General features: G+C 40.5%; 2 protein-coding genes across 2 annotated transcripts in view; one reads left to right on the forward strand and one right to left on the reverse strand.

The window, feature by feature from the left end:
* The window catches only part of SPO11 (SPO11 initiator of meiotic double strand breaks), a 20,783-nt gene extending 12,149 nt beyond the window's left edge, over positions 1 to 8,634 (reverse strand). Inside the window, exons 1-5 of the mRNA XM_048820523.1 lie at positions 8,480 to 8,634; positions 5,883 to 5,996; positions 2,457 to 2,545; positions 810 to 876; positions 452 to 560 (exon numbers count right to left, since the gene is read on the reverse strand). Of these exons, the coding sequence (XP_048676480.1) occupies positions 452 to 560; positions 810 to 876; positions 2,457 to 2,545; positions 5,883 to 5,996; positions 8,480 to 8,634 (534 nt within the window). The remainder of the gene's footprint in view (positions 1 to 451; positions 561 to 809; positions 877 to 2,456; positions 2,546 to 5,882; positions 5,997 to 8,479) is intronic.
* Positions 8,635 to 41,916: 33,282 nt separating this feature from the next.
* Positions 41,917 to 100,004, forward strand: BMP7 (bone morphogenetic protein 7). Its single transcript, XM_048820440.2, has 7 exons — positions 41,917 to 42,734; positions 67,077 to 67,269; positions 87,281 to 87,429; positions 93,227 to 93,424; positions 95,256 to 95,332; positions 96,007 to 96,117; positions 97,525 to 100,004. The coding sequence occupies exons 1-7, from the start codon at positions 42,281 to 42,283 to the stop codon at positions 97,672 to 97,674; spliced, it is 1,332 nt and encodes a 443-aa protein (XP_048676397.1). The 5' UTR covers positions 41,917 to 42,280; the 3' UTR covers positions 97,675 to 100,004.
* Positions 100,005 to 116,681: the final 16,677 nt, after the last annotated feature.

A 116,681-nucleotide genomic window follows, 5' to 3' on the forward strand; every position in this document is an offset into this window, starting at 1 on the left:
TTAACATATGCTACTAATTGTGTTTACAGAGCAAAAAATGTTACAAATGTCAAGGCATGAAACAAATATAAAATTTGAAAGGATGCCATGTTCCTCTGTTTGATATGTTAAACCCTCATTTAGACCCCAAATCAGCAAACCACTCAAGCACAAAGTACTGAATCAAGGCCTTAGATTCTAAGGCTGAAATCCTGGTTTAATTGAAGCCAATGGCAAAACTCCGATCAACTTCAATGGAGCCAGCATTTCACCTCAAGCGCTAGTACATCCGTCAGTGTTATAAAAATAATAAATAAAGAGTGTATTTTATTTAACAAAATTACAATTTTTAATTTTTGCTACATACATGCTTCCTACCAATCATTTTCTTAGTTTTTCAGTTGTTCATATAATACAATATATATAATTTAATAATAAATAATAATAATAACAACCATATGCAACTACTTACTATATGTAGACTTCTCCTAGGTATCTTAAGCATGCAGGAAATGTCATTGACTATATTGTCCACAACACTCTGGTTACCAAATAGTAGTGTATCACTGTAATATATATCTCTATCAAGATAAAATATCATCTTTTTAAAAATAAACTAATTTTAATACAATACTGATTGAATTATAGGATTCTGAGATTGTAAAAGAACATTTTAATAAGCACGTGAATAATTAAATCAGTTTGAAATATTTTACGTACAAAAATGCGTTATGATATTTGACAAGCTTAATAGCTAGGTTCTTCCCTTATCTATATAAAATTCTTAAAATATATTTTTGATTTGCAGTTAGAGAAATGCAGTCCATTACCTTTTGGTTGCATACGTATTGTTCTGCACCATCTTGTAGATCACAGATAATATTTTAAGAATTAGAGCTGGAAAATAAAATACTTTGCAATAATATTTTAAACTTACCCAGTATAAAGCTATAGAATAAATAAACTAAATTATATTAGAAATGAAAACAATGGTTAGTTATTTTTTGTAAAGTAACCCATTTATTTTTAACAATTTAACTGTTGTATCCCACATTTTCAAAACCGTGTTTGCAAAAATATGTATGCAACAGGGATTTCCCTACACCCTCCTAGATTTCCCCAACACACAACCCCCCCAGTAGTCAACTAGTTACATGCAGTGTTGCCAATTTAGTTATTGGTTGGAAATTTGAATTGAAATCAAAACAATAGTGCATGCTTTAAAAGCATATACAGTATATGATAAAATACTTGTACCTGAAAAAGCATAACAGGTTTGAAAACTATGAACAAAAACTAGCTTCCTCACACAGCTGTTTTTTTCCCCTCACACAGCTGTTTGGTGATGTTGGCCAACCTTATAATTTCAAATTATGATTTGTAAGCAAGGTCTGAATGAGCTCTCCCCTGACAGCTAGTGATGAGCGCCTCTCCCCTCCAGCCTAGGTGCTGCTGCAGGGAGAGAGAGCTGGGGGCGAGTCCTCTCTCCCCACTGTAGCCCCAGGGAGCCCCACTGCACCCCAAACCCCTCATCCTCAGCCCCACTCCAGAGCCCACACCCCCAGCTGGCGCCCTCACCCCTCTGCACCCCAACCCTGAGCCGCCTCCCACACTCCAAACTGCTCGGTCCCACCCCATCACATGAATTTTGTTAGGTGCACATAACAAAATTTATTCCATACATGGGTGGGAAAAATTAGAGGGAACACTGTTCAGGACCAGACTGTATTTACATGAATACATCTACTCTGCCTAGGTATCCAGCAGACACAGCTGTGTTGCCCAAGTGATCAATTTTGGCTGGTGTGGGGTTACAGATCAGTTTAGTATTGAATGTGGGGGTAATTAAATATTGTTATTGTTATTGGATGAGTAAAGGGCAGCAGAACTGTGCTTAGCTTGTCCTGATTGAGGGGGTCACCTCAGTGCTTAATTTGTGCCAGGACTTGCCAAGGCTGAACCCTGGCACCTCTAGGCTTGGCAGTTAATGGCCCCGGTACCTCTCAGCTTGCCACATCAGCAATGAATATAAAAAACTTACTTGAGCCCCCAGCATCTTTTTCATTGAAAATTAAGCACTGGTCACCCTCAACTGAACTGACCTTGTTAAGTAGAGGGTTTGGATGCCAGATCCCAGTGGGGAGAGAGAAAGTGATGGAAACAGGTCTTTTGCTTGGTGGTGCAGTTGAATACATACACCAGCAGCCACAGAAACTAATTTCTACTGTATCAATAAGAAAGGTTCTGTATGAATTATTAACTATTTCTATGGCAATTAACATTACAATTTAACAGAGCTGGGAAAGACTGGGTGAGGACTGGGGCTTAGAAGATAGATCTGGGTTTTACTTTATTTATATACTTCTAATGACACAAAGTATGTTTTATTTCTTCTACGGAATACTGCAGTATGATAAACAAACCTAAAACAAAAGAAAAAACTAATAGAGAACTCCGTTGCTATATTTTTAGCTTACCAAATTTTGGTGCTGATTTGGGGCAGTCACTTTTTATTTTTCTTGTGGTATAATGAGATATCATCTGTAGACCTACAGAATCTTTAAACCTGACATTTTGTGAACAAATAAAATAAAAATGTAATTTGATGAAGGGAAAGTACAATTAGTTATTTTCTGCCAGGTAGTTCACACTAAGCATTTATTCCTGCAATCAGAACTGCTAGTGCAGTTTTCAGGACCCATGCAGAACCCCATTAACATCAATGGAGTGGCTGAACCCATCTAGAAAGCCAGTGTTACTAGCTACCTGGGGATCCACTATGCTGTTTCTGTACTACCCCACCTCCTGGAACAATAGGGTGTTTATATTTCCATCGAATTACTCCATATTAGCAAAATACTAACAATATTTATTTTAGATGCCCTTGACAATTTTAGGAAAGTGCCTCAACTCCGTCTATAAAACTTTGTGGATCAAACATCTTTTGTTCCCTATTGCCTCAAAAATGGATTCATTGAAATTTCTTTTTGTCAATTTCACACTTGCAGGATTAACAGTCGCTGGATTATCGAAAGGTATAATCAGAATAAAATTTTTCCTAGTGCCATTTCTTATTTGGCAAGAATGATTTCTACAATTATTGTTGTTGTTATAGATCATTTTTGTTTGAAAGCACAATGTTCCCACAAGAGTTCTACATGTATTTATCCTGTTTTTTAATAACTGATCTTTTAAAAAGTATCAATATTAAAATTACAATAATAGTTTCTAATACACTAACATAACACTTCTCTATTTCTTTACTTGTCACATGTATTGCCTCATGCATCCTTTGGGTGGCAGAACATACCACACAGCACAGCATGAGAATGTGCAGGGTGTCACAACTGACAAGCACAACAATCTAAATAAATAAGAGAAAAACTGCATAATTGAAGCTATTAGAGCAACAAGGTTTTTGTTCATTGTTATTTTGTAATATCAAAGCTAAACTGAAGTATTTTGACAAATGTTACAAGCATCATCTTCAAAGCTGATGCAACATAGAATGATGACACTTTTCAAAATTATCAGACTTAGGGTGATGGTAGTAATAATTATTTTATTAAGTATAATTTTATTGAGTATAATAGCATCATAACTGAATATGGTGCTTTATAGACAATACGTATGAGAAAAAAGAACAGCAATGAATATCTTCTCTCAAATCCATTGTATTTGGCTTTTTAAACAACTTTTTGCTCTTGGTCTGCAACACTGCAGAGAGGTGTTCCTGCTTTTCAGTTGGATGCACCCTATAGTGTACCTACATATTGTAAAATTCATGAAAAGGGAACAGAAGGCCCAAGACACTCAGTTAGGCTGACTTCATGCTGTATGTGAGAAGTGTTCCCTTTAGGGAGCACTATGCTGAGCTCTGCAGGGAAATACTGAGAATAAGCTTATGCTCAAATAAATTGGGTAGTCTCTAAGGTGCCACAAGTACTCCTTTTCTTTTTGAGAATAAGCTGTAAACACTGTGGCTCTCAGAGACACTTGGATAAAGGAAGCTCCAACCTTGCATTATGTCAGAGGTCCAGCAGTGCTACCTGGCCTTTCACTCTAGCCGGAAGAATTCCCTACTGGTTCTCCTCTCCATGATTTTACAATATCTTACTTTTTGAAGGAGGTATAATTGGATAGTGGTAACTAATGGTACTACTGTAGGGACCAGTACTACTTATTTTCAGACAGATATCCAACTGGATACCTACCGGTGTTTATGAGGAATGTGCTAAGTATGGAGCTATTCCCTAGTTCCACCCCTTCCTGCTCTGGAAAGGCTCCTGGGGAAAAGGGGAACATACTGCCACCCATTCTGCTCCTACTTATTTTTATTTGCTTTCTTCTAGGCTTCACCTCAAAGTGGACTATAGGTGCCTTACTTCGTTGGAACTACCTCTCTGAGATTGGAATTTGGCCCATCATAAATAAGGTGTAATTATTTTTATTTAATTGATAACACCTTATTTTAACACTATGGTATTCACTTGTTTTGATGCTAACACTTTTTTTCTTCCTATGTGATCTGATGGCATATATCTCATATTTGGTCTCCTAGCCTGGAATGTCAGTGCCCCTAACATTGCCAAAGATTGTTATACTATTTTAATTTTATTGCCATATAAGGAAATCATTTTTGAAACTATAGGGACATAAACAATTAAATCCACTGGACCATACAAAACCTTTTGGTTAACTGAATATCTTTAGACTCTTCAGTTTTTCACTGAGAGAAGTTTCTTATTCTCATTATATAAGAATTCCTTATATAATAATTTCCTGCAAGTGCACTCAGAATAGAGCAACAAAGAAACAGTATTCAGGGGAAGAAAGACACTAAAATAAGAGGACAGAAAGGAGAGAGAATAGCAAAAAGGGTAGAAGCCTAAACATCACATAGTAGATGAAAGAAGCAGAGATTGAGATGAGGAGATAGCATGAGGGAGAACAGAGAGAAGAAATTGAGAAAACAGAGAGAATGAATTAAAGAAATAGCTCCAGCCTGAACCAGGTTTCTCAATCACATGCAACCCATTATCTGTGTTTTTTTTTCCCACCAGAAAAGGATAGTCTAATATCCTCTGTATGACCTTTCTCTCCTTTCTTCTCCCTTTACAGTCGTGTCACTCTCCCCTCCACATTGTGTTCCTCTGTTGTGGTCCGTAATGACACTTTGTGCATACTGATTATTAAAGGTCACTTTTTTTTAAAACAGCTTTTAAGGTTGGTGGTTGCTTTTTGTTTTTTTAATAAATAAAGTTATAGTCATAGAGTTTTAGATCAGAAGGGACCTCCTGAACTTCACAGGCCCTAGCACTACCCAATGACACTCCACCAAGTGTGCCACAGGTAAAGAATGGGTGCAACAATGCCATAGGCTCCTGCAGTGGCAGGGATTTGATTAAGTGACATATACTCAGATGTTGCCAGCAAGCCGCCCATGTTCCATGTGCAAAGGAAAATGAACTCCATCTCCCCAAGGTCACTGTCAATCTGACCTGAGTGAAAATTCCTCCCTGGCCCCACATATGGATGGTGATCAGTAAGATCTTGAGCATGTGATCAAGACCACAAGCCAAGCACCTGAGAAAGAGAATTTCAGAACCACCTCACAGCATTGGTCTACTCTAAGCAGTGACCCAACTCCAGCTGTGGCAATCGCTGATGCTTCAGAGGAAGAAGACAAACCCACACCCCAAAACCCAGAATACATTGAGGAAAAAATTTCATTCCTGTCTCCTAGAGTTGATCAGCTAAAGCCATGAAGCATGAAGTCATTTATTGATTCTGTTGTACATGGGATTTCATAAGGTGGGTTCATTCGAAAATATTTAATGGAGACAAATAACAACCATTTGTGCCAGTTATAATAATCGAACACACACACTAGTAATACCTACTGTATATTTCCCCAATCTGATCTGTTAACCAAGGTCAGAACAGGTGCTTTGTTTCTGGCTAGACTTGTAACTATATCTTGTATAACATTTTCTATTGCTCCAAGGATCTCAGAACTGAAACAATGAATATTAATTAAAGTTTTGTATGATTAACCATAATTCACTGTCAATTCTTACCATTGATTCCCTCCCCTAAAATCTACAACAAATATTTGAAATCTTAATTACTATAATTTATGTATTGGTTTTAAAGATGCATAACAAAACATTCTCCCACTACTACTTTCCTGAACATTGTCTTGCTTAGTTTCCCTAGAATCCTTGATTTGCCATTCCACATGCATGACTGAGTTGCACAAATTAAAAATACATTTCCAACCACTCCTCATACCATCAGGTTTTCAACTAAATCTAAATTTTCAACTAAACAGCTAAACTTTCAGACCAACTGGTTGGTTTGAGACTAATGATTAATGTTTTAGTTTAAATGATGTAATATTGGTTTTGGCTATGATTTGGGTTAACTTGTTTTTAAATGCTGTAAATTGCAAAAATATTCAAGAGTACAAATAATTCCTGTTGTACCATATCACATTAACCTTTTGATCTTCTGCCCTGAATAAACTGTTGAGGTTTTTAATTATATGAAGGATTTGGCTCAAAAGATGCACAGTGAAAAGGACAAAATCTATGTTTTTCACCTAAGCAGACAAACTAACCATGTAACAAATCCCTTATAGCAAAACAGTAGGTTTGTCCAAGTGTTGTGACAGATGCCTTTTATTTTCATAAGCAATCTGATTCCAACCTCTGAGCTGTCCTTAAAATTACAAGTGCACGGTGTGCCAGTATAAATCTGGGTAAGAACTAGAAAATATATTAAATATATTTTAGCACAATGTTCTGCCTGCAACACAATTTTGTGGCTAAGGTCAAATAGCAACACAGTTGTAAAGTTAATAAAAATAAAAAAGCTTGATCATACAGCCCCTTCATAAGTTCACTTGCCATTGTGAAGCAGCTGCATAACTGAGTCCCCTATCTCTTGACCTTCAGACATATACTCTACTTCCTAAAACTTAATTACTTCTAAAAAAGATTCTAATGAGTGCAGAGAAAATGGGCAAAAGGTGAAACACTGTAAAATGTAGAGAAGGGAGAGAGTAAAATAGGAAAGCAAAGCTGTATAGGGCTGTTCTGCAGGTAAGATGTATACTCAGATGCTATGGTGATGAGGGACATATAAATACCTAGAATAGAATGGTAGATAGATAAATCATCCAAATTTTGGCATTGACATGCTTCTTTTAGACACTTTTATCATTAGCCTCTTCTGACTCTAACTATTTCTTTAGATACCATAGTTATCTATTATGTTCCATATGCATCCTGAAGTTTGCCTCAGATCTGCACAACTCAGACTGTTTTGCCAGGTCTCTTCCCTTTTCTGTAATAAAATGCATGGTCTGCTCTACACTATCAAATGGAAGGTCCAGGCTTCCATTTCCTATCCTATTCTTGCATTCTGGGCCATCAGAAGCTGGGAGGGCTGCAAAATTCTACCAGCTTACATATATTCTTTCCTCTGTTCCATCTCCTTTTCAAGAGATGAACTAAGTTCTAGTAAGTAAGCACACAGTGCTGGCCGACTATGCCTATTTAAAATGCACTTTGGGTTAATAATAATGAAATCTGGGCTAAGACGTGCTAGGCACTATAGATCTTACATCAGTATACAGCCTGTTAGCTCATTTCTAACAGGTCACACATGAACATTTAGTAGTTTGGCATAGTACATGGAATGCACTTAAATAATTATGTCATAAAAGAAAAAACTGTTAAAGAATTAATCTTATAATACTTTTAGCAAACAATGATACGGAGACACAAAAGTAAAACTATTCCAAATGCAAATCTGCAGTTTGTGAGACTAATAATTTTATACTAAATTTTAATCTGAGTTTGTAGTTTAAACTGGGAATGAAGATAAATAAAAATATTTAATTTTATTTATCTTCATTTCTTAATTTAAGCAATAAAATACAAATTATGGTTTTGAAAAAACTGATATTAAACTCTATTATTTAGACTAGGTATGTGGTTGCATATGTGAAACCTGATGCTCTGATGCTGTGTGTGTGCTGTGACATTTCTGACAATGGGGGACTTTAGGGCACATCCTCCACACTGGGCCGGCATGTTTCCATCAGTACACTATATCTATATAGTGCCACAAGTACCTATTTTGCTCAAGCCAATGGGGCATTTTGGGGGCATCATCCTTCCACATTAGCATGAGTGATCAGGGCAGTGTGTGTGCAATGGTGCAGGTACCTGTTTTTGCCTATGCCAATGGGCTTTGGGGAGGATTGTTATTTTCCGCACTGGCATGAGTGAATTATAGCACTATATATGTGCAATGTCACAGGTACCCTTTTTGCCTGTGTCAATAGCATATTTTTATAGGAGAACTTGTGTCTTGCCTGGACATGGAGGAACTGGGACAGTGTGTGTGCAATGGTGCAGGTACCTGCTACACCCACACCAATGGAAGATTGTCTGAGCACCCTTTGAAACTTCAGCCTGTCAAGATTTACCTAGTGATTTGGCAAACGTTATTGGAGGGGCCAGTTTCCCCAATTCTGGTCTCTTCTCTGGCTGCCTCCTTGATGGAACGCAGCAGGGAAACCCTGTGGTGGTCCAATAAGGTGAATGCAGACCAGTCTGTCTCCCCGGGCAGGGACAAAGACATTCTGAAGAAGAGGTGACACCCTAAGCAAAAGGATTAAAATGGGGTATTATGGGCATCAAACATCAAATTCCTACCCTCCCCAACCCAATAATAGGGGCAGCAAAGGCCCAGTCAGTGAGGAGGAGGAGCAGTGTGAGACCAACGGCTTTTCCCGCCCTTTCTGACTGACCAGTGGCTTTTCCTGCCCTTTCTGATGACCAACGGCTTTTCCCGCCCTTTCTGATGACCAATGGCTTTTCCCGCCCTTTCTGGCTGACCAATGGCTTTTCTCACCCTCTCTGACTGACACCTCTTTTCCTGCCCTTTCTGATGACCAACGGCTTTTCCCGCCCTTTCTGGCTGACCAATGGCTTTTCTCACCCTCTCTGACTGACACCTCTTTTCCTGCCCTTTCTGATGACCAACGGCTTTTCCCGCCCTTTCTGGCTGACCAATGGCTTTTCTCACCCTCTCTGACTGACACCTCTTTTCCTGCCCTTTCTGGCTGACCAATGATTTTTCCCACCCTCTCTGACTGACACCTCTTTTCCCACCCTTTTTGGCTGACCAATGGCTTTTCCCACCCTTTCTGGCTGACCAACGGCTTTCCCCGCCCTTTCTGACAGACCAATGGCTTTTCACATCCTTAGTGAAATGACTTACCCTTTTCACATCCTAATGACTTTCCCGGAAGCATGCACGGATTGAGCCTTGATTGCTCAATCTTGATCCCTACTCGTGCAGTCAGGTGGCTAACGAGAGGCGAGGTGGACTTTTTAAATAGCATGATAATAGTTGCCAGTAGAAAGAGCACCACATGTGGAGGAAATAAGTGGCTCCTAGGCAGGGACAAAGGGTTGTACAGTGGCCCAGGCGTGCGCTTGCAAGCAAGTAGTGGGGGTGGAAGGTGTCCTAGACTGAGGAAAAGAGAAAGGGGCTGCAGGGGCGCAAGGCTGGCACAGGTGTTGAGAAGTTTAGGGGCAGGTACCCCGGTCTGTGGCAGGCAGCCTAAGTCTGTGTCTGACCAACGAAAGCTACCCAGAGGTATTAGAAGTACAAGGCCATGAAGAGTATCCATATGCTGTTTCCCAGACAGAGTGAAACAAGCAGGAGAAGGGAAGGGGCTAGGAGAGGTCTTCGTATGGCTGGGTTATTAGAGAAGAGACAAGGGGAAGTGCAAATCAAGGGGGACAAAGGGAGGACACTGAAAACTGCAGTGGAATATTTTACCAACCCCAAATATTCAAAAAATCATGAGTTACCTTCCCCCGCCCCCTAGACTCTGACTTAAAATTATGGGGTTTTGAAAAATAATAAATCTTTTGTCTTTTTATTGGTCTTCTGTTTGAGACTTCAGTGTATACCTGAGTCATGTTTTTAAGTTTCTCACTTCAAACAGGAGGGCTAGAAACATACTTTTTAAAAAACTGAAAACTGAGGTTCTGGATCACTGGATTTCAGGAGCTTGGGCTTTTTGAAAAAAAAAAAACAAAAACAACCCACTAATTATTGCATGATAAAATCATGGGAGTTGGTGTGGGATATCCTTAGCCAGAGAGTATTTTGCAGTGTCACTCTAATTGGGATGCCAGGGTGCTGGAAGTGGGAAACTCTGTGCACTTGCAGGAATAAATACAATAGATTTAAGTTTTTATCATATTCAAGTGTTCCAAACACTGTTTCCTCCTGTTAGTAAGACTTTTAGTTCTCTCTCTCTTTAAAAAAAAACCAAAACCTTTCTTTTCATGCCACCTTTAAAAAGAGATGACCTGGCTTAAGGAGAACTTCTGAAAACCTATAGTCTGCAACCCTGCATGGGCCAATTTCTGCTTTCACACTAGTCCAATCTGATCACAGTTACCATTGAGCCCTCTCGGTGTTGCATGCATATGTTAGTAGAAATTTGTCCTCTATTTCTTTAGTAGTGGTTGTTGTGGCAAGATTATTCCTTTCTTTTTGGGAGAAGCCCAACTGCAGAAGAAAAAGCAAAGTTGGAGAATTTATTTTATGCTGTCTTCACCTTTACAGTTTTCGATATACCAAAGATTTTTGTATTGTCAACACATATTGGCATCATAGTAATTGTCAGGCTGAAAGTGGTGGTTTAGACACTTGATTGGGGGTAAGTTGGGGGATATGCACATTGAACATGTCTACATTTTTTCAAAAATTTTCCGCTGTTACTAACACCAGTTTTGCTGCACTGTAGTTAGCAATGTTGTGGGCTGCCTAACATCTAACTGTGTTGCTTAGACTTGTCCTAGGAGGACTTGATGTCATGGTGCTTAAAAACTTGGCAACCACTCGCAGCTGGTCTTCACTGGCGTTCCCAGTGTTGCTACCATCAATGAACCCTTGCTCCCTATACTTGTTGGAGTAAGCAGTTCAAATCCAGCCTGGTTTGGTAGTAGCAAATCCACAAACATATTCATTCAAGGAAAACCTCAGGCTATGATAACATGAAAACGAAGTGCTGCAATTATCAGAGGCATACAAAAGAAGAGGGAATTAATAAATCCTTTAAATTCTCAGATCTTTAATCTTGACTCTTTGGTCTTTAGGTATCTGCAGATCACTCAGGAAATATTTATGCAAAACCCCTGTAGCTCTTTTCAGTAACTCCATGTCAAAATCAACAGAGTTGCAGAGTTTTGTTTGATATATAACTGACAAAATTATACAATGCCCTTAGCAACAGATTTCAAATAAAACTGCATATGTGAACTTGCAGGGAGGTATTTTAATGACATATTTCTTCCAGCAAAGCAGTAAACCTCAATTTAAAAAAGCATGACCCAAACACTGAATGCCTCGTTCAGTGTTAGCTAAGTGTAAGCAGAAATTGAGAGCAATAAACAACAATAAAATAATAATAAATAATAAAACCAGTCTATGTCTCAATCTTTATTCAAAACAAACAAAACGCCCACATAAAACTAGGATCCAGAAAATTATCAGTAAATCTACAACCATTGGGCTATTTCCTGAGGTCCTAATTCATTTTTTACTTGGCAAACTCTGATAGATCTCAATAAAAAAAATGAGTTAGAGTATTGACTCAATGTTTTCCACATATATGAGAAGAAAAAAATGACGGAAAGAACAAATAACGATCCATTTTTTGATGATGAAATGGAAAGAGAAAGAGGGAGCAAAAGAAGCATCAGTGCCACAATTGCCTCAACGTTTGCTGTGTGTCTGTAAGCACATGAGCAGTAGAGGACACCACAGACGGCAGACATAAGAAAAAGTAATTGCTTTAGGTTTTAACCTATAGCTGCACTAATCCTTGACAAAATTACACAAGGTAGATAATGAGATACATTTGTATTTGTTAGCACAATTAAAAAATATCCTTGTGCCAAAAAGTTCCCTTCATTAGGTTTTGTCTGCTTTTACAAATGTCTGCTTTATTTAAGGATATTTTTAAAAGGTTATTATACTATAACATGGGCTATCAAATTTTAAAATAATTTCTGTAAATGACTGAAGAGACTTTTCTAGTTGGATTTGTGGGTCTAGTCAAAAGTAAAAAGTATTACATTAAATTAAAGTGCATGTTTAACTTAATGCCACATTTTTAACTGACCCCAGACCTACAAGTTATTCCTATAGTAACAAGAAAAGGAGTACTTGTGGCACCTTAGAGACTAACCAATTTATTTGAGCATGAGCTTTCGTGAGCTACAGCTCACTTCATCAGATGTATACCGTGGAAACTGCAGCAGACTTTATATATACACAGAGAATATGAAACAATACCTCCTCCCACCCCACTGTCCTGCTGGTAATAGCTTATCTAAAGTGATCATCAGGTGGGCCATTTCCAGCACAAATCCAGGTTTTCTCACCCTCCACCCCCCCACACAAATTCACTCTCCTGCTGGTGCTAGCCCATCCAAAGTGACAACTCTTTACATAATCAAGTCAGGCTATTTCCTGCATAAATCCAGGTTTTCTTACATCCCCCCCACCCCCATACACACACAAACTCACTCTCCTGCTGGTAATAGCTCATCTAAACTGACCACTCTCCAAGTTTAAATCCAAGTTAAACCAGAACATCCCGCCCCCCCCCCCCCGATGTTCTGGTTTAACTTGGATTTAAACTTGGAGAGTGGTCAGTTTAGATGAGCTATTACCAGCAGGAGAGTGAGTTTGTGTGTGTATGGGGGTGGGAGGGATGTAAGAAAACCTGGATTTATGCAGGAAATAGCCTGACTTGATTATGTAAAGAGTTGTCACTTTGGATGGGCTAGCACCAGCAGGAGAGTGAATTTGTGTGGGGGGGTGGAGGGTGAGAAAACCTGGATTTGTGCTGGAAATGGCCCACCTGATGATCACTTTAGATAAGCTATTACCAGCAGGACAGTGGGGTGGGAGGAGGTATTGTTTCATATTCTCTGTGTATATATAAAGTCTGCTGCAGTTTCCACGGTATACATCTGATGAAGTGAGCTGTAGCTCACGAAAGCTCATGCTCAAATAAATTGGTTAGTCTCTAAGGTGCCACAAGTACTCCTTTTCTTTTTGCGAATACAGACTAACACGGCTGTTCCTCTGAATCCTATAGTAACAGCTGTATCAAGCAAAGTACTCCGTAGACTAATATATCAAAGTATGTGGGCTTTAAATACTTTTTTCCTGTTCATTGCATATTTTATCTGAAGAAGATATATTTTTTCTTTGGTCTGATCAGTCTCTTTCCTACAGTGATTTTTCCATGATTGTGATGATACTCCTCACTCACTAACTAGGCCATAATTAATTACTTTAATGGACCAGTAGCCATAGTAGTGGCACTGAGATATCGAGTCAGTTATTTTCAAACTGTGGGTGAAAATCAATTCTAAGTAATCAATCCTAAACAGAGGGAGAGGCCTATAAAATGTCATGCAGCAGCGTACAAGACAGACTGGTTGGCTTAGTTCTGCCATCCTTATATTCCCATTTACACTTATCACATTGGGAAACATAATGCCCTTGATCTCATAGAAGGAAGAACTCTTTTCGTCTGTGACAGCATGAGACCAGGTACAATGATAAATATGTGGGCCAGTTAGGAATGCTTAGTAGGCTGGTGGAAGCTGGCATACCAGTTGCTTCTGCTCAGTGATACTTTAAAAAACAACGACAAAAGCAGAAAATGTCCACAGAAGTCATTGAACAGCTTCCTGGGAATGCAGCTAGTAAGTTATATCAAGTTTCCGTCGCTTTTCAGCATCCTAAAATTATGATTTCGACAAAGCTGGAAAAATAGACCTTCTGCGTGAACTAGCAGCTTTTACTGTGAACAAGTTAGTGGAGGAGGGAAGCCAGATCCGTCACCTACCATTTACATGAACAAAGCCCAGGGAAATAGGAGATGAAAAATCACGCACCACTAACAGTTTACAAATGGTATATCCCTTTCTATTTGACATAATTTGATAAAAATGAAAATCTAATACATGTTTTTATCTTACCTAACATTTGAGTGAGAAACACCTGCAAGTCATTTACTATCCAGTTAGCCAAGTCTATAATAGGAGGATTTTAGTTTCTGACCCTTTTCTTTGTCTTGAATCATTTAGCCATATATAAATTCTGACAGGTCTTGTCTTTTGTGGAAAGGAAGCTTGCGTCTAATCTCTGTCACAGTGATTTTCAGACCTAACATTTCCTAATGCCTTTAGAGATGTTAATACTGTTTTTGGAGGGTGAGGAGAGAGCGGGCAAGAGGGGTTATGGAGTAAAAGCAAGACTCACAAAGTAGTATCAACAAAATGTTCCTTATCTCTTACAGTACAAATGTTGTGTACACTTTGTTTTGTTCACAATATGTGAGCAGCAGGCAGGCAGAGTAGTAGGGAAAAGATCTTTATTGAGCATGCATAGAAGCACTTGTTACATGCTGAGAAATCAGTGCTTGCCCAGTACCACCCTAGTCACCAACTCCCATTCCTGAGCTCCAGGTGTCACAGCAAAATAGATACTCCTGAAACCTGATCCTTTCTTCAGGTTCACTCATTGTGCCATATACTTACACGTGTAACAGTTTTAAAGCAGAAACTGAAAATTGTATTTGATCTATTTAGTATTCAGACTGTAGTGGCATTATTTCAACATGGGTGTATTGATATGTTAAAATATGTTAAAAGAACATAATTAAGGTTGCACAGTCAAGCATTCAAAAGATAGGAAATACCAGAATTAAGGTCGTCTCAGAAACCATAATTTGCCCCCTGGTGCATATGCATTATGATGCAGTCATTCACACCAACACACACACACACACACACCACCAACAACAAAAAGCAAACTGGAAAAAAAATAAATTCCATCATGTCACATCATATCGACACCCACATAGGTCACCACAAGGGTGGAACCTTTACATCCACCACACAGCTATCTGCTTCTTGAGCTACTAATGGAGTAACTGACGGCAATAGTAGGCTGTCATCCTCTAAGTGGACGAGCACTAGGGGGGGATGGGACACTTTGCCAGTGGGTTTCACAGATATTTGCTGACAGCAGAGAAAGGTGAGACTCAAGGTCTGGAGATGTTCCACTGCAGGCTCTAGATGGGAGTGTTTCCTAGTGGGCACAGACTCTTTTGCCAGTTTCCCCCAAGCTTAACCCCTGTTACCCTATCCCCCTAACCTATTCCTGTCCCAACCCTCTCCCTTCTTTACTCCTCATCTTGGTCACTTTCTCCTCAATTAGTCAGTCCAATTTCCACACCACAGACTTCTCGTCCCAGTTCCAGTTTGTTTGCCTAGGCTATCCTAATCTTACCCATCTGGACTCATCCTTCCAGTCCAAGTCTGCCCCAGCTCCCAGGGTCCTTGCCCAGCTACTGGGGCTAGCAGAATGGGGTGGGGTGGAGCACAAGTGAGAGAGACTCCCTGCTTTCAGTTCTGATGCCTGGAGCTGGCCCAACAGTGAAAGTCCTACTGAGCCCTGCGGTGGCGCATGCTTAGTGCAGATGGAATCTGGAAATTTAGCTCCCAAACTGTCTACTAAGCATGTGCAAAGTATGATTTTCAAAGGTTTATAACCTGGACAAACGTAGGCAAATTTTCATGGCACATCCCTGACACAAGGGTCATCCCCTGCCAAACTTCAAGTCTTTGATGCTAAGAATGGGATGCTTCTCAAAGAAATTGTTGCCAGAATTTGTTAACATAGACAAAACAATATTTTTCCTTTATCTCATTCTTGGAAATGGTGAACTATTTTAACTGAAAATTTCCCCAAAAAATCAGCCTGAAAAAGACATCTGGTATGAAAAATTTCTTCCCAAATGGTTAAAGTTTGGCAAAGTTGTAAGCAACAAGGTCTTATAATGGGAAATGTTTGGTAACCTTAATAATAGGCAGTGTTATCAGCCTCAGCTTTCATTAGTACTTTTAGTTTTTTAGACTATATTGTTGTAAAGAATACCAATAGAGTCAGCACTTCTAATAAATACTTCAAGTCTCCACATTATGATGAAAGCACAACAAAGAGTCTGTTTTGCAGTTGAATAGACTTTTTCTGACATGTAAATAATATAAAAAATTGTCCAGATATCCTCTGGACAAGACTCTAAATTGTGTCTTCGGCTTATCTGCTGGTTGCATTGATAAGCGTTAAAAAGCATGTGGCACTTGGATAATTCAAATGATGTGGCCAATGTTCATTCTCGCAGGTGCTGTTCAAAAAATGCCTGTATATTAGTTAAATAAATAATAAAATGGGTTCTGGCATCCAAGGGATTATGGGTGAATTACAGGCAAGCAATTTCCTCCCCTTCCCACCAAAAGGCTGCTACAGCTGTCTGCACAGTAAAGGCTGGATCCAAACCCCTTTAAGTCAACACTGGAAGTTTTTCAATAGCCTTTGAATCAGGCACTGAACGCTGTAAAAATATTTAATTCAGAATGTCTTTTATACCTTGTTCATGTCACAACTTGAATCTAATGATTAGTGATTGAGCCTATCCCCAACAACAGCTGCATCATTTTTGTCTGGCTTCAAAATGTCTAAAATATTTTGTTCCTTTTCTATTTTCCTTATGTTGGCCAAATCCTAAAAAACATGCCAGCTCAAGTGTGATTTTGCTCTTTGAACCCACGGTGCCAGGTGTGGTGTATTATAGATTCTTTGGGCCAAACTTTGCTCTCAATTATACTCATGCCATGCCACTGAAGTCATGGGTGTGACCCAATTGACGGTAACAGGTATAACTCAGGATGGAATTTAGACCCTTGTTATTAGTCACCTAATAATGCCGAGGGGAAGCGAAGTTAAAGGGTGATGTAGCAGCCTATACTGACATTGGGCACTATGAGCCTTACAAATAATGAGCTAGGTGGGGCAGTTGATTAATAGACTAGACTTTCATCCCTGGAAATCTAGGCTCAAATCAGTATTATTCACCATTTAAAATGCATTTGGCAATTTTAGCCTAGTTTCTAATGTCAGTTAGTCCACACTACAAAAACACCACACAGACATGCTTTTGGACAAATGGCAAGCTTTGCTTTAAAGAGTCCTGGGGCTGAAATAAAAGGGATGTAAAATAAAAGATTAGGAGAGAGAGAGAGAGACGGTGTAGGTGTGGGTTAGGGGAGGAGAGAAGAAAACTTCATTCACATTTAAGAAGGAATTCACCCCAAAGTATGATTAACCAACTTGTTTTGTAAATGTTCTGGTTCTAGTGAGTTGGTTAACAATAACAAGCTTTTAAAATTAATCTCTGGTGTGTTTTCTACATTTCCCTGCTATGATGAATTCTAAGTTCCTTTAAACTTTTTCATAGACCTTTTATGTGTGTGTAGGTCACTCTTCTTTGTGGGCTCAGAACAAGCCCAGATGAGTCAGATTGATGCACTGTTGTGAGCCACCTTCCATATTTGAGCATGGTGGAAGATATAACTTTTATTTCTCATTTGGCAATGGGAACTGCTAATGAACTTGATTCCTGGCTCCATGGGTCTGCTTCCAAACAACTTTTTGGCTCCTGGGTCAGGACTGGGCACTGAAAGGTATCAAGCCAGAGAAGCCCCGAGGGCATCCTGCAGCCAAAAAGACCATAGAGCTCATAGCTATGGGAAGTTAAATAAATATTCTGTGAATAAAATTACAGTACCAGGACAGATAAAGGCACATTACTAGCATATAGAACTCTCTCTAGCTGACCTCAGGAACCAACAGTCGTCCAGAAGAGAGCTCAGCCCCATGTTAGGCCTCAAAGGTTTGAATAAAATGTACTTGCTATACTCTCTAAGGACAAACCGCTTTGGTCCAAGTAAGAGTTTGGAAGACGGTGGACTAAGTACTTGTCTACACAGGGAAATTGATGGGAATAGCTATTGCAGAATAAGGTATTCCACAGTAATTCTCTATGTGTCTCCATGTAAACACTCTAGTCTGGAATAAACATAATTTTATTCTGGAACAATTTGTTTACTCACAAAGTGCATTAATTGTTCCAGAATAAAGTGACTTTTATTCCATAACAGAGTGTCCATATGGGGAGCTCTTCTGGAATAGCTGTTTTGAAATAGCTTATTCTAATAGGTATTCTGGTCAATTTCCCATGTAGACAAGTGCATAGGGGCCATGTCTACACTAAGAAAAATATTTGTTTTTAAAATGAAATAACCAATAGATGAGAGTTAATACATTATAAAATCCTAGAGTAGGCAGGGAGGTAGTAGTCTTACCTTGATGTATAGCTGGTCAAGGCCTTTTATTGAATTTACTAAAACAAGCTATAACAGTATAATGTACTGACAGCAATTATATTGGTGTAAACACCTTTATACTGGTGTGAACACTTTTATACCAGTATAGCTGTATTCATATTAGGAGATTGCACCAATTTAACTAAATATTTTTTTCTACTGATTTAGTTAAATCAGTGCAAAAGCTGTGTGTTGACAATCCAGTAAAGAGAATAAGATTTGTAATGCAGCCTCTGACTGAAAGGATCTCACATCTCAGCAGCCGGTCTCAGGATTACATCACACAAGCTGTTAGGAGTATGGTGTCAAATAAATACATGTTAATGCCATGTTGCTGCAAAAGCCTAACTTCTTCTGTGTTTGGTTGTTTAAAAGAGACACAAGATTTAACTGAATATGGTGTAACCTATGTTAAGACAAACCACATGGTCTAAGTAGTACTGTGTTGTGTACAGTCTATAGTTATTTTGGAATAACTATCAACAGTTAACAGTTTGTAAACAGACAGATGCTTGGAAAATCAGGCAGAGTCAGTCAGTTCTTTGTAGCCTTGCAGAAAATGAACCAGAAGCTGGCAACAAAAATGTGTTATAATAAATTGAAATATGCCATCAGAGATACCTCTTCCAGTATAAGAATATTCATTTGTGCCTTAGGCAAAGTCAATAAGCAATAGGTGGTTCTAGTGCCCACATCATGAATGAGATTGTGCTTTCTTAAGAATCGGATAGCACACGTTAATTTATTATAAGTCATTCCGTTTGTTTTCTGCAGACATTCTTCTGTGTATCTTTAAAGCTTCCCTCATTTGTTTGTGCTGGAATGTTTCCAAATCTGTATCATTCCTTCACTGAGAGTTCTGCGTGTGCATGGAATGCCAGACCGGGACCCTGGCATGGCAAAGAGAAGTCAGAAATAATTGGGGCAGTGATGGGGTTGGTGAAAATGCTATATAATCCCACTATGTGCATTAGTTTTGAAATAATCATATATTCAGCATCCTCTCCAACTAATCAGACTGCAGCTTTTCTTCAAGTCACTTAATAAAGTCTGATGTCTCACCAGAAGGATACATCTACATCAACCAATCCAGATTCCCCTCTGTGGAGAGCCGGGTGAGATCATGGTCTCAGCAAAATTATAGAACTCTCAGAAGTGAATCAGGGAAGCCAATTCCTAACCCTCTCATTTTAACTTCAGGTTGCCTCATGTTAGCGATATAACAAAAACAAGTAATAGCTGTTGCCTACCAGTCGTTATTACACTACATAAGCTGTTCCATTTTATGAGATTGGAACAGGAAGGAATTTTTCATTTAAATTTAAATACAGTTGATTTTCTAGATTTATGTTGTAGTCATACTATGAGTTTGTGGTTCAACAAACTGGGTTTCTAAATGCTTCTCCATAATTGAATTAATGGGTCTTCATTCACATTAAACAATACGGGTAGGAAAAATTATGATTCTACAGCTCATTGCTGAAAGTGTTCAGTAGGCACTTCAGATTCTAACACATTACAAATTGAAAGAAGAGTGCTCTAGAAGACTGGTGAATCTTGAATGATGATTTAATGATGGTGTTAGCTGGTAATAGCTTATCTAAAGTGATCACTCTCCTTACAATGTGTATGATGGAAATGGCCCATCTTGATTATCATACACATTGTAAGGAGAGTGATCACTTTAGATAAGCTATTACCAGCAGGAGAGTGGGGTGGGGGGAGAGAAAACCTTTTGCAGTGGTAAACACCCATTTTTTCATGGTTTGTGTGTATAAAAAGATCTTCTGTACTTTCAACAGTATGCATCCGATGAAGTGAGCTGTAGCTCACGAAAGCTTATGCTCAAATAAATTGGTTAGTCTCTAAGGTGCCACAAGTACTCCTTTTCTTTTTGGTGTAATAATTGATATAATTTATTTATATTAACATGTATGTAAATACCATTTGTATAGTATTTTTATCTGAATATCTTTAAGCACACTGTAACAGTGAAGCACAGAGATGCTAAGTGACTTGTGCTAAGAGCTGCACACAGGAAGCCATTTGAAGTACATAAAAACAACACTCATAACAACTTTTCCAAAGTCACTCAGTGAGCCAATTTCAGAGCTAGAATAGAATCCAGGTCTCACAACTCCCTTGTTCAGTGCTCTGTCCACTAGACCTTGATGCTTTCCATAATTCTTACTAAAACAAGTATGATGAAGGGCGTAAATTGGAATCCAGCTCACAGTGGCTTGCTGCAGCATCTCTACCTGCCTTTCTGAAATTGGAACCCCTGATGTTCTACAACACATTAGCACCAGTTTCCACATTAAGGCTGCAAACACTTGTGCATGGTTAACTTTATTACTGTGAATAATCCTATTGACTTCAATGGGTAAATGTGGATGCAGTTATACCACTATAAAGGTGTCTAATACTGGTATACTGTATGGGGAAATGCTATACTGGTATCAACACCTTTATACTGGCATAACCATGTCTACGTTAGGATGGTATCACTATTTCAGTAAAAAAATCACACTCCTAACCAAAATAGTTATACTGGTACCAAAACTATTTGCAGGCCATGTCTAAATGTCTGCATGATTAGCAACCAAGGTAAGACCATTTTAAATAGAGCTGGTCAGAAACTGGAATTTCCATTCTGGGAAAAATTATGACATTTTGAAAGTTGTTTTTGTCCCAGATCAGGATGAAAGATCAAAATCTTGAAATATTTTGTGGAATGGAAATTCCAAAATATTTTGATTTGTAAATGCTGAAACACCTTTACCAAAACAAAAGGTTTTGATAATGTCAAAGTGTGTCATTTCAATAAGGATTATATATTTCATTTAGACTTCAAAACCTTATAACAGAGACAAAAGAAGGTGAGCTAATATCTTTTATTGGACCAACTTCTGTTGGTGGTAGGGGCAAGTTTTGAGCTTCACGCAGCTCTTCCTCAAAAAACATTGACAGGTTTCAGAGTAACAGCCGTGTTAGTCTGTATTCGCAAAAAGAAAAGGAGTACTTGTGGCACCTTAGAGACTAACCAATTTATTTGAGCATGAGCTTTCGTGAGCTACAGCTCACTTCAGCATCCGATGAAGTGAGCTGTAGCTCACGAAAGCTCATGCTCAAATAAATTGGTTAGTCTCTAAGGTGCCACAAGTACTCCTTTTCTTTTTTCAAAAAACATTATAATTTAAGTCCAAATGAAATAAAACAATGCAAGAAAGTCAAAACAAAGTATTCTATTTTGATTTTGAATAATTTAGAAACTTTTCCTGTGAAAATTTTCTTGAAATCAGAGGAACAGCCGTGTTAGTCTGTATTCGCAAAAAGACAAGGAGTACTTGTGGCACCTCATGCTCAAATAAATTGGTTAGTCTCTAAGGTGCCACAAGTACTCCTTGTTTTCTTGAAATCGACACATTCCCACATTCTTGTTTTTTCACAGTTTCATAGATATGAAATCACTGCATATGCACAAAGTTTATTTTTTCCTTCCAGGTTGGGATAATATTCCAGTATATCCCCTATTTTTCAAAACTGCCTGCATTTCTTTTAAAAAACCTCTTTGGTGTAGGCTCCCTCTCTGAAACAAAAATGCCTGTCTCCCCAAACTGCAGTGCTCTTATATATATAGACTGTATTTGATTAACTTTGTAAGAAGGCTGTGTCCTGCATTGTCAAGGTTCCTTCCCCACTCTGAACTCTAGGGTACAGATGTGGGGACCCGCATGAAAAACCCCCTAAGATTATTTTTACCAGCTTAGGTTAAAACTTCCCCAAGGTACAAACTATTTTACCTTTTGTCCCTGGACATTATTGCTGCCACCACCAAGCATCTAACAAATATAACAGGGAAAGAGCCCACTTGGAAACATCTTTCCCCCCAAAATCCCCCCAAGCCCTACAGCCCCTTTCCTGGGGAAGACTTGACAAAAATCCTCACCAATTTGCATAGGTGAACACAGACCCAAACCCTTGGATCTTAAGAACAATGAAAAAGCAATCAGGTTCTTAAAAGAAGAATTTTAATTAAAGAAAAAGTAAAAATCACCTCTATAAAATCAGGATGGTAAATACCTTACAGGGTAATCAGATTCAAAACATAGAGAATCCCTCTAGGCAAAACCTTAAGTTACAAAAAGACACAAAAACAGGAATATACATTCCATTCAGCACAACGTATTTTATCAGCCATTTAAACAAAACAGAATCTAATGCATATCTAACTAGATTGCTTATTAACCCTTTACAGGAGGTCTGACCTGCATTCCTGCTATGGTCCCAGCAAAAGACAACACACAGACAGAGAGAACCCCTTTGTCCCCCCCTCCAGCTTTGAAAGTATCTTGTCTCCTCATTGGTCATTTTGGTCAGGTGCCAGCTAGGTTGTCTTAGCTTCTTAACCCTTTACAGGTGAAAGGGTTTTTCCTCTGGCCAGGAGGGATTTAAAGGTGTTTACCCTTTATATTTATGACATGCATGTTGACACAAATCATTGTCCATGCTCTTCTCTGATCTTCTGCCATGGATCAAAATGCTAATAATATGTTCAGCTCACCAACTTCTTTGTCTTTACACAAGTTGCTTGCACCCAACTTCAGAAATTAATGAGTATCTTTCTGTCATGATCCAATACCCATCCCTCTCCAGAACACCTGAAGGAAGGATTAGATTTGGTTAGGAAGACCTCCCAAAAGTATCAGTATTGAGTTACAGGTATCATATGTACAGGAAAGCTGGAAGATAGATTAATCATACCCCACCCCCACAATAGCAAGTGTGGCTAAGAATGTTATAAAGACTTGCAGAAAGACAAGGTGGGTGAGGTAACATATTTTACTGGCAACTTCATTACCTCATCCACCTTGTCTCTCTAATATCCTGGGACCAACATAGCTACACTACACTACATAAAGACCTGCACATTGTTGTGGTTTTTCCAGGTGTCAAAGGAGGAATTTAAAATAAATAGCCACCTACACAAAACACAAGACTTCTTAAACCCTGAAAGTTGGATTCACCAAACAAATTACATCATGCCACATAACAGGCTGGTAAAATAGAAAAGATTGCCTACTGGATTTTTTTATATTTTGATCCTAATTATATTTTTTGTGATGTGCTCAGAGGATTTTGGGTGCTAAGCAGCGAAATAAAAAGAAAATATACATATCAATGAAAATAAATTAGCAACTTAGAGATAGAGGAAGAAAGACAGCATTTTTACATGGTTTTTAAAAGCATTTTGAAAACTGAAAGCAATGTTATTAGTTACTACAAAAAAGTAAATTTTAGATTTACATATACACATAATAAAATAAAATGATAATTCAAATAATTATGAGTAGCAAGAAAATTATACCACATCTTTTATCTGGAAGGATTCTGAAGTGCTTTATAAACTTGGATCACTCATGCACCACTGAAATGCGGCCACCTCTGCCGTGAAATGTGGAACTAATTCCACTCCAGTAACACTACACAACTGTTGCTTCAAAAGGGCAGTAAAGAGCTATTTTGCTGGCATTAGAGCTTATAGAATCAAGGGGCCAGACTGCCCCCTCCCATGGATAAAACTAATGGCTGCAGGGGCTAAGGGAGAGGAAAACTCTGTGAGGATCTCCTCAGGGAGAGAAAATCTGTGGGAGAAATGGGGGTGCCAGGAGTACTGAGAGAGGAGAAATGGGGCTTCACATATGCACAGTCACTTACAGGATTGGTGCATAAGTCCTTTCATGTCACCGCTAGGCTGGAGGGAATCAGAAGAGGGTGAGGAGCAAAGGGGAAAGTATAAAAATGAAGCAGGAGAAAAACCAAAGTAGGAGGATAAAGTCTAGAGATTGGCAGAGAGAGAAGACAGGAAGCCAGAAATAAGGGAAGTGTCGAAATGAGTGGGAGGGACAATGAGTGTCCTATGCTGGACAGAGTAAAGTACTGTAGAGGACAGAGAATTGGAGAAAATGCTTATGTGCCTTTGTGTATGTATGTTTTAAACTAGCCACTTTAGGCTGAGGACACAACTGTAAAAATGTCACTCTCCTTTCCCCTCTATGACTTTCTTCTCCTCCCTTCCCATTTCTTTACTTTTTTCTCTCTCTTTCTTTCCCTGTTCTTGCCTTATTTTTTGAAAGAAAGAAAGCAAGAAAGAAAATCAGTGGGGTCCAGGTCTCAAAGATTCCAGGGCTTTCAAATTGCTTGCCAAGCCCTCCTTTTATTCTAGCAACATGTCTTTCTTGGGAGACCCTTGCCACATCTGCCCTTTACTTAATTCCATGGCGTGGAGGGAGTTAATACTGATCCTACCAGCATTAGCCAGAGAACAGAGGCCATAAGATGATTTCGGTCACTGATTTTGTGTAATTTGAAAAAAAAATCAAGTATTTGAATGATGCCCAAAGTCAATATTCATGGTGGGATGAAATTGGCAGGAGAGTTGAACCTTTATTGCCATGTGAAAAAAAACTTCACATTTAATAAATTAAGTATTGCTTGTCTCAGTAAAAGAGGAGCTTGCAGAACATATGTTCAGATTTTCCTTCCTCTCCTACTCATCTGACAGGGAAATTAAATACAAAATTCTATTTCCCCCCCTTACTCCGCAGCTCACGCAGTTTCAGATTGAAACCAAAATTTAAACAAAGGGGAATCTTTGAGTTCTTTGAAAAGAGGTGTTTGTTTAAATGTGATACCTGATATCTTTGTAATAAATATATTCAGCAATACATTGAAGTCATGCATGTTAAACACCGGTAAAATAAATATGCTAAACTCATCAAAAGGAAAATATATTTGCATTCATTTCTCTATTACCTGAAGGCTTCAAAATATTTTTAAAAAACAAATCTAATAATAATATTGCATCAAATGTTATTGAACTTTTCTGGTAATGCATATAGAATCCAACCCTGCAAACGTTATTTGGACCAAAACACCCATTGCTTTCAATCAGGCCCCAAGCCCTTAAAACCAGATTGAGGATAATTGACTGGAAATAAAATTGCCTAAAATCACAATGAAAGCTGGACACAGATTTGGACTAGGAAGGATACAGATCGTCTTGCTCTGCTCTAATCATTAGACATGCTGTCTCCTACATGCAGTATGTGTTAGTCATCGAAAAAGGACTGTTTCGTGATATATGTATATTGATCTATGTTTTATGACATCATCCAATGTTTGAACATTTATTTTCCTGGTATGGCATTCCTGGGAGTTCATCTCCAGATACTAAGGTAATCAGTTTCAGTCTGACCTAATGAAATACCTCCGTACTTTGTTGGAACATTACAAGGACTAATATAATATTTCACAATCTGATGGCATGATTGAAAATTTTAATCAAACGCTAAAAGGCCAGTTAACCAAACTGATATGTCATCATGGTAGTGCATAAAGTATCTACATTCCCTAGACAAAGATGATATAGAATTTAACAGAACATTTGTTATGTTTGCCTACCTCTCATTTCTTTGTGTTCTCTAGTATCATTTCTACATTTAGGGCTAGATTGTAAATTCAGTCTGGTGTGTACAAAGGGAGGCATGTACCTTCACTGTCCCAGGCAGACCAGGGAGGGAATTATGACTCTTGGTTTGTGAATCTGGACCAATGTGCTTATTCCATTGCTATTAGATTCAGGGACAACAAAGGTGGCTGGATTCCTCCAAGATATTAAATGCACTGGAAAAAGGCACTCTGTATGGGTGAAGCCCTGCAAAACCATACTTTCTATCTCTGATTTTTTTGTACCTGGGCAAGTCTTCCAGCTGAGCTAGGAACATTAGAACATAGGTATTGCCCTACTGGGTCAGAACTGAGTTCCATATAATCAATGTCCTGTCTCCAACGATGGCCAGCACTAGATGTTTCAGAGTAAAGTATAAGAGCTCTGCAATGGGCAGACATAGTATACTCTACCTGCCACCCCCAGCACACACATTAAGTCTCATCCTGATCTATAATAGTAGGTCCTAAAGCACAAGGTTTAATGAGATGAGTTTCCTGTGCCTTTCTTAGGAGAGAGGAATTTGTGTATTAACTGTTCAGGGCAGCAAGGCAATGGGACTCAGAAACACATTTCTGTTGGGCTTTCCTACATTGGTCCAGAAGACAGAGGAATAAGAGAAAAAATATAGCTTTTATCCCTACAGTTTGCTCTCTAGCCACTTGGGGCTTAGTAGTCTTTTGTTCTCCTTCTTCCCCCACCCCCCACCCCCATTGCTCTCCATGCCAACTGCTGTCCCAGAACAGTGAGCAAGAAAGGAGGCACAGAAAGAGATAGACAGGAGCAGGGGCACAGCTGCTTAGGGGCCTAGGGCAAGACCTGTTGCCTAGGATCCGTGGAAGATTGTTCTTTGAGGCAGAGGGTAAGGCCTGGTCTACACCAGAGGGTTAGGTCAAGGTAAGCTGCCTTGAGTTAACCTAGCTGTGGAAGTGTCTTCACTTAAATTTGGCTCCCACTGATATAAACACCTCTCTTCTTCACTTCTCCACCTTCCTGAGCGATGTAGAGTCACAATCGATGTAATTAGGTTCATGCCGTGTCAGTGTAGACACTGCCTTGCTTAAGTCGACTGTTACTGGCTTTCAGGAACTTTCCTACAATGCCGCACACTAACAATACAATTGATATAAGCGCTCCTGGTGAGGTTGCACACTGCTGACACAAGGAGCCAAGTGTGCATGCACACAAGCAATTTTATAACTGTGATGGCTGTATGCCGACATAAGTTAGGTTGACATAATTTTATAGTATAAGAGTGGGTAGAGCGCTGGGAATGAAGTCCATATGAGGAAAAGAAGAGGTTGCTGTGCGGAGGGAACTAAGTCTTTCCCCCTACACACAGTTCAGCTCTGCCTCTGTACCAAGACTGGAAATCAGATTCTTAAATTCATTAAAATATGGAGAGATATGGCCAAATTTTACCTTAATTTACTTCCTGTGTAATGCCATTAACTTCAGTGCATGGGGTCTGAGGTGAGAATTTGGCCCCTAGGACGTTCAAACAAAGCAGAGAAATAAATAAGTAGATGTCCCATCATTTCACTTACACCTGTCGGAGGGAACCTTTTTGCCCCAGCTTGAAGAATAGCTTGCATATGATTAAGATAAAACAGATCATAGAGAATTTGAGCTTTATGTAAATTTCTCTGGATATTTCATCACAGGGGAAGCAATGGAACAGGGGAAGCAATGGAACAGATTTGCACAGCCTACTGGTCGATGACCTGCTCTGATAAAACTTGGCTGGATTGTAGAAGCCATTCAGAACCCATTCTTCTGGAACTTCTCATGGGCAGCTACGTGGAGGAGAGATGCAGTGGCATTATTAGAATTTAGTCCTCCACCTCATGAAGGATATGGCATTGATACACAAGAAAATAATATGAAATGGGCCATTGAAGCTTTATCTATTTATTTCAAACCAAGAATATTAAATTGGCACAAATCTCCAAAATATATTGGATTGGGATGGGGAAAATCTGTGGAAAGTCCTGCCTAGGAGTTCGACTATGTGCACAGACATGAAGTCTCGGCTGCCCATTTTGTATAAGATAAGATGTTGGATGGCACAGTGCCTGCTATAAAAAAGATTGAACCCTGGGGCTTTGTGACAGGCAATGACAAATTTAATTAATGGGGTGGGTCTATAGGGAATGCAGAAACCTCTTCTCTTAGAAACCGTAGCAGCAAAAACTCACTCATGCAGGCAATAATTTCTGCTGAAGTAGTGTACTTTTATTTCTTATCTTATTATATTTGTTTTGGTGTCTTGTACTGTTTCACTCAAGCAAATGTATTTCCATATTTTTTGGTTATGAATCATTACAGGATAGAAACTGGCAGATGAATGTGTAATTGTAATTGAAATTGTTATTTAAAATGCTAATGCTGCTTTTGTCCTGGGTCAGCATAGAAAATGAGATGATACATCTTCATACATTTACCTGGCAAAAGAATTTTAAATCAATAAGATCTTAAAATCTTAATGAAAAAGTGAAAGAGCTGCCCTTGCACAAGAGCTTTTAAGTGGGATGATTGGGTTTTTTTCCCCCCATGTAAAATTTTTATTTCTTCTTTTTTTTACAAGAGTAAATAAGAAGATGACTAGGGCACATACTAGGAAAATAATGCAAAAGATCCCCACATATAAATACAAAAAGGAGAGGAAAGTGCATTCTAGAAGTTTGTGCACAGAACTAGGAAACAGAAAAGGAGTACTTGTGGCACCTTAGAGACTAACCAATTTATTTGAGCATGAGCTTTCGTGAGCTACAGATCCGATGAAGTGAGCTGTAGCTCACGAAAGCTCATGCTCAAATAAATTGGTTAGTCTCTAAGGTGCCACAAGTACTCCTTTTCTTTTTGCGAATACAGACTAACACGGCTGTTACTCTGAGAACTAGGAAACACCACTCTTGAGATGTACCTATGGCTCAGATACTAAGGCTTTGTCTACACTGGAACCTGAATGACAAAAGTTTTGTCGTTCAGAGGACGGGTGTGAAAAATACACCCATCTCCCCAAACGACAAAAGTTTTGCAGATGAAAAGCGCCAGTGTGAACAGCGCTCTGTTGGCAGGAGGGCCGCTTGTGGCGGGTGGAAGTTTGTTGTCGGTGGGAGAGCGTTCCCCACCGACAAACAGCAGCTACACTGCGCACCTTTTAGCAGCACGGCTGTAGCAGCACAGCTGTGTCACTAAAAGACGTGAAGTGTAGACAGAGCCTTAGTCTCTTTGTTCAAACCTCAACATCTCTAAAATGGAGATATTAATACTTTTATGTATCTTTATCTCAGAGGGCTGTTCTGAGCTTTAATTACTGAATATTTGCAAAACATATAGAAGATTATAAGTGCACTGCTAGTATTATCAATACTGCTGAACCAAAAACCAACCAACCATTCAACCAAACAGACAATAAATTGTTGGTCCAGAAAACAATATCTGATTTCATAGATGGAAATAAATGTATTAACGTGAGCCACTTTTCTTACAAGTAGCATTTACCAGTTGAAAAAACGGGGAGTAACAATTATTAAATAAAATAAACATTACTAAAGAAAAAAGAAGCTACCATCTTGCCACTTTACCATGGGTCAAAAAAGCAACTTCCAGGTACACCAAATACACAAATGTTTCACCTTTGTACAGTGTCCAACCTCATTCTGCACCGGACATAAGTTCAGTTATGGAAATTTTGTTTAATAAGACTACAGAACTGGTTCTACAGAAAAACGACACTTTATGATCCTGTGAACTCCCTGCCTTTCCCAGGAGCTCTTGCTGCTTAGCTGATTCTTGAAGTGTGAAAAGAGTTCACAGAGAGGCAACAAGATTAGCCTTCCCTTCCCCTGCTTTGTTGAAGGAAAATAAAAGGGTTTGCCCATCACAAGCTCTGCTTAGAACACTTCAAATTGAAACATAAAACAGACAAGCATAGACACACACATACACATACAAAGTTCACATCTTGCCAGTTTATGGGTCAGAAACTTCAAAAGTGCTATATACAACTATATCAAGTTCATTTAGGGCTTGATTCCACTGCCATTTAAATGAGTAGAAAGATTGCCTATGACTTCAATGGGAGTTGGATTGGGCCCTTAGTCCATTCTGATTTTTAGTTTCCTGTGAAAAACTGTGTGAGCAGTCATCATGACACCCCCACCCTCTCACCCCTGACACCATTGCTAGTTCCAGGTCACGCAAATTAACTTTTCACATAAACACACTTTTTCTTATTTGAAATGTCAAAGCCTCCTTGGTGGAAGGTTAAAGTCTGTCTAATGACAGAATCCCTTAGAGTGTTAATTAAACAGGACAATAATAATCCACCAATGATTTATAGTTAGATGGATTACTAGCCCATAGTGGTTGGCCTGATAGGCATTTATTACCTACTTAACCATTTAAGTATAACAAAAAAAAATCATTGTGGTACAAAAGGTGATGAATGTTTCTGCTAAAACAGTCCATTAAGATGATTCATTAACATTACAAAGAGGTCTGCGGCCTGTGTGCCACTTGGTGCCTGTAAAAGTCTGGGAAAGTGAGAGGCATTACCATAGGAAATGTTTTATGCTAAATGTGTGCTGATATAATCTAACACCCACTTTCTGTAGATAAGATCATCGCTTTTTACATTTTACATAACAAGGTCTATGGATGCTTTGTACTTTTCATTTCTTCAGCTAAAGCGCTTATCTTTCCAACAGAGAAACATAGGAGGAAAGGTATAATAAAATTTAAAATGCTTAGGAATCCGTTCGAGTCTTGCAGACTACTCTTTGAACTGGTGTCATCGGAATGTCAAATTGCTGGTTCCACCATTGAAGAATGAGAATGAGAGTCATGAATTATGGTTAAGAAGGCCACAACTTTATTAAACACACATAAAATAAAGGTATCATAAACAGTCTTTTCAGATCAAATAACAGCACAGAGACTCAGGGCATAACAGTGAGGAAGAATACCATCTATTCAGCTGAATTGATAGTGAGAGTTTAAGGATGCAAAATATTAGAATTTAAGTTGAAATTTGCCCAGGATTCCAGAGCTAAGACATGTTTCAGAGTAGCAGCCGTGTTAGTCTGTATTCGCAAAAAGAAAAGGAGTACTTGTGGCACCTTAGAGACTAACAAATTTATTTGAGCATAAGCTTTCGTGAGCTACAGCTCACTTCATCGGATGCATCGAATGAATCCACTGAATGCATCCGATGAAGTGAGCTCTAGCTCACGAAAGCTTATGCTCAAATAAATTTGTTAGTCTCTAAGGTGCCACAAGTCCTCCTTTTCTTTTTGCGAATACAGACTAACACGGCTGCTACTCTGAAACATGGTTGTATATGTTTTATCTGCCAAGTAAGATGGGGCCAAACCATATTCAGTACCACGTTCAATGGTGCAAGAGGATTGGCTTCTTGTTCTTCTAGGCATTGACTGCACAAATAATATGCAATGATGGTTTGTTACAATGGTATTCTGAACTTGTTGCTTTCATCCACAGCAGCGGTACAACCATTTTCAACACTAGTAGAGAAGGGGTTGGCAGATACAGCCACTGAGTTATCAACATTTTCCTTGGAGCACTCCGATTCAAACACTGATCTGATGATCTCTGTTCTTGCTCAGATTGTGACCTAAGTTTAGAACGAAAGGGATATTTGAGCAAACAGTCACCACAGATTTGTACATCATTAAGTTAGAGGCTGGACATTCTCATTGCACAGCCTTCGCTCTGCAATTTACTTTTCTCCTTAGCATGATCAAGTCCACGTTTGCAAACTTTTCGGGCATGCTGCAAGGCACAGCCATTATTTGAGTCTTTTCAGAAGATGGAGGCTAAGTGGGAGAAGTTTAGTTCTGCTATGTGGCAGTTTTGATTTCAAGAGTGTGTATTGATCTATGCCAATATTTTCATATTATTGTTAATAGGCATAGAAATTGCAATAGGCTCTTATATCAATCAGAATAAAAAACAATAATTAAAAATGTGATGAAATCACAGCTTAAGGTTGTATGAAAGACTGTTTCCATTATTCTCTGTTACATGGTATAGTGTCTCTGTTTAAGAACTTCCTAGTTTAAGGGATTAAAATTAATACATGGCTTGCACCACACAAAATATATTAAAATGCAAAATTTCTACAAATTAGTCTTTGCTTTTTTCATCATAATGAATTCACAGGAAAATAAGAAAAATGACACATTTAGAAAGTATTTGATAAAAGAAAAGATGCTGACAAAACCAAACAGTATAGTCAATGTTATATTTTCATGTGGCCTCTAAACATGATCAAATAATTAAATGAAATATATTTTAGCTGACATTAAGTACAGTTACAAAAGCATCTTTCATTGTGTTCTGGATAAATTAATTCCCCCAAGCTGCTGTAGGTGGGTTCAGAGAGTAAGGTGTTTTAGCAATTTATCTGTCTGGAATTCCCAAGCAGAAACTCTTTGAAGTTGTAGCCAGCAAATTGCAGGCAGTTGTTGTCAACCATTTATCAGAAAACGTCACTGCAAACAGTGCACTTTGAGTTCAGACTTCTGAAGAAACAGAGACAACGTGTGACATAATGTAATAGTATACAGTAATATTAATACAATGCATAATTAGCATATTTCATCCTGAAACCCAGACCGCTCAGGAGCCATATAGACTGTGCATGTGCACACACACAAAACTTGAAATTAATGGAACACAACAGTATGTAGCATATATCACACCAGTGAAAAACAGTAGTTTGCATCAAAGGCCCAATCAGTTCAACGATGTTCTATTTCAAAATTATCTCTTACATGAAAGTACTCTAGTATTCTTCAGTCATGGTCCAAAAATGCAGTTTACAATCGTTAGGTGCAAACAGAACTCTGCAATTGTCTTTCTTGATTCTCATACTACTCCCCTATAATGTTCCAAAATATAGCAAGTAATAATATTTTCCATTGCTTGTGAGTCCTACTACATCATTAACTGCTTTAAATCCCTGCAGTGGCTCTCCCTTGCTCATCATATCATGTTCAATTTATTGATTTTGCCCTCAAGGCCCTGCACAACTCAGCCCAGCCCACATATCAGAGCTCATTTCATATTGTGTCCCATTGATCCCCTTAGCTTTGCTAACAATACCAGATTTACAGCCACTTTTACATCCTTTTACCACTAGTGTCTTTATGTCTTCTTCCACATTGCCCCTCCAAGTGGGAAAAACTCCCAAACCCAGTATACCAGGCCTTCATCCTTCCCTCATTCAAATCCCTCCTAAAGACTCATCTCTTCCACAAAACATACACACACACAAATCTTCCATTCTAACATTATATAAGAGGAGGTGTGGTCAGTGGATCCATGACTGCTCAACCATTATACAGTCAATCTTTTGTCAACCCAATCCTGTGAGCTTCCAAGGACTTCTACCAGCTTCTGAGTTCCCTCAGCTCTCACTAACCACAGTGGGAATTGAAGGTGTTCCACATCTTGTGGGAGGGATTAGCTCCTGGAGTTGAAATTATTTGGTTCCTGTTTCAGAAATGTATATTTATATATAATGGCCAGGCCCATTCTTGTTTCCTCTCTCATGGTCTCTTACTAGCTGTTTCCAGGAATACTTAAGGTATGTACATACCCACGTTTTATTTATATAAGGTAGCAGTTACCCTAGTAAATCAGATGATAGAGTACACAAAACTCCAGACTCTTTCAGAAAAGCTTGGCAGCTCTACTGGCAAATTTAATCAGTGTCAGTCCAAAATCATCCAAATTATGGGCTTCTACTGTCTGACCTATCATCGCCTCCTAATTACATACAACCCGAGAAGCTCTGTAAATAGGTTTTTGTTTCAACGGAAGATCTTCTGTTCTATTGTTCAGACATATGCAGGACATTGAAATAGAGAAGTGACCCATCGTAAGTGATTTATAACCTCCATAACCCTCCCTTGTGTGAAAGCACGCTGTTTATGGAATTGACATCCATATGGAACATCCTACAAGAATATGTGTTTGGCCTTTAGTGGTTACATTCATCATTAGGTTTTGAATTTCTTCAGAAGTTAAACACAGAAAGCTGGGAGCTCTGTTGCAAAATTTCCCCCTAGCTCATTGGTCTGTGAACATTATGCCCCAAGGGAGATTTTTATTCCAAAAAGAAAAGTGAGGATCTTTCTGAGTCTCCAAAATCTTCGCTCCCTTGGCACCTAACACTTGCATCATCATGGCAGGTGGGCTGCACACACCTCCCCCACTGCTTATTTAGAATTTATATAGAATCTATTTTACAGTCCATTCCTTTAAACTAGGTAAACAAACATCTTGACATCCCAAACATTTAGAACTCTTTACAGGATACTCTTTGTGGAAATTCATGCTTTTAAATGTTTTTGGGGTGCCTTAAACAATAAACAAAAACAACAGATTCTCTCTTGTGGTCAAACCACTAAAGCAGAGTGAAGTGCACTGACTCTCTGAGAGTTTCAGCCCCATGTTCTGCTCTGCTTGTCCTTTTGAAAGGGGTCTCAATGAGGTGCCTTGTTGAAACCTCCGCTGGTGCCACTGTTTATAGAGGGAATCATTAGGAACAGTTTAGTCAGAACAAAAGGGGGTTTGTTTCCATTGTTCTCCTTGCAGTTTGACATCTTAACTGAAAAATTATCTTAATCGTCTAACAATATATATTTGCCTATGGAGTTCAGACAATTGTAAAAGAGATTCTGGATGACTGCTGAAAAGAGATAATTTACAGTGGAAACCCAGTGCATGCTAAACACCATTTAGTTGTCACAAATGTTTCCTACGAAAAAATCTGCAGGAAAATCCACACCGGTAACTATAGCTTTGATCTCATGACTGTCTGTGATTATTTTTATGCATTTATGATTGCAGCATCCCCTGAAAAGAACACACTTTTTAAAATATTACTCTAATAGTAAGACAGCCTGCTTCTGTATTTTGATAAGTAGATAGCTTAGGTTAGATCCTCAGCTAGTATAAATCAGTATAACTCGTTGACTTGAATGGAAATATGCCAATTTACATCAGTGGTAGATCTTGCCCCTTAATTTTATTTTAAAAGCCTCCAGCATAAGCCTGGTTGTTAATGGTTTTCTGCTGCTGAAACTCTAGGAGATTGCTTTATGCAGGCACTTGCAATGTGGCAAACCTCCTTTCTCAGTCAGATAGGGAGCTGGAACGTTCCTTAAACCATGGAGAATTGGTCCCAAAGTGTAATTGTTTGTGTAATTCTGGAGGGGATTTTTGTGGCCAGAGCTTTGGCAAGTCAAATGAATTCTCAGCTTCAATCTGCTTCCACATCAGTTCACAGACTTTTATAGAAATCATTATATATAGGAAGAGAGTTTTTTAGAGACAGGATCAGAGTCAAAAATACACATTGCACCTCTTTAGCTCTCTAACCCCATGCTGCTCAAAAAGTTGGCAGCTCAGAATGTCTTGCTAATTAGAGTAGTTTTAATATGTATTTAAAATAAACTATTAAAATAATTGTTTCTATAGAAATGAAACAGAAATAAAACAGAAATTGATACTGAATTAAGATAACATTGGGGCCAAATTCTGGCTTTTGCTTACTCATATGCATGAGCAAGATAAGCCTCAGCCAGAAGAGAAACTTTGGAGTACAACTATTGCACCTAACCTTGCCTCCCCACAAACCCTCAAAGTCCACAACCTCCACAGTTCCCTAGCTCTAGTAACAGAGGGTTGTACAGTTCGGGGACATGATCCATATGGTTTTGCTTACATCCCCGAATTTTCCATGCAACCTCCCCGCTCAGGTTACTAATGCTTGTGGCACAAGTAGTTTGTGCAGCAGCTGTGCAGGGGTTATGCAAGCACCAGTCAGAATAAAGGCACAAAATAATGGTTCTTTTGAGGTATTATTTTGCACCAGCCTAAAGAGCAAAAGTGAAGGCATTCAATATTTGTCCCGCTGTATGTTGCATGTTAAAGCCAGTTATTGCTGTAAACTCCTGAGAACAAAAGTCAGATTTCAAAGGAAACCTGCACATAACTGACTGTAAAAATATAATTACTACTTTTGCAGTGATTACAAAGTGTAAATGACTAAAAAGAATTTTTTCAAAAAATATAAAATGACTTCAATATAACTAAAAGGAGTAATTAACAATCAAACAGGAATCTTGACAGCCTGATGATGAAGAGTAGGATGAAAAGATTGCAGTTGACTATAAAAATGCATGATGAAGCAGAGATTTTCAGAGTCAAATTGTTAAAGGGATCACAACACAGATTAAAAGACCGCACCTATAATTCGGCATATAGCAATGTTGCCTCCACATTTTTTTCACAAGTGTGAACCTTAGGTTTCAGATGCACAGAGCATATTTTTGCCCCTAAAGACAATTTCCTTCATTATGCCAAAAAATTACCCCCAAAACAGTGTTCATGCAATAATTTGAGAGTGCAAAATTAGAGAATAAACTGTAGAAGCTTCTTTGGGAAATCTGGACATTAAAGTGGTTGTCTAGTAAATTCTGTTTAAAAATATATTATTGTGGTTAGCTTATAAGAACAACGATATATATTTTAGTATATGGGCTTGATCCTAAAATGGTCTACATCTAGTGTCTGGTGTAAATCAACAGTAATCCCAGGGAAGTCTATGAAGATCTAGACCAACTTTATAAATTTAGGTTAAAATTTAGTTGCCTTATTCAAGCATTCAGCACTTCTCAGGATTCAGTCCCATGATACCATTTGAATTTTAGAATTCATAGGTCCCTGCTGTTCCAAAATTATTTCTTTTTAAAAATTATTACAAAGCTTTCCCACAGGAGTAACAGTCCCCTTCAAACCTGTGTGCACCGCTTCCATCACTGTATCTTCTCTGATCAGTAGAGCCTGGGGCAACAAGAGCTATGGCTTAATTAGTATAACGTGATTAGCACAGTCCAGAACCAGATTAGTTCAAATTCTTGGAACAGTGCTAACGTGTGGCTTATCCATAATGTGATTACTTTCATGTTGAGGAATACATTTGTGATAATGGTGTTAAGGGGAATGAATAGAAACTTTGATAAGTATAATCCAAAGTGGTGTAATGCAATATTCAAGCTGTTTATATAATCTTATAAAAACAATGCTTTTTTTTATTGTTAGAATCTGAATCACATGAATGGAGGGACCAGGAAAGGGAAACAGTCCGCACTCAAAGATGTGCAGAGGATCCTGATGATACTATCAGCCAAGATTCCCAAAAGACATTTATTTTAGTAGAAGCATTTGGAGGAAGAAAGAAAAGATGCTCAGTGTTTAGGAAGAGGAATTTGTTCCAGGCATAAGAGGTGGGAAGGTGCAAAGCTCAGAATAGGAAAATGGGTAGGAAATAGAAATGGTTAGGAGGAGGGCATCGAACTGGAAGGATATGGAGCTTGAACTTGATTTAGAAAAATAGGAGGAAGGAAAATAATATATTTTGGGCCTGATCTTTAAACAAGTTAGGCATGAAACTGTTTGCCTAATCTGAGCGTAGTTACTTTATTTAGGGGAACTTTGCACGAAAATGACCAGAATGAGCCATTGGCAGGTATTTGCCCAATTTGCATTTATGACCATGGCAATAGTGCATGCAGACTAGGCACATGCAATTGCATGTGCATTTTGGGTGCCTAATTTTTTTTAAAATAGGGCCCTTTATTTCTAAAGTTGTCTCTTCCACCCATTAAGAGTGTGCAGTTACCTGCACAAACAAGAAGAGCTGTAGCTAATACAGAAAACAGATAAAAACTTTCAATTCATGATGAAACCAAAAAGTAGCTAATCTGGTAACATGTAACCCTCAAGAAAGAGGCAATCAGTTGGAATTTTTTTTTATCTAAAGAAATGATCTGAAACAACAACTGCTAACATGCAGGTATTGCTTCGTCATGAGCATTCAGCTCTCCCTCTCTAACAAGGAGGAGGAGAAAAGGAGAAGAGAGCAGTAAGAGGAAAAACTGGTTTTTTAATTGACCTGGGAAGAAGGAGGAGAAAGAGGATGATGATATGGGCTGCCAATATTTCCAGCAATATGCCTGCAGTGCTTGAGAGATAGCTTGCAGGGAGCAGATGAAATGAGTTTAAACAGTATGCAATGTATGATGGGGGAAAAAAGATGGAATCCATAATAATGATGGTTCAGACTATAATCTATATAGATTGGTGAGTGTTTGAAACCCAAAACTGGATCCTAATATTGAAGTTTGAGCCCATTTCAGTCCATACAGAATTATCCTTTATTGCACATACAGGACAAATTCTGCTCTTGTTTATAACCCATAACCCCACTGATGTCAATGAGGGATTAGGCATGTGATGTGAGTAGAATTCTCTAATAGATTCCCTTTCCCAACCCACACTCACAAAGAATCCCCCTAGCATCATGAGTAATAGGTAAAGAAGCAGTGGCATGTGGACTATTATATATATGTGTCATGCATCTATTGTATTGTATTGTACTTACTAGTTTACAACCACAAACTAAACATTTTGGGAGGATGTGTGGAGGGGAGGGAAGCGTGTAGAGGCATTACCCACAGCTGCTTCAAAGAAAGAGTTTGGTTCACTGATTCTTATGCATCCGATGAAGTGAGCTGTAGCTCACGAAAGCTTATGCTCAAATAAATTGGTTAGTCTCTAAGGTGCCACAAAGTACTCCTTTTCTTTTTGCGAATACAGACTAACATGGCTGCTACTCTGAAACCTGACTCTTATAATAATCCCCTTTCATAAAAGCCCAGTTCCTTGTCCACAACGTCATCTCTCAACTTCATTCTCAATCTCTGTCTTGCTTTGCAGTTTAGACAGGAAATGAAGAATAGGACCATAGAAGAAAGCAATACAATTATATAATTTAATTAATGAACTCATTAAATCATCTGATTTGTTCCCACGCAAGTGCAGCATATACCCCCAATGTTCCCCACCCCTCAAGAAAGGACATATCCAATATTAAACTGATACACTTGCTTAAAGTCAAAAATAGGTAACCTAACCAGCTGAATATATAGGAAAAACCAAGAGAAAACCAAGAGAAAACAAAGAGAAATAAATGACCTCTGATTTGTGTCCATTTATTTTTTTACGTAGAGACTGTCCAGTTTGGCCAATGTACATGGCAGAGGGGCATTGCTGGCACATAATGGCGTATATCACAGTGGTAGATGTGCACGTGAATGAGCCTCTGATAGTGTGGCTGATGTGATTAGGCCCTATGATGGTGTCCCCTGAATAGATATGTGGACACAGTTGGCAGTGGGCTTTGTTGCAAGGATAGGTTCCTGGGTTAGTGTTTTTGTTGCGTGGTGTGTGGTTGCTAGTGAGTATTTGCTTCAGGTTGAGGGGCTGTCTGTAAGCAAAGTATGGCCTGTCTCCCAAGATCTGTGAGAGTGATGGGTCGTCCTTCAGGATAGGTTGTAGATCCTTGATGATGCGTTGGAGAGGTTTTAGTTGGGGGCTGAAGGTGATGGCTAGTGGCATTCTGTTATTTTCTTTGTTGGGCCTGTCCTGTAGTAGGTAACTTCTGGGTACTCTTCTGGCTCTGTCAATCTGTTTCTTCACTTCAGCAGGTGGGTATTGTAGTTGTAAGAATGCTTGATAGAGATCTTGTAGGTGTTTGTCTCTGTGTGAGGGGTTGGAGCAAATTCTTGAGTCCTCTTTGCCAATTTTGATGGTTTGACTATCATGTTTTCCCATTTTTAAGATGTTTTTCTTTCCCTGTTGCTGAGTGAAAGACCCACACACAAAGAAGATGGGAACCAACTGGCTATATAAGAGAAACAGTGGAAGTGACATGGTACTGTCAAATGCACAAAGGAAACAAAATGAAGGGAAAAAAATCACTGTCAAATCTATTTCAGTTATACATTTGGCAAGCATTTTCACACAGAAAGGGCCTCATTTTCAGAGGTGGGTACTCAGCACTTCTTGGGATCAAGCCCAAGATCTGTATAAACGTTGTTACACAAAATAAAGTTGTGTGTTGTATTACAGGCAGTTGAAATCACAGAGTTAAGTCAAAGTGAAGGGACTCTGGAAGATCAGAAGCAAGAAACAAGCTTTATGTAAATTACCCACTCCTTCCCATTGCTTGACAGCTGGTTGGCAGTGCTTCTCAGGTAGTATACAAGATTTTGAGAGTTCATTCTTGTTGCCTCCATTGGGCACCCAAAACTCATTGATTTAGGAGTTTTGAGAAGCAACATGGTCCAGAGGAATGAGCACAGCGCTAGGAGTTAGGAATCTTAATTCTGGCTCTATCACATCACTTACTCACTAGGTGACATTGGGGTGATTTACTTCAATTATTTAAGCTCAGTACCAATGTGGACACAAGAACAAATGGATATAAACTGGTCATTGGGAAGTTTAGACTTGAAATTAGATGAAGGTTTCTAACCATCAGAGGAGTGAAGTTCTAGAATAGCCTTCCAAGGGAAGCAGTGGGGGCAAAGACCTATCTGGCTTTAAGATTAAACTCAATAAGTTTATGGAGGAGATGGTATGATGGGATAACATGATTTTGGTAATTAATTGATCTTTAAATATTCATGGTACATAGGCCTAATGGCCTGTGATGGGATGTTAGATGGGGTGGGATCTGAGTTACCCAGGAAAGAATTTTCTGTAGTATCTGGCTGGTGAATCTTGCCCATATGCTCAATCTTGCCCATATGCTGATCGCCATATTTGGGGTCGGGAAGGAATTTTTCCTGCAGGGCAGATTGGAAGAGGCCCTGGAGGTTTTTCGCCTTCCTCTGTAGCATGGGGCATGGGTCACTTGCTGGAGGATTCTCTGCTCCTTGAAGTCTTTAAACAACGATTTGAGGACTTCAGTAGCTAAGATGTAGGTGAGAGGTTTTTCACAGGAGTGGGTGGGTGAGATTCTGTGGCCTGCGTTGTGCAGGAGGTCTGACTAGATGATCATAATGGTCCCTTCTGACCTTAGTATCTATGAATCTATATGCCGCAGTTTCCTCTTCTATTCAGGCCATCCCCTTCTCATAGGCCTCTGATGCGAAATAGCTAGTTACTACTTATATGATGCTTTAAATACACAGAGCTATATAAGTGTTTGTAGATGACGAACGTGTAGTGTTGAGGATCAAGTATTGAGACTTTTGTCTATGATAGACTCATCAAGAAACATGAAAGGCATATACTGTCAAAATGAGTGCAACTGACCCACTTTCTTCATTCCCCCTTTCTTCCCAAGAGTGAATTTGAAAGTCAGCATATACTGTGAATTATTTTCACTCCTCTCTTTTCAAGTAACTGTTGGGAAGCAGTAGTTAAAGTTGGTGACTAACTATTATTATTTTTTTTTATATCACAGTAGATCCCAAAGGGCCCAATCATGGGCCCCAATGTGCTAGAGGTTGTACTGATAGGTAGTAAAAGGCAGTCACGGCTCCCTGCTTTTAACACTTGATAATCCAGTTTAAGTCAAGATTCAACAAGTGAGTGTCATAGACAATAGAATGGGAAGGGGTGACAGGAGAGTAGTAAGAAAATATAGTGACATAAACTAGCAATGTGCAGAAGCTGATGGTTCAAAATCATGTAAATGTTATTGTTATTAATTTTAAAGTTTCTCTATCATCCAATAGTCCCCCAGTCTTCCGTGACACTTCCTTATTAACTCCCCCTGCTCCCCACTTGCCTGTGGAAAAAGTGACCCTAGTCTCTCTGCCTATTATATTTCTGTCATTAAATTTTAAATGTATGCATTTATTGTTTTTCCCTTTCTGGACAGTGTTATTATATATATACAAATTGTCTCAAAGGATTGCCCCCCCCCTTCCCTGTACATAAACCACCCCTTCCCCCTGGGGTGCTTTCTCTTTAATCATGTTTACATTAATTTAACTACTTAGAAATGGCTCACCCTTTTTTCCAATCCAGCAGCTTCCATAAACATCCTGAAAAGCAACCTGATCAGATGTTTCTGCTCTAGGCAGTAACATGGATTTTCTTTTCTAAGCAGTTTGGAGAGAGAGGGAGGGAGAGGGGGAGAGAGAGAGAGTGTGTGTGTTGAGTTTTGCTGCCTGCTCCTCCCACAAGATACAACCTCCTGCTGCCAGTGCTGTCTGCAAAGCAGCATTTCAAACAGTACTTAGACAGCTTGTGAGAAGTGAAGAGAAAGAGAGAGAAAGAGATCAGACCCTAAAGGAGAGGGTGGAAAGCAACACTCAGGATTTATCTTTTCCATTTATCTCTTTCATATCACATGGATTTTACAAACTACACAACCTCCCCCAGAGCCAGACTTTTATCATGAGTGCACTGAAGCTGGATCTCCCCTCTCAACCCAAGTGATCAGAACTTTGTGGGGCAGGCACGAGCTGGCTTTAATGGTAAAGTATTTATTCCTGCTCCCCAGCGCACTGGATCTCTTTATCTCCCCTCCACAGGGAGCTGCATGAAGGAGGAGAGGAGAGAGATGCATGTGGTGTGGCTCAGGCAGCCTGCCTCCTGGCTGCTGGTCCTGTGGGCTGCTGCTCCCTTCTTGTGGCTGCGCTGCATCCTGGCTGATTTCACCTTGGACAATGAGGTGCACTCGAGTTTCATCCACAGGAGGCTGCGGAGCCAGGAGCGCCGGGAGATTCAGCGGGAGATCCTCTCCATCCTGGGTTTGCCCCACCGACCCCGGCCCCATCTGCACGGCAAGCAGAACTCTGCCCCCATGTTCATGCTGGATCTCTACAATGCTATGTCGGTGGAGGAGGAGACGGCAGGAGCAGCAGGGGAGGAAGGAGAGGGATTCTCCTACCCTTACAAGCCCATCTTCAGCACGCAGGGGCCACCCCTGGCCAGCCTACAGGACAGCAACTTCCTCACTGAGGCAGACATGGTTATGAGCTTCGTGAATCTGGGTGAGTCTCTAACCCCAGTCCCGGGGAGCTCTGGGATGAGATTTTTTTTTTTTTTTTTTGCGGGGGAAGGAGTGCCTGAGATTGGGATTAGTGCCTGGGGGTGAGATGGGGCAGATCTCTTTTATGAGCAAAAGGAGGACAAGAATCTGATGGCACAAGTGTCTCTGATAGGGCCAAGTGTCTCTAATGGTGGGCACAGGTGGCCCTAGTGGCAGGTGGCTCCGATGGTAGGGCAGGGAAAATAAGTAGCCAGAGGAAAAGCTACTTTTTTATGTGCTATGTAAATGGCAGTAATATTGAAATTCAGCTGGGCGGGGCTCAGTCTCTATTTCACATCGTTAGGATTTTTACAAGCTCATTTGTTGTGCTGAATCAGCTCTCACCCCCCATGCCCAATTCTTCCTCCTCCTGGTTATTTTCCCTGTCCCAGAGCCGGGGGTCTCTGGGGTGGGTCTTTGCAAGAACGGGTCTGGCCTGCATATTGAACCTCCAAAGAAGATGCAAAACCAGCACAAGCCCATACGCTGCCGCTTAGTTCAAAGCACTGGGCTTGGAGGCATGTAGAGGATCACAATTGCACCAGTGCTGCTGTAAATGGATAGAGCCCAGTGAAGTGGGGAAGACAGCATTAAGTAAATGGAAAGGGCCAAGCTACTGAGAGTCTGTTTTCTTAATTGGCTGAGAGGGATTCAGTGGTAAGTCCTTATTTACTCCTGCAGCTCTTTCTATTGACCGCAGTTTTAGGTAGCTGATTTGCCTTCTTTCACAAGCACATGTGGATGGGTTTATGCAAATGAGGTGAAAGTTGTCGCGCTGTGCACAGTGTACTGGGCCTCTAATTGGATGTCAGGGTCCACGCGGAGTTCTGTTTGTCTGCTGTAGATTGGATGGCCTTTTGGCCTAACTGCTCTGGATTTGAGCAAAACACTGTCAGGGCCAGCGTTCTATTTTAAATATATAATTATAGGTCGGAGTTTGCTGTATCCAGTTTTAGCACTCATCGCGTGTGGCTCTGAAACCACTGAATGTACAGATTGGGTGCCTACAATTTCAAGACCAAATCTGCACCGTAGTTTCAAAACAGGATCAACTCAAACTTTGCCTTAATGAGATGCAAGAGGGATACACCTGATGCATAAAAATACATAAACTGGTACAGCACCCTTATCTTTAATACTGTAAAAAAATCCATCATTGTTTAGGACTTAACAGTTGTCACTGTGTTTCACACCATGGCCACCTAGAACTTCATGGTGGCAACAGAAATTGAACCATTATCCTTCTCCTGGCACTTGACCTAAAGGAGAATCACTAGTAGCAGTATAAGTTCTATGCCACACAGTTGAATAGTTATGATTATATACAGTTACCATTCCATTGCAATCTTGGTGATACCTGGAGATGGAGTATTGTATGCTGGACTTCCAGTTTCCATGAGTCACACATCCATATTAAATACCATGAGCCTCACAGGAGGGCTCTATGGGCTACGTTTGACCAGGGTCTCCACTTTTTTGAAAGTGATAATAGGTTCCATTTAGAATTGTAATGCTTGTCTAATCTCTTTTAGATATTTAAACCAAGCATCAATCATACATTTTAAAAACAAATATTTGAACATCCAAAATTACAGTTGGTGGTCAAATATTAGATTTTAAAGATAAGAGATCATGTTAACACTGTGCTTGCTGGTACCTTAGTTTTAAGTATAAAGTACAGCCTAAGGCTGAGAATGCAGGGACACTCAATAAGCTCTAACAGAAAACAAAAGATGTTGAAATAATGAAACTAAAATTCACACTTTTCTTTTTATATCGTAAAAGTAGGATTTTATGAAAGGGATAATAATTAATATGAGTCAACTCCAGATAAAGAAACAGTTATCTCCAGGAGAATAATTATATCCTTTATAAAAAGCAAAGTTACTTTCAATATAGCTTTCATAAGTAAAGCTCTAGGAACCCAGTCTCATACTCATTATGTAAGGAAAGGTCATCTTGGAAGTCCATGGAAGTTTTGTATAAAAACATATTAAGATTCAGGCCTTAAAGTAAATTATATTGCACACAAACATTTTAGCCCAAAGTGTAATTATAGTGAAATTAGTCAACTTATTATACAATATAGAACAATTTTTGGATAGCTCCTGTTCTATAAGAGTATCACAGAACACATCAGAGCGATTGAATATATGTAAACAGAAGTTACAATGTAACATTAAGATTATTATGCACTCCATCACAACCCTTGGCTTTTGTAGTTAGTTTAGAAAGCATAAAAGTATTCTTCAAGCAAAATGGTCCATTATAGTTTTATTTAATTGCTGTCAGGATGGCCAGTCATTAGTCAGAAGGTAGGCAATAGTCAATGGTTTTATATAGACAGGTGGAATTATTACCAACAAGGCACTTTTGAGAGGTTTATCTGTACTGTTTTGTTCCCCTGTCAACAGTGCATGCCAGGACAAGTTTAAAAAGGACATAGATCTGCAATAGCTTTCTTCATCACTGTGCACACCTTTCATCCCATTATAGTCATAGTTCTTTCATCTGTATCGGACAAAGCCTGGCTTGTTTATGGACTTCTTAATGAATTAGACTAGCTACTAGCTCACATTTATAGTCAAACACAACACCTGCTTTAGTATGAACAGTTTTCTATGACATACAGTGAAAATTAGATCTATTGTAGACTGATTTTTTTTAAAGCTTTCTACAATGATTCCATTTAAATCAGAGCTGAATTGCTAAATGCAGTCTGTATTAAACTGTGTCCTAGTTTTGTAAGAGATACTCTGTGGGCATTGTATTTCACAGGTAGGGTTTGATTACATTCTAAAGCCAGCACAATGGGGAAGTGTCACAGCATAATAAAATGTGCATCTTAGTAATGAGGGAAGTGAGAGTAAGTAGAGAAGTCATTACTAAATCTAAGCTTCAGTAAACAAGCTATGTTATTGCAGATCTGTGTGACTTCCAAAGGTTAGTCTACTGATATACTTTCTCTCTTTGAACATGTTTCTCCATCCATCTAGAAAGACAGTTTTTGTTGGGCTTAAAAGGCTTTACATATGATAATAAATTACAAGATATGAAAGAGGAGATAAATTCATTGACTTCTGTGGAGTTAAATCAGGGCTGAATTTGCTCAAAGAGTTTACATTTGACCTTAGTGGTTAGGAATCAGAATACAGGTGCCTTATTTCAAGGGTAGCTTGAAACAAACTAGGTTTATATTGAGCAAGTAGCATTATTAGAATAGCTTGATAATTAACTAGATATAGCGCTAGATCCAGTTAACTCAAGGGCCAGTTCTGTTCTCAGTTACACCGGTAGTAAGACTGATGAGGAATGGGGCTGTGTCGGGAATAGGCTTGGATGTAAACAAAAGCAGAATTAGGCCACATAGGTCTGAATACCTAATTCAAATAAATAATGACCAGACTTCTAACGGTATTACTATAAATTTTATTCCTCTGGATTTCATTTAAAAGAAAAAGTGTTTGGAGAGTGGGGTGGGGGGAGAGAAAACCTTTTGTAGTGGTACACACCCATTTTTTCATGGTTTGTGTGTATAAAAAGATCTTCTATACTTTCAACAGTATGCATCCAATGAAGTGAGCTGTAGCTCACGAAAGCTTATGCTCAAATAAATTGGTTAGTCTCTAAGGTGCCACAAGTACTCCTTTTCTTTTTGCGAATACAGACTAACACGGCTGTTACTCTGAAACCTTAATTTTAAAATTCATAAACAGAAACTAATGAGAAAACATCTCCTAGGCTGCAGAGAGCTTTTTTTCTAAAAATAATTGGATTGTATTTATGTTATAGTCTTGACTTAGTAAATAGTCCTTCCTTGACTTTTTTTTTTAAAGACTCAGCATGAGTGATGTGCAATCAGTTAATTTGTCTCATAGCTGATTATAAAATGGGCAAAATTGTTTAATCCTTGAAAAAATGAGATAAAAAAACAGAAAATTAGTCATTCTTGGAAGAAGCGTGTAAAAGTGGCTTTTGTTAATGTGAATCAAGAAGCTGAAGAGCCCCTAAGTTTCATTTTATTTCATACCATCTGGCTATCCTTTTTGTTGACAAGTGTTTGGCATAGAGAACCATCTCTTTGCCCTTTAATAACAGGCTTTAACACTGTAGGGTATTAGAAAAAGATTCTATAACAGTTAAAAAATTTCCTTTGGGGAATACTTTATAAAGTGAGCACGGGCTGCAGGCATTTGCAGCTGTAACCTGGCTTGTGTTAAAATTTGGAAGGGGCTGCCTTGCATTCCAGCTCACTACAGGCCTTCACTGGTGTACAGCCAAAGGTTAATATAGATGTCACACGGTTTTGCTTTAGAGAGTCTTAGATATAAAAGTACGTGTACAGCTGTGTTTTTAGTAACCCTTTCACAGTCACTTCTTTTAAACCTCATTTTCCTGCTTATATAAATCAAAGATTTTCAAGGATATTTGACCTGGATTTGAACTTTTGATCTTCGCGTATCTCCCACTTGAAACAAAGCAGATTAAATCTTGGTCCTGAATGTCTGCTCATGATCAGATGATTTGGTCCATATATTAGGCCAAACCATCAGATTCCCCCTCCCCTCCACCGCTGCCCTCTAGTCCTATTACAGTTCTCAAGCCTGAACAGGTATGCCCTGTGATAGTTTCAGACAGTATGGATCTGCCAATGCTTAGGTGGTATGGAATTACCTTATGGGGAAAAGTTTGTAGCAAATGACCTCAAACAAAAATAATGAAATATTGTGTCTGTGTATCAAGGAGCTATCCAGTATTCTTGGAATGTAAAGACCAATCCTGCAGGAAAACACTGAATTTCATTCTAGCTTCCTTGTCTGTAAAATGGGAAATGAGACTAGCAGTTAGTTAACTGCCTCACACGGGAGTTGCGCAGACTGACTCATTATTTAGGGTACGGACTGTAGCTGACTCCGTGAAGTGGGTAGGAAAGGGAACATGAAGGCCTCTCATTCCTTTGTACTTCTGTGCAGGACAAAGTCACAATCCCAGTCCTTGCTCTTCCAATGGCTACATTGGCAAGCCGGCATGGATGGGACTGGAGGGCTGGTCCATTCTGTCTGCTCCTTGTCAAAGGATGTAACTTTGGCCACAGCAGCATACTCTCTTCATTGCTCCCATGCATAGTATCCCTGGGAGCTGAAGCCCTTCACAGGACCTGTAGTTTAAAACAGCCACGATGTAAGGTAAGGTAATTTGAAGAAAACAAGCCCTGAGGACCAGATCTTACGATCCCACAGTGAGAGGTGGTTGTTTTTTTCCCCTCAAGTAAGGACTACAGTGCCTTGCTTTATAGAAGTGCCAAACACTGTATTATAAACCATTGTTTTAGGATATGCTGCCCGTCTCTTAGAACCCCCCCACATACTTTTGCTTGTGTGAGAATTGTCTCTACCATTCTCTCTTCAGACTAAGTTTAACAGCCTGTTAGCATACATCATGAAAATCAAGCTATAAGTTTTCTTTTGTAAATAAGCTTGAGTACAGTTTGGAACAATTTTGTGGGTTGGGAAGGTTGCACAAATGATTGGAAACATTAATTAAAAAAAAAGATTAACTATTAAAGCCTAGTCAGGGCTGTTGACAGGCTTCTTTTAAATAGAACATTGCTATGTTTTAGTTTAATACATTCTGGCAGTGTCACCGGGGTTAAGGCTAATACAAGGATGTGTGGATCCTGTCATGTTATTGTCAGGAGGAATGTGGGGATTAGGTTTAAAAGTGGCAGAGGGTGAGTGGTGCAGCTGTGTACACTTATTATAAAAGATTTAAGTCCCAGTGGTAAAATCAATATATTAAATTGCAAGAGCCTCTGTTTTTAGTTAGGTTAAATCAAATATGTTGGTAGTGCTAATATGGTTTCTATCCTTGGACTAAGTGAAGAAATGCTAATATTTATATAGAAACTGCTAATATGTGGTTAAAATGTAACACATTTGGTTTTACATATCTAAGTTATTCTAAGCTGATGAATACCAGCGAAATACTGAGATGATGGATGAAGTCATCTGAGTGACTGAATAAGTTAAGGAAATATTAATAGTGGCCAGACAGAGAGGTTATCTGGTGATATACATCATTAGGAGGACATAGTATTTTTAATTCCCTACCAAATACAGTCAACTTCTTCCAAGCCAGAGTCAAAATATTCAGTTAGATAAAAATACATATTTAAGTTATTAATTGTAAAAAGTATCACCTTTTAAAAGAAATTAGTGGACTGTATGTTTAAAAGTTAGTTTCAGAACTAAGGTTCTGATCTTGTAAACATCTGAAGTCAGTGGGACTACTCAATGGGGCAACTCACATGGATAAAGCTAAGGACAAGCACAAATGTTTATATGATTGTGGCCTAGGAGTAGATTTCTGGCTAGATCTTCAGCAATATAAATTGTCATAGCTCCACTGGATCTATCCCCTTACACTCATTTACACCAATGAAAATCTAAAGTAACTACATTAAACTCACTCCAGATTTACACCAGGATAACTGAATTCTGAATCTGGTCAAGCAACCCTATACAGAAATAATCAGAACGCGGTATTTTATTTTGGGGCTTCAAATAGTTTTCTTTCCTAATCTTAGAAATTAGTTGTTTAGAGAAAAGGTTTCCCTTACTGCAAATAATCAAAACATGAACCAGATCCTATTAGTCACTGCTTATCATGATTATTTGAATCCAGGTTGTTGAACTACCATTGAATTCCTGTCTTTGTAACAAGCAGAATTTAGCAAAATATTTTGTTTGACAAAAATGTGATATATTTTAACGCAAGACATGTTTCATATGGAGAACCCTCAGTGATGAAAGATTACTGGTATCAAAATATCTGAACCTCAGGACAAATAAACAATGTGGTGTAAAGACTGTAGAGCCAAATTCTCTGTTGGCATAACTCTATTGAAGTCAATAGAGTTATGCCATCAGATTATCTGCCACCTAGATTTTTTTTTGGATAAGTGTAAAAACAAGAGGCTTTATTTTTCCTAAAAAAAAAAAAAAATGTATCTTGACATATTTATGGGTTTCAGAGTAACAGCCGTGTTAGTCTGTATTCGCAAAAAGAAAAGGAGTACTTGTGGCACCTTAGAGACTAACCAATTTATTTGAGCATAAGCTTTCGTGAGCTACAGCATTTTGCGACATATTTATGAAAATTCAGGTGGTTATTTCTGAAGCCCATACTCTCATGGATAGAGCTTCAGCACAGTATTCAGGATATAATGCTGATCTGATTTACGTTGGTGTAAAAATTAGTGAAACTCCATTAATTTAAGAAGAGTTACTCCAGATTTGCACTGAGATCAGAATCAGGTCTATTGACTTCTACAAGAATGCCTGTGAGTAAGAATACAGAATTGGGCCCCAGAGTAACATTCTCATTCTTTTAAACATTTGTGTCAGCTACATGTTGAGTGCAGTGAAAATCCGTTAGAGATCCAGATTGAGTGGATTGAATTAATGGCAACTCTGAGACTACAAGTTTTAGTGTAATTGCTTTATTGTTTTGGAACCAAGATGCTTACAATCTAGTTCCTGTGCAAGCATATTTAACGTGTGTTAATATGTCTCAAAACCAGACCCTCTCCGCAAAATTCTGCTTTTCATTAATTGACATCAGTAGCATGGTACAGTATTTCAAAGTGCTGGCCAAATATAAACTGTGTTTCTAATTTCCTTACTTTCCTGTGTTTGGAATGCCAATGTTAATTTGTTCCCATGGAAGAGTGAGAGCTGCCAACCACAGTTTTATATAAATGGCTTTACAGTGCAGAGCTGCCAAAATTAAATGATACTTAGGAATTTTCATGACATTCTGTAGAGAGAGAGTGTGAGTGTGAGAGAGATGTATGGGTTGTTACACAATAGCAACCGATCATCGGGAGAAATGTTTGAAGTGATTTATATTTTGTTTAGCTATCAATTAATGTTCCTTCTCATTTAGGATCCAGTTTTTTTTTCTGTCAAATGTTATACAGCATATTACTTGTGCGCCAAAGATAATCCTTAAATAGTGAATTTCGCTGATAGCTATCAAGAATGATTTTGTGGATGCAATTATTGCCGGCATGCTTTTATGTATTTATTGGCAGCTTAAAACTGACATTTTTGTTATCTGATTATTATGATACAGATTCTGTCACCTGTACTTGCAATAATAATACCTTACTCCTTGAGTAGCCCCATTTATTTCTCTGAGACTAGCCAGTGAGATACTGCTCAGCATGAATAAGAATGACAGAATTTGTATATTTAGATTGTCAGTTTGATTAAAAATACCAAGAAAGGGTTTTTGTTTAAAAAATAGGAGTACCTAAACCAAATTATTTGCTTTTTTTTTAAATTAAGTCAGAGGTACTCATATTTACTTTAACATACGTTGTCTCTTACACAAAAAAGAGCTAAAATTTTGATTAAATGCATCTATTTTATTTTAAATTTAACATGATAAAAACAAGAGTTGTTTTTTTTTTCTTTCCAGGAAGGTATTCAAAAAGTACAAACTGTCCATGTTTCAGTACACTTCTGTTAATGAGTGCTATGGTTTTGTATCTTACAAATTTCCCATTTTATTGGAACAGGTGCAGTGTTGTACCATCTGTGCCAGTGTTGCACTATACCAACAAACAAAGTGTTGTTTTGGTTCAGTGGATTTAAAAGTCTCCTGAGAGTAAAGAAATGAAACAGAAAGAATTTAGAAAGTGCCTAGTGAAGGAAAGGCACTTCAAGTAATGTGCTTTGTCACTCAAGTCTTCTCATAAATTACCTTCAACTATTTCCAAACTGTCTGAAAAAATTCTATCCATAGCGTATTAAGTTTCTGTTGCATCTCTGAGGTCACATGTTATTCTTTACCATCTTTATCTTCCTGGAACTGCTTCCAAGTTAGATTCTTTTGTTGTCACGCTGAATTAAATTTTATGCTGAGTAAAAACTCTGTCTTGTTTTGAAAATAGAAGAGCTGTGAATTTTCAATGTTCAGATTTTGAGTTTTGCTGATTCTGCCCTTTTAAAGATGATACAAATACTCCTCAAAGTTTGTAAAAGCTCATTTTGCAATGAGATCAACAAGCTCATACTTAGCTTATGGCTAAAATAACAACCACCACCACCCTTCTAGGTTCATCTTGAAAGTGTTTAGTCAGTGTGTCTGGAAAGGCTTACAGTTAAAGTGCCTGAAGGGTGGGGATGAGATATTTCAGCATGCAGCCAGTACTATCAGGTCCACCTGGCCTGGGAAACTATGCAGGCTTTGTAGTAGAGAAAAATCCTTTTACTTATATCTTCATGGGAAGCTCTTAAAAACCACACACTGCCATCCTCTTTTTTAAAATCAGCATGATCCTCATTTGACTATGTTCCTAATGAGGGAACAACTTCACATAGACCAAGCCAATTATCATTCCAGGGGTTGTTTTTTTAAAAAAGTTGTCTTTCCATTCACAATTGCTTTCAAGTAGGAAAAAGTTTCCTTTTTTTAGCCTGCATCTTAACAATGAGTCAGATTCTGCTCTGAATTACACCTCCATGCAACCCTGTCAATGTAATCAGGCCAAGATCCTCAGTTAAACTGGAATAGCTCCACTGAAGGCAACGGAGTCAAAAAAATTGACAACAGCTGAGGATCTGGCACAGCGTCTTCGTCAACTTTGATGGTGTTGTAAATCAGGGCATGATTTAACTCCATGAATGCAGCCACTGGGCTAAATTCTGCCTCCAGTTATCACATCTTGTTGGAGTCAGTGGGATTGTAGACATCCTAACATTTTACCAATTTGTGGTCTCTACAGCTCAGTGGCAGTGAAGTAAATAAATAAAAGACCTGGAAGAAGTACCAAAAATACTTGTAAAATAACACGGCATCAATATTTGTGAATAGTAATGTAAGTTAAGAGGTAAATTTATTTTACTTGGGGCCTAATTCATGCCTGAAACTCCAATTGACAATGGGAGCTTTGCTTCCAAGTAGAGATGCAAGATCTGGTCTATCATTTTAATAGCACTATACAAGAGCTAAAAATTATAAATAATGAATTCTGTTTCTTACAACTTATTAGGATTTGAATGATTATTTTAATATGTGATTTTTTTTATCATATGTCTATAATCTATAAAACCCAAAATGGCAAATATTCATAACTAGCAGGAACCGATCACCGGTATCCATTATGCTGGCATGCAGGAAGCTAACCAACCCCCCCCCCCAAACCTCCCAGTTTTCAAGAAGTTTAAAACTAATTGCTGCTACCATTCAAAAGACTCTGAACATTTCAGTCTTGCTACTTTTATTTATTTATTTATTACTATGCAATAATTATAACCCTAGGGGGACTCTCTAGAGATTAATAAAGAATACTGTCCATCACTTTTCCTGAACCTTGTGTGGTGCTATAAACATTCTGCTGGGTTTAAGTTCCCCTTTCTGAACATAGACTTAAAAATCCAGCAATTGTTAAGAGAAGGGAGGGGATTTGTTGTTGTTTTAAGAAAAAATGTAACTTTAGCCTCACAGTCTGTTAGCTACATGGAACAATAAATGTTTATTTGAAACCGGGAAAATCCAGGGCTGCTGGTGGTTGGTTGTTTCCTTCTAGAGGAAACAATAAACGTGCCCACTTGTATTTTAACTGCTTTACCACTGGGCCCCCTAATGACACAAATATACTTGTACTAAGCTTCAGTAAGGAATAGCTGAAAATAATCACTATTGATCTCACCATCCTTGACAGTGGAAAGAGAAGATTTTGACTAAACAGCCATTTAATTCTAGGACAGGGTCACTAAAAGATCAAGATCTTTCCATACTTGGGCCCAAGTGGAATCTCTTATCCTACATGGTGAAACAGTCTGTCCACCGAGACAGGTGAAAAAGAGATGCTAATCACACATATGGTCAGATCCTGTTCCCATTGAAGTGAAGGGGATTTTGGTAACTGACTACAATAGGTTTCAGAGTAGCAGCCGTGTTAGTCTGTATTAGCAAAAAGAAAAGGAGTACTTGTGGCACCGTAGAGACTAACAAATTTATTTGAGCATAAGCTTTTGTGAGCTACAGCTCACTTCAAGCTCTTTCAACTCAGTGACATGGATTATAATAAAAACTGCAGGAATTTTTGACTACATGACCCACAGAAACCCGTCAATGATTGTGCCACATTAAGGCCAACCCAAGGAATGAAGAAACAGGCATGTATTAAAGAATCCAGAATAAAAAATACTCCAGCAAGCCTAAATCTCTTTTAGGTATCAGTAGCCTTTACTTTGCTGACAAATCCATTTAATTATAAATGATGTAGTATACATGACTGCTTATTTAAGTCAGCATGTCCAAAGTTTTTATGATTTTTTTTCCCTTTCTTTAGTGATAATTGGCAGTTAAATTCCTAAGGCAAAGTACTACAGCACTTGAACGTGACATGTTGGCAATAGACTAAACTGGAGGAGAATGCTCTGTGTTCTGGTCCTATGAGGGACACTTAACTCCCCTTGTGCATAAATCCCATGGCCTCATTCGTGCACTGTTTTGAATAATGCAACACAATAGAGTGTGAATTATGTCACATTCATGCATTCATTTCATTCACCTCAAATTGACTTGGGGAAACTAGGGTACTACAGCAGCTAATCTAATACAAAAGTACTGCAATCAAAAAAATTGTACCTGAAAAAAATTGCTATTTGTTAGGGACTGACTCCAGGAGACCGCTTTGGTCCAATGTTAGTGAGAGCCTCTATCTTGTATATTATGCTAAACTGCTACAAATATGTCTCTCCCTATTCCCAGATGACCTTAGTAATAGGGGGTAGGCCAACAAAATCTGAACTCTAAAGGACACATGGCCTAAAAGTATTTCTGAAGTAAAACCCCCAAAATGGCCATCAGCGTGCGAAACCACCATCATTCCGTACACAATGCCTCAGTAGACCTATGCATATTTTTGTATTTTTAATTCGCCCATCTCAAAATTCCTGAGCACATATACTAAATTATTAAAATAGCACTTAGTTCATTGCTCTTTGTCAATGAAAATAATTAATCTTTATTTTAGCCTCCCTTCCCACAAAGGAATAAGCTATATGAATATGCCCAGGTATCATCTCAGGCAAAAGCCTGAGAGAATACTTGGGTCTTAGACTGAATAGTGAAAGTCTGTGCACTCTGAGCCAAGGGCTGTCTTCAGCTCCCAAACTTTCAAATCCAGAAAGCTGTGAACTGGAGTAGCCCAGTTGATCTGAATTGGCCTGGTGGCACACAAGAAGAGTGGGGTCTCAAATTAAAATGTGAAATGGGTCACTTAGCACTATTTGCAGTAGTGAAAGAGGCTGACCCCTCTGGCTGGAATAACTAAGATGAAATTCTGCTCTCAAAACAGCATTTTTAAGATCTTTTGTACATAATGCATCACGGTATGCAGTATTCTACATATGATCCCAACAGAGAAATTGCAGAGAAATATGCAGTAGAACTCCACAGTATGGGTCCAAAGGAAGATCTTTACTCTTACTGAGCTTTCACTTCCAGGGTAGCTATACCTTTCCACTGAATAGTTTGCAGTCCCCCTGGCACAGCAAGGATCTGTAATCTTCCAGAGACTGCTTGACCTAGAAAGATGCAGATATTTGTTGCTGCACAGAGGGGCTCAAAAGCTCTAATCTATTACTGTATCACAGCACAACTCAGAATGTATACATTCCAAGCTGTAAATTCTATTGATTACAATCAAGGACTGAGATTCGCATCAGTCACATATCTGATCTTTCCTGCTTATTTTGTAATGTTACGTGAACTACATTCTCAACAACACAGGAATTTGGGATCGAAGCTAGGAAACCCAACCAGCTGTATGATTTAAAACCTGGCAAACTGATTCTTGGATTTTTTGTGTGTGTAACCATAAACCATCAAAAGGTCTCAATCCTGCAAATCCTCAGGGCTTTGGATGCCCTCTGTGCTCCTCCCAGAGGATCTGTGTGGTTGGCTTCAAGATTTGGTGTAATGTTGGGTATACTCTAATTGCAATGACAATAAAACATTTAAGGAGGAATTAGATCTGTGTTATTTATCTGGGCAGGTGTTTGGAAGATGAAGGGAAAACATGAAAATAAAATTAAACATTTCAAGATAAAGAGGTCTATTTCCACACAATTCTCCAGTACAGTACTTAGTTAATATCAGTGCAGAAATGGGCATATTCCATTGACAGAAATGAGGCATATGAAGATTCCATCAACTCTCTTTTAAGGCTTGCCTTAAAATATATATGTGTGCTTTTAAAAGACTTTTATTTTGAACTCATGATGTGAATCTATGGTATTAAAGAAAGCAGAACAATCCTTTATTTAGCTGCACCTGCACCTTAATGCCTAATGAGTTTAGTCTGATGGAATCCAGACCTCAGGAAGGATTATAAATTCTCATTTGATTTCATTTACTTCTAAAATACCTTAAACCAGCTGTACCAGTCCAGAATCCAGTCCTCCTTTCTATACCAGTTTTGCAAATGTTGTTGCTTGTTGTAATAGGTAACTTTATGCTATATAATAATATACACATACTAATAAGGAACAGAAGGCTGTTTGAAAAAAATAATCTAGTTCTAGTGGAAAGATAATTAGAGGTATATGAGCTTGAAAACCACTACCTTGTGAGTAAAGTTATTTTGCAATTTCTTCATGCTCAGCAAGAAGAATGGAGAAGAAATTAAAAAATCATAGTCTGAAAACAATGTTCTCTCCAGTTGGTCCAACAGTAAAATACAGAAGGGAGAAATGGCCCCAAGGCATAGTGTTCTTTCAAGTGTAATGATCCCAAGTTGCCATGAGTTTATGACAAGATAACTTGTTTTAGTATTTGTCAGTAGCAAAAGATCTAATAGTTGCAAACTTTAATGTTGCTAATGTTCAAAAACTCCTGGGTAACATGTGGGATGACAGGATGTGCTGGTTTCCAGTATCATCTGATCTCATCACTTCCTGTTGCTGCAGCAATTCTAGGAAGCCAGGTGGTTCAGCACCATTCTTATGAAATCAGACAGGTAAGACTAGCTTTGCCATTTCAAGCCTAATGGGTAAATATGAGAAAGGGCACAAACACTTTGTTTTAATATCAGTCTCCAGTCTATGCATCCTTGCTTGCTGGAGTTCAACTCCATTTGGGAAGAATTTGCTGCTGCTCTAGACATAATTAAACCCATCTTCCCTCAGCCCTCCCTTTTGGTACATGTACAATGACACCATTGTTCAGAGTCCTGCAGCACATATGCTGACATTAAAGTGTTTAATCTTGTAGTACAGTATTCCATTATTTCTTGGACATCTGTACATAATAGAAATAGTCTGTTTTAAGGGATTTGTTGACAAAGAAATGGCTAATGCTGATGCATGTGCAGACTGAAAACATCTTTCCCAATTCCATCCGGCAATAGAGAGGTTGCTTCTTTCCAGTCCTGAAGCCTAGTACAGATGTGATATGCACCATTGCGATTAGCAATCTTGAATTTATAACAAGGAGTCAGTGTTTTGGAAGACTTTTGGAAGCTCCCTGCTTGGTTGTCAGCTAGGTGATGTCATTGGCAACACTATTTTTATGATGAAAAGCTAAAAAAATGAAGTTACGGTTAAGGGCAAAACATTAACTCCAGAGGTTTGTTTCCCTGTAGCACAAATACTGAACCTCATGAGTTTACAGCAATAAGTACTAAGTAATTCTCAACCTCCTGTTTCTAAATGGTGACTCTTGGGGTTGGAAATCAGGACTTGGGGGAGAGGGTCTGTTTGTTCTGATCTTATTTTATGCTATTGAGCTGAATCAGGCCCCTGGTTTCTATGCTCATCTGTGCCACTGATTTACTGTGCCATTTCAGATAAGTCACTTACCCTCTCTGTACCTCACTTTATCCGTATGTATAATAGATGTAACAATAACGACTTTCCTCAGAGCGGTATTATGATGCTTAATTGTTGCAATACATTTTGAGATTCTAAGATGAGAGTACAAATTATTTATCTTAAAATTATTCCATTCCATAGAGTAATTGAGTACTGGCAAATGGTGAGCGCAGCACACAACCTTCTGCAAAGGGCTGTATTGCACTGTCCCTGAGGGAGCATCAGGAGTCACAATCACTGTGTGACTGGTTAGTGTGTACATAGGTTGCCCTCTCCATCAGGATGGTGCTCTGCTGGAGTGCTGGCCACCCTAGCCCAGGGGCTAATGCAGAAGGGGCACATGACAGCACTCCTCCTACTTCTTTTTAGGTGATATGCTCTCCCACAAGGTGCAGGTACTACTGTTATGATCTGCCCTGTGCATGCTGCCCAAGAGGGCTCCTTGTGGAAACCCTCTCTCCTTGCTCACTCATGCAAGGGCAAATCAGAGCCAGGCCATGGAAAAAGGAGCTGAGGACTATTTGCAAGTTACTGGCACAGCACTCAGCACATTGCAGGTGCTACTAGGATGATGATAATAATATTAGAGGGAACTTGTGATTTTAAAAGTGGCAAGATAGTGGCAGTTGCTGATGATGTGATGTATTACGGAATTATAAATAAAACACAGTATTTTTCAGTAAACTTATCTCACCAATAAAAATCAAGATTGCATTTGTTTTTCTTTAGTTTTCTCCAAGTAATTCAGTCATTTTTAGAATGGCTGGAGAGCTCGCAGCAGTCCGATTTGACAGCATCCTCCAAATACTGTATTAGCACGGTTATAAAAAAAAGGGACATTTCACATCAATTATTCACAGTCAAGGGCATTTTCTCTCCTCAGTTTCCAGAATTCCCAATGTAAGGTATTTCTTTAACTGCTGTTTCAGCTCCCTAATCTCAGTATGTTAATCTTTTAGCCAAGAGGACTGAATGAATTAAAACCAGTCACAGATCCAAATTCTTGCCACTGTAAATTTACCACAACAGCCCTGTAATTTTTGCTGTAAAGTGCAGTGTAGAGGGAACCATGTGCCTTTAGTAGACTGTGGCTTGGAATATCATTATTGCAATCCCCTTTATACTCTCTCTTCTGCTTAGATGAATATAGTGACGGATTCAGCACTTCTTGCTCAGCCAAGATTCCCACTGGCTTCATTGAAAGTTTTGGGTATGCAAGGAATGCTAAATCTGGCCCTTAATTTGCTTTCTTCAACCTTGGACCTCACTAACTTAAAGAGAAGGGGCCAACATTTTTAAAAGTGACTAGTGATTTTGGGTGCCCAGCTTGAGATACTTTAAAAGGATTCTGATTTCCAGAAAGAGCACCCCAACTTCTAAAAATCAGGCCCAATGAAGCTGTCTCAAGTTGAGCATTCGGAAACTGAGGCACCCAAACCCATCACTTTTGAAAGTGCAAGCCTCTGATCTTTTTAAAATGAACTTAATGCAAGAAAGCTTCTGCTAAGTTCAGAGTATTTTGCTAATTAGATTTTTTTTAGTATTAAAATTGTGCAAGTGTGCAAAAAATTGTGCATGCAAAAATCAAATAGATGTATTGATGTATACAAAATTATCTGATTGAATGTGCAGTTAGCCAGTTTGTGCACTTAGTCACCCTAAATGCTTGCACACATAAGGCAGGCAAATATGTACCAAAATGGTCTGAAAATCTTAGCTGTAGTGATCACCTAAGAAACAATTTCTATTTCTCATAGATCTGAAATTGCTAAAAGAAAAGATTTCTCCTTCCCATTTCAATCTATACCTACTTCTGTCAGCGGGGTCCATGACCATAGGCATACATAGCATATGAAAAGATATTAAACAAGATGTTTGATGCCAAGATGTGGCAGATTTTTTCATTGGCCTGTGTCTGAATCCCTGGTGGGTTTCATAGGCAACTGTGTTGACGATTCTGGAGCAGAGACTATTACATGTTTTATAAGCTGCTGGTGGGGTGGTGGTGTCTTTTGGAATCTATTTTCCTTTGACTTATCTTTCAGCCTCAGGAATTCAGGACCTTTAATCTATTTGAGATTAAAGTCCTTCACAAATCCCTCATGGCCTTTTTTGGGATAAAAGAAGTTACAGGCATCCTACTGCACATTCCTTTTGGCACTTTTTTTTTTTTTTTTTAACTTTGTGAATTGGAAAGAAGCAACATTCTAATTTCTCCATATAATAGAAAGTCATCATTATATTTAGAGATCACTAAGAGTTCAGAGGTTTTAATAAAATGCCTTATACAAAAATAATAAACAAATTTTCTAGTGATAATTTTGTCATGTATGTTTAAATATTCAAAATACTTTCCAAATGCACCATCAAAACATTCCAGGAGGATTAAAGTATGGATTTACCAACCCATGCAAAAAATCTGCTCACCCATTCTTTACTACGAATACTAATTATAATAATACCTAGCTGTGACATAACACTTTACATTGATGATTATGAAAAACTCATACGTTTTACTTGTGCATAAAAATAATTACTTTCTTTAGGTGAGCAGAATTTTGCAGTGCTGAATTAGGGTCTGATTCAAAGCTATGGAAGTTAATGGAAAGACTCCAGTTGGCTCCAGTGGGCTTGGAATCAGATCCTTAGTGCCTTTGAATGCCTTTTTTTTTTTTTTTTTTTTTTAAGTTCATATGAATTGTTGCAAAATTATTCCTCTGATTCATGGTACCTTTGACTTACATATTGAACTTGTCAGCACTACAGTTGAAATAATGCTATTCGTTTTGTCCTAGCAGGGTTTTAGCACAGTTTCTTTCTGCTAAATAACATACATGCTATGACTGTGCCCATACTTAAAACTCTGGCCTACTTGGCATCAGGTATCAAGCACAGATCCCCATCGTCCATGTAATCAAAGGAATTGCCCTGTTGATGTCAGAGTCAACAGAGTTTAGTTTCTATTGTAACAAAGCATGACTGAGTATAACACAGGCTGACCATGCTTTATTACAACTAGTATTGAGCATGGTTGGCTCTGTCTGTACGAGTGGGACAGTCATTTTCCACATGGGTGAATGTGTCAAGGGGAGCAGTGTTTTGAAACATGAAGTCAAACACAGCAGATTTTTATATGTTCATACCATGTAGAATGATGCAATCTATAGCACCACTGTAAGAAAAAAACCTCTCTCCACACACTAGTTAAGAAAACTGTGCTCAATCTCTGCTAAAGTGTTTGTTAACGCTGAGGTGAAGAAAAGAGTGAAGTGTGATATTTTCTCCTCTTAACTTAGGCCATGATCCTGCAAACATGTTTCAGACTTACTCTTTTCTTCTCCTCATGCAATTGGGTCATCGTATGTCCTCTTAAACACAGAAAAAAAAATTGCTTCCAATGAGAGCAGCAGTGCAGGAGCTAAACAGCTTCTCTGACCTTGTTGCGAGACAGAGCTATAGAGGAGGTACAACTTTGAAAGTTTTACATAGATAATAATTAATAAAACAAATGTTGATGTTTTGCTTATCCCTTCCCTGCCTTCAATTCTGACATTATTATAGCTGCTGATATTCTTGTGAGCTGCTTGAGTTACAGCATAGGCTCTAGTTCTAACAGTTTTCAAGACAGCAAACACTAAAATTGGATCAGAATCAAAATAGAGGGAAAAAAGATATAATGATAATCAGAATGATGTGATTTTTAACTGTGATTGCAAAGGAGCTTAAAAGAGTTATGCACCCAGTTCCTTTGGAATTCAGTGAGAACTGGTATGCCTAATCCCAGCCTTAATGTCCTATAGCTTGAAAACCTCTAGGCCTGGAAACAAGATTTCTAGCTTTCCAATGAGGTACATTTACCCTAGACACAGAGATATCAGACATTAAAATGTGGTCATTGGTAGAACTGCTCATTTGGCTTGAGGTGCAACACCTAGAATTCTTGAATGTTTGATCAGGGTTATTTTCCAGCTCTGTTAAAATGAGTGTATTTTGATATTACAAGTGTTATGTCTAAAGCAATAAATTTAGGGCTGTGTCGAAACACTTAGAAATAATCTGAATCTGTTGAGCAGATTTTGCAGCTTTCAAATGCCATGGATTCTTTAGCATTTGTATCTCCAGTATTCCCATACATCTGGATCAGGTGCTCAGTCACCATTACGACTGAGCAAAACTATCCAGTGTGTTTTCTTTTAACTGTTCACTGTCATTTCATGTTATGCCACATTGCCTCACTTTGCATCACTGCAATGCAGAAACATAGCAGGTCCGAAGGAACATAAATCATCAAGACTTCACAGAGAACACAGGCCCTTTCTGTACTGGATAGTCACACAAAGTATTATTCAAATTGTTGATAGAAAATCAGAGGCCAGATTTTCAAACAAACTAGATTTACTTCTGTGTTTCCAACCAAGGCCCGACTCATTTGCTATGGAATGGGAAGGGGGGGAGTTCTGGCCACCTCCCAACTTTTCATATGCTCCACTTTTTACCCCAACATTGCAGAATATAATATAATCACAATAATGTTTGATATGGGGACACAACTTTGCCATTCCCCTTTGCCCTCAAATTTTTCTGAAATTATGCCCCTGGAACCCCCATATTTACCTGCTACCATGACAACTAAGGTCTGCTGCTCTGTTCTGCTCCCCCTCCGCAAACACTCCACTGGTGTCCTGCTCCTTCGGTCATGACCCACTGCTCCTTAGCTCATTGGTGCTAGGATTTCATCTGTTCCTCAGCGTCTCCTTTCCCACTCAGACAAAGGCACATGTCAAAGGAGTAAAGGATTGCTAGAAGATCATCACCTAATGTTGCTGCAATGAACTGCAACACATATTCTCTTGAAGCAATTACAATAAAGGGTTCATGGGGTTCTTCTTAGCCCACCCATTCAACTCACTCTGGATGAATGAATTTTGAGGCCTACATTTAACCAAACATCTCATTTGCACACACAGTTTACATAAACTGAGTATATGCACATGCAAATGGAGAGAGGGTTGCATTTGTATATGCAGTTACTTGAATGTAATGCATACTTCCATACACAATTTTACTGGATGGTTTTCTTTTTTAAAGGCAAATAGTTACTAGGGTACATTCTCCCATTTATTTTTATATGGGTTGTATCCTCTTCTTATTTTATGTCCTCTCTTTGACCCAGAGCAGGTGCAGCAGGGAGAGTGGCAATGCCAGCTGCCTCTCATATTGTCCTGCCAATATGTCATGGTAATTCCATCATCTGTGTCTCTGCTGAGGTTTCCAACAAGGGGGCCAATGGTTACTCTATATCTGTAGGTGAAAGCCTGTATTTAATTATATATCCCACAAATTTCCATAGACAAGGTAGGCCACCAGGACTTCCAAGAGAGTCACTGAAATATATAATGGCTCATGAACCCCTTAGATTAAATCCCCCCAGAATGCCTCAAAGGTTCTCATGATGGTGATGGTCTGTTGTGTCAGCAGGGATCACTGACATTTTATGGGCCTAACAGAGAAACTACAGTCACATGCAAAGAACTATAACAATTCTATTGTCTCACTGTAACAGTGAACACCTTTCAAATAGAATCAGACCATTTTTTCTTTCCTTTTCTTGAAAATACCTCCAGCTAACACTTCTCATGCAATTAATCAGAAATAGCCATATTGCAGTATTGTCAAAGGTCTAACTAACACCCACCAAAAATTGTAAATTCAAAACTCACCTGCTCACCTCATGCTGTTGTGCTTAAGGTATTGCTGGGGTCTAACAAACAGTGCCTGATCTATACTGTACCATATGTGCACAAATATCAAAGCACAGCACCATGAATTTGGGATAGGATTTCAGCCTTCATTATGAAGTATCTTGCTCTTATGAGAACAAGGTCAAACCCTTAGCATTATTTTAGCATAGATTTTGGTGTTTAATTATGTAATAAGATTTACTGCAGTCATCTAACAGATGTTGATTCAGGGTCAGTGTTTCTCATAAATGAGTTCTGAAAGGATTTGTTACTTCTGGGTCAGCAAATACGTCCAGAGTGCAAAGAAAAAGAGGGAAAACAAACACTGAGTTGAAGGGTTTCTTGGGATTCTTTCTTCAGTTACGTATCCACATATTTTCATGATTTTAATGACTATATAGCCATAGGAATGTTTCTCTTAACACTAGAGATGGCCCAAACCAAAACCCTATATCCAAACATCTCCAAAGTCTGGGAAAGTTCAGAGTTTGGGGATCTTAACTTCATGACTCTGGGCCATTGATTTTTTCATAGTAGTGGGATTTAATTATCATAGGACTCAACAATGCATGCTTTAGTTGCAATCATAAGAATTTTCCTTTTCATATGTACCCAGTGAGTCAGGCATCAAACAGCCATTTTTGCATTTGAATGTAGGGTACGAGATGTCCCAGACTTTGAACAGCTGTGTGCCTCAAACATTCAGGACAAGCTTGTTCTGAGCAGAGAAAGTAAGTAGCCCACTGCTCACTGTGTGTGAGATCACTCTGACCCCCCAAACCCAATTTACAGAGGATAGTTGTTTGTTATAGCCCCTAGATACAGGGCCCAGTGCCTTAGCTCAAGTTGTAGAGGCCAATGCTTTCGGATCCAGACTCTCCAGTTCACTCTATGAAGTGTTGGCTAAGATGGTGGCCATCACACATGCATATTCATACTTAAAAACACCCATTCCATCTTCCTTTGAAAATTCATCCATAAGTGTTTTTGGAAGTAGGTATATCTGTATATCCTGCTGTTGGAACTCTCTGAAAGACACCCTACTACCAGTGAGCTTATCCAGAAATAGAATAAAACACCCAATATAATATCAGTGACTCAATCGTTGTGGGTATAGGATCCATTCTGTTCTAACATCTCTCTCTCTTTCTCTTTTTATTTTTTTACTCCCTTATAATTTATGCACAAACAAATTCCTTTGGGGCTGAAATTATACTCTGTCAGTTTAACAGTGAACTTTATTTTGCCTGGAATAGTTTTGTGGAAACCAGACAAGGCATTTTTAATAATCTTGTACTTAGCACTCATGTAGCACTTTTCATCTTCAAAGAGTTTTAGATCGTTAATGAATTCTCACACCACACCCCGTGTTCAGATATAGGGAGACGAAGTGACCTATATAAGGCTACATTGGGCATCAGCAGCAGAGTTAGGATTAGAACGAGTGGTTTTGGAGCAATAATTGTGTTCATTCAATGCATGCTTAGAATGCCCAACATGCTAAAGCATTTACTGAAATTGATTGCCTCTGTCTTGGAGAGGTTAGAGGGAGTGAGGGGTAGATACATAAAAGCCTGCATTAAGATGAATCCCAATTATTACTGTCAACTGTAATGGTGTGTCCCTTAAAGGCTACCATACAGCAGTAAACTGAGAACCACAAAATTGTTAGTAGATATAATCTATGAGTTGAAGAGGAAGGTAAAGCCAACTGTAAAATAGTATTGGACTCACTTCTGTGGATGTGGTTGGATTTACTATTTGATTCCACAAGACTATCCACAGTCCATTCCACTGCAAGGGAGTGGCTCACTGGTGCTTCATCAGTAACTGTAATATTATTAAACATATGTACAATATAGCACTGTAAATTTAAATAGCACTTTATACACTGATGATTGGATCTCTCACTTGGTGTGAATCAGGAATAATTCAGTAGATTTACATCAGTGCACAAAAACTGCTGTCCGAAGAGAATTGGGCCCATCGAAAAGACCATTGTTGCCAAGAAAATCTTAAACTTAAAATTACCTGAGTTGTGCATTTAGAAGCAGTGAGGTCTATTGGACAGAGCACTGGACTAATACCTAGGAGACCCTGGTTCTAATCTCAGCTCTCCCACTGACATGCTCCATGACCTTTGGCAAGTCACTTCATCTCCTTGTGCCTGTTTCCCCAACCTTCCTTTGTCTATTTAGATGTAAATTCTTCAGAATACGGACTGCCTCTTACTCTGTTTGAACAGTGCCTAGCACAATGGAGCCCTTCTCTCTGTCTGAACCTCTAGACATTACCATACTATAAACATTTGCCATTACTATTGCTATATCAGACACAGTGTACATTGTAAGGGAATATTAGCTGTGGTCCTGTGTACTCTGTACCAAGTTGGACCTAAGTTCTGCAGAAAGGCTCCTGCTTTTATTCTCTAGTGGCAAGTTCTTCAGCAGCCCCGAGTACAGTAAAAAAAAAAAAAAAAAGACTTAATTAAATTAAAAAAAGACTGCATTAATTGTTAAAATTAATGATAAAATAGGCACACTGCACACATTTCGAAATTAAATCCACTTTATGCTGCCTTCACATATTCAGTCTGCAATGTGCCACACATTAAAAACCCATAATTGCAATGTAAGAGCTGCTGCGAGGAAGCTAGAAGTTTTGACAGTAAAGCAGTGCGAAATGGGGGCATTTAACATCCAGGAAGGTTGGGAGGTGATTTGCATTATTGGCACTCCAGAGGCAGAGGTTTTAACACAGGGATGGGGCTAGGTCTCCTCTTTTCCTCCCTCTTGCTGGCCGAGATGGAGGTGACTTAAAAGGCTTGCTGGGGGAGAAGCTTGAAGCTTTACACTTCAGAGTTAACACTCTGATAATGAATTTGATACTTTACACATCTCAAAGCTATTGTCACAGGGTGTCAATTTGCAGACCTAGGAAAAAGAAAAGGAGTACTTGTGGCACCTTAGAGACTAACCAATTTATTTGAGCATGCCATGCTCAAATAAATTGGTTAGTCTCTAAGGTGCCACAAGTACTCCTTTTCTTTTTGCGAATACAGACTAACACGGCTGTTCCTCTGAAACCAGACCTAGGAAGGCGCTCAAATTGAAGGTTTTTTGTCACAGCCTTTATGGGCTAGAATTGCTTACAGATGAAAGCTTAAGACATTGTGGAACAGAATTCAGTAATTTCACTGGTTCTGCAACAAATTCCACTGGCGCAGAAAATCGGGTACTAGCATGAGAAAGGTTGTCAGAACTAGAACATCTTCTGCTGGGATTTCCAGAAGCACTCAGTGTTGGTCTCACTCTGCTCCCATTGTTTCAACAGTCAGTGCTTCTGAAAAATCCCACCCTTCACTTTTAGATCCTTCACACTGCAGCTTGTACATTGCTAGTGGCAAATGCCCAGAAAGAGTTATCGAGCAGAGCTCTGCCAAAAATCGTTACAAGTCAAAAGTCAGCATCACTCAATGCACTGCATGATGACAACTGTTTCAGCAATCACTCGTTTCATATTCCACATGTGCTAAAACTAGTAAGAAATTAACAGGAGAATGCAGTGAAGTAGTCAAATATTCATGCCTTCTTCTGTTGGGGCTAATTGCAAGCTACTTGATAGAGAAACTAAACAAAAGCTGGTGGCTAATAGGCTGTTTTTCTCTTTCAGTGGAGCATGACAGAGAATTCCATCATCAGCGCTATCACCATCGGGAGTTCAGGTTTGATCTCTCCAGAATCCCAGAGGGGGAAGCAGTGACTGCTGCCGAGTTCAGGATATATAAGGATTACATCCAAGAACGGTTTGATAATGAAACATTCCAGATAAGTGTCTACCAGGTACTGCAGGAGCACCCAGGAAGGTGAGTGACTGAAAAAGAGCATACAGAGTATATTGTATAACTGTCAGTGAAAATACAGAGCTAAGTTCTACTGCTCCTAGTTAATACAAGGTTGCCAACTTTCTAATTGTACAAAACTGAACACCCTTGCCCCTGCCTTCTGCCCCACCCCTTCCCCAAGGCCTTGCCCCCCCACTCACTCCAGGCCCCTTCCCTCCATCTCTCGCTCTCCCCCACCCTCACTCACTTTCACTGGGCAGGGCCAGAGGGTTGGAGTGTGGGAGCGGGTGAGGGCTCCAGCTGGGGGTGCGGGCTCTGGGATAGAGTTCAGGGTGCAGGAGGGGACTCACAGCTGGGGTTGAGGTGTGGGAGGGGGTGCAGGGTCTGGGAAGGAATTAGGGAGCGGGAGGGGGTTCTAACCTGGGGTAGGGGGTTCGGGGTGTGGGTTTAGACTGGGCAGTGCTTACCTCAGGCGGCTCCCTGTTGGCGGCACAGCAGGGCTAAGGCAGGCTCCCTGCCTGCCCTGGCTCCGCACTGCTCCTGGAAGCAGCCAGCATGTCTGGCCCCGTGGTCAAAGGCAATGCCAGGTGGCTTGAACGATGCATGCTGCCTGCGCCCTGCCCCCGCAGCTCCCATTGGCCGCGGTTCATGGCCAATGGGAGCTGCAGAGCTGGCGCTGGGCAGCATGCAGAGCTTCCCTGATCACCCTGCGCCTAGGAGCCAGACATGCTGGTTGCTTCTGGGTAGCTGTGTAGAGCTAGGGCAGGCAGGGAGCCTGCCTTAGCCCCGCAGCACCGCTGACTGGACTTTAAATGGCCTGGTCAGCGGAGCCACCAGGGACCCTTTTCGACCGGGTGTTCTGTCGAAAACCAGATGCCTAGCAACCCTAAATTAATACCAGTGTAAATCCAGAGTAACTTCAAAACATCTGATGAAGTGAGCTGTAGCTCACGAAAGCTCATGCTCAAATAAATTGGGGTTAGTCTCTAAGGTGCCACAAGTATTCCTTTTCTTTTCACTGAAGTGAAGTAACTCTGGATTAATATAGTGAGGTAACCATGAGCAGAATTTGGTTCCTTTAGAAAGTACGTATAGTTTGTTCCATTTTAGATATTGGAAGTGCCAGAGCTTCAGGAAAAATGTATTTATATAATTTTATAGTTTGGTTTAGAGATCATTCATTATGCTTGAATGCCAACAATGTTAATGGTCTACAGCCTGACACCACTCAGAACTCTGATAACCCTTTGATTGCCGTATGTGGTACCTACTCAGGGCTTACAAAGCTTCCTGCGGTGACATTAATTGCAGTTTTCAGAGTAACAGCCGTGTTAGTCTGTGTGTGAACATTCAGTAGAATGTAAGTACAGCATACCCCTTAAGGAAGTTCCTGCCATGTCTGGACTGTCCACTAGCCCTGGAGCAGTAAAGCAGAGATGGGAGAGAAGCATTGCATGTATGTGTCTGTACTGGGAGGGGAAGGCTCGAGGAGAGAAATTGGATCAGAGACAAAGTATTGTAAGATTTTAGAAAGAACTGCCCTCTTCCTCTGGCTGCTTATGGATTCTGGGGTGGCAAAAACCACATCTGAATACTTCCTCTCTAACCCTGTAGGGTATCTTATTTACTGATCTTTATTACAAGAGTCATTTAAGATCCCTAATTAAAAACAGACAGATGCCACCATGCTCTTCATATCAACTGATTAGTTTTGTGTGTGCAAAACTAGAAAATGAGCTCTTTTATCCATTCCAAGCAATTATTAATTTACGCCATGCTCCCTGACAAATTCATCAAGAGACTTGAACAAGAACATGTTTGTTTAATTTTCTCATCTGTTTTTAGTCTCAATTAATCAACAACCTCAATACCATTTATCGGTAACACTTCGATGCATTTGCACATATCTCTTTTACACATGAACCCCATTGACAGTAGCAAAATCCTTCCTTCAGTTATGCATATAAAGTGCTTCACAAATACTGGTCAGAAAGTTATTCTCCACAACTACTTAACATGTACCAATAACATTTTACATGTACCTGAAATAGAACTATTACACAGATCTCAAAACTAACAAAAAAAATAGTCCAATGAGAATGCTTGCTTTGTATTTTTTAACTATTTATTGCAGCTGGTCAAAAATTCAGGGGAAAATAAAACAAAGAAATTTGCTGTCTAAGTAAATGTTCATTTCAAATTTATTCTACACACAAAAGTTCTTTCAAATTCTCACTTGCAATGTACAAACCAAAAAGTATGGTGGCAGAAGTCGGAGGATATGTTTATTGCCCCAGTTCTGGTTACCCTACTCTGTCCCACAAGACTTGAAGAATGGTATCTCCAAAGGTTCTTTGCAACTAACTTTGCAGAAGGGTGTAACTAGACGTGACCATGTGAATTGGGAATGTTTCACATGTACATGCATTTACCCACATGCAGCTACGTGGACTGAGCAATGGTTCTTGCAAACCGTCCCTTGCACCAGTTATTCTTACTCCTATAAGCGAAGAATGTGAGAGAGTGGATGCACTGCCTATATATGAATCCATTAGGTAGGGGAGATGAGTTTGGGAAGAAAAGATGATCTTGTGATTAACACATGCCACTACTGTAATACGTAAACTACAATACATAAGTTGAGAGCACGCACAGTGGGGTACCCACTCTCTCCAGGGGTTTTGTGAGGATTAAAGGTGATGATCGATGGCTAAACTCAGTCTAGGTGAAAGTGGGTGCATCTCCATGGAAGTCAACAGAACTCGCCTACTTAAAACAGGATGGAAATTGGCTTTAAATGTTTTGAAAAGCACTGGTTTGTACATCTTTTTGGAGGTAGATTTGTAATTACAGAACATGTATGCATCTGAGCTGGAAATTCTACATTCCATGTCCTATTTTCTCTTGCTGCTCACAGGGCTGGTGATCTGCAGCTTGGGCTTTCTCTTTTATCTCCTGTTGCAACAAGATCAGCTTTTTTTAGCCACAGTCGATATGCATGGAGGACATGTGACTGACATGGGTAGCTGTGTGATCTGTTTTTCTAGCTGAACATCTGGCTCTTTAGCTAGCATTTACAGGGGCTCCATAAAAATCTTTGGGATACTTGAGACGTAGGCAGCCGTGGATCTTGAACTGTCTGTTTCTGCTGGAGAGCCATTTCCTGTTGACTTTTCTTGAGTAGAGGTGGCCAGAAAACAAAAATATTTTCACAAAAAATTGGTGAAAATGTTTTCTCTGCTTTGCATTGAAATTATATTTCAGCTAAAGTTTTCCAACCAGCTCTGTTTATGACCCTCCAATCAGATTAAAGCTGTATAAACAGTCCAGGCTATCAGGTTATTGTGTCTCTGGGCAGGTGGAGAGAGAAAGCAAACTCTCTCCAATGTTGACGTATAAACACTCTTACACCTTTGTTTCCTTGGTTGTTTGTTTCCCTCTTTCTAACCAGGTTAGAGGACTATCCCAGTCTCAGTAATTAGCGTAAAAAAAACCCTAAGAAAATCTAGACATATAGGTTCTTTTACTGAGAGCACGACAAGTACAGTGTCCTTTTAAAGTTAAATGCAAAGATGAACTGGCCTTTTGCTCTCCCAGTACTGCTGGAGTTTCCATAATGCCAACTTGATCATTACATAAGGATGTGAGTGTGAATGAGAAGGGCCATCTAACAGCAGATTCTCCAGGCTTGTTCCTCTTATGACTTGCCTCACATTTACTAGTGCGCAGGAGCTCACCTATATACTATACAGAATCTACATCCTACATCAGTGGTTCTCAACCTGTGGCCCATGGGCCGCTTGCAGCCCAATCAGCACAGAGCTGCGGCCCATGTAACATTCTCAGGGCCATAAAAGTATTATTGGATTCAGCCTACATAACATATTGTGAGCCTCATATGTGGCCCATAATGGTAAACAGGTTGAGAACCACTGGCCTACAGTATCCTGTCACCTTTCTAATACAGTGGAATAACACCAATTCAGCTATCAGAGGAGCCTCCACAGCTGCAGAAGCAGGATTTTTCCAAAGACCTGGGTTGAGGCCCCATAAACATTTCTCCTTTGAAGAGTACTGTATATATGCCAAAGGCTTGGTTTTCAGCTATGCTCCAACCTCCATTTTTATGGATGCAGTTTTTCACCCTGTATTTGTTCACCCATAATGCAGATAAACCATAAGAATGGCCATAATGGGTTAGACCAATAGTCCATCTAGCCCAGACTGCAGTCTTCTGACAGTGGCCAATGCCAGGTGCTTCAGAGGGAATGAATAGAACAGGGCAATTATTGAGTGATCCATCCTCTGTCATTCTGTGCCAGTATCTGGCAGTCAGAGGCTTAAGGACACCCTTAGCATGGGTAAATACTAGTAGTTGAGCAATTAATTACCTGCTTTGTAAGCTCAGACAGGTTGGTAGATATCTAATTAGTAATATTTGTACCTGTAGTTTATTGTGGGTGCACAATGAAGGCACAGTTCTTTCTGGCCAGACATATCTGCACCCACAAACTAAAACCCATGTCTGAAATTCTGGGCCTCAGTAATATTATTAACATTTGAATGTACTATTGGAAGCTCTGTCATTTACCCACACACTGTATAATGTGCATAAAGCAACCGTATCAGTGAAAATAAGATCACAGCTATGTTCTTTGAATCAAGGCTGGATGCCTTTCTGGAAGTTATGCTTTAGCCAAACATAAGTTATGATTTAGTAAAACACAAGTTATTGGGCTCAAGACAGAGGTAACTGGGTGAAATTTAATGGCCTGTGATATACAGGAGGTCAGATTAGATGATGTAATGGTCCCTTCTGGCCTTAAACTCTATGAATCTAATAATTCATTGCAAGTTGCAGTTTCAATGTTGGCACAATTCCCTCTACAAAAGTATATAAAATGTTCTTCAATCTCAAAACATCAGGCACTACCCTGAAGCAATGTCTTGAATTTCATAAACACTGTGAAAGCAGTTGACCCTTTGCCTGATATAACAATGTCTCACAGTTTCCTTGGGCATAATTTAGTGTCCAGTGATTCGTGTCCAACTCCCATTTGGTCTTCATGGTTCACTCACCTAAGAACTTGGGAAGGAGTTTTGCAAATACAAGAAATTGGATCAAGTAACATGCCATGCAGCATGACCTAAAGTCCCTATTTCTGGTTGCACAAACAATGGTAGTGGAAACTAAAGTTTACAACCAGGGTATCCCTGATTGTACAAGCATAGTTCTAGTTCTTTGTCGGCAACAAAGGAAAACACAGTAACTCCTTTAATCTCTGAGTGCTAGAGAGTATGCACTGGTAAAATGCACAAGAGTGGATAAGAGACACTGAAGGTAGCTTATTAAGATACTAAAATGGGAAATATAAAGCCCACTTTTCATATAAAGCCACTCTCCCAAATAAATTGGGGTCAAGACTGACGCAGCAAATAAGGCTCAAGAGGAGGATCTCAGTCCATTTGTTAGACATTGGTGAGTCCTGGGAGAGTCCTCCTGCACTCCAGTTTGAAAAGGTCTTCTGATATTGTTTGCAGATCACAGTCCAGTGGGATATGGATTCGGGAGTCTGCACTTTGTTGCAATTATATTGATACCATGCAAACAATTTTTTTCTAAAGTAAATTTCTGTTCCCCAAAAGCTCTCCTTCCCAATACATTATACAGTACATTATACAGTGTAAGGGCCAGCAGCCACATTTTCAAAGGTACTTAGGTGCTGAAAGATGCAGATAAGGCACCTAGTGGGACTTTCAAAAACACTTACACTAAGTAGGCACCTAACCCCAATTGAAATCAATGGAAGTTAGGCACCTAACCTTCTTGGTTGCTTTTGAAAATCCCCACTGAGTCTTCAGCACCTAAATACCTTTGAAAATCCTGGCCCCAGTTTCACCACTGGGTTTCAGTGGGACCAGGATTTGGCACTATGGGGAGAAATCTTGGCCACATTGGAGTCAGTAGCAGTTTTGCTGTTGATATCAATGAAGCTAGGATTTCACCCTATTTGAACAACCTTTGATCATTACAATTTGGTTGTGACATGTTCACTTTGCAGCTGTTACCTGTTGTTCAGTCATTTCCAACAGCTTCATAGTTAGTGTTCTAGCCCGAAAGACTTGCATGAAAAATAAGGGGTGGCCTCATGCCTTCCATTGTTTGACATGCATCTAAAATATTTTAGCTTATGTTTTAAAATATGCCAACCTTGCTCCCACCCTAACTTGGCATCCTATTCAATGGAGCCTGTTTCCACCAGGGCATAAGGAATTTAAACATGTAACTCCACTGACCATTAAAGCCTTTGACTCACACAAAGACTGAGTGGGTATATTTGAAAGTAACCAGTGCGATTGCTCAACGGATCTGAAGTCAGGTGGGAGGATGGCACCACACTGAAATTGGAGGTTGGTTTTATTGTAGTGCACCAGTCCTCTAGCAAGTGTTCTCCAACTTCTGGAGAGAATTTTAGGTGCAACTGCTGTGATCATGTAAAAAGCCATCATTTATGCACCCAGATTGAGTAACTGCCCATAACTATGCATGCTGGTGCACTAATGCACTTAGAGGCCCATTGACAATATTGCTGAGTTTGGTTCACTATTCATGAGCACCCCGTGTGAGCAGCTGCAGCCTGTAAACGCATGACAAATCTTGGTGTCACTTAGCAAGGTAAGGCTCATCAGAGGCACTTGACTAGCTGCAGGAAACATTCTGCATATCATAGAGGTTCCTAGTCAGCCAAATGATGCACTAATGAAAAGTGATCCACAAACTCCATTGCTGAACAGCAACTTCTGCATTTAAAACATCAGCTTCTTAGATAGTATTTTCCCTGCACTATTCCTACCATAAAAAGAAAAGGAGGACTTGTGGCACCTTAGAAACTAACAAATTTATTTGAGCATAAGCTTTCGTGAGCTACAGGGTGCATCCGATGAAGTGAGCTGTAGCTCACGAAAGCTTATGCTCAAATAAATTGGTTAGTCTCTAAGGTGCCACAAGTCCTCCTTTTCTTTTTGCGGATACAGACTAACACAGCTGCTACTCTGAAACCTATTCCTACCATGTGTCTGGACAATACGTTGTGCCTCTCCACAAGATAACTGCTGCCAAAGTTTAAGTTGCATTTTTGGAACCCAGATTTTATGTGGTACCGATGTCACTTTCAGAAACACTAAATGCAAAAAGAGCTATCACTTAGCAGTATACTGGATAAAACTGGAACCTGCTGAAATCTTACTTGGAACTTTTTCAGAGGCACTAAGAAGTTTGGCAAGCTGGGTTAAAAACAGCCAACCACCACCCCCATACACACCTTTTTCATTTTTGTGCATTTCTGCCCTTGCTGACTCAGGCTGAGTCTACCTGGCTGAAACACCTGGAAAGGCTAGAAAGTAGTATCAGAAAAAAGGTCTCTTTGTAATATTGCTGTGATTTGCAGCCCAGCTCTCTAGCCTCAGGAGATGCGTTTAAGCATACAAATTTTGGTAGCATGTCTAGTGGGCAGAGCACGAGTCAGGAGACCGAGGTTTCAGTCCTGACTCTGTTGCTGACTCACCAGCTGAACTTCAGTTAGTCATTTAACTTACCCGTACCTCATTTCCCCCTTTGTACAATGGGCTTAACAACCTGTTTTAAAAGGAAATTGGAAGGCTTGATCCATATTTGTGAAGTGATCCGAAGATGCTACAGAATTGCAAGGCTTTGTTATTGTATTATTTGAATTCCGCTTATCTCTAAGGCAGTGGTAAACGCCACTATATCTGTGGTGGGACATTCTCTGGACTATCAGTTAAGGACTGGAAAATGTAATACTACCGGTGTCACACAGTATTAGCACGGGTACTCTTCAGAGTAGCCAGCTTCTGCTCAAAACCTATTGGTGCTGTGTGCAGCAGTATTTGTTTGCCCTTCCTTGGAGTCTGTTACTGTCAGGAGATGTTCAGGTGAGTTGTCAGGACCACAGCTCACCAAAGGGACCGAATTTCAGCCAGTTACACCAGTCACCTTTGGCCTCACATTGTACTGAAAGCTAACAACACTCCTTGTTTCCTTCCTGCTCCCTCTTCCTCTTGTCCATTCTTTTGTTCAATTTGGAAATGCTCATTAGTGTTCATTAACAAGCATCTTGAAAGTAACAATGACGAAGAAAGAGAGGCATAGGGGAGGTTGAAAGGAGGCAAAGGAAGAGGCAGCATTCAGTATAATTTAGGGCTATCCCTACATTTTATAGCATTTGACTCTATAATTGTAAGATATTTATATACTATTCAGCCTTGCTATTGCAGTGCTGCTAACTCACTGTTTCACTGAGAGTCTTTCAACAATTCGTGTTCTTCTGTGAGGCCCAGCTCATAGAACCAAGTGATTATATGACAGTATGAGCTTTCATTTTATTTAAAAATAAGTTCCTAGCATTCATGTTTTCCAGCTTTTCTCAGCCAGCATGTCCTGAGTGTACCCTAAAAGTTCAAAAGAAAAAAGAAGAAAAATACCCCAAACCTACTATTTTTATTTTTATTAAAAACAAACAAACAAACAAAAAAACCATGATTTTTTAAGCCAGTCTCATGATCTTTGAATTCTTGGCATTGGCAATACTGATGACATGTATCCAAGAGGTAACAACATATCTTTAGACAGTTGCCTGTGACCCAACAGACTAATTCCTTTGCTGCATTTGTTTAGGTGTTGAAGCAGGGGAGAGGACAACCAATATCAAAAGCAACGTGAAAGCTTGGGGAAAATGGAGAATGCATTGTCTGGTGGTTAGAAAATGGGAATGAGTCATGTTCTGAGGTGTGTTCACTGCACCACTGCGATCTTTCTGTACGACCTGTTGCAAGCAGCGTTAGCAATAGCTTTGAGCAGACAAAACATAATAAGGGTGCGAGTTGTCTTTGTGCCTATGAAAATCCCCTCCTAAGTTACTTGCCAGCATGGGGGAATCTTGGTTACAATTTTAGGTGAAATACTTTGAGGAGACATGCTGTTTGGTGCATTCCAAAAGGAAAGCAGAATCCAACATTGTTCACATATATTGTATTTAATAGCACCATATTGGCAATTGAATTTCTCATTAATAATAATTTACAATGAAATTTCCTTGTTTCCTTTTTCTTACACTTGTCTTCTCACTCCACTTTCTATTTCTTTTCTATTGGATCATAGACCATGGTATATTTTTTCTGCCTTTTGTTACCTCTTTCCCTCCATCAGCCATGTGAGTTCTACCCTGACATTGTGCTCTCTTCCCACTTCCCTATATTTTTGTCTCTCACTTTCCCCTCCAATCTCACTCCTGCCCCTCTTCTTCTTTTCTCTTCTAATGTACCCCTCAATCTCTCACCTACCCATCCATCTGCATCCTAGGTCACTCACAGTCCCTCCCATATCCACATCCATTTGTTCACCAACGTCTACCCTGCCCTGTTCTTGTATGTACCTGTTCTTCTAGTCCCTCACGTAGGGCTCCTCAGTCTTGCAGCAACATGTGGCAGGAGGAAGGCAAGTGTGCTAGTCAGCACAAGCAGGCCCTAAAGTCCAGAAAATGACAGACCTACAAAGGGAATTTTCTGGACTACCAGGCAACCATCCAGGTCTTAGGGCAAGTCACCTGCAGCCAGATTTTCAAGAGTTCTTTCTCATTTTGGATGCCTCAACTTTCTGGTGTCCAGCCTGAGATACCTTAAAATGGCCCAGTTTTCTGAAAGTGCTGAGCTTCCATGGTCTCAGAACTAGGCCTCTTTAAAGGATTCTCAGATTAGGCCCCTCAGCATGGTAGCTAAAGTCACTAGCCACTTGCCAGCCGCAGGCTCTGTGCTTTAGAATTGCTATGTCCTTGCCACTTCCATTGACTTCATTTGGAGTTGTGGGTGTCCAGCACCTCTGAAAAAAAATCTAGTCCCTAACTCTGTCCCCAGTTCTCAAAAAGATAAATTGAGGCACAGATCCTACTTCCCGATCTTTAGGGGGTGGTGGTTTGTAAGGCCCTTTGAAACCCTCAGATCAACATAGCTGTAGCAAGCAGTGCAGGGAACATGAGCAATTTCTTTCAGTCCTGACTGTAGAAGCTTAGTTCACAAAATTGTGAGTGTTCTAGATCTGTTTATAGTTAGTAGACAAGGTTTCAGGAGATGGCATTCAAGAATATGTAGCATAATTCCTGGGGTTTGCAGGACTGATAAAACTTTTAGTGTTCAGCCAATGGTTGCCTCTGTGCAGCTCTTAATGCGTGAACTGTGGCGTGGAGGTTACATTGAACTGATGCTAAATCATGTGATAACACTTCGGGTTGGAGTATGTTAAGTAAAGCCACCCCCAAGGAAAGAATTATAAAGAGGGCAAGTTTGGGAAGCACACAGAATTGCTGTCTCAGAATGCAAACTGTTAATGCTTGCTGTGATGCAGTGAAACTGCTTCTGTATTTTAATATACTTTGTCTAACGATTGTGTTTAAAGAGCTTGGCTTGCCATCTGCTAGTTGCTGCTCTGATTTTATTTTGCTGTGTGTCTTTGGTAAGCAGGCCATTTTATTTAAAGGGCAGGTTTTTTTTAAAAGAACAAGAGGTTTCTTTTAATTGGAACAAGCTCTCCCCTCTTGAGCCCAGATATTCCGCTTGCAACACCATTCAGGTTTTCAGCCCATTTTTCTCCATTGGTTGCAGGCTAGAATGAAAAGCACTAACCCATTAATGCTGTGAACCTCTCCAGAGAATATTTGACACAAGCCCTTTTTGGGTCTCAGTGTTCCAATTGTGTGTGGGAAGGACAATTCCCTTCAGCATGTTCCTTTGATCTCTCTTACTGAGGATTTCCCCTCCAGGCCTATTGTTTGCACATTACTGTAACTACAGGCAAACAAATACTTTATACAATTTCCCAGACTGACTCACCCCTGCACTTAATGCGTCATGTTACCCTGATTGCATCACATCAGCATGGGAAGCTTAAAGGCTGGTTTTTCTGAGTAATAAGATTGCAGGACAGCAGTAACTTATTATTATTGCTATTATTGTCAACCTGCAACCCACAAAAAAGAAAAATCGAGCAAGCTACATCTCGAATAAGTAAACCATTTGTTAATCAGGCTGGAGACAGGAGGCGTAGTTAAATCATGCAGTGTGTTAACATAATAGCCTTGCACCTCTGGAACCTTAGAATCAGATCCGATGAACTAAGCTGTAGCTCATGAAAGCTTATGCTCAAATAAATTTGTTAGTCTCTAAGGTGCCACAAGTCCTCCTTTTCTTTTTGCAGATATTGGCCTACGTCACAAGTGAACCCACGTATAGTGTTCTCTCATCTTTGTTTCCTATGGAACATGTTTTGTCTTAACTTTGTTATTAGTTACACCCCAGGGCAGTCTCACATTTGTGTAATTGATTTACACATATTGTGATCCCCCCTACACAGGCAAGAAACAGCTTTGTAGCACAGTCCCCCAACAAGTCAGATTGTGATGTACGGATGGAGCCTAAAACCTGGATTTTCCATAAGCAAAAATGTTGTTTAAAGCAACAAAAGGTTTTTTAGGTGGCATTTTCCCAGGTCCCCTCCTACCCTGCCCTTTGCCAGCCCTCAACAGCAAGAAAATGCCAAGTTATGGGATACATCTGAACTGCACCCTAATACCTACAAGCAGCACACTTCCACTGAAAGCAAGAGACTCTGCATCTTCACGAGGAATTTCCTTCTGCCTCCCGCTGATAAGATCTCCCTCACATATAACATGTAATATTAGTTGGAGCCTCAGCAACATTTGTAAATAGTCAACATTAACACATGCAGAAGTGTTGTGCGTTTGTGGGGGAAACATGAAATTGTCCTTCCATAGACATTTGGTGATGTGGTCATTTGTCCTTCAGGGACTGGAATTGGATATTTAATTTCATATAAGTCACTAAACGGCTATCAGGTAGTAACTACTGACACTTCTATTATTCACACTGGTGACTTAGCCCTGGTCTACACTACGAGTTTAGGTCGAATTTAGCAGTGTTAGATCGATTTAACCCTGCACCCGTCCACACAATGAAGCCACTTTTGTTGACTTAGTGGGCTTTTAAAATCGATTTCTGTACTCCTCCCTGGTGAGGGAGGCCCAGATAATCTTCATCCAAGAATATTAAATGAATTGGCATATGAAATTGCAAGCCCATTAGCAAGAATTTTTAATGAATCTGTAAACTCGGGGGTTGTACCGTATGACTGGAGAATTGCGAACATAGTTCCTATTTTTAAGAAAGGAAAAAAAAAAGTGATCCGGGTAACTACAGGCCTGTTAGTTTGACATCTGTAGTATGCAAGATCTTGGAAAAAATTTTGAAGGAGAAAGTAGTTAAGGACATTGAGGTCAATGGTAAATGGGACAAACTACAACATGGTTTTACAAAAGGTAGATTTTGCCAAACCAACCTGATCTCCTTCTTTGAGAAAGTAACAGATTTTTTAGACAAAGGAAACGCAGTGGATCTAATTTACCTAGATTTCAGTAAGGTGTTTGATATGATGCCACATGGGGAGTTGTTAGTTAAATTGGAAAAGATGGGGATCAATATGAAAATTGAAAGGTGGAAAAGGAAATTGGTTAAAAGGGAGACTACAGCTGATCATACTGAAGGGTGAACTGTCAGACTGGAGGGAGATTACCAGTGGAGTTCCTCAAGGATCAGTTTTGGGACCAACCTTATTTAATCTTTTTATATTACTGACCTTGGCACAAAAAGTGGGCGTGTGCTAATAAAGTTTGCGGATGATACAAAGCTGGTAGGTATTGCCAATTTAAAGAAGGATCGGGATATCATACAGGAGGATCTGGATGACCTTGTACACAGGAGTAATAGTAATAGGATGAAATTTAATAGTGAAAAGTGCAAGGTCATGTATTTAGGGATTAATAACAAGAATTTTAGTTATAAGCTGGGGACACATCAATGAGAAGTAACAGAGGAGGAGAAGGACCTTGGAGTATTGGTTGACCACAGGATGATTATGAGCCGCCAACGTGATATGGCCATGAAAAAAGGCTAATGCACTCTTGGGATGCATCAGGTGAAGTATTTCCAGTAGAGATAAGGAGGTGTTAGTACCGTTATACAAGGCACTGATGAGACCTCACCTGGAATACTGTGTGCAGTTCTGGTCTCCCATGTTTAAGGAGGATAAATTCAAACTGGAACAGGTACAGAGAAGGGCTACTAGGATGATCCGTGGAATGGAAAACCTGTCTTATGAAAGGAGACTCAAGGAGCTTGGCTTGTTTAGCCTAACCAAAAGAAGGTTGAGGGGAGATATGATTGCTCTCTCTAACTATATCAGAGGGATAAATACCAGAGAGGGAGAGGAATTATTTAAGCTCAGTACCAATGTGGACACAAGAACAGATGGATATAAACTGGCCATCGGGAAGTTTAGACTTGAAATTAGATGAAGGTTTCTAACCATCAGAGGAGTGAAGTTCTGGAATAGCCTTCCAAGGGAAGCAGTGGGGGCAAAAGACCTATCTGGCTTCAAGATTAAACTTGATAAGTTTATGGAGGAGATGGTATGATGGGATAACATGATTTTGGCAATTAATTGATCTTTAACTATTCATGGTAAATAGGCCCAATGGCCTGTGATAGGATGTTAGATGGGGGTGGGATCTGAGTTACTACAGAGAATTCTTTCCTGGGTATCTGGCTGGTGAATCTTGCCCATATGCTCAGGGTTCAGCTGATTGCCATATTTGGGGTCGGGAAGGAATTTTCCTCCAGGGCAGATTGAAAGAGGCCCTGGGGGTTTTTCTCCTTCCTCTGTAGCATGGGTCACTTGCTGGAGGATTCTCTGCACCTTGACGTCTTTAAACCATGATTTGAGGACTTCAATAGCTCAGATATAGGTGAGAGGTTTATTGCAGGAGTGGATGGGTTGTGCAGGAGGTCAGACTAGATGATCATGGTGGTCCCTTCTGACCTTAATATCTGTGAATCTATGAGGGGATGAGCTCTGAAATAGACATCGCCAGGTCGAATTTGGGTTAGTGTGGACGCAATTCGACAGTATTGCTTCTGGGAGCTATCCCAGAGTGCTCCATTGTGACCGCTCTGGACAGCACTTTCAACTCAGATGCACTAGCCAGTACACAGGAAAAGCACTGCAAACTTTTGAATATCATTTCCTCTTTGGCCAGAGTGGCGAGCTCATCAGCAGAGGTCACCATGCAGAGCTCATCGGCAGAGGTGACCATGCAGAGCTCATCAGCACAGGTGACCATGCAGTCCCAGAACCGCAAAAGAGCTTCAGCATGGACCGAACAGGAGGTACGGGATCTGATCGCTGTATGGGGAGACAAATCCGTGCTATCAGAACTCCGTTCCAAAAGACGAAATGCCAAAATATTTGAAAAAATCTCCAAGGGCAAGAAGGACAGAGGCTATCACAGGGACCAGCAGCAGTGCCGCATGAAACTTAAGGAGCTGAGGCAAGCCTACCAAAAAAACAAAGAGTCAAATGCCTGCTCGGGGTCAGAGCCCCAGACATGCCGCTTCTATTATGAGCTGCATGCAATTCTAGGGGGTACCCCTACAACTACCCCACACCTGTAGTGGACTCCTGCAAGGGAGTCTCACGCAACAGGGATTAGGATTTTGGGGACGAGGAAGATGATGATGAGGGGGACGTTGAAGATAGCGCACACCAGGCAAGCAGAGAAACCGTTCTCCCCGACAGCTGGGAACTGTTTATCACCCTGGAAACAGTACCTTTCCAACCCGGGCTCCCGGACCTTGAAGGTGGAGAAGGCATCTCTGGTGAGTGTACCTTTGTAAATATAATACATGGTTTAAAAGCAAGTGTGTTTAATGATTAATTTTCCCTGAAGAGTTGAGATGCATTCGTGGCCAGTACAGCTACTGGAAAAGTCTATTAACGTGTCTGGGGATGGAGCGGAAATGCTCCAAGGACATCTCAATGAAGGTCTCCTGGAGATGCTCCCAAAGCCTTTGCAAAAGGTTTCTGCAGAGGGCAGCCTTATTGCATCCTCCATTGTAGGACACTTTACCACGGCAGGCCAGTAGCACGTAGTCTGGAATCATTGCATAAGAAAGCATGGCAGTGTGTGGTCCTGGTGTTTGCTGGCATTCAAGTAACATCCGTTCTTTATCTCTCTATGTTATCCCCAGGAGAGTGATATCATTCATGGTCATCTGGTTGAAATAGGGGAATTTTATTAAGGGGACATTCTGAGGTGTCCGTTCCTGCTGGGCTGTTTGCCTGTGGCTGAAAAGAAATCATCCCCGCTGTTAGCCACGTGTTGGGGGGAGGGGTGAAGCAATCATCCCAGAGAATTGGGTGTTTGGGGGGGGCGGTTTAGTTGGGTTTGCGCTGCATGTTAACCTGAAAACATCAGCCCCTCCTTTTAAATGGCCAGTGGGTCTTTTTCAATTTTACTCTCCCTTTTTTTCCTCCTGCAGCAGCAAATGTTTCAACGCTGCCACTAGCATCTCCGTCCCAGAGGCTAGTGCAGATAAGAAGGTGAAAAAAACACACTCGTGATGAAAGATTCTCTGAGCTCATGCAGTCCACCCAAACTGAAAGAGCCCAGCAGAATGCATGGAGGCAGACAATGGCAGAGTCCAGGAAAGCACAAAATGAATGCGAGGACAGGAGGGACGCATGAGAGGACAGGTGGCGGGAGCAACAGGAGAGGTGGCAGGATCAAGTGGAAAGGTGGCGGCAGCATGATGAGAGGAGGCAGGATGCAATGCTGAGGCTACTGGAGGATCAAACTGATATGCTCCGGCGTATGTCTTTCCTGAGGTACAGGAAAGGCACAGACCGCCACTGCAGCCCCTGTGTAACCAACCACCCTCCTCCCCAAGTTCCATAGCTTCCTCACCCAGATGCCCAAGAATGGAGGGGGGGTGCTCCAGGCACCCAACCACTCCACCCCAAAGGACTGCCCAAGCAACAGAAGGCTGGCATTCAATAAGTTTTGAAGTGCAGTGTGGCCTTGTTCTCCCCTCCTCCCCCACCCCACCCAGTGCTTCCCTCCTCCGCCACCCCTCCCGGGCTACCTTGGCAGTTATCCCCCTATTTGTGTGACGAATTAATAAAGAATGCATGAATTTGAAACAACAATGACTTTATTGCCTCTGCAATTGGTGATCGAAGGGGGGAGAGGAGGGCGGTTGGCTTCCAGGGAAGTGGAGTGAACCAAGGTGGTGGGTTTTCATCAAGGAGAAACAAACAGAACTGTCACACTGTAGCCTGGTCAGCCATGAAACTGGTTTTCAAAGCTTCTCTGATGCTCAGCGCACCCTGCTGTGCTCTTCTAACCGTCCTGGTGTCTGGCTGCGCGTAATCAGCGGCCAGGCAATTTGCCTCAACTTCCCACCCTGCCATAAACATCTCCCCCTTACTCTCACAGATATTGTGGAGCACACAGCAAGAAGTAATAACAATGGGAATATTGGTTTCACTGAGGTTTGAGTCAGTAAACTGCGCCAGTGTGCTTTTAAACGTCCAAATGCACATTCTACCACCATTCTCCACTTGCTCAGCCTATAGTTGAACAGCTCCTGACTACTGTCCAGAGTGCCTGTGTATGGCTTCATGAGCCAGCGCATTAAGGGGTAGGCTGGGTCCCCAAGGATAACTATAGGCATTTCAACATCCCCAACAGTTATTTTCTGGTCTGGAAAGTAAGTGCCTTGCTGCAGCTGTTCATACAGACCAGAGTTCCTGAAGATGCGAGCGTCATGTACCTTTCCCGGCCATCCCACGTTGATGTTGGTGAAACATCCCTTGTGATCCACCAGTGCTTGCAGCACCATTGAAAAGTATCCCTTTCGGTTTATGTACTGGCTGCCTTGGTGGTCCAGTCCCAAGATAGGGATATGCGTTCCATCTATCGCCCCACCACAGTTAGGGAATCCCATTGCAGCAAAGCCATCCACTGTGACCTGCATATTTCCCAGAGTCACTACCCTTGATAACAGCAGCTCAGTGATTGTGTTGGCTACTTGGATCACAGCAGCCCCCACAGTAGATATGCCCACTCCAAATTGATTCTCGACTGACCAGTAGCTGTCTGGTGTTGCAAGCTTCCAGAGGGCTATCGCCACTCGTGAACTGTGAGGGCTGCTCTCATCTTGGTATTCTTGCACTTCAGGGCAGGGGAAAGCAAGTCACAAAGTTCCATGAAAGTGCCCTCACGCATGCGAAAGTTTCGCAGCCACTGGGAATCGTCCCAGACCTGCAACACTGTGCGGTCCCACCAGTCTGAATTTGTTTCATGGGCCCAGAATTGGCGTTCCATGGCATGAGCCTGCCCCACTGCCACCAGAATGGCCAAACTGCCGGGGCCCGTGCTTTGAGAGAAGTCTGTGTTTATGTCCTCATCACTCTCGTCACCGCGCTGCCATCACCTCCTTGCCTACTTTTGCAGGTTCTGGTTCTGCGCTTTACTGCATGATAACGCGCGAGGTGTTTACAATGCTCATAACTGCCGTGGTGATCTGAGCGGGCTCCATGCTTGCCGTGGTATGGCGTCTGCAGGAGAGCAGAGTTGCAGGGGAAGCGGTGGTTGGATGACCAGTTTTGAAGACCTACTGCACCATCTGCTGCCAGGACACAACAGCTGAGCGGGCTGCATGCTTGCTGTGGTATGGCGAGACAAGAGCAGCTGAGCAGAGTTGCAGCGGAAGCGGCCCTGCGAGACCACCAGGAGAGCAGAGTGCCAATGGAAGCGATGGATGACGACGATCATATAGAGGACCTGTGAGGTGGCTTCATAGCATCAGGAGAGCAGAGAGCAGCGGAAGCGGTGGATGATGACGACGGTTAGCAGTCCTACTGCACCATCTGCTGAAAGCAGTATGGGGCCCGCACGGAAAAAAAGGCGCGAAACAATTGCTTTCACGGAGGGAGGCGCGACTGATGACATGTACCCAAAACCACCCGTGACAATGTTTTTGCCCCATCAGGCATTGGGAGCTTAACCCAGAATTCCAATGGACAGCGGAGACTGTGGGATAGCTACCCACAGTGCAACGCTCCAAAAGTCGACGCTAGCCTCGGTACTGTGGATGCACTCCGCCAACTTAATGCGCTTAGTGCATTAGTGTGGGGACACACACAAGGGACTGTATAAAATCGCTTTCTAAAAAATTGACTTCTATAAATTCAACCTAATTTCGTAGTGTAGACATACCCTTAGATTAAAGCCATTACTTACTGTATAGCTTGACCTATCTAGGTTGGAAGGATTGCCAGGTGATCAAGACACTGGAACGGGAACCAAGTGAATGAGGTTCAATTTCCTGTTCTGCTAGACTTTTATCTGGGGCAAGTCATTGCATTTTTTTTTGTTGCCTCAGTTTCCCATTTGTAAAACATGAAGGATAACAATATTTCCCTACCACACAGTGGTAAAGTTCATATACTTTTTTGAGGCTTTTGGGGGCCATATAAATCCTCTCATTTTAGATTTTAGTATCACATGATGTTCCAGGCAAACAGGGGGCCCAGAGTGAATTAAAGACGTTAAAAAAGTTTGTACTGACAAGTCTATAAAACAGATTAATCTGGCCATCCCCAGGCTTATGGAACACAATAAAAGAACTTTCCTGATCCCTTTACAAGGTTTTTCTTTACTCAAAAAGCTACAGTTACTCTCCAACCTCTGCACACTACAAAATATGAAAGAATCTCCTATAGGGCTTGTCCGGACACCACCTTGCTGTCTCCATCCTTCTTGTAAAGACTTTTTCCTTTTGGAGGTAGCTAAACCATTACCCAATTTTCTTCTTATTATTATCATCCAAGTTACTTCTTTGCCTTGGCTTCTGATGAAAGAGATCCATTCCTTTTTAGAACCTTTGTAATCCTTGCATGGTGACAGGTTTCAGAGTGATAGCCGTGTTAGTCTGTATCAGCGTAAAGAATGAGGAGTACTTGTGGCACCTTAGAGACTAATGAATTTATCTGAGCATAAGCTTTCGTGGGCTACAGCTCACTTCATCGGATGCATGCAGTGGAAAATACAGTAGGAAGATCTATCTATCTATCTATACACACACACACACACACACACACACACAGAGAACATGAAAAAATGGGGGTTGCCATACACACTATAATGAGAGTTATTCGTTATAGTGTGTATGGCAACACTCATTTTTTCCATGTTCTCTATCTTCCCACTGTATTTTCCACTGCATGCATCCGATGAAGTGGGTTTTAACCCATGAAAGCTTATGTTCAAATAAATTTGTTAGTCTCTACAGTGCCACAAGTACTCCCCATTCTTTTTGTAATCCTTGTAATTTACCAGATTTTCAGTTGCAGCTCATCTCAGCAGTAAATTGTTGAAGACCCAGAATGATTACCACAGCCCCATCTCAGTCCTTGAAGTATTCTCCAGTTCTGATTAGTTTTGATTTCTTGTTCTCAATTTCTGGTCCAAAATAATCGGAGTGTGTCTATTTATTTAGCTTTTAAACAATAGATTGAAAGGACATTACCACACAACGTATTGCTGTGTTGTGATCCTTATTCAGTTGTATGTAGCCTCAACAGAGCAGATTTTTAAAGGACATTATATATGTTAGTGTTTGCAAAAGGCACACAACTATGCTCCAATTTGCTTGCACCATTGCCATGATTATGCACAACAATCAGGTTATTATGCATGGAAAAGGATAATTAGGTGTATTTGCATGCCCAGTTACCAAGTTTCATATGCAAACACAATAACTGTTCACATAGTTGCCTGGAAAACATTTAAAAAATTGCGATAGTAGGATTAGCTGTAATAGTACAACAATATGTGTGCTCCAAACCACATTAAGTCTACTTTAATCCATCCTCCCACTGTTCAGGAAAAAAGGCTTTTAGGTTGGCATAGTTGTCTATCTGTGACATAACTTGTGTATTGTGATAAGGGCTACCAGCTGTGTTGCTTAAAGCAACAACTTGAATGGCTATTTACCGTAAATTATTTCCGTTTGAAAATCCAAGTAACTTTATTTTTTTCTTCAGGGATTCAGATTTGTTCCTGCTTGACACTCGAATAATCTGGGCTGCAGAGGAAGGTTGGCTGGTGTTTGATATTACAGCAACCAGTAATCACTGGGTGGTAAATCCACAACACAATCTCGGCCTGCAGCTATCAGTTGAGAGTATAGATGGTAAGTTTCAGAGAGTAAATGTCATCAAAAAGTCTCCATTTTGGCTATAGAAATCCAGTCAGGACTAGTCTGAATGCACCCAGTAGTCATTCATTTGAGTGGGATTTCTCAAGATTGTCTTGAATTTTCTTAAGATGCAGATGTTGAAAAAGTATTACAAAATTACAATATTAACCCATCACGCGATATTTGAACATATCTAAATCACCACCACCTGATTTCAAGACAATCATACATCTGTGTCCAAATCCAGTAAAACCATAAGCACATGCTTTAGCTTTAAGCATCTCAAAAGAAACTATTAAGATGCTCAAAGTTAAGCATCTGCTTTAGTGGATCTGAGCCCTAATTTGCACACACAATTACCATGATTGTATGTGCAATCTAGTAACATGCACATGACTAATTTGCACATGTATTTACTTTATTTGTACTTGAAGTCATGGAAGCTGCACAAATAAATTGGCCATTCTTTTGGCTAAACCAAACTTATAAATACTCTGGCCCTAGTGGTTCACTGTTTAAAATTGATTCGGTTACCCCCCCTCACTCCCCCCATTTAGTAAATACTTTTTCCAGTGGTGTCTCTGTGGGTGGGGAAGGAAATGTCAGGAAAGCCTTAATTGCTGAGGTTCTCCAATTATATTACATTAGAAAGTGAGAAACAAAAATGTACAGGCTAAATCCTCAGCTGATGGATATAGTCCATGTTTTCTCTTTAACACTAGGTAGGAATCGTTAAGGCATGACCTCCTTCCCCACCCACAGAGACACCATTGTCTTCTTCCATTTAGCAAATGATTTTCTCCCTCTCTCCCCAGCTGCAATAGTCCCAAACTGGAGCATCTGAAATGCTGGTGGCGGGAACTGTAGCAAGTACTCAAGTGAATCAAAGAAAGTTATTCCGCACGCAGCTTCTTCCCTGGTCCTCTGTGCTGCTCCTCCCCACCCAGGCCTTTTTTCTTTGCTCTGTGCTGTCTCTTTTTTGCCTTCCACCCCGCCCCAACACATATCTAGATTTGAAAGTCTAGTCTGCTGAGAAGAAAATGCTTTCACATAAACAGTCCAATCAATTTTTAACAGTGAAACATAAGGAATGGCTTGACACACTATGTACTCCAAGTTCTTCAGGCAGCTTGTGATGCAAGCCCATGAGAGTTAGGAAGAGGGTGTGAGCATCAGAGATACAAAATTGGTCTGGCCTTGGATCTGATCCAGTATGGCAATGTCTTTGTTCCTATGTTCATTTGGTAAAATTGATTGTGGCCTCCGTCTCAATTATCTTTCAGAGTTTGCTTGAGTCTCAAAAGACTGCTCTTTATGAACAGGGAGAATTAATCCAACCAAAAATTTAAAAGATTTCAATTGCATAAGTTACAATGAATGCCTATGATACTAGAAAACACAAGCCATGTCTCTTGGGGCAGAATGGATCACTTTGTCTTTATCTTCTGATTATGTTGCTAGGTGCTTAACCCTTGCAGTCTAGAAATATTTTCCGGGCTCTGTGTGTATTCCATGTGGAGAAAATCATGGCTATAGGAAGTAGTGAAACCTTGGCAGAATGAGCATACAAGGGAGCAATAGGACTTACATAAGTTGTGACTGTGTAAGCAATAAGTCTGACTATAGTATAACTTAAATTATTTACATTAATAAGTTATTGCCTTAAACACTAGAAATGTCCATAGCATTTTATAAATAAATATTATGCTCTTAGGTCTATGGAATAAACATAAGATCATAGCAGTTGCAATAAGGGAACAGATGATTAGGACATCTTGCCCAGATTTTCAAAATCCTGAACGCAAAAGAGCACCACAATTGTGCATGCATTTATGGTAATTGCTCAGAAAAAGCAGGTAGGTAGACTGTTAGAACTGGGCCCTTATACAAACCTGTCTCCGAGCAAAAGCTTGGGGAGAAATTTTCAAAGGCCTAGAATGACAATTTAGGGGCCTAATTCCCATCAACTTTCAATGAGAGTTAGACACCTAAATGCCAGTTGTGCCTTTGAAAATCTCTCCCTATAAATAGGCTTGGTTTTGGTTTAAAACACACACACACACACACACATTGGAGAAATGAGACTGCAAAGATTTGTGCCAATTATAGGTTTAATTTTTAAAATGCAAGCAGCCAAATTCAGTCCTGGAGTTACTTTTTATCCAGGGATGAATTTGGTCTTTAACTTTCAAGACAAACTCGTGAAATATTTCTTCAATCTATTTTGATAAAGCACAGAATTATTTTCCAGAATTCAAGGAAACATTTTCTTCCATTTTGAGCTGGAAGGGTAAGTCCTACCAAGCCCAAGTTTCATTTGGGGGTCACACAAACTGCGCACTCCTAGCAAAGCTGCAGTTTCACCTGGTTGTCATGTCACAAGTCTGTAGACTTGCAACATAGCACGACTTTGATGCAAAACTATAGATTTTTGAATGTAGCTAACCTTTCAGTGGATACAGCCTGAGTTTAAAGTGTGTAATGAAACTGAAAACCTGGCAAGTTCCGTCTAGAATTTGTACCAGTTATTTTGTGTGTGTCTCTCTATACATGAATAAAATGCAACCAGGATAGAAGGGAAGAGTCAAAAGTACTGTCCAGATAGAATAATACAAAACAGATTAGTTCATTTAACTGCTCTTCATATTCCTTTACAATCATGCCAGATAAGTCCATCAAAAACAGCAACTAGTGGGGAATTAAAGGATGTTTGTTTACGCTTAGAAAGTTGGGATAAGCTCAAACAACAAGCGAGAGAAACACTAACATGATTCATTAGCCGTAGGCATCCTGTCACCCTAAGCTCTGAAACACTTCACGCCCTCATAATACATAGAAACAACAGCTGACTATTTAGGTTTACTTAGCCTATTACTTATTGCTTCATATCCTGTTTTTCTTAGTTAAAAAAAAGCGGCTTCTTAAACACAAATAGTCTGCATTCTCTGATTGGAGAGTTTAGCTCTATTTTGTGTTAGATAAGTACATAATTGGTTAATTAGGAATAGATGTCTTAAATATTTTTTTACTTGAAATTTGGTCCCTGGTTGTAGGTGGAAGTTGAAATACTTAGTTCTAGTCACTTAAGTGTGGGTCCCCACCCCCACAATTTAATGAATGAGGAACACAATAGCTCTATGGTATGGGTCTTACTCAGAACATTTTTCGTTTTTGTTTTTTTTTTAAAATAGGGCATAAAGCAAAAAAGTTGTATTCTGAGAGAGAGAGAGAGAGAGATTTGCTACAGCAAAAGTAACTTTCTGTCACCAAAAAACTCAAGCCTCTCCCTAAATTGATGCATTGGCCAAATTCTGCTCTCCGTTACCTTCATGCAAACCCATTGAATCAACTAGGAGTGGATCAAGGGCAGTGGTTTTCAACCTATTTACCATTGTGGGCCACACAATGTGTTATGTGGGCCGCATCCAGTACTATATGTATGGCCCTGAGGATGTCACGTGGGCCACAGCTCTGTGCTGATAGAGTCGCAAGCGGCCTGTGGGCCAGAGGTTGAGAACCACTGATCTAGGGTCACTAACTGCAAGCTGCTGAGGTTCTTGTTAGTGAGATGATGCAACTAAAAATAATTTACTCTCTCAAAACCGTGGCCTTTTTAAAATGGTAGTGCAATCAGAAAAGGTTTCATGCTGCTAATGGGGGGTGGGGGAAGGAAAGAGGGCAGAAATCAATGCGGTACTAGATGAATTCTGACTCATTTTTGGCTAAAACTTGTTCTTGAAAATGTAATAAGGCCCTGATCCAGAAAAGCATGTGTAGCTTTTAAGACCACAAGTAGTTTATGCACTTCAGTAGGACTACTCATGTACTTAGAGCTACACACATGCTTAAGTGTTTTTTGGGATCAGCCTTGCTGTGTAAAGTGAAGACTATGTGGCCAAATTCACAGGACCTAAACGGAGAATGAAAATGATACAGTCAGGTGGAAGTGCTCATGCCCACCAACACACACACCTTTGCACATGTAAATAGGTATTTATATGACTCAGCACATTTCACCGGCGAACAGTATACGACTTAAGTCTCATTCATGGAAAGCCTGACCCAGTGTCCTATCCTTAGGAGATAAGTTTGCCTGATCCCATTTAGCATATCTACAGGTCTAATCCTATCTCCTCCCCACATAGGGAACCATAAGGGGTTGTAGCCATGAGATGTAGGTCATGCTTAGTTTCCAAGCAGTCATGCTGATGTAATAAACACTTTATGATCCTCTGTGCAAATCCCAGCTTTGCACAGGGAAAGAATTTGTCCTTTTAAGTTGTGAATTATTTAAAACAAATTAAGAGTGAGAGAAGCAAATGTAAATTGGCGATTGTTAGCCTTGAGCTGTGATCATGAGCAAGTCTTTTCCATCTTAACATTTTTATGTACTCAAAAAGCTGCTAAACATGAAGGGATAAAAAGATCTAATAGAGACAGTGGTTCTTGAGACACTGGTGTGGGCCGTTCCCTTGTTACGGAACAAATGCCTTAAAAACAGCAGTTATGGAAATTCACCTTAGAGAACCAGGTTGTTTTGTTGCCATTTTTTTGCATACTGCACTTAGAAACCAGTAAGAACTGGAGGACCAAAGCGCTCAGTGGATTGCTAATGGAAATACAGATCCTTTCACTTCCAAAATGCCAGTGCCAATGTGGTTCAGCTTGTAACTGAGGGCTTGTCTATACTTAGAGCGCTACAGCGGTGAAGCTGGACTGGTGCAGCTGCACCACTGCTGTACTTAGTGAAGACGCTACCCCTGCCGACAGAGAGCTTCTCCTATCGGTGTAGCTACTCCAGCTCCCCGAGAGGCAATAGCTATGTCGACAGGAATAATGTAGACCAGGCTGAGACTAGCATCAGCTGTTCTTCGACTTACTTGGGAAGTCCCAGTTCAGTTCCTAACAAACATCACAAAATCCACTATCAAAACTGGCGTGAATTAAACACCATCGTCATCACTACCAGTCCTAAGGTTGGTTGGTTATAGAGCCTGAGGTGGTCTCCGGGCAATGGTCCCTTCACAACACAATTGAGACACACTGGGGTAGTGGGGAGGGTCCAGGGGCAAATTTGTACAGCAACTATCTATGCCTTATCTTTGTAAATAGTTGACTTAAGTCTCCTGGACTATCAATCAGGCACCTTTGACCATAACTAAAGTTAATTTAAAAATCCTGTGTCAGAAAAGGAATGAGCAATAATTACAATGTATCTATAACCAAGTTATCTGATTCAGTACTGCTGCTGTGTGTGACAGATGTGGCAATAAATAAAATGTTGCTAAATATCTGAACTATTTGTTTCTTTCAAATGCAATATATCTGGAACTGTGTCAACATTTAATAGAAGGCATTTTTATATTAAGTTAATAACCTTCCAGTGGGAATTGAGTGTTCCTATGGGCTGAGGTTTATGGTTCCTTTTATGGGATCACTTCAAGTTATAGGTTGGTGAACTTAAAGAAACCCCTCTAAAGAATGCAGGAAAATCTAATGCAAAGCTGATGTAGGGTAAAATAATTATTTGTAGGAGCATTTTATTTAACTTTTACATTCAAATATAAAATGAAGTTAGTTGTACTGAGATATTTCTTTCAGAAGTGGATTTGCTTATTCATTTTAGGCCCACTCCATCAATGGATCCAGGCATATGGGCCTCAATGGGAATTTTATATGTGGGATATAGGACAGTTGTCTCAATCATGTTGTCTTCAATATTGCTGGTGGAAATGGAAAGTTATAGCAATTCCTCTTATGGGCTGATTGTGTTGTTGATATTTCTGTTAAGGACAAAGCATCAATCCCAAACTGGCTGGTCTTATTGGAAGACATGGCCCACAAAATAAGCAGCCTTTCACGGTAGCATTCTTCAAAGCCACAGAAGTGCATCTCCGCACTATTCGTTCCACGGGAGGCAAACAAAGGAGCCAGAATCGATCGAAAACACCAAAAAACCAGGAAGCCTTTCGGGTGTCCAACATTGCAGGTACAGCGAAGGCTGCCAAGTCAGTTTGTCTGGGTACTAGATACATCTGTATTGTTTTGTAGAGACCAGAATGAAACAAACAATCTCTAATGTGCTCAAGCAATATGCTCTCTTTTTCTCTTGTATATTCAGCATCATCTGTCACTGGCTTTTTTATTTTTATTTTTTACTAAATGTTTCTTGGAAAAATGCTGATTTGTCATAACCAAATTTTTTGATGTAGGAAAAGGTCAGTTTTCACAAATTTCTTGACCCAAACTATTTACTAGTTATAGTAAAAAATAAAATAAAATAAATAAAACATGGTCAAAATAGAAATAATGTTTCAATTGACCTGAACTGAATTTTAGATCTTCAAAATTGAGATTAAATATTAATTTGGCCAGAGAAAGTCAATTAAAGTGGAACAAATAAGGATGAAAAGTCAATCTCACTCTATAGCCCAGTGGTTGTAGTACTCACCTGAGAGATGGCAGATCCCTGTTTAAATCCTTTCCCCATCAGGCAGAGAGGGAACATCAACCGGGGTGGGGGGTCTCCCGCCTCCCAGGTGAGTGCTCAACCACTGGGCTACAGAGAGGTCCCCTCCTTCCCTGGCTGTTTTATGTAGATCTTGGCAGCCTCTGAGCACACCTACCACACTGGGCCACAAATGCTAGTTGTAGAAGAATGCCCATCTCCCCCTGGTTTGTGAATCCCTTTGGGGCTTGAGAGGAGACAGGTTCTGGACCCCTAGTGGGCAGCCGTAGCATGCATGCTCAGAAGCAGAAACACAGGCACCTAGGGAACTTTTAATGCAAAAGCTTAGGTGCAGAGTGAGCTTATGCCCCGACAGCATTAGGCAGCTGCTGAGCAAAAGTTTTGAGAATCGCAGTGGCACCTGAAAATGGGACTTATTTGCCTAAGTCTGGGGGTGAAGTACCTAAGTACCTTTGTGGATCCTGCCCAATGGGTCAACAGTCAGAACTTGTGATGCATCGGATAATAGATTCCCGCTCACTCTCCCGTGATTCTATTGCTTTTGCAGGACTAACAGGTCAGCAGCAGACAGTACTCAAAGAAACACAGGGATGTTGAGAGGGTGCCACTCTTTAGAGTCACTTTACTATTCTTATTCTCTATAGGTTCTTATACCAAGTTCATCACTGTATATGTGAGAGTGCCTTCCTGGTAGGGTGACCAGATGTTCTGATAAAAATCGGGACTGTCCCGATTTTTAGTTCTTTGCCCCACGTCCCGACCGATGCACGGTTGGGACGCCATTTGTCCCAATACTGCAGCTTTGGCAACTCCAGCCGGTTTTTTTTGGTGCTTTGGCAACTCAGCTCGGGCTTCCCTTTTTTTTTTTTTTTTGCTTGCCCCATGTGTCCCGATATTTTGTCCATTTCATCTGGTCACCTTACTTCCTGGGTCACTGTGTTCTCTTGCATGATGAAAATAGATTTTTGTTTTGCAAACTAGGAGCCCACACAGGAGAGAAAAAGCCCTGAAAAAAAATTCTCAGGGCTTTCTTGGCTTTGCGTAGAAACCAGATGGGCATTTTATATTTATTGAATCCAGCCATTATTTTACTATTAAAATACAAGAGACTGAAAAAGCTAAATGAAAGTGACAAGTGCTGTAAAGTAGTGCATGGCTGCAGAAGGGGAGCCACACCACATTCCCCATCGCAATGCCGCCAAAGATGTCAGTGCTGGGGAACTTCAGACTTTGAGGGATTAGTCTTAATGGGCCCTGCTTTCATTTGAAAATTGCACTGAAACATCCAGTTGGACAACACAATCTCACTTGATGGTTTTAATTTTTTTCACCCCTACACCCCCCAACTCAGAAAACAGCAGCAGTGATCAGCGGCAAGCCTGCAAGAAACATGAACTTTATGTCAGTTTCAGAGATCTTGGCTGGCAGGTAAGGTTTCTGTGCTCAGGCTCGGGAGACATGTTGCCTTTTCAATCATTTGTCATTTGGCTAGTAGCTTTCACTCATGAACCACATTTTTAGCCTCTGATTTTGTGTGTAGATGTCTGTGCTTATAAAAATGGGTGCGTATTCAAACATGTCAATTCATTGCCCTTTGCACACACAAAAGGGGTGTTTGCCTGTATGTTGGCACAACTGATTGCATGCACAAAAGGGAACATGCAAATTGGAGGGCAATTTAAGAGTGGCTGAAAATTTAATAAAGCCCACAGCTTTATGGCTAATTTTAAATTCAGAGCACTACTTTCTGGCCCTATAAACTCTTTCTGTAGTTTCAGCTGGACACAGTGTTCTTCACTTTCTACTGGAGAATTCCTTTAGACACTGGTAACCAGCTCCTACTTTGTGCACTGGAGGTAGCTGCATTCCAATAGTGGATGAAGTGATCCTTCTGCTATATATAAAGTATTCACTTTATCCTGAAGGATTCCATTGCACTTTACAAACAGGTGCTGCCGTTGATCATGTTGTTAGAGCAGCTAGTTTAAGTGGAGACATTTTTCATGATTGTTTGACTGCGTGCATGTACTTGAATTGATTGAATAATGTACAATGAAATTAAATCCATCTTTTCTCCATGATCTAACATCAATTTAATCCAGGACTGGATAATTGCTCCAGAAGGCTATGCAGCATATTACTGTGAAGGAGAATGTGCCTTCCCATTGAACTCCTACATGAATGCTACAAACCATGCTATTGTACAAACACTGGTAGGTGCAATTTAAGTTGAATAATGAAGGCTGTTAACTATGATCAATACTTCACTGGAATAATTTCATGCAAGCAAACGCCTCAGAACTAGCTAGAGAAGGAAGGTCTGTGTTAGCTCATAATGCCTTCAGCATCTGGCTAAACAGGTCTAGCGGAATGGCCTGAATTAATAGTTGGCCTGGAAGTAATCTCTTTGTTGCAAGCATTAACATGCTCCATAAGTGTAGAGGGGCCCTAGATGTAAACACAAATGGCACAGTCCCACTGCTCCAGAGGGGAAGGGTAGGAATGGAGGGCCCCAAGTAGGGGAGGGGAGGGTCAGCCTCCTTTGCACAAAATTCCCTGGAGATCTATTGCATGCAACTGCAGGGAGTGGATGAGGGAAGGGCCTCTAGAACCATAACCGTACAGATCAGCCCTACTTCTGCTTCCTTTCCCATATGGATGGAGAGTAGAGTGGGATGGAGGATTCCTTGATCCCCAAGTATAGCCCGGTTAGTGGGTTCGTTTTTTAGGAAAAGACCAAGTGCATGAAGGACCTACTCTAAAGCCCATTGAAGCCAATGGGAGTCTTTTTCATTGGCTGCAGTGGGCTTTGGACTAGGTCCCAAGAGGAGATGAAGAGGAATAGCTGCAGGATCTTAATTCTTCCAGATTTAAACTGGCAAGTAAACAGTGCCATCAAGCATCACAACCCTAGAGAACTTCCACCTGTTTGTAACAAGTGCGACCTTCATCACTCATCCTTAGCTGCATAGCTACACGCTACTGCAGGAATCTAACTGGCTGGAAATGCCATTGAAACTAGAGCTGCCTTTTTTTTTTTTTTTTTTTTATTGGGGGGGGGGGAACCATTCAGAAAAGTTAAAAATGTGCAGAGTCCCCATCACTTCCCCTTCCCCCCATCCAGTTCTAGTTGAAACTCATCTTCAAGGCCCTACAAAAGGCTGAGCTTGATTCAAGTTTGGGGTCAGAGCTATTTTAAAATGAATCAGTTTTCCCAAATGTATTGGTGATAGGCTCTTCTGCCCCCCTCCCTTACCACTAACGTTTATCCTCTTCAGCACAGGGTTGCAGTAATACGGAAGAAGCATACACTAAAGTCCTTCCTGTATCCAGTGCCTGACTATTCACTGGACATAGAAAGGACTTCAGTGTCTAGGCCTGTCAGCTGACTAGACTTCATCAGCTCTACCCTTGCAAGGAAAGAAAACCAAGAAGAGACAGATCTTGCATTTTAGGTATGCCCAAGTGTGCCTGTGAATCTCACCTTTTGTGTGTGTACCTTGAGGTATTTGTGTACACAAATCAATGTGTCAAAGGCATACATGCAAGTTGGAAGGTTTGCCCAAAAAGGGGGGGAAAGGGGAGAAAAATCTTAACATTGTTTCCTTTCCCCTCCGCAGGTTCACTTTATAAACCCAGAGACTGTGCCGAAGCCATGCTGCGCTCCTACACAACTCAATGCCATCTCAGTGCTCTATTTTGATGACAGCTCCAATGTTATCTTGAAAAAATACAGGAACATGGTGGTACGGGCATGTGGCTGCCATTAGGTTTAGAGGAAGGGAAAAAAAGTGGCTGTTAAGAGCATTTTTATATGAATTGCAAAGAGATGCACGTCTCCTGTATTGGACTTCCTTAAAATAAATAAATACAAAAACAACTAATCAGTTTGTAGGGACCATGCTTCTGAAGGTGCAGAATCAACAGGAGATAGTGGAACAAATTCTGGATTCCAAGTGGTATTTGAGTAAAGTTTGTATTAGCTTATGATAGACGTGAGTCTGCAAACTGGTGCTAAGTGAAACAAGCCAGAGGAACCATTTAAAAATCAAGCCCATCCAAAATAATTGCTCTTACTTCTGCAAATGAGCCTTTCAGAAGATGGCTAACTCACCAGTGTTGATTGTGAACATCTTTTTTAAACAAATCCATCCAGAGTGAGAATCTGGTGTGTTTATGCACAACATAATAAACATTTGTTGTTCCTGTAATAACTTGTTCACAATAAAATGTTCCTAGAAAGAAAGATATATTTTGTTAAATAATTACCTCCAACCCTGGGTTTATCCAACTTCATAATCAGGAGAAAAAGACTAAGTATGAACTTCCAGTATTAAATTTTGCACTAGCAAAAAATATCTGGATAGACTCAAATTAAAAAGGACAAATAAGTCTAGAAATCTCTTTTGGAATTGAAAGAATTGAAGAAAATAACTCCAAAGAACAAGGTTATCTTGATATATATTTTCTATGTCAGGGAGAATATCTATTTCAGCTACCAACAAGAATTTAAAATTTACTATGTACTAAAACACCTAAGAGCAAAATTTAAATAATAATAAAATAATAATGAATAAAGCCCAAACAGTTTTGTAACCCAACTCTCAACTTGGACATCTCAAACACTTACAAGGTTATGAAAGGTTTCAGAGGAACAGCCGTGTTAGTCTGTATTCGCAAAAAGAAAAGGAGTACTTGTGGCACCTTAGAGACTAACCAAGGTTATGAAAGGCAAGCTCAAAATCCTGCTCCTATAGGAAAAATATCCATTGATTTCAATGGGTGCAGATCAGGCCCCTGGAATTTTACAAGTCTGTAGGCTTGATCCTGTGAGGAGATGAAAGCAAATGGATGGTGCTGAACGAACACCCAGCACTGTGCAGGATCAGGTCCTTAATATGGAAAAGGAACCATGACATTTGTAATCCTGGTTCCGTGGGTCTGTATTTTCTGGGTGACTCCTATCTTACTGTCAGTTTCATCTGTAGTAAGAAAACTGCTTGGCTCCATGAATAAGTAACTACTCTTAAGCCACAGTTGAAATCCAGACCGGATGCTTTCCTCCTTTAAAAAGTGGGGGGAGAGAACAAAAACAAAAAAGCTCTATATGAAAATGAGTTGGAGTTTGTTTCTTTGGGCCCAAGTCTAATTCCATTGTAGTAGATCTGAGTTTTACCACTGGATTTCCAATAGCAGCAGGATTAGGCTGTTGAGGAACAGGAGGAGTCCCATGGGCCTTGGATCAGGCTCTTGAACACCAGTCAGCATTACCAAATGCACCACATATCTACAATGGGAATTACGAGTCTGTAGGTCTGACTTGGCTCTAACCTTTGTTACACCAGATTTTAACTGAAATCTGGATCTGGCCCAATATTTAGTAGGTCAAGCTCCAAAATGGTGACTGAAATATCCTCAGCCTTTTCTGAGAAGTCCTTAGATGAACTGTCAAAGAGAAATGGTTGCCCTGCGACTGCCTCCGTGTGTCCATTGTTTTAAAGGAGAGATGCATAAAGTCATACAAATCATAAATGCCACTCAATGTTCTATGTGTATAAGCCACCAATGCAACATATTCTAGGTGTCTGAAGCTTGTACAGGGAGTTAAGGTGCTACCAATGAAGTTAACAGTGGATGGTCCGAGCTGATTATTTTTTAGTGTAGTCAAGGTTGAGTTTGTCATGAGTGCCCAAGAGTACTGGTATATTGCAGTTCAGTCCTGACCACCCTCTCTCTGTACTGGATCCGTATATTATATATCCTGTGCGTTTTTTTTTTTTTTTTTAAACATGACTGCAGGATCTCTGTTGCTAGGCTATACATCAACTCCATTGTTTTGTACATTTTATGTAAATAATTGTCACAAAAGTGGGAAAAAAATTATTTATTTCCATCTCTGAATTCCTTTTCAATCACGCATTCAGGAAAATGATTCTCATCTCTTCTAAACACATTTGTTTCCTTATTTAAGAAAATATTTATTAACAGTTCGCAAAATATATGTACACATTTCTGGTTCTTTTCATAGAGCAGTTGTTAGAAGCATTTTGTACAAACTAGTTGAATAAATCATTGTGACTTTACAAAAAGAGTCCAACAACTGTGTGTATGTGTGGTTATTTCCACTCTATCTAAAGGGTCTTTTGTTGTGAATAATATTTCATGGTGAGTGTCAGCTATTCTGCAGCAGTGCTCCCATGTCCACCAGTTTCTGTACACTGGCATCATGGGCACATGGTCAATATCTGCTGCAGCTGCCTAAGTATAAATACAGTAGAGGGAAGAAAAAATATGAATATATTTTGCAGGCTGCATTGCAAAGATCCATGATTGAATTATAGTGCAGCTGTCAGCAGCTGTTTCAAGGAAGCAGGGGGTAAATTAGTTCTGTTTACTGTTAACATAGTTCAGAGTTTAGTCATCCCAATAAAATTATAGAGGCACAAGAAAGGAAAAAACCCAACAACAACAACAAAAAAAAGACAACCCACCCATCAGCCAAGAAACTGACATTTTCTAATTGAGAGTGTTTTAGCATATTTCAGAGATGCTGCTGGCATGAGGTTTCCTACTATTGATACCACACTGCATTGCAATGGAGGTCACTGAAAAGGAAAAAAAAAATCCAAGTCCTGCATTAAGCAAACATTGTACCTTAAGAGAACAACAACATTTCTGGGTTCTTGTTTACTTTGAACTATGTGCAGCATTATGCCCGCTTATGTAAATATATTTGCTGGCCTGTTGGCTGAAATCACTAAGATCTTGAAATAAACTGTGAGACAAAGCTCCTCCTCTGCCTAGGGGGGTCCTGCAGTTATTGGCGGATTTTCTCGCCTCAGAAGTTCACAGCAGCCCTCAGTTTGGCCACTTTCATGGCTCAGATCTGCCGTTCACTCAGTTAGCCTCATCAGTGGCCAGCATGGGGAAAGGAAGAAGAACAACCCCCGCAGTCTCTGCTGATCCACCTAGTGAATCGTGGAACAGGTCAGAGACCTTCCCCTCTGGTGGAACCCACGGTCCAATTCAACTTCTCCGGGATCAAGCAGGGAGTTGGGGGGATGGAGGAACCCGGGCCCGCCCTCTACTCCAGGTTCCAGCCCAGGGCCCTGTGGATTGCAACTGTCTACAGTGGCTCCTGTAACAGCTGTGTGACAGCTACAACTCCCTGGGCTACTTCCCCATGGCCTCCTCCCAACACCTTCTTTATTCTCACCACAGGACCTTCCTCCTGAGGTCTGATAATGCTTGTACTTCTCAGACTTCCAGTAGTGCACCTTCTCACTCTCAGCTTCTTGTGCCTCTTGCTCCCAGCTCCTCGCACACACCACAAACTGAAGTGAGCTCCTTTTTAAAACCCAGGTGCCCTGATTAGCCTGCCTTAATTGATTCTAGCAGCTTTTTGATTGGCTGCAAGTGTTCTAATCAGCCTGTCTGCCTTAATTGTTTCCAGAAAATTCCTGATTGTTCTGGAACCTTTCCTGTTACCTTACCCAGGGAAAAGGGACCTACTTAACCTGGGGCTAATATATCTGCCCTCTATCACTCTCCTGTAGCCATCTGGCCTGACCCTGTCACAACTACCATTTTCCAAAGAGTCTCACATGGATACAGACACAAAAAGTGGAACCCCTCAGTGTTTAAGGGCCTGCTCCAAAGCTCAGTGAAGAGTCAGTGGACAGACTCCTTTTGACTTCATTGAGCTTTGGATCAGGGCTTAAATACCCAGAGTGTATTTAGAAAAAGGCTCATTTTCTTTCCTTAATTCACAATATGGGCCTGATTCTTCTCATTTACAACTAGTGCGAATCCAGAGTAACTCCAGTGAGAGGAAAATCTGACCCTACTAGAAGTTTTGCCATTGGCTTCATTGAGAGAAGGATCCAGCCAATATGTTCAAATGCCACTTTTCTTCAGCATTGCCACACACACAAAACTTAGCAGGGGCTCTCAAACTTCATTGCACCGTGACCCACTTCTGCTAACAAAAGTTACTATATGTCCCCAGGAGGGGGGACTGAAGCCTGAGCCCGCCCAAGCCCTGCTACCCCAGGGGAAAGGGGCCAAAGCCTGAGCCCAGCCACCTAGCCTGAGCCTCACTGTTCCACGCGATGGGGTCAAAGCCAGAGCCCAAGGGCTTCAGCCCCAGGCGGGGGGCCTGTAACCAGAGCCCCAGCCCTTGGGCAGTTTGGCTTGGGCCCCAAGACCCAGCAAGTCTAACACCAGCTTTGGTGACCCCATTAAAACAGGGTTGTGACCCACTTTGGGGTCCCGACCCACAGTTTGAGAACCACCGACTTACTGGATATGCTCAGCAGCTGCAACCCCTGTTTGGAAGCCAAAAATCCACTTCTCGGTTTGTTAGCCTCCCATCAGTCCACAGTGCTACTGCAGCTTTGTCTCGGAACCTACTGGTCTGGAAAGGGAATTCTTAACAAATATGAATGTTACTGTAAACTGGCATTAGCCATAAAACCCCGCTGAGCACAGGCTTCAGAGTGGTTAGATTTGTCTGATTAATGACACTATAAAGCACATTTAGAACATTCTATAGGTCAGTTATTGTAAGTTAGTTTCTGACTGAGCTTCCAGAGTGTTATTTTTTGCTTCATGAAGATTCATGAGTTCGGCTCCATTATAGTCAGTCATTGTGCTTAAGCTGATAAGATGCTACAATCTTTACTCAGGTAACATCCCTCTTGCTGCCAAGGATTTCAGAATTTCATCCAGAGTTCTCTATTTCACTCTTTTTAGCTTTGCCTGCAGTTGGAAGAGACACTTTTGGATGGAAGAAAGCCAGAAATCCTCTGCTTTTGAGTCAGTGATTTGCATCCACAGTGTATGTTCGTCCAACTACTTCTATTGACAACTTCCATTGTTGCCATGGACACAGTAATCTCTGTATATTAGCTATTCCTCCTGGAGAGAAAGTCAGCCCAATTAAGCAAAAAGAAGCCCATTTGAAGTTTTTATTTATCACGTAATGACTGAAGAGCTTGAGGCAACAACTATGGGAACTTAACACTATGGTTCTTCATTACCCGGATACAAAGAGAGCCACAACTGGGTCATTATGATTGCTTTAAGAGTGAAGTCTTATTTAAAAAGAAAAATAACTTATCTACTGCTTAAAAATGTGTGCTATTTCCACTCCCCCACTCCACTCTTATGCTCGTCAGCTGGCACCTAAATAACCTCAGAAATTTTAAAGACTTGAACATGAAGGTTTATTTCAACACACACAGTATCTTAGGTTTTGTCATTTGCATTCCTTTGCTTGTTGCTGGGTCTCTTATTTGCTGACAGTAAGTGCGAGGTGATTTAGATATTAAAATGTGAGTATTGCTATCTTAATGCAGACATTAGAATTGATAAAACGAGTAAGATCCTATCTAATGAATGTCCCTTCTTTCACTGAGGACCATAATACGGTCACATGTTTAAGGAAGTAAAATACAGAGACTAGATAGAGGATGATCTTAAAAAAAAAGAATGAACTTAAGTCCTCTTTCCTGCTAACTTTTAAATAAGTGCTTAATTTTGCTCACGAGTGGTTCCACTGAAGCCAATGGCAATACTCACATGAGCACAGTTACACGCTTAGCTGCTCGCAGGATTAGGCCCTATGTTAATGGTCAGTTGGTTTGCTCAAATCAACCTGGTCCCAGAAGCGTCAGCTTGGGCGTCTACATGGAATGCATATACTGCTGGATTGGAGGAGGGGGAGTTTGGGGGCTTCACTGTATATCACAGTGTGTGTGGACTGCCATGTAATCAGAAACATGCACTTCTCCATTTCCAATCGGGGAAGTAAAGTGATTGCAGAAGCAGTTGCACCAGTGTTCAGTGTTAACAGGCTCTCCATAGCTTCGATAAAACCTGAGTCCTGGGCTAATGGTCTTATTTTAGGCAACTCTTAAAGGAAGCAGGGATTGTGGGAGCATTAACGCATCAGTCATCTTTTGCTTTGTCAGCACTTAGTTAAATCAAGCCCTGTCTGTTGGGTTTTGTTACCTTTTTAGTCCTGCACATGCTATTTCAGCTGAACTGTGAAATGGAATAGGATGGTGTAGGGCCTGAATGCACTTGTTGGTTTGGAGTTCACCTTTTTTCCCCTTTTAAAGGGGGAGAGAACATGGTGCTGGTGACAGCTTCAGAGCAGGGAGTATCAACATATAGCACATGACAAAGTGGTATGAACTTTGACTTGATTAATGAAGGCAAACTGTTCAGTGCTGGTGGATTTTTTCCTAGGTTATTTGCCACCAATGTGTCAGATCATAAGCTCTTCTGAAAAATCCAGCAGCTTATTTTGGTGCCTGATTGGTCGTAGAGTTCTCTTGCAGATGTTGGGCCCACGGACTAGATAGACTTTAACAGCTGGTTTTCCTAACAGCAAGGCTGTTTTATTTCTGAAACAAAAAAAATTCAGTTGCACCACTCATTCCAGGTTAGGGTGAGCAGACAGAAGGGATGCGGGCCAGTACGTGCCTATATAAGACAAAGCCCCAAATAGCAGGACTGTCCCCATAAAATTGGGACATTTGGTCACCCATTCCAGGTACAGCCTATCCGCAGTTTTGGTTTCACATTACTACTGAGAAGTCAACTGTAAAAGCTGGTGCAGTACTATACACACATACAAGGCACAGAACATGTAACTATAAATACTGATAGGGAGTCTGGTCTACACAGCCTCAGGCAGGGGGCGATGTGGAGAAGTAGATGAGAATGAGAGCACAAACTCTCAGAGTTGCTCAGAGTGCTTGGGGTGAGGGTGGGATGCACTCTCCCCGTCCATGACAATGGTGCAGATCTACCTCAGGTACTTCTTTAGCTCCCCTTAATGTAGTGTCTAAGTGCCTCCCAAACTTTATCCTCCCAAACCCTTGAGGTAGGGCAGTGCTATTATTCCTCCTTTCACAGAGGCACAGAGAGGGTAAATGACTTGCTTGAGATCACACAGTTCTCTCCCCCCAGTGCACAGCTTCTGTTCTGCAAGCAAGTGCAAAGAAGGGGGCAGCAGGGTATCTCCAGCAGCACAGCAGGGTGTGGAGGTTGTTTGCCAGTGTAGGGGATACATTCAGGGTACAGCTACATGGCAAACAAAAAAACAAGACACCATGGCCCAGGTCAACTGACTTCAGCTCAATGGGCTCATGCTATGGCACTTTAAAGTGTAGATGTTCAGTCTCAGGCTGGAGCCTGACTCCAAGATCTTCCCCCACCCAACCCCCCTCCCAGGTTCCAGACCCCAGGCTCCAGCCTGAGCCCAAATGTCTACACTGCATTTTTAGCCCCGTGGCATGATCCTGAGTCAGTTGACTCCATGACCCTCCACCCTTTCACAGTCCCATTGCAGGGCTTATTAGCTTTGACAGTTTCCTCTCTGCTCCTTGGTGGCTGCTGGATACAAACCTTGTGATGCTCTGGGGAGTGCAAGTAACTCTGGGCCATATGACACCAGACTTCCAAATGCTTCAATACAAGAGCAGCTATGGCCAAGCGTAGCTGTCGATAGAGCTACTGGGCCTTGTGATGGTGCAAAGACCACTGGTGGGTTGTAAGCAGTGAAGGAGACTCGGGGGTTAGTGTAGGGTCATCAAGATGGGGGGGAGGGGGGAAAGATGGAGTGGAACTATTGAAGGGTCAAGGAGAAGGTCATGGAGGGAGCTTCAAAGAGCCAGGCATGCACCCAGCTCTCTTGGTGCTTATCTAAAGCAAAGTCAACTTCCAAACCTTTTGATAGTTTGTTTGCCCAGCACTAAATTTCACATTCATCTCCGCGTGGCACGGCTCAGGAATTTTCCAGCTCCTAGGGTGCTGTGGCAAGTCCTAACCACTGCTGTGGTTTGAGTACACTTGTAGCCATGCTGCTTTTAAAAATGTGGCGGCTTGACCACTTACCCAGAGAGCAGGCAAGCCAGACGTTCGCTTTCTTTGGAAAACCACGTAACCGCTTAGGGTAGCCTTGGATGGAATCTACCCTTCTGCATATTTACTTTGTGTACAGAGCAGAACGGCTTGATTTTTTTCATTACCACTAACCTGGGTAAGGTTCTAGACTTGTTATACAGGTACAAAACCCATTACAGTCAATAGTAGTAGTCTCCCTCCCCCTGAAATGGACACATCCATAGAATCACCTGTACACACAGGTGCATGTAAACCCACCCCAGTACTGACAACTCTTCTGCTTGTATTGCGAGTCTCAGTATTTGAGGTTTTCCTTAAAGCCTCAGCTCCTGCAGTCAGGTGATTATGTGAGGATCTGAGGTTTTGTTTCAGTTTGCGTTTACCCTTCAGGACTCCTAGAAGGGTCAGGAACAACGCTGTATGCAAGATCACCAGGAAGTGAGCCTGTTGGTGCCTAAAATTGCCCTTTCCCACATTTGGATTCAGAATTACAAGAGCCTTCAATAAAGTTTTACTGCCTTACTGGAATAAATAACAAACAAGTAATTGGAGCAGGGGGACTGAATCAGGGGGTCTCCCACCTCAAAGGTGGGTGTCCTAACCACAGAACTAGAGTCATTCCTATTCTCTCCCAATGACTATTTTAATATTTATCCACAGTGGAACAGTCCCTAGGCCAGCAACAGGCTATGTAGCCCCGTGATTAGGGTATCCACCTGTGAGTTGGGACACCCTGGGTCCGCTCCAGCCCCCTGCTCCAATCGCTCTCGTTATTTATTCACAGTGCAACAGGAGGGACTGACAGAGTCCAACATCAGTGTCCCATAACTTAATGGTTAGAGCACTCAGCTGAGATGTTACAAATCCCTGTTCAACACCCCATACGTGGGGGAGAGAAAGGGGACCTGAACCTGGGTTTCCCTCATCCCAGGTGAGTGCTCTAACCACTGGGCTAACAATTATAAAGTGAGCACTGCCACCAACATCTTCCCCCATTCCCGCCATTTTGCGTGGAGTGATAGGCACCTAAGCCATCTGATTCCAGGCAGTTTGTGGATCCCTAGTGGAGCTAGGTGCCTCCCTGCAGCCCTCAGAGAGAGGGGTAGGGCTTAGCCCACCCACAGATCTGCTAAATCCCAGGCCACTCCCTTGCCCACAAGGCCATCCTTCACATCAGACACACTGACTGAATACCTTCTCCTACTGTAACATCACAAGCCCTTTTCCCACATGAAGAAACCTGTGAGATTCCACATTACAAAATCAATAACTGATTAAATTACAGTTTTTCCCAGTTCAAACAGAAGAAAAAAAATTCCTTGATTTTTTGCAGCAATTGATAATCATAGTGTCCCATACTTTAAATCCATGTCTACAGAGTCTGCCTTAAGTGCTTCTTTCTGTCTGCTTTGGTTACAATCAAACCCAACACATAAGGCCATTTTGTCACCAGTTTTACACTGGGGTAACTCTGGTGTTGTTAGAGGATTAGCTCCTAATTTACACTGGTGCATGTGATAGCAGCTTCACGCTGCAGGTATCTTTTGAAAATTGAATAAGGATTTGCCAAATTCAGTATGAAGTTGGGTTGTGAATCGAGAAAGCGGGCCCATTTTTGCTTACAATGCAGCACAGTTGTGGGCCGAGTGTTGTAGGCTTGCACTTATGGAGTCAGTCCTCTGTATTGCTATGTTCCCTACCTTTCAGGGAAGGCTGCTAATCCCCATTCCGCCCTCAAATCTTCCTTAACGCACAAATGGCAGGAAGAACCATCCTGTATCCTTTTTGCAGGGATTGACATTGGTCCATTCTACACAGGTTTGCTTGTAAATTCACGTTCAACCAGAGCCAAGTCTCTTCCAGAAAGAGCCCCTTTCTCCCCAAGACACCCGCAGCTGCCCCCTCTGGGGCTTAAAATTTCATAGTCTCCTGATGAGAATGGTGCCCTGATATCCCCCTCCTCTGTCTGTGTTTCCTCAGCTTTGGGGGGGGGGGGGGGGGGAACAGGCCCACAACGCTCAGAGCAGTAAATGGGCCATTTAGGGAGGGGAATTTTCTTGTTCTCCTGAAGAAATGAGCCCAGTGATTTATTTGGAGAGAACTAACTAGTTCAGGTAACAGACCAGGCTAATTTCCTGAGATTTTACCCTTCTGATCCCTTCATTTTCTTAACCCATTTACTTGATTCCATTTACATAAAGAGAGGCACCATCAGAAAACACTTGTGGTGACGGGAGTGGAATTTCTCGGTAGAGTTTATTTTAAGCGACGCATTTAGAATATCTAGATAGCCACGGAGCTATATATAGATATGGCTAAATTACAGAAAGAGCCCTATACTTCTGAAAACCACAATGCCACAAGGACAGATTATATGAATTATGGTCATTACTGAAATTGCTAGCTAAAGAAGAACAGACACCATACAAGGCCCTAGCAGTTTGACTGTAGGAACCACTATAATTACACAAAGTATTTTAAACCGGGCCAGTACAAACAAGACCTGGAAATGGAAAATACCATGCTAGTCATTACGTCTGAAGATTAATGGCAGACATGGAAGTGCATTGAACTAGTTACTTATGCCCAAGCGTGGGTACGAAGTCATATTCATCACCTTTGACTACCTTGGACTACCGCAAAAGAGATATTTCCATATATCACCCACAATACATTGTGCTTTCAGCTGACATTTTTTGAGCAGTCTTTCCAGGTGAACTCAATCACTAGCAGAGATGCACTGTATCCTTGACTGAGAAAGCAGTAGTGGCATTAACTTCATGAGCTCCAAGAAAAGTACAACATGCAAAGACAACAATAGAGACCATGTCACACAGTTCTTAGCTGGGAGTTTCCACCTTTCTGACAATCTGCATGGAACAGCCCATTAGGAGTTAGAAATTCAGTGGTAAGAGGGCTCCCATAGTGCTTGGTGGTTTGGCCCAGAACGGCCCTCAGTGGTCCTTCTTTTTATAGCTGCTTGGAATTTTTCCATGCAGAAGTTTTCCAGATCCAAAACTAATTTCATAGACAGAATTTGTCATGGGAATAGGGCAATTTCCTCAAATTTGAAATTTTAGTTTCTTTCTAAAAAAAAAAAAAAAAAAAGCTTGTTTTGATACTGTGAAATGTCAAAAAATTCAGTTTCCTGACCAGCTCCACCTCTTTGTGCCATTTCCCTGGTATATGGAGCTTCACCTCATATCCCTTCTCCAGGGCAGGCGTTAGTTGCCTCCTTAAGAGTCACTCAACTGCAGGTTTTTAATTGCCTTGGAGAGTCTATCTGGTCTGCAAAATTGGACTAACAGTCACAATAGGAAGCCTGTTTCTTGTGATATTTCAGCCCAAGACCCTGATCCTGCAAGTTGATCCTGACAGATCAGAACAGAGACATCAGATTGCAGATTGACATCACAGCCCCAGTTATACACAGGAGCCTCAGAAATTCATCCAGGATACCCTGCTGCTGGTTAGCTGAAGGTGCCATGAGAACATCTGTCCTCACAACATTTTATCACTTGTCTTCTTGGTTTCAGTCTTGTAATACTATTTCTGCTGTAATTTACAGTAATGGCCTCTAAAGCATTGTAGCTTCCATTCGCTTTACTGTGATGTTTTGGGCAGTTATTTTAAAATAATGTAATTTTTTTAAAAATGGGGGCATGTAAGATAAAGCTTACCTCTCCAAAATCAGGTGCAGAACCATCCCTCAGCTTCTTCCAGCTGTGCCTCAGCTTCACAGAGTCTTTCCCAGCATGGTAGGATGATTCGGGTGGATAATTTTAGTGGTTTGGCCCCCCAGATAGAGGGAAAGTCCTTCCACTTCCAGGATAAATAAAGTCCAACACAGTAAATCTTTGTCCCTCAGCAAAGCACAGCCTTCATCTCTCAGCACTGGGCTCCACTGAGCCACCTCTGCCCGCTACAGGCTAAGCCATTCAGAAGTAATTTGTCCCTCAGTGCATGACTCCAGGTTCTTCACTACAGTCCTCTGTTCAGGGTCCCAATCTTCAGCCCCAGCTGGCAGGGATTTACAACAGTGTTTTGCCCCTCATTCACTAGTGACAATCAGCTCACTTCCTCCAGGTAGGACAGCTGGTGTATAAGGGAGCCCATGCCCTGGCTCTGGCTCACATGCTCTGGCCCCAAGGTGAAAACTGATGAAACAGCCATCCACACCCACCTCCAGATTTCCATTCCCTCCACTTTTTGCCAGGGCTAATTCCTACATTGCCTTGCCAGCCAGCAGGCAGACATGCATCCCAGGCCTCACATCTGGCCTTCCAAGTTCCCTCTCAGCAGGGAACAACACCAGGCCTAGCCCAGACACCAGCCTCTGTAGAGTTTCCTGTCCTCCCAGGTGGTCTGTCCAGCTCCCTCACTGCAAGAAATCACCAACAATCCTTGCCCAGCCACTAGAAAACCACCATCACTGTTATCTCCTTCTGCTACTAAGCCTGCCAGGATCTGTCTTTTATCATGTTTACCTCGTCCCAGCAGGCTTTGCTGCTAGCCCTTAGTCATGTGATCTGGAGGGAATGGGGGAAATCAGCACAGGTCTAAGCTGGGAATTGAACCTCCTAAAGGTACAGCTTACCCTCTGACAGGGTGGTGAGTACTAGTAAGTACACAGCACTGCAATCATTTATATAATGGTAAAGAAATGCTAGCTGAGATTTGAACTTCAAAAATCACAGGAACGTAGGACTGGAAGGGACCTTGTTAGGTCATCTAGTCCAATTCCCTGCACTGAGGTGGGACTAACTACGATCTAGACAATCCCTGACAGGTGTTTGGCTAACCTGTTCTTAAAAAACACCAATGAAGGAGATTCCACAACTTCTCAAGGTAATTTGTTCCAGTGCTTAACTACCCTGACAGGAAGTTTTTCCTAATGTCTAACCTAAATCTTCCTTGCTGTAACTTAAGCCAATTAGTTCTTATCCTGTTCTCAGTGGTTAAGAGAAGCAATTTATCACCCTCCTCTTTATAGCAACCTTTTACATGCTGGAAGACTGTTATGTCTCCCTCAGTCTTCTTTTCTTCAGATTAAACAAACCCATTTTTTTCAATCTTTCCTCATAGGTCATAAAAAGAAAAGGAGTACGTGTGGCACCTTAGAGACTAACCAATTTATTTGAGCATGAGCTTTCGTGAGCTACAGCTCACTTCATCAGATGCATAGGTCATGTTTTCTAGACCTTTAAGCATTTTTGTTGCTCTTCTCTGGACTTTCTCCAATTTGTCCACATCTTTCCTGGAGTGTGGTGCTCAGAAGTGGACACGATGCTCCAGTTGAGGCCTAATAAGTACTGAATAGAGTAGAAGAATTATTTCTTGTGTCTTGCTTACAACACTCCTGCTAATGTTTCAGTTCAGGTTTGGATCAGTTCATATTTGGAAAAAGCAATAAAGCTGAGGTCCTGACCAACTCATTAAAGAGGTCACCAGATTTCTGCAAGAATAGGGATGTCAGCCCCAGTATTCTGGCTAAATTCCACTTTTGGTAATTAGAGTCTCCCACCTTAAAATTAACTTTGTAGATTTAGTTGGATGTAGTTTCTTTTTTTACTCCCTGTCCTACATTGCTGTGCATTGTTGAATAGTTGGTGCCAGAGTTTAAGTATGTAGTTGCGTGTGCAGTTGCACACCTGGTTGTGTATGCTTAATTTGCAACAATTGAGTGAATGGAGATTTCATCCATTTGCATTCATCTCTGTGGTAATTTTATGTGAGAATTATATGTGGAATTGCACGTGCTTTTCAACAGGCACAATTGCATACCTAAGCTTCTGAAAATCTGGCCCTTGCTGTTGTTCGTCTTCATTGTCGATGCATTCAGTGATGGTGGCAATAATTCCTCTTTTTATGGTTAGTAGTGTGTTTGGGATACTTTTTAGTAAAAGACACTAGGTAAATGGGAGTCACTGTTATTCCATGAGAATTGGTTTTCTTGCCACTAATAAAGGCAAATCTTACAATCCCTTTGCTGACTTAGGACCAGGATTGTTCTTGAGATGTTCGCCTGCCAAGTTTTCTGATAAGTGCTAAGGTCCCAAATCTGCAAGGAGGGCAGTGGGACTAATCACATGGTTAAACACATGTGTAAGTGTTTGTAGGATTGGGGCCGCACCTTGGAAATCTGGAGCTAACACTAGTCGCACAGTCCTTTTCTTTTATATTCTCAGACAAAATGATTGTGGGCTGCATTATCTTTCACCCACTTCTAGATCGACCTACTGTGTGCTTCCTCATTTTCCTTTAGATCCAGAGCTTGTATGATTAGGGTTACTTTGATGAGGTCTTTGTCATTTTTGCATCTGGATTCCACATTTAGGAGTTCAGTACTTTGTGGTCTAGGGGGATAGAGTGTCAGTTGTATTCTGGTTATGAACTGCTTAACTATTTGTTCACCATGTTTCCCAGTGCCTGTCTTATGGTGCACTATGGATTGGCTTACTCCTAGGTAGACCAGCTTTTCCAGAGCTGGAAGCTGCTTTTTATTTTTTAAATTGCACTTTTGTGAGTATAAAGAGTGAAAATCCCAGATACCATTTCAGCAGATAATGAATACAATAGGAAGAGTGTTTCCAGTGCTCTTATACAAACTGCTGTTGCACCAAGCAACACCTCACCTGTTCACAGTAGTCTTCTTTAGCGTGGTGTTTATGAATCCAATAAGTGAAGCAAGAAGACAAGAGGGAAGACCTGGGTTCTGGTCTTGACTCTTTCACTGATGCACTGTATGGGCAAGACCCATTGCCTCCCTGTGCTTCAGTTTCCCCTCTGTAAAATGAAGGTAACAATACTTTCCCATTTCACAAGGACGTTGGGAGACTATGCTATTTAATTAATATTTTAAAGCCCTTTGGGTTTATCTGACAAAAGATGCTATTGTAAGTGCAAAAGTATTAGTACAGTACTGTGTGTAGTAATTGGACACGATTGTTGTGAGTATGAAATTGCTGACAATCAATCATGTAGCACAAAAAGCACTGTAAGCCGTTTAAGAAGGAAAGACTAACATCCAATAAGCCAGGAGCCTGGTGAGAAATAACTACATCCATCTGGTGAGTAATTAGCCAGGAGGCCAAGCGTCAAGTGTCTCTAGGCACTGGTGCTGGAACTAGGAGTGTTGGAGGTGCTGCTGCACCCCCGGGCTTGAACTGGTTTCCATCATATGCAGGGTTTACAGTTTGGTCCAATGGCTCTCAGCACCGCCACTCTACACATTGTTCCAGCGCCCCTGTCTGTAGGTCCTGATTAGTACAGTTATCTCACAGTGATAACCTCACTCCCTGGAATATGTCACATAAACAGTGGCATTTGGAAGGAAAAATTCAGACATGCTCAAACATTCCAAACCATGTGGCTGCAGTCCAATAATCCCACTGGTTCTCAATAGCCAATGAGGATACTTTCTCTGTTATTTAAATTGTTAAATTGCTTTCTCCAGATATTTGAAATGTGTCACATTCTGTAGCCTGGCAAGCTCAGTCATGAGTGCTTCCCAACTGTAGAGATGGCCAAGGAGTGATGGCTCATCTCATTTTTATTAGTTTTATTGAAAAGGGAGCTGGTACAGTGGTGATGGTCAGTCAACATTTGCCAGCAGTTATCATGCTGTGGGTGTCAGAGCCACTGCAATAACTGGTATTCTAAGGATGGGGGAATATATGCTATTTTAGAGACCGCTGGGTAAGTAAGCATTAGTGAATGATAGCTTTTTAAATGGTGACAACAATAGACTTGATCTTCATTTACCGTAGGGTCTTTTTACGCTGCCAAAATGGTGTAAAGGGGCCAATGCATAAATGATAATAAGAAACTTTATGCTCATTCAAATTGGTGCAACCCCATAGTACGGAGAATGGCCATGCTGACTGAGTGGGTGACATTTCCTTGTTGAATGTGTCTTTTCCAGGCAATGGTTGTAGGGGTGGTATCTATATCATGGCATGTATAAATATTAAACAAATATGGAAATTTCACCTTTGCTACCTTTGGGCTTGTAGTGGGGCCAGTCCTTATTAGTTTAGCGACCACCTGTATGATGGAATTCTAATGCTGCTTTATGCCCGAGACACAATGAACCAAATTCAGCCCTGAACTAAACAGATGTATAAACAGATGGTGTCCAAATCCCACTCCTAACACAAAACACAAATGGATATTGTCCAAACTTCTCCTTTCCTCCCTTTTTCAGGATCTGCCTTTATTCTTAATTCAAGTAACAAACCCTAACGCAGAAAACAAACATAAACCTTAGCTTCCAAACTCCATTTGGAGCTGCTTATCCTGAGGTCTTCTTGAACCGTCTTTTGACTCTCTCTTGCCTCAGAGAGACACTTAGCCTTTTATGTTCTTGAGTGGAGCTCATGAGACAGAGAGAGGGGTACAGCTATTCTGCTATTATACCCCAATTAAAGTTCCTTCAGCCTGTATCAAGATCAGCTTCCACTGAAAACCGTGGGAGTAGCTCTCACTTATGCCAGGGTAGAATTTAGCCCACACATTTCTAGCAATATATGTTTTATCTGGAGCTTAGTGAAATGCGGCTTTTTTGCAGAGTGGCAAATTACAGCTGGCTGACATTTTTTCTTTAAGACATTTGTTTCCATGAAAAATGGTTTTCTGACCAAAATGAACTTGTTCAATTTTGTCAACATTTTCTGATTTTTTTAAATGAAAAAAATGGAATTTGAAAATGTTTCAGTAAAAATGTTCAGTTTTCTGTAAAAATGTATTTGTTTGTTTTTTCAATGTTTTTAACCAAAAATAGTTGTCAAAAATTAAAGAATTTTAGGTTTGGGGTGTTTTTTTTATCAGAAAAATTTTCAAGAGAAATTTTGGAAAAAATACCCAATTGTTGCTTTTCCAAAATTTCCTGCTGAAATCAAATTTATGTTTTTTCTACCAGCTTGCCATAGAATACACCATTAAGATCCACCACTGCTGCAGGCTTCAGGCACTTGGTTTGAACAAAAGAAAACGATAGCAAAAGTAGTAAGGTGGAGAAGTGGGTTTGGGGCCAGGGCCTCTGGGTACATTAGTAGGGAGGCTATTTTTACACATTTTACCAAAAATGTTACCTCATGTTTGGTTCAATTTGGGGATGGGAGAAAGCTCCAGCTGGGTCTTAAACTGATTTGAATGATTTGGCCTGATTTATCCATTTATAGAAACCATCAGGTGTGTCTAGGGCAAAGAAATTGAAAATGGAGGGTATGTAAGCTGAGAAGCCAGTTATTGCTGTAAGATGCAACTTGGACTGTGATTTACTCAAAGTGCCTGAAGCCCTGCACAAGACGTACTGAGTATCCAGAAAATTTAAGAACAAGGAGATCTAACAGACTGTTAAATAGGCTCCCAGGGACTAGATGACCTAACAGGACTTTTCCATCTCTCCTTTCCATCGTTCTGTGATACTGATCTAGAATGGACCTACATGATCTGCACAGTTTCCTATTACCCCAGAATGTTACTAAATTCCCATTTGTCCAAAAATCTTGACAATGCTTTGAAACTGGTCTTGTTTTCTCTAATTCCATCCAGGAAACATTCATATTAGTACCAGCAGATACTGCCCACACACACATCCAAAAAATTAGAGGGTACTGCAAAAGCGAGTGTTTCTAGTGGTCAGATTAGCTGCGGATGGAAGTAATTCAAGATGCATTAAAATCTAACAGACTGTGATTGTCTAGGGGCATTATCTTGCAATATAGCACTTCACTTTAGTTCTTCAGAGATATTTCTTGGAATCTTTTCAATCGCTCTTCTGTTTAAAATATGTGCCAACTTTCAGACATTTCTATCCCATGTCAAAAGAGAATGAGCTAAAAGTTCGTCAATAGCCTGTGGCAATGTCTTGATGGAGAAAGCTGAAGTCATTTCTTAAAGCCATTACTTATTAATTATCATTATTGTGTAAATGTTCAGAGAGTGCAAGAGAGCAAAGATCTGCTCTTAATTATTATGAACCTGGGTTTCTAACTGGCCAACAGTTAAATCTCCCAAGTTGCCCCATTGCTTTAAACATACAGAAGCCTGGCTTCCTCCAGTCTTGTCAAAGTTCTAGTAAGTATTACTGTGCCCTCTTAACTCACCACCAGCTTTCCTAGTTAGTTGGTCAGTTACATTTTCTATTTAAAAATAAGTTCTTTCTCCCCCTCCTGCAATCTGGTTATAATTACTGGTTACTGCCACCCGCAGACTGATAAACTTATAACAGCTGCACTGCAGGAAATCACCTCCAATTCAACCCTGATGTTGTATGGATGTCTTTAGTTAACGTAAATAGGCTTTTAACATTCATTTTTGTTTTTGTGCAAAACACCTATCATTAATTTTGACTTGAGAGATCAAACAGTTAACAATGTGTTGATCCTCACTTACTTTCAAGTGATGTATTGTATCATTTCTGAGAGTTATGAGGGGTTGATACTTTCTTTTACTAATGCATCAAAGTTGATAAGTGAGCGGGGTAAACCGCGTCCTGGGAAAGGAAGCTATTAACAGCTATAGTCTGAAGGTTCTGAGGGCCACATTGCATCATAGCTCTTGGGTTTATTGAACGTGAACTTTTTTTTTTTAGCCAAAGGAAATGAGTTTCTATAATCCTCTGCTTTGAGCTACATCCTCAGTGGGGTAATGAAAAATGACCTACGCCATTAGATAGCACACTGCTTTACACAACATCGATCTTCACAAGACTGAATGCAATTTAATTTGCGCTTTTTCTTTTCCTTAATGGTGAACTGCAGGCATCCACAACGAATTTATTTATCACAAATCTACAAGGCACTAGGACAGAATGGGGAAAAGCTCTAGTTTAACTCAGCACAGTAAGAAAGCAATC

Source organism: Caretta caretta, chromosome 13 (assembly GCF_965140235.1).
Source record: "Caretta caretta isolate rCarCar2 chromosome 13, rCarCar1.hap1, whole genome shotgun sequence".
NCBI lineage: Eukaryota > Metazoa > Chordata > Testudines > Cheloniidae > Caretta > Caretta caretta.

Bases quoted from the DNA above. Each gene is read 5' to 3' on its own strand.
- BMP7 (XM_048820440.2), top strand. From the start codon at position 42,281: ATGAAGGAGGAGAGGAGAGAGATGCATGTGGTGTGGCTCAGGCAGCCT. The intron at 42,735-67,076 runs GTGAGTCTCTAA...TTTCTCTTTCAG, and splicing joins TATGAGCTTCGTGAATCTGG to TGGAGCATGACAGAGAATTC. The intron at 67,270-87,280 runs GTGAGTGACTGA...TTTTTTCTTCAG, and splicing joins CTGCAGGAGCACCCAGGAAG to GGATTCAGATTTGTTCCTGC.